Below are 144,179 nucleotides of genomic sequence, written 5' to 3'. Positions count from 1 at the left end.
GCATATACAGGAAGAGGAAGTAAGGAGGAAATACCTATTTGTCTACTATTCCAGTAGCCAACTCCTTTAGGGACATTAGTATTTTTATTATGGACTAGATATTCATGTGTCCTGAAAGTTTATATGTTAAAACCCTAACCCCTAATGTGATGGTATTAGGAAGTGGGGTCTTTGGGAAGTAATTAGGTTTCGATAGATTTATGAGGTGGGATCCTCATGATATTAGTGCCCTTATTCTTATGAGAAGAGATCAATGCTATTTCTCTCCTTCTTCTTCTCTCTCTCTTTCTCTCCTCTCTCTCTCTCTGATGCAGCAAGAAGAACCCTTACCAAAACCTCACCATGCCAGTAGTATGCTGGTTGTGGACATCCAAGCCTCCAGAACTATAAACAAATGACATGTTTAAGCCACCCAATCTATGGCATTTTGTAATAGCAACCCGAGCTAAAACAATCTCTTTTCCAAAAAACATTTCTGAGAAGTAGATGATTTTCCTCTTCCAGTGAGAAAATTAAATGTCAGAAGAGTTAAAGCAATTTGCTAAGTAATGAGCTACAGAGATGAATTTCAACCCAAGTCTTTGTGACATGAAGATTGTATACATTCTGCCCTGCCAGACTGTCTCCTTTCTGCATGACTACTGGCAAATCACTTACCTGCCATGGATCTCTAGTTATATAATCCCTTAGCTCCCTTCCCTTGAAATGTAGGCTCCATAATTCTGACTAACAATAACTAGTTAAAAGGGTCATAGTAGCAGATTGCCTGAGCTTTGATCCCCTAGGTATTTGCATCCACTGATTCCAGCCTCTTGAGTCTTCCCCTGGTACTTCCTCCTCGCCCAGGAACCACACCAGCAGCCAACTCAGGCCTCTGGCTGTGCAAGTGCAAGATGCCACCCTTCATCCCCATGGCTGACCCCTACTTCTGTGCATGCACTCAGGTCCAGTCCCCCTAGCTGTGTCTTTGTACTCCACAGGCCTGACACCTGTCAATGGCCTCCACTGCCATTAAGACACCCAGAGGGAGACTGTGCAGGCACAGGAGACATCCAGGGCTCTGCAGTGCTCATGAGCCCAGACCAAGCTCTGACTTTTATCACTGTTCTGCACCACTGTGCTCACCTGCAGCTAGCCCCACCAGCTGTGTTGGTGCACACCCCTTGTTCAACCCCCATCACTGACCTCCACTGCTCTGTACCTGAGATAAGACCCAACAGCCAAAATGTGCATACTGATAGCCAGGACCCATGCAGCAGCCTGTAAACCTGCAGTTGGCCTGATTCTTGATGCCTGCTCTGGTCTCCTCTACTATGTGTGTGTGTGTGTGTGTGTGTGTGTGTGTGTGTGTGTGTGTGACCTGCCCATGACACTACACAAGGTCCTGCAGCTACCTCCTACAGCCAAACATGTTTACACCACCAGCTCTAGACAATGCCACTGCTTGCTCTGATCCCTGGTTACTGGCCCTGGAAATAATGCTAAGAACCCAGCAGCCACTGCAGCCTCTGTAGACTCCAAGCAATGCTTGCCAAGGACCATGCAACTGTTAATGCTGTGGACCCCAATGACCCAAGACAATAAGCCACCAACACATGCCCAGACCCAGTGCCACAACATACATTCACACCTGGCATCCTGTGTCATTTGACCTGGGGTCACAGCACACTCCAGAATGCCCCATTCATAAGAAAGAGTCTTCCCTTACCAAAGTTAGTGGATCAAGTCTGGGAAAGGTGACTACTTCTTTTAATGCATAGACACTGATGAAAGATGACAGGAATCATGAAGGATCAGGGAAAAATTATTCCACCAAGGGAACACAGTAGATCTCCAATAACTGGCCCCACAGAAATGGTGATACAGAGCTGCTCAACAAGGAATTCGAATTAATTGTTTTAAAGATGCCTAGAGAGCTATAAATATGCATAAGCACTTAACACTAGCAGGAAAATGATGAAGAAAATTAGGAGTTCAACAAAGATTAAAAAGAAACTAAAAGAATCAAATACAAATATTGGAGTTGAAGAATACAATGACTAAACTGAAGAATACAACAGAAAGCTTCAATAGCAGGCTACGCCAAGCAGATGAAAGAATCAGGGAGACATATCTTCGGAAAGTATTCAGGCAGAGGAGAATAAAAGAAGGAAAAGGAATGCAGAGAGCCTGTGGGGTTTCTTGTATTCCCCTAAAAGAAATGATCTACACATCATTGGAGTCCTGGAAGAAGGAGAAAAAGAGAAAGAGGCAGAAAGCTGACTTAAACAAATAATGCCTGAGAACTTCCCAAATCTAGGGAGAGATTTGAATAGCTAAGTTCCTGAAGCTAATAAGTCACTCCAAAATCTTAATTCGAAACAATCTTCTCCAAGAAACATTACAATAAAACTGCCTAAAACAAAGACAAATAGAAAATTTTAAAAGCATCAAAAGGGGGAAAAAAACCTCTCATAAATGGGAAGCCCCATAAAGCTATCAGAGAATTTCTCAGGAGACACTTGGCACACCAGGAGAGAATGAGAGATATTCAAAATGCTAAAAGAAATAAAATGCCAACCAAGAATACTGTATATAGCAAAGTTGTACTTTAGAAATGAAGGCAAAAGAGTGACTTTTCGAAACAAAAGCTCGGGAAGTTCATCACCATTAGAGCTGCCTTACAAGAAAGGCAGAAAGAAGTTCTTCGTGCTGAAATAAAAGGATGCTAACTAGTGACAGAAATAAACACACTGGGAAAGGCAAGTATACAGCTAGATTCAGAATCCTCTAATGCTAGAATATGTGTTAATCAGTTAAGTCTAGTATAAAGACTGAATGACAAAAATATTTAAAATACAGACGGTCCTCACAATAGGGTTATGTCTTCATAAACCCACTGTAAGCTGAAAAATCATAAATCAAAAATGCATTTCATACTCTTAACCTACCAAACATCAGAGCTTAACCTAGCCTACCTTAACCATGTTCAAAACACTTACATTAACTTACAGCTGGGCAATTATCTTGAGTTTTATCTCAAGAGTAACTGCCTTCCTCTTCTTTTCACCAGAAGCAGAAGACACAGATCAGCATTTTGTGCACACGATTGGATAAAAAAACATGAACCACAGTATCAAAAACAAATTGGCAACACAATGCATTGCAGAATATTGGCCGTTCACCCTCACATGGCTGACCAGGAGCTTCCCAGAGTCATGACAGTGCACTGCACCCCAGATTGCTAGACCTGGAAAAGATCAAAATTTTAAAGGCAAAGTATGCTTGCTATTGAATGTATGTATCACTTTCGCAACACTGTAGATTGAAAAATCAAAAACCAAACCATTGTAATTCAGAGACCATCTGTCGTTAGAGCTAATTAATTTGTTAGCGGTTATACAATACAAAAAGCTGTAAAGCGTGGCATCAAAAATGTAAAATGTTGGGAGGGGAATAAAAGGGTAGAGTTTTGGTATGCAGTGAAGTTAAGCTGTCCGTTTCAGCTAGATTGTTATATCCAGAAGATGTTTAGAGTGAGCCTCGGGGAAACCACCAAAGAAAAGCCTGCAGCAGATACACCTACGATAAAGAGAATGAACTCAGATTATACCATTACATACTATGACAGCTACATAGGGGCGGGTGGTGTTATGGGGTGGAAGGTAGAGCAAAAAGGAAAGAGGACTCACGGACATGAAAAACAGTGCGGTGATTGTCAGGGAGAGAAGGGGATAAGGGGGGTAAATGATAATGGAAAAAAAATACAATAAAAAATCTTTTAAAAAAATTATACCAATACAGAAAATCATGAATTCACAAAGGAAGACAGCAAGAAAAAAGGAAACTATAAAACAAGCCTGAAAACAATGAACAAGATGGCAATAGTAAGTCCTTATCAGCAATTACTTAAATATAAATAAATTCACAACTATAAATAATCAAATCTAAAAAACAAGCTAAATAAACAAGCAGAACAGGAACATAGTCATAGATATGGAAACCATTTGAGGGGTTATGAACAGGGAGGGAGAATAAGGGAAAAGGTGAAAGGATTAAGAAGCACAAATTGGTAGGTACAAAGTAGACAAAGGGATGTTAAGGACAGTATAGGAAATGAAGTAGCCAAAGAACTTACATGCATGATCCATGGACATGAACTAATGGGGGGAGATTGCTGGAGAGAATGAGGGCACTGGATGGAGGAGGGCAAAGGGGGAAAACTCGAACAACTGTACTAGCATAATCAATAAAATATATTTTAAAAAACAGAAAAAAATAAATAAATGGATTAAATGCTCCAATCAAAAGGTGCGGCGCAGCAGAATGTATTGGAAAAAAAGGCACAACTAGGTATATGCCATCTACCAGAGACTCCCTACAGCACATTAAAACTGCAATGAGATATCACCTCATACTTGTTGGAATAATTAGTATAAAAAAGACATGTGATTTAAAAAATTCTGTCAAAATGCAGAGAAAAGGAAACCATGGTAGTGCATTCTTGGTGGAAATGTAAATTGGTACAGCCACTATAAAAAATGGTACAGAGTTTCCTCAAAAAGTTAAAAATAAAATTACCCATACAATACAGCAATCCCACTTCTGGGTATCTATCTAAAGAAAATGAAGTCACAATTCAAAAAAATATTGGGTTGGCCAAAAAGTTCATTTAGTTTTTTTCCATAAAATAAAAAACACACTTCTCATTTTCACCAATAAGTTTATTGATTTGGATATTTTGAGTATGTTGGCTATCTCCCATGAGGTATAATGTTGGTTGTTCACGATTAACATCTGGATTTGATCACTATCTACTTCGACTGGTCTACCTGATCATGGAGCATCGCCCAGTGAGAAATCTCCAGCACAAAACTTTGCAAACTACTTTTGACATATTCAATCAGTAACAGCACCTTTTCCACACACTGCACAAGTATTTTTAGTGTGTTTCAGGTGTGTTTTTACCTTTCTTGAACTACTTAAGCATACTATGCCAAAAATGTTGCATATTTTCTTCCATCTTCAGTATTAAATTGGCTATGCAAAACTTCACCAATTTTGATTTTTTTAATGCACAGTGATATGACAGCTGTCACAATACAATCTGACAAAATTGTTTTGAATGAAATTAAAGACAACTAAGCACTACTAGAGCCATCGTATGGAAAAAATCCTAACAAACTTTTTGGCCAACACAGTATTTGCACTATCATGTTTACTGCAGTGTCATTCACAATAGCCAAGCCATGAAAACAATCTAAATGTCCTTGATGAGTGAATGGAATATATATATGATGAAACAGGGCATTGAAGTAAATCTAACCAAAAGTATCCTCACAGGGTGACCAAGTCATAAATTCCTCACTGGGCAGGTCATGGTGGGTAGTCACACCAAGCCATGTAACGCCCCCCACTGGGGACCTGCAACCCAGGCATGTGCCCTGGCTGGGAATTGAACCAGCAACCCCCTGCTTCACCGACTGGCACTCAATCCACTGAGCCACACTAGCTAGGGTGTAACTTCTTTAGTAAAAGGTTTAGCTTTGCCTATCCATTTTTTTGAAGAGGCATTTTTTGAAATGCCTCTTTTCCAGACTCCCAAGCATTAACTTTCTAAAAATTGTGGACGCCATAAATGAGCAAAACTTTGTTCTTGGGATTACTATACTTGAAATGACTGCTTTCTTGTCTGGTTTCCCTTCATGTCCTTTTGATGTCTCCACAAATAAGTGACAGCTATAATATTTCTGCCAAGGCAGCACTTTTCTCCCAAATGATCCCATAATGTCTGAGAGAATGTTTGGAACTCTCTATACTCCTTGACAAACAGGACAAAAGAAGACCTTATTTTCAAATGCCTTATGCAAGAAAATGGTTTCATAAATCAAGTGGCACAGAGTAGAGATGAGAAATGAAATACTCTAAGGGGTTAAAGTTTACTTATTTAAAATTAAATAGTGCCAGAAAAGTATTGCCACTTATCTTTGGAATCTTGGGAACAAGATTTAGCCATATATTTATTTGAATCCTCAATGCTGTATTTTTCTATACTAAGCAGTATTAAAGAAAAACATTATCAAAGGCAGGGGAAAATGAAAGGCAAAGGGAGAAATGGAAAGTAGAGTTTTGCTAGATGAATTTGGATGGGCAATTGTTCTATCACAGTACATTATTTCCTTTACCTTTCCTCCTCTTTCCATGCCACTCTTTGAATCAAAATAATACTCAAGTCTTACAGCCTTCACAACTGGTTCTTGTGAGGGAATGAAAGTGAGTGGTACAATGCAGATAGAGGCATGAAGCCCCACTGGATGGAAGGGAACGTATTAAAAGATTCCAGGGAGGTTTGAAATCTACTCCTTAGCTAACTGGCTCATTATCTCTATGTGGCAGCTAAATGCATTCCTACCTCTGTCCAGCCAAGAGATGTGTGAGTTGTTGTATTCCAGAAGCATGACCTCCTACATTATCAATTGCAGCAGCTACTTTTTATTCAACAGAAACATAACAGGAAGACAATGTGCCAATGTGAAAACTAAGTTCTTACATAGAGGGCAAACGTTCATGGTCAGCAAATGAGAGGAGAGGTTTCCACTGAGAAATGACCTCACTCTTCCAGATAATCTTAGCAAATGACAGCGATGGGATAAGGAACTGAGAGCTGCAGTGAAAATGGGCTGTAAAGTCATTCGGGGAAGGATCACAGATCTACACACAATTCTTACAAAAAATTTCTTTTTCTAGATTGATCTCAACACTCTTTGCCACCTTCAAAGAGTAGCACCCTGAACCCACTGCTCATCCAATTCCAAGCACTTACAGTCTGTTTTCTATCTCCATCACTGCACTGAAGAAGCCAATGACCTTCTGAACACCAAATTCAACAGTCTTGCCTCTGTCCTCTTCCTGCTCAGCCACCCTGCTGCAGTTGACTCTGCTGGGCTTGTCCTTCCTCCAACTCTCTCTTCCTTCCACTTGACTGAATACATCGTCCTCATGGTCCCCTGTGTCTCTGATTACTCTGCTCTATTCTTCAATTTTTCCTCTTTTCCCTAAGTGAAGAAATCCCCCCCAAAGTCATTACCTTTTGGTTTTCTTTCACTTTACCAACTCCTTTTCTCCATGAAAGCTGTCTTCACCACACTTCCACCTGGATATGAAATATTTCTGTTTGAATCTCCATTGTGTGTGCACCATCTCCTGGCCTGTGGCAGAGTTTGTTGCCCCGGTACTTTTTTTTTCCAATTATATTTAAGCAGTCAGGAGGATAGAAGCCCTGTTATTTATCTATTTGTCTTTGCATCTCTGGAATTTAGGCCACTGAAAATTTTTCTAATGAACTGAATATGCTTTTCTCTCACAGAAACAAAAGTTTAAGTAAATGAAGGACAGAGGCTTTTGTGGATGCTTTCAAATTAAACTCAAAATCCTCCATCTTATAAGAGAAACAATCATCCTACTGATTACAAAATTGAAACTAGTTACCACGTTCAAACACCTCAGATGAGTTGAAATAAGGGAGAAGGCAATTTGGTAGCTTTTTCTAAAACATATATCTGCATTGCTATACTACTAGAAAATCATGGTGACACTTTCCTCAATTAAAAAAAAGAAACCTTATCTCTTTGTCTACTAGAAATGATATACAATATGTACTTTACTTATAAGATATTCAGACTCCTAAAAGTACCACTGTTATAGGGTGGCATTTCCCCATTTTGCCCAGAATTCAGCTTACTTCAGTAGAAGTGTTGTATTCTTTTACCTAGATATGTGAATAGTTCCAAGAAAAACAATATATCATATTACTGCATTATTCTTTTCCCCACCCAATAAAATTGGCTGTGAGAATCCTTCAGGACTTCAATCAAGACATTCCAAGATACAATCTTAAAACGAACAAATTTTTGCAATAACATGAATAATCTTCCCAGACAAGAAAGGTGAAGATGCCTGGGGAGATGAGTGAACCTCTTCCTCCGGACTGAATTGCCCAGCTGCAGTCTCATTTCCATCACACTTATTTAACTTTTCTTTACTTATATCACATAAATTAACTCAGCAGCCATGCAGAATAATTTCACTTCATTTAGATCTAAATTAATGAGTATGATCACAAAACCATGTGTACAATTTCAATGAAGACACACTATAATTATTCTATTGTATGGGTGAGCATTTCGACCATGTATTAATGTATTTGGAATGTGTAATCATAATGCTTTTGTTTTCTTCTGCCACAACATCCTACTGGAAAATGTCTTCCAGTTAAGAAATGCTAGAATGAATTACTAAACACAAAGGAAGGAAAAAGAAAGAGGAAAAATCAGGAGGAAAAAAGAAATGACAAAGGAAGAAGTGTGATCTCAGTAACTCATTTCCTCATATATATTTTAGTCCAAATTGCTTCATTAACTGATACATTAAGTTGTGATACAATAGATCATGTTTTTTTCTCAGCATTTAAGTGAGGTGTTTTGCAGATAGGGAACTCTGGGCATTTGAGCATATGCAAAAAAATGAAAAAGAGAAATCGCGAAGAACACAGGCACTTATGTCTGCAGTCAGTCATGAATTACACCACGAAGTACCAGCTTGAGACCATGAATTATTTCTGCCCAGGCCATATAGTTTATGAAGCCCTTCTCAGGGAACATTACACCCTTAGGGCAGGCAAATATATGTTTTAGAATTAATCCCAAACAAGACAGTGATTTAGAAATAGACACATTCTCTTCTGAAAAGCTTTAGCTATAAAAAAAATCATTTTTTCCTTCCCTACCCTTAAGCCCTTCTAACCACCCTTTCTCCTTTCCCCTCCTCTGTTAAAGGTATAAAACAGTGCTTCCACCTGCCAGCACTCACAGACCAATAACTTTAATTTTTGGCACTTATTTATGAACTGAATAGACTCGTCCACACCTGCTTTCCCCTTAATTAGCTGGCTATCTGAAGGCTGCAGAGCAGAGGCTGCCAGCTTCCTGAGCTAAAAGGAAGATCATTTAGTTGCTGATGTAAGAGAACTGGAGGTAGGGAAAGAAGAAAAGGAATTTTTTTAGATAAACCAGAGAGGAAAACATTAGTACAAAAGGAATCATTCATAAAGAATAAGGGAGCAAAATATATGTCATTATATATATTATTTTATATATATAGTGATATATACTATGCTTATGTAGTTTTACAAATACATAATGTGTCTTTTTTATTTTTTTAGGTGACTTGAGGCCAGAAAAATAAACAGCAGCCCTAATTCGCAATGATACAGTCAATTCTAACTAAACACATGACATTTTTCATGGTTTCCAACTTTCTTCCCAATTTATTACCTAAGATATCACCCTCTAAGCCCTCACAGAGGTGAGAAAAGAGGCCCCCAAAATAGAGTCTAAAAAGACCTGGGTTGGGTTCAGAAGCCCACAGGATTCTAGACTTCACTGTGTTGCCCACCCACTGCCAGAATTTGGATAAGTTGCATAATTAGGGTGTCCCAGCATCCTCATCTGTAACATGTGGAAATGAATAAGGTGGTCTCCAAATTCTTCTTCAGCTGAACTATCCTCCTGTGATTTCACCCTTTCTCGGAAACAAAAACCACCACTGAAAGCACCTAGAAGGGGCAAGGGAAAATCATAACAAAAAAAGAAGAGTGTGCAATAAACTTTAGTCACTTTTCACGTAGCTGCAATGTTTGAGAAGTTTCAGACCACAATAACTGACTTTTAGAGCTCAGCGAAAACTTTAATGATGATCTCAACTTTCTCATATTACAGATAAAAGTAAAAGAAAAAAACTAGGCCTAAGATGGTTTACTAGTTTATCCCAGGTTCACAGAGCACAGTCAAGACTAGAGATCAAGTTAAACTGTCTCCCAGGTCAAATATCTGGTGATTTTGTAGTGAAACAATCTCACTGTACACATTTGTCTGTAAGTTTGCACCAAAATAAAACTGTATTTATTAGAAAACAAGGGCAAGCTGCAGGCTAAATTTTTGGTGCAAATTTATCTTTCCTTCATATGGTTTACAACCTCTTTATATACGCAATGGATGCTCAATATAAATTTGCTATAAATATGTACTCCCCAAAGGCTCTTCAAGATTAGTACTGGACCAGCATATCTGTATATTCCAGATATATTGCAAGCATGCTCCTGGATCATTGCACTTCTCTACTTCAATCACATCAATAGGGTCCACTGCCCCCAAGATAAGTATCGAATGCCTCAGGTAACCTAGAAAGCCGTTGCATCTGACCACTGCTCACTTCTTCAGCTTTATCTTCTCCCACCTAATGCTAACTCCAGCAAACTGTGTCTTTCAGCCATACTAAACTATCTACAGCTTCACAAGTGCAGCTCGTTCTCTCCAACTTCTCCCTTCCTTTCTCATTTTCACCTCCACTGATCTATTCATCCTTCAAGCTCCATGTTTTGCGTTGTTTCTTCCAAAAAGTATTACATTTGAACCTTGTATGGCCGAGCTAGACAATACCACTAATACACTCCAGGTGCTTACTTCCACCTAGTACAGTTAACCCTTGAACAACACAGGTTTGGACACATGGATCCACCTTTATGTGGATTTTTTTCAATTCACTTGGGCTTTCTTATCCACAGCTTTCTCACTTGTGGATTCAATCAAACATGGTTGAGAAACAGTATTGTCACATTCCTACCTGCAGATTCCCAACCACAGACTGAAAATAGTATGTTTCCAAGCCTCAGTTGGTTGAATCTGCAGTTGAGAAGGGCCAGATGTAGTTAAGTTTTGGAGAGTGCAAGGTTAAGTGCAGATTTTCAACTGGGTGCTGGGGGGCAGCACTCCTAATCCCCATGTTGTTCAATGCTTAACCATGTTACTTCACTGTACTACACTTGCATTTCATTCATCTGCCTCCCTCACTGCACTGTAAGATTAAGAAAAGGGATTTTATTCTTCTGCATCAAATGTCCTATAGTGCTTAGAACTATGATAGGTACTCAAGAAAACAGTTAGCAAATAAATTAATATTAAGAAAGCTGACATTATAATCACATCACTGTGAATCCATTTGTTAATGGATATTTTTAAATTTTTTCCATGTGTTTTTTATGGTTTACATAAAGTGTTAAAGTCTCTTCTTTTATGCTCGTAGACTCATTGAGTTTCTCACGATTCCTTGAACATCCTCAACTTCATGAGATTTACTGAGGTATGGATGCAGGACTGTTGGCTAGGACAATCAGTAACTGAAAATGTACAACTGCACTCAATCTCCTAGAATTATCAGTTCAAATTCTGCCCAGGAGTCTATAGGAGAGGGTGACCAGGAGCTGAATTCTCAAGCCTGATTTGTGTCAGAATTCAGCTACTCAGTGTAGCCCCAAGCAAGTACCTTATCTCTCACTAACCCTCAATTTCCTCTGTAAAAGAGGTGATATCAGTAACTATTTAATAGAGCTGCTGAAGTTAAATTAGTTAATACATATATAAACCTTACAAAAATATTGCCTGTAGGAATTGTTCAATGTTTGCTTAATATTCCTGTTATAATGATGATAATCATAATCATTATCCCTAAGCATTTTATATATGTTGCCTCACCTAATCTTCACAACTCAAGGAAGGAGTTGTGTTCTTTACAAATGAATACATAGTGAAACATTTTAATGTCATTATGGAATACAGTATGTTGCAAAATTTGTATCTACAAATGTCAAGATTCCTCACCTCCTTTCCACGCTCTGAAGATAATCTGCCCCTCAAATATCCTTATGCTATTAATGTTAATATGATTCTCTCATTCACCCATGAACACAAGGCACTGGGATTTTCTTCAATTTGCCTCCCAGCCACAATGCCCAGCCAATCCTTTTCTACACACTTGCATTCCTCTCACCTTTTCGTTCCTACCCCTCTTTGTTCAGGTCCTCGTTGTCTCAAAATTAGATGTCTGTACATTGAATTATTCTCATATTTAGTTTTAATGACATCAATTTTGTAAAAATAGAGCTCTGCTTAGAGGTATAAAACATTTTTTAAATGTAATACAGTAAAAGTCAACCACAGACTTCTCCCAATTTCTTCATCTCTTCTGCAAACCCAATAAAAAATAAATGAACTAAACCAAAAAGAAAAGTAAATTTTCAAAGTACTCTGTTCCAATGATTTCCACATCAACCACATCACACAGAAAGCTTTTAAAACAATCCATTTGTCTTATTAAAAATATAAATTTAGCACTTGACTTCACAGTTTCCTCGGGACTTACTTGTGCTTGTGGGGGTTTTTTTTAGGATAGTTTGCAAAAAGAGACACTTAGTGAAATGAATGAAATTCTCTTTAACAGTTTGGTTTTCACTGGACTGATAGCTTTTATAAGACCAACTGTGCTTTGAGATATCAAGAAACTTTTTTTCTCCTCAGCTCTTAGAAATAAAGGAAGAGAAAGATTTACCTCAGTTCTCTTTAAGGGTCTGTCAGTTTCCATTTGACTAAAACTAATATCCAATTAGATTTTTCTGATTCTTGTGACCTCTTGATCATGACAAAATAAGAAAGGAAAAAGTTCTTTAAGGCTTGTAAGTTGGAGAGTGATCTGGAAAGCAATCCAGGCACTAACCCCTGTGAACTCACAGCTCTAGGCAGCAGCAAAGTTTAAATCCCCATCACAGCCTGAGTGGATGTCCAATCCAGTGGATCAAATTCTATTTATCTTCTTAGAAAGCATTTCAGAGCCTGAGATGTGTTTCTATACTGTTTCCTGTATCAAACAGTGCATCACCCAGACACAAAAATGTTCCTATGTCTGCAGGCACTCTGTCTACAATGCAAACAGTGCCTATATCCTTTGTTAATTGGAAAATGAACTGCAGATTTCAAAAGATGGCCATCTCACTGAGGGGCTTTTACCACCCTGCCCACGCTGTGTTTGGAGAATCATGGCTCCTCTGATCAATCATGACACCTTGAACCCACGTAACTCCATTCAAAACTCAGAATACTTTCACGGGTAATATTGTATTTATTCTCAAAACATATCTATGATCCAAGAGCAAATTATAAAACTTTGAAACCATGGAGTTCATTAAAACCATTTTCCCCAGACCTACACTTTAGGGTAAATAAGAGAGAAGGAATGGAAATTTGGAAGAAATAAAAATGGACATATTTTTGTATTTAAGGAGACCCTTTCAAATACAAGGAACATAGTGGGTATATTCTTTCAAATTAGTGTTTCAGGTTTCTTTGGATAAATTCCCAGAAGTGGAATTGCTGGGCCATAATTTTTAATTTTTTGAGGTAAAGTCATACTGTTTCCCAGAGTGGCTGCACCAATCTGCATTCACACAGACAGTGCACTAGAGTTTCCCTTTCATTTTTATGGTTCCCTCAAAACCATAAAAATCCTAGAAAAAAGCATAGGCACTAAAATCTCAGATATTTTTCTTAGCAATTTTTTTCTGATATATTTCCTCAGGCAAAAGAAACAAAAGAAAAAATAAACAAATCTGAGTACATTAAACTAAAAATATTTTGCACAGCAAAGGAAAGCACAACAAAATGAAAAGAAAACCCACTGAATGAGGGAACATATTGCCACTGATACATCTGATAAGGGGTTAATATCCAACATTTATAAAGAACTTTATATAACTTAACACCAAAAAATAAACAATCCAATTTAAAAAATTGGCAAAAGATCTGAAGAAACACTTCTCCAAAGAAGAAACACAGATGGCCAATAGACATATCAAAAGATGCTCAATGTCATGAATCACAAGAAAAATGCAAATCAAAACCACAATGAGATATCACCTCATACCTGTCAGAATGGCTATAATCAATAAATCAACAAACAGTAAGAGCTCATTGTAGGATTATTTACAGTACCCAAATTTGGGAAGCAGCCCAAGTGTCCATCTAGATGAGCAGATAAAATAGCTGTGGCACATTTACACAATGGAATACTACTTGGCCATAAAAAAGGAAAGAAAATCTTACCCTGTACAATAATATGGATCGACCTGAAAAGCATTGCGCTAAGTAATATAAGCCAGTTACAGAAATACAAGTACCATATGATTTCACTCATATGCAGAACCTAATGAACAAAATGAACAAGTAAAATAGTGACAGGCTCATAGATGGAGAGCAGGCTTACAGATGTCTGGTGGAGGGAGGGTAGCTAGGTATGGGAATGGGGCAGAGGGATTGAGTGGGGGTGGGAGGGGAGAGAGAAAAAATTAATGGAGAACAACAGTGTGGTGACTGCCAGGGTGAAAGAAGGGGGCAGAGCGAGGTGAAGGAGGGGATGGAGGAGATACATGGTGATGGAGAGAGACTTGACTTGGAGTGATGAACACACACCATAACACAGTGTACAGATGATGTGTAGTAGAATTGTGTACCTGAAACCTGTATGATTTTGTTAACCAATGTTACCCCAGTAAATTCAATTATAAAAAGAAAAATACATAGATATTTTATTTGAAGTTATGTTTTCCTATAAAATTATTGTGTATATTTTAAGATGATATAAACAAATAATAATTATAAAATGATTATTGAAATTATTCCACCTTAGTAAAGCCAATCACTAAAAAGTAGAGAAAACCCTACTAATAAGAGAAATTAACTGCTTAATTTAGAAGAGAGAAAGAACAAAATGAAAAGAATAAGAAGTTTGGTCTCTTGGACTTACTGTTGTTTTATTTTGATTGAATTTGCTAAAAAAAAATAAGACAGGGGAAAACCTCCCTCAAAACTCCTTTTTGCCATAAATAATCTTTAAAATCATCTCGTTCTGAGCAGTTGCCATTGGCACCTCTGAGTCCTCTAATATTTCCTTCTTATCATGTCCAATCTTTTGAAAACTATGTGATGATTCTCAGACAGGTGTCCTTTGCAGTTTCCCAATATGCAATATCTCTAAATCCAGACAAATTGCTTTCATGTTGTAGAAAATGAGAATAAAAGCAGATGTAAGTAAGAGGGAGACTCAATGCTGGGTCATGCAGAGGGCTTGTTGCAGCAAGCCATGTCTTGGTAAGGTCTCAGGCCGTGTTCCTTGGCAAAGGCCTGAATGTGTGTTTTATTCTGCAACGAGAAAATGAAAACTTTCCATGCCCACCTCTGAGGTTTTGTTTCAATCGAGTCAAATGCAGAGGTAGCCTATTATCTGTCTCTTTTTTGCTTCTGGGAATGGCAGCTACTGCAGACTGTGTTGGATCTCTTCTGTTAGACTTATGCCAATCCACTGGGTACTCTCCACTGCGTGACCTGAGAGGCTGACCTTCGCAGTTTCCTTCAGTGACCTGTGTGGACCATGCTATCAGCAAGCTTCTTGTACTCTAGCTGCCAGTTGGGTTTTTTGGAAAGAACCCATTAGAGTAGACAGGAAATCAGAGAGTAGACAGAAATCAATGTAGGCTACTCCATCGGTAAGCTTCCTGCACTCTCCAAGAGGAAAACCCACTAAAGTAGAGAGGAAATCAGAGAGAGGAAAAGACAGAGGTCAGGTTCATGAGCTCCCTCTCTGCAGTGTCACCATAGGATGGTGCTGCCCATAGACTGAAGGTCACAGCTCCTATCAAGCAACCGGCTCCACACAGTCTTCCTTTCAGGGCTCTGGGAACTCTTCCTTTCCTTAGTCGTTCTGGATTGTACCTTGTGGTTTCTCTACAATCTAAACACACTGTTGTTAATAGGCCCCTTGTTAAACTCTGTTCAAATTACTCTGTTTTCTGCCAGAACCTTGACTGACATAGGTTGCATTCAACTCACTCTGAGAAGTGGATGAGCCCACAGCAATGAATCCAAGGTCAACAAAAGGAAATCTACATAGAAGCATCCTAGCTCGAGAAGGCAGTGACCTCCCCAAGCCAGAAAGTATCCAACTCATTTTTAAAATATCGTGCTGTCCTGTTTGCTTTCAAAATATAAATATAATACAGTATTTCCTAACAAATCATGCATGAAATAATTTTTGGTAGATGTGTTTAAAAATAATTTAGTAGGAATAAATTTTAGGTAAAAAATATAAAATACTTATCCTAATAATAATTTTTATAATTCTAGAATATTTATACCTCTTTAAAATATTTCAAGGTGAAACATAAGAGAAATCTTGAAGCTTTCCTTCATTTCTTGCCCATTTGTTTTTTTAAAGCCTTCATATTTCTAAATAGGCAGACATTTAGACCCCATATTTTTAACCCCATTTAAAAACTAGGAAAGCTAAGGTTTGAGGAGATGGCGACTGACTGTGTCAGAAAAAAATGTCCATCAAAGGTCATCCAACTCCTTCTAGAATTCATAACTCTCAACTTATCTGTGTAAAGCAAATATAAAAATGTTATGACTCAAAGATAATGTCAAGTAATTCCTGTTAAAAGCCTTCCTCTTGCCCATGATGCTGATACACTTATTTCACACTCACATTTTAATAGTCCATTTGGTCCTAATCCAAGACATAGCCCTAAGCTACAGCCCTAAATGAATTCCCCTACACTTTTCACTTCTTCTGGGGAATTGGACTAATTATAGTGACTACTTCGGAGAGAGCAATAGTTTGAAAACATTGCCAGAGGGATACAAAAGTTGTTTTATTTCATAATTAGACACTTCTGTCCCATGGGCATTTTATAGTCATGGTTTGAAATAACAACCATTATTTTATAACAATTTTCTATTTTTTGCACATAAAAATATTTAGAACATGTTTTTAGCTGAGCTTTATTAGTCATAATGCCAGAAAGCGCCTGGTGTTATGGATGATAGAATTATCTTTGAGGGCTTCCCTTTAGTGTTATTTCTTCCTTACAGTCTACATTCTCTTCATGTTTGGTACTAGAAGTAAAATACAGAGTGGAAATTGAATATTCTATTTATTGCAGAAGTGACCTGTACGCAAGGGTAAAGAGAACCCCACCCATTTGTCTTCCCACACCCTTGCCCCTGGCAAGCAATACATCTTCTCTGCCACGTGTGTGTAACTACCTCTGTCTTGGGTAATGCTACATTAACAAGAATGGGAAATGTGGAGTCGACTCAGCAGACACAGAAGTAACAATTCAAAAACAATTGACGTTAAATAATTCCCTTATCAAACAATGGGTTCAATTTCTCTCCAGGGGGATATAGGAACCACAAGGTTATCTGCACGTACTGACATACATGTATACAGAGAGAACAGAATAATGAAGTCACAGAAACAGAAGGGATTGTCTAGTATAGCCAGGCAACTCTTTAATACAAAACAGGAATTGTCTCTATAATATCTGTCAAGTTTCTGCATCAGTTCTTCTAGGGACAGGGCACAGGTTACAATACACACCATACCAGTTCTCTACGAGAACATTATTCCTTATGTAGAGACAAATTTGTTTCCCCTTTATGTCTGCCCACTTATACCAATTCTTCTCTTTGGTGGGGAAGTAGGGCAGTACAGAGGAAAATCCTAATCCTTTTCATACATTATAGACCTACAAATGTTTAAAAAACACTTATCAGGTCCTTCATAATGAAGGGTGCCTTTTTTTGCTAGCCAGTACCTACTCCCCTCCCTTATTCTGGTAACAGCATCTAATTTTCCTTTAGCCATACCTTACCACCCTTAATCCATGTGGTTGTTTGCAGGGGCTGGAGGCACACACACTGAAATGGGTATGTGACCCAGTCCTTCCCGTAAATACAAACAAATTTCCTGCCACAGTGCTTAGTTTACAACTGGGCATGTGACAAAGCTAAATCATGAGACACGACTCCAGTTGTTTTTACAGAGCCTTTGAGGAAGAGAAGTTCTCTTTCTGGTATGGGTTGTTAGTTTTACAGTGATGCAAGCTCAGACTTTCAGGTACCACCTCATGGAGATGTCTTTGCCTGAGAAATGAAGCCAAATAAATCAGAGCCAAGTGACAGAGGAAAGAGATCAGATGATATGGCTTTGATTGAGGGATATCAGTTGAACTTTATGCCAGGTTTATTCCTGGACCTTTCAGTTATGTAGGTCAACCCATTTCGTTTTTTGCATACATCAGAACATGTCATTTCCAACCAAAAGAATTCTGACTAACAGAGCATTTCAGGGTCCTATGTTCTTAAGGAGCATCACAGTTCCTCCAACTATTCTTTAAATGGATCCTTTCCCCAGCTTTTTACCATCTCAATCAACTTAACATTTGACTTGTTCTAGTGGAAATGAGCTTCACAAACTGTTACCCATAACTAAACTGAAATTATGATATGTGTTCTGAGCAGTGCAGAGAACAGTATATGTTCTCTGGGTATGATGATTTTATCACTTGAGCTCTATATTCCATAAATAATATTTGGATGGTTAATTTTCTGTCAATTTGACTAGGCTATGGTACCCAATTTCTTGGTCAAACACCGATCTACATGTTGCTGTGAAGGATAGACACTGAGTAAAGCAGATTGTTCTCCTTAATGAGATCCCCATAAGAAAAAGAAATTCTGACTCCAGACTGCCTTCAGACTCAAGACTGCAACATTGACTTCTACCAGAATTTCCAGCCTGCCTGATTTTAGGCTTGTCAACCCCATACCCAATTAATGTGTATGAGTGTGTGTTATTGGTTTTTGTTTTCCCTAGAAAACTCAGACTAGTACAAATAAGGATATCATACTCTTCCCTTGTTTGGAGCTCTCGGACAGTGGAGACACGCAATTATTTTACTTGCATGAAGACTCCCCATCTTATATTTGCTCAATTCATTGTTTTAAACTAAGCTTATCATTCTTTACATGTATGCCTACTACCATGATTTCCATCAATTATATTCCTTCATTTAGCATATTCATTAAGGTTCCCAGTTTGGGACCTATACACATTTGATAAGAAGACTTTGATCTCTTCATCCTAGTAATTAGAAAAATGTTCATTAAACTATAGCTTATGTTGGAGCACTACTGAACACAACTCAAGGCTCCCATCAATCAGCATCCTATTGTGTGAGCTCTTTAACCAGTTGTTAATTGACCTAAGAGAATATTACCCAGCCTATATTTCTCCATTTTGCCTACAAGAATATTATAAAAGTTTCCAATAAATCCCTACAGAAATATAACAAAATAGACTGTGTTCACAGAATTCTTTCCATATTCTAATGTAATAATCCATGTAAATTAGTTACTTTAACATAATTTTTATGGACTCATTCTGGTTCTAACTGGTCACTGTTTTCTTTTATGAAGAGTTCTTATAAACAGTTCATCTAGAATATTGCCAGACTAATAATTTTCATCGGAATAATAACATAGTAAGCTTAGATCTTATAGTTCTGCTTATTTTAATAAATACTATCTTTCTCAAAGATGAGCAATATTCTTTCCATAACTCTATCTCCAAATTCCTTCATTACCTTGAAAAGTACTTCCTCAGAGGAGTAGCTCCACATATTTGAAGAAGTAAAGTCCTTTCACCTTCTAGAACTTCAGTTAACTTTACTCACATTAGTTTTACTCTGTACAATTTAAATGTCTTTCTTCTTGGTAAAGAAGACAAAGATAAAATTCAGTTAAGTAAAAGGCAAATAACCAGGAAAATTTTTATAAACAGATAAAAGAGTTAAATTATATTTATCTTTGTTCTATTAAAAATACATAAAACATGATACCTAAACCATTGAAACTGCAAAACATAAGTGAACAAAGGACATAGATATTCATAACAGAAGAACTGCATCTGGATCATAAAACAAGAAACATTGTACCAATAGCAAAAGTTATAGTAGTCCGATAACAAAAGTTAAGATAAACACTTTTAAACTTGGCCTATAAAATTAACAGTCTCTTTTTTTCAATATGATACACAATGTTGATAGTAAAGTTATCACCTATATTTTCACATATATATTATGTAATCACATATATTGATAAAAGAAGTATAACTTGAAAAAAAGAAGTATAACTTGTACTACTTTTTTGCAAAATTATATATCAATATTCACAACATCCCCCAAGGTAATATTTTGAAATGCAAGAAAATATTTGATTACAAATTTATGGTTAAACATATATATACTACCTATATAAACAAAAATAAGGGACATGAAATAAATTATGGCTTCATTATAATAGGATCTTGTGTAGCCATTAAAATATGATTACTATGAACTTTCTGTAAGAGAAATACTTATGTTATAATACTTAGTTTTAGAAAGGTAAAATGTGTATATACTATGTAATACAAACAAGCAAAACTCTGCTTGACTAAAAAAGCCTAAGAAAATACACCAAAATTAATATGGATGTCACCAGATGCTAAATTTCTTACAAAGAGTGTGAATGATTTTTATAAGTAAAAGATTAGTAATAGATTTCATTTTTGAAAGTGAGTTGAAAGGTTTTGTTATCTTTAAAGTCAGCAGAATTTGGGCATATTTTTATAAAAACCATTTAAAAGGTCAAGAAAAATAATGAAAGTAATCACATTCTTAGAATATGAAAGGGAGAAAGAGAGTGAGTCAGTCAAATCACCCGTGGCATGATCTGTGAGACCTAAGAAAAGCCCTCCTCTGTCACCGCCACCACCCAACAAAACACTTCCCCAGCCTTGCTCTGCCACAGATTCTTCCCAGCCATAATTAAAGGCATTGTAACGACTCCTCAAAAGGTTACCACTCAAGCTTTTCAGGTATGAATTAATGGTTAAATTACAATGAGTTGATAGCAAAGCCTTCAGTGTGTGATACTTTAGCATTATTCCAGTTAGAAAATGACCTAAGAGGTTCAAGCTTTTCAAATGTAGAAATACGCAGGATGAGGTGAGGAAAATAGCAATTCTATGTGGAAGGGATAGAGAAACTAAGATTGTACTGTGATCCAATGTCTAATACTTATTAATAAATCTACACTGACAGTGAGAAAACTAAAGCCCAGATACCATGCACTTTTAAATAAATACAGTTTTTAAATGGTAACGATTCATGACATACTGCTTTCAGTGATTCAAAATTGGCTTCTAAGTTATTTTTTATAACAAATATACAGGATTCTTGAGTGAGATGCCTTTGTTCCCATAGCATTTTTCATGGCCTTTAAATGTCTTTGTCCCTAAAGATTTATTTTTAAAAATGTAAATGTTAGCCTCTACAATAAGAGATCAATCTGACAATATATTCCTGTTGATATGATATGGCAAATATAAAACATCACCTTTAAAGTGTTACTGCCTTAAAAATTGTTTATTTTGATGCTAATCCTAGGGAAATAATCAAATCCAAATGCATCCAAACAATTGGACATGACTTTTCAAAACTGTCACTGTTGAGAAAAGACTGTAAAAGACATAATAGAAGAATCGTTCCAGATTTACAAAGCACTAAATACACATGAAAACCAAATGCAAAATGTGGTCCTTACTCAGATTATTACACTGAAAAAAGAAAAACTAAAGGACATTACAAGGAAACTTGGGAAATATAAATATTGACTGAACATATAATATCAATCATCATAATAAATATAACAATATAGAATATAGAATATAATCATACAATATAATAATATATCAATGTTACATTGAGATATTTTCTTACGCTTACATAGAAGAAAGCCTTTGTTCTTAAAAGACACATCCTATTTAAGAGTGATGTTTCCAGCTTCTTTTCAAATGTCTTAGAAAAAGGAAAAATAAAGTGTACAAAAAAGGTATGCATATCCACATGCATACATACATACATGTCTACACACGGGAGAGAAAGAGACAGACAGAGAGAAACAGAGGGAAACCAATGTGACAAAGTGTTAATAAATGGTGATGAAGATTATATTGGTATATTGGTGATCATGGTATTGACCATAGTATTTCTTTAAATTTCCGTATAGATTTTTTATCAAAATAAGTTTGGAAAAAAGACATACGAAACAAATGTATAACCCCGTGACAGAATGGAGGAGCTTGGACTGGCCAGGGACTGGGTTTTGCATGCCGCTCTGACCAATGCACCTCGGTGACGCCAGGCAAGTGGCCTAACTTCTGCAAAATGAGATGAACGGACAAAATGATCTCCGAGGCTCTTTTCTGATCTATGACTAAGCACCTGGGAATAAAAATAATCCTGTCCATGCATATGAATGTATGTTGACACATGCAGATAGCATAATAAAATTGCTATTCCTTTTCATAAAATTACTCTTGGGAATTTTATAATTTATAGATTATTCCTCCTTAGCATCTTCACTAACTGTGTGTGTTTAATGATAGTAGCCTACTTGGCACTAAAATTGTGTTTCTTGTTACAAAAATAAGACATTTTATCTACCCTTAAAAATTTCTATATAAAACAGCAAGAGAGGAAGAAAGAAAGCAAGAGAGAAATGACAAAAGAAGAGAATAAAATAGGAAGGGAGGGGGAAAGAGGGGGGAAGACAGGGAAAGGAGGGGAGTGATGGAGAGAGGGAGCAGGGTTTCAAAGAACAATATTTTTAAACACCAGATCTAGATCATAAAATGAGAGTTGAGTTTTCTACGTGGTGATACATTGTTATCTCTAATTGGGTCTGGAAATGGGACCAGCAGCCACTCCACTGACCCAGGAATGTACATATCTAACACACGTGCAAAGCTCTGTGGTGTCTGCTAGGAACCAAAGAAACCAGTAAATGGAAGCAAGGATGGATAATGGTCCTGAGAAAGACAGTAGATCAGGGGTTGTTTTTTTTAATTGTATGTATAATGCTTCCAAAGCTTCACCTGACAGACCATTAGAAAAATTAGAAAAATTTCTAAGGTCATTGAGAAATAGACCAATTTGATCTTAGGCTTTCTCTTAGGCTTTAGAACAAAACAAAAAAAAGAGAGTAGGACTCTTTTGTCCTACTCTCACAATGCATGTGTTTTGAGATTTCTATTTATTTAAAAATTGCAAAAGAGCTGTACAAAACCACTATGCTCAAAAAGTTATAAGAAAGTTTAAAAGCTAGTCTAACACAATGTTTATACTCTTTTGTATATTCTAATTTTTTTGATAATACACTTTTTATTGCTGCACATTCTGATATTTTACCATGGCATAGGTTACCTTTATAAGCAAATTTAAATCCTTAAAAGGATGAAAGAAGAAAACTCCATGTAAAATGACATTATTACTTACCTTTGTTTGATATGAAGCTATTTCTAGGGCTATTATAAATTGAGTTGATAAATACATTGACATTTGTAAAGTGATTCTGTAACTGGAAATTTTTTGGAACATGAGAGACTCTGATAAACAATGTGAGAGTGCAGTCATTCTTCCCATTATCAGGCTGGTTCTCTGTTTACTTCCCACTAATCTTGGTGACCTGACTGGGGCTAGCCATGAACCTACTGAAGAACTTAATTTTTTTTAATTCCAACACATGGGTACTTGACCTTACCATTTGCAAGAAGAGAAATGATTGTAACAAAATAAAATCTTATTCTATCTTGCTTCCCCATTAAGAGGAGTCAAGTTTACCCTCTCCTAAACTCACGCTCTTTATTCTGCCATTTCCTTCATCTGTACAATGAGGAAAAATGCCCAAAAAACAATCTTACCCACATACATTGACAGCACGCCTTTGGCAATATCTCAAATGCAGTACAGATGAGGATTTACTCTATAACAATGACAATCTTCCATATATGTTGGAATGGAGCACATAGACCCAGAAGTTAAGCTTGTTGAGGCAGCTTTCTGTTTAAGCTTATTCTTCATTTGGCCCAACATGGAACCCAGAATCTTGCCTTCGACAGCCAAAAAGTGTCCACCCAGACCAGGGACTCAACAATACTAAATTTTAGTAAGACAAGAGGGTATGTTAACATCAACACTCTAAGACAAGACCCCCCCACACACACACACACTAATATGAAGCAACCAGAGGAAATTATACAATGTTTCTTAACCTCGATATCCAGTTGTCTCCTCTTCTCCCACCAGAATTCTTCAAGAGAGTGCATGTTTTTATCTTGCTCTGCCACAGTTTCTGCATGCTTGTCCCAAAGACTTCTCCCAAATGCTCAGGCTTTTCATCCACAAAGGCTAGCACTCATTTCAAATCTTGAGGTTTTATTAATTGATTTCTCCAAGATAGTTTTCTTCCATCGATAGGCTGTGCAAAATACACAAAGTGAGCACACTGCTGCCTGCTCTCTTCACTTACAGAGAGGAACAACTGCGTGGTGCTGCAGCTCTCTCACGCACATCTTCACACCCACTATTCCTCCTCTGCCACGACCCATATTTTGCATGGTGGGACAATGAGAAGAGCATTTTAAAACCCTTTGGCTAGAAATCACAACTTCTTATTTGAACTTCATCAAATGATATCATGACAGTGCCTGGGTAATATGCCTCCCACAGCAGCAGCAGTCTGAGAATGTTACTTGAGACCATCACCTAACATATGGGAGCTACACTGGCAAGCTCCCCAATCCAAGCTATGGGGTGAACCATTTTTTGTGGCATGTGGGCTGGTTGATAATCACGTGCATCCTGATCATCCTCTTACTTTCATGAGTCTTCTCCCATCTCCATTGACCTTCCTATCATCTCAGGTACTAGAAGTTTGGCATCTTGATAGAGTAAAACTACATAACCACTTTAAACAGAACTAAAGCATTGATGTGACTTTAACATCACAAGAACACCCAGCCCAGCGCTTCCTCACTCTTTAAAATTCTCCACGACACATGGTGTCTTGCCGTACACAGGAAAACACTAGTCACATCTTGTTTAAGTCATCATTCTCATATCACTTCTATATAAAAAGCAAATTATGGAATGTCTTCCTGCCACCCAACAGTGTCCTCTGGCACATCTCTGACAAGTAGAATTTAACACCAAAAAACAGACATTGTTGAAGGAAGAAGAAACCCAGTGGCCCTTCCTGTGTTAAGAAACCAGTCACAACACTGGAACTAACACAAAGGGACCCACAGAGAGGGAAAGAATTACAACTCAGTGGAGAAATGTTTCCTACCTGGGCAGTGATATTGGCAGTTCTGAACTATAAGGGTTTATGTAATTAAAACATTTGGAGCAGTTTGGGGAAAATAAGCAGTAACTATAACCAACTGCCAAACCAACACACATAGCTCTGAATAACTGCTCCACTTAGAAAGCCAGAGCAAAAATCCTCAACAAAGTCAAGGAGGGGTTTAAGTAAGGGCAGAGCAGAGATCATTGGCTGGACTGCAACAGAATCACTAAACCTTCAGGGTTTTCATATGGTGTGCTATGTGCTTAATTTTTTCTTTTAATATAGAAAGGACACAGGAAAAAAAGCCATCTATCTGTAATCAAGATTCTGATAGGCTATATGAAATAATTAATCTTGCATAAAGGCAATAGTTAAGTCTCATTCACTGCTGTGTTTTCCTTTTGATTTTTATTTACTTGCTGGATTGTTTGGCCATTTTCATCTAACTTAGACTAAGGAAAGAGAAAGAGGCAGAACTTTTAGAATTAGATAAAACCCTTTGGTCCTTATTCCTAAAGATCTTTCTTTTTGATAAGTTGTTTTCCAGCTTAAAATTAGGTCTCCAATGAATATGCCTGTCATTATTTTTAAAATAATAATTGGTTGTTAAGGAACAAGAAGCACAAAGCATGTATATTTAGTCCTCTGCCTTTCCCTTCAACTCAAGGGCTATTAAAGGGCAATGATAGTCCCCCGAAGCAGGGGTTCTTTTAGCTGCACCAGAAAATGCATTTAAAAACCTAAACAAGCTAGCTGCAGCCATATCTTTGTTTGGCAACTTGAGTATTCTCTTCACTTAGTCCTGCTCATAGCAACACACAAAGGATTACTCTGCAGTCAGGGATAATAGCTGATCCCATAATCTGGCACTAACACTTAGAAAGATTAATTACCCTATTAAAATCTTAGACATTACTAAGAAAATCTTTCTATAAACCTTTTAACTCACAACAAATGCAACCTCCTTGGTGCCTTCGGTTTGTTATACAATACAGGCCCTCACCCTCCCACACTTGCTCACCATTGTTTCCAACATGGTCAGGAAAATCCAGGTGCATGCACAGGAAAATGCACACACCTGCAAACCCATCCCAGCAACACTGAGTCAGAGCTATTCCTGATACAAAGGTGTAAAGTGGGAGTGTGGTTAGAAAAGATAAAGTTAAAACTCCTCCCGTCTATAAACTGGTTGCTCCAGAGATTATTCGGCAGGGAAAAAACAACTCGGTGATTCAAAGGTTGCTGCAGTGTCAGAAACCAGAGACACCTAAGAAGATTCAGGTTGTAATCCTCACACAAATTATATACTCAATATGTAAAATGATGAGGAGGGTTGAGTTCTCCATGTGTAGTATTAAAGTTTCCCTCTGGAGTGTAAAACTAGCGATGAAACTTTAGGGCTATCTCTATGGTTTTTTATCTCCACCCTTGCTGTCTACCTACCATGGTTCCTTTCTTCTCCTTGTCACTCTTGAGAAGAGAACTCACTGGGTTCAAGACATAAATATAATCAAATGGAAAAGGAAGCAGAAGCCCAAGTGAATAGATTACAAGTCATTTATAGACTGAACAAAGAAAACATATAGCCACCTCCATATCTCCTACCAATTATGATATTTCACTATATCATCAAAACACCTTCAAATGTCCTCAGAAAAATGCCAAAATATTGTTGATAGTAGGTTGTCTCAGAGCGTGGCACATTGGGTTAATCCCAGCTCCAGCAAGAATTGGCTGCCTGGGCCTATGTAACTTGAGTTATCTAATTAGCCTAAGCCTCAAATGCCCCACCTGTAAAATGTCAATGACAGTGACACAGATACATCAGGGAATTGTGGGACTAAATGAGGAAGTGCATGGTGTGCCTAGTACAGCACCTAATACATAATTAGTGCTCAGAAAATGTTAGCTTTCCCTGTGATTATTAAATACTCATAGAGTGATATCAGACTAATAAAGCAGGCTAATATCCAAATGAGGAAGGTCTTTAAGACTAACCAGTCGCTTGCCCCTTAAAGGTAGTGAGTAGATCATGTTCATTTGCTTTTCCTAAGCAGTTTTAACAAACTTAATGACAGAAACATACATGGATGGGAGAGGGGAAATGATTTACGAAACTGTTAGAGCTGTCAAACTTGAAGACACAGTACACTTCCCTTACTCTATCATCCCAACCTCCCAATAACTAGATCACTTCATCTATTTTTCCTGCTTCTGTTTTTTGGCTCTGGTTTCACCTCTGTCTCAAAGACTACAAAGTGTAAAGACTTACTTTTTAAAATTGCAAATGAGAAGTATAAACATGTCTAACTTTCAGGAAAGCCTAGAACTGCTCCAAGTAGCAGAAGCACTTTCCAGAGAAAGTGTTCTTTGCATTTCCAGGTTAGCATTGGGAAAGTTGGTTTTTGCAAAATTGCTCCCCAAAATGTGCAGCCATAAGTGGTATAAATAATATAAGCATGTGGATGTTCTTTGTAGTCAACAAAGTTACTACAAACCAAAACAAAAAAGTATCAAAGGTCGAGAGCTTTGTGCTTGTTCTTGATGAATATGGAACTGTAGATCCAAATCCCCCACAATACATTTCTCTCCAGTTGGGTGGAGAGCTGAAATTAGTGCTTTATCCTGCTAAGTGGCAATCTTGCTGTTTAGATGCTGGAAGAAAATTTAAAAATTATTAAAATAAGGTTCGGTGTGTAAATACTCTGGATGTTCAAAATTCTCCTTCCTGACACTGTGGAAACAATGACTTCCTCTGGTTTTCCAATGTTTAATTTTCCAGGTGTTACTTTCTACCAGTTTCACATAACAGAAACTGTTCCATAAAACATATGCAAACAGAAATGAGTGCTCCAAGCTGTCCAATTCCAAGTAAAAGTGAAATCCAAGTGACACAATGGGGAGAGGGACACTTGGCACCAAATCTGTCAAAATGTACAACATTCTTCCAAAGATATCCATATAGACTTCTGGTTAAAATGGCAGCATAGGCAGACATGGTTTCCCTTCTTCACACAATCACATCAAAATTTCAACTAAACTGTAGCATAACTATTACCCAGAACTGTCAAAAATTGAGTTGAATAGAAGTCTGACAACTATGGAATTAAAGAAACGACATCAAGCAGACTCGTAGGAGGGGTGCAGATATGGAACAGGCTGGTCCTCCACCCATGTGTGGGGGATAAAAATTCAGGAGGGATATCTTGGGAGCGAGGAGTCCAAGCTCCACATCAGGTTCCCCAGACCAGGATTCCAGTGCCAGGAAGATAAGCCCTCACAACTTTTGGCTGCCAAAACCAGTGGGGATTGAGTTGGTGGAAGAAACTGCTGGAGCCTCAAGCAGTTCTTAAAGAACCCACACACAGACTTACCTACTCAGACTCACTGCCTCTGAGCTCCAGCACTGGGATAGCAGCTTGAGAGGCACCAATGGCATACTGGGAGAAACTGCATCAAGGTGAGCAGAAGTCATTGTCCCTTTTCTAAACCCTCCCCCCCACAGAGCCAGCAAGTTGGTACCATGTCTGAGACCCCATCAACACTGTTTGATCCACCTTAGAGTTCCCCAGAGACTCTGCCCCACCCAGTTTATGGTCCTACCCAAGCTGCTTTTTCTTGTGAATGACAGGTCTTAGTTCATGCTTCATAACTTCCTAAGTCCTCTCAAACAAGCAAGAGCTTGCCTCAGTGAGACCCAGGCCTGCACTAGCAGCAGTCAGCCTAGATTCACAGCTTGGCTTTGCTTTGGAATCTCCAAACCCAGCACAAGTAGTAGCCATCTAAGATTGCCTTATAGACCAGGAAGGATGGCCCCAGGCAATACACAGATTGGTGCTGACCTTGCCCTGCACCACCTGGGAAACCCCAAAGCCAGTTCACCCAGTGGACAGATCCAGACCATGTTGGAGCACCACCACCCTGCCCCTGCACTATCCTTCATGGATAGTGGAGATTAGTGGTAAGTGGTGACAGCTAATCCTTGCAGCTGACTAGCCTGGGTTAATCCCTCCCATCTACCTGCCAATGGCAATCAAGGCTCAACTACAAGAGGAGGGTGTACCCAGTCCTCATGAAGGGCACACCTTGAATACCCAGCTTGGGTGATAGGAAGGCTATGCCACTGGACCCTACGGGACACGTACTATATTAGGCTATACTACCAAGATATAGAGTCAAAAAAAGCTCCACCTAATACATAGATACAAATACAGAGAGGCTGACAAAACAAGGAGATAAAGAAACATGGCCCAAATGAAAGCTCAAAACTCAAGAAAAAAAGGTAAACAAAATGGAAATAAGCAATCTATCAGATGCAGAGTCCAAAATATTGGTTATAAGGATGCTCAAAGAACTTAGTGAGGACCTCAACAGCATAAAACAGATCTAGTCAGATGAAGAATTCACTAAGTGAAATAATAAACAATTTACAGGAAAACAACAGTAGAGTGGATAAAGCCAAGAATCAAGTCAATGATTAGGAACATAAGGAAGAAAAAACAACTGATCAGAACAACAACAAGAAAAAAAGAAGCCTCAAAAACAAGGATAGTATAAGCAGCCTCTGGGACAACTTCAAGAGGTCCAACATTCACATCGTAGGGGTTCCAAAAGGAGAAGAGATAGGCAAAAAAAGTTTGAAATCTATTAGAAAAAATAATGAAAGGAAATTTCCCTAACTTGGTGAAAGAAATAAGTATACAAGTCCAGGAACTACAGAGAGTCCAAACAAGATGCAAAGAGGCCTACTCGAGACACATCATAATTAAAATGCCAAAGATTAAAGATAAAGAGAGAATCTTAAAAGCAGCAAGAGAAAAGCAGTTAGTTACCTACAGGGGAGTTCCCAGAAGACTGTCAGCTGATTTCTCAAAAGAAACTTTGTAAGCTAGAAGGGATTGGCAAAAAATATTTAAAGTCATGAAAAGCAGGGACCTCAGTCAAGAGTGCTCTACCCAGCAAAGGTATCATTTAGAATCAAAAGGCAGATAAAAAGCTTCCCACACAAGAAAAAAACTAAAGGAGTTCATCATCACTAAACCATTATTATACAAAATGTTAAGTGGACTTATTTAAGAAAAAGATCAAAACTATGAACAATAAAATGCCAATAAATACATATCTATCAAAAATTGCATCTAAAAAATAAACAAAGAAAACAAAAAAAAAAACAGAGAGAAAATCATGAATACAGAGAGCATTTTGATGGTCTCTGCATTTTGATGGAGGGTGTTGTGGGGGAGTGGCTGAAGAGGTGAGGGGATTAAGAAGTACAAATAGGTAGTTACAGAATAGCCATGGGGATGTAAAAGACAGTATAGAACATGAAGCAGCCACAGAACTCATATGCATGATCCATGGACATGAACAATGGTGGGGGATTGCCTGAGGGAATAGAGGATGCTAGGTAGGGGGTGGGGGAGAGGGAAACAATGGAGACAAGTGTAATTGCATAAGCAATAAAGAATAATTTTAAAAGAATTAAAAATAGTCAACATAAAAAATAAAGACATCCACATTGCCACTTTTCTGAAATATATTTCTACAAATAGGCTTGAATGCAAACTTTAAATAAGGACACCTTTCTACAAAGCCATGCTTACCAACACGATCAGCTTCTGGTCAAAAATGTCTGATTAAAACATCTATGGACATTTACAGAAGCCAGAAAAGGTAACTGACCTCTGATTACTCCGCTGTATAGATTTGCTTTCAACTTGTGGCTCAGAAACCAGACCTGTTCTTGGGAAAAACTCCTGTTTAAAATGCTTCAAACTTATCATTAGCACATGCCAACAACTTCAGGGTTACAAGGACAAAAAGCCTACACCCACCTATGAAGTATATTAGAGCATTCCAAAAAGCAGTTTGGGGCAATAGCAAGGAGAATGAATTTTGAACATCTAGATTTCCTCCTTCCTGAGTTTTCCTGTATTTCTCGAGACTTCCTTTGAAACATGAGGATTGTGTTAAGCAATGAGAAAGTGTTTTCACTCTGATTGTGAAGAAAGCTCTCCTACTGTCATCTCCTGGAAAGTTTCCAATGCCAGTAAAATTAACTCTACAAATATCAACTTCTAACACATTTACTCACTTCTGAGTCATCAAAGCACAGGCATATAGAGCTGGAAGAGATTTTTGGAGCATATGATACAACTGAAATATCCGTTTTATTTTATTTACCAAAACCACTCAACTGGTAACAGCTTCGTGGCTGGGAGTGTTGGGACAAATTTCGAGCAGCAGGGAAGTGTGCTGAATCCGCTAGCCATGCTTTCGTGGGTCATGGGATTAGCAGCTTGCCTGTACTTACTTGCCATCCTTGATCTAATTAAATACTTTGATTTTTAAAAAAAGAAAATTAGTCTAGGGGCTGCACAGACTTTTCCAAGATCATTCTGTTCTAGTGGTAGATGTCTCTCTAACTCTAGTAGAGTCCCACAGCACCAACTTATTTATTAGTCTTTTTTTTAGTTCTTGAGTACTAGAAACTGGTATGTATGATGGGCTTTAGTGTGTCTAATCTACCAGGCAAATCCTCAAAGTTTTGAAATATGCATTATAATGCTGCTGTAAAGTTACAATATATTATTATTGTTATTGTTGTTGTTAAAAATATTGTTATTACAATAATTATTATTATTTTACACAATAGCGCTTCCTATGTGCTAGGCATGGTCCTATCTATGTGTTAACTCATTTAACCATCCAAGCATTGTCATTTTACAAATGAGAAAACTGAAATACAGAGTTTATATAAATTTACCAAGGTCAAGCAGAGCCAGAAAATGGTAGAACCAGGTTTAAATGCAGACTGGATCCAGAGTTCATGCTGGTACCTACTCCACCATCCCTCACCCAAGCTTCAGGGCAGGAGTTTTCATTATACACCTAAATATTGCTGGTAGTCAATTCAAATATGATGATTAACCAAAGAGAATGCCATAAATGGCAACTTCCATGTTAATAAGAGTGTTTCCTTCCCATGGTCACTGAATATGGCTTCTCACATACGTAACCTGCATTTCTCAAATGGTTTCTGTAGTATTTTCTAATTCTGGCAAACCATTCTTAATCGATGCATAACCTCTTGCCTACAGCAGACTAACTGGGACCCAGAACAGCCCTGATGCCACTTTCTTCCCACACCCTCTATTGAAAGAGAAGTAAGCTTGCTTCTAGAACCTCTGTTGCCAAGTGTAATCCTATCTACAGTCAATAAGAGGACAGGGCAAGAAGAGAGAAGGTCATGGAACAAAGGGTATTAAAACAGAGTCATCATAAGAGGAAATAAGGCAGGAGCTACTGATACTTCCAAGACCACCTCCAAGTATTACTCCCACCCATCCCTCTCACTCCACTTGTTGGAGCCATGAACACCAGGCAGTGTATTGGGTACTAAGGACAAAATGATGACTAAGCTATTCTTCCTGCAGTTAAGGAGATGACATACTAGAGTAGAAGAGAGTTAGTTACAAAAGGAAATGGGTAGAGAACAGTGTGTCAGGGACAGAGCTAGGTACACTCACAAGTGATTTGTCACACTGTATAGGAAGGACAACTAAGTCAGCACAGTCTTGGGGAGTAAAGGGCCAGCTTGGGGCAGGCAAGCTTTCTCCAGTTCCCAAAAGTCTGCCTCTCTACCAGATACGTGTTTCTCCCTTAGGCTGTGTCCAATTTGGATGCTGAGCTGGATGGTAACATGTAAGAGCCACTTGAGAAAGTCATTGGCTCAGTATCCCCCTTTGCTGCTAGTGCTCCACACAAGATTCTTCGATCCAAGTGCTGAGCCACGGGGCCCTGACTCTTACTCTGGAGGTCAGACTGCAGTACTGAAATACACGGGCTCTGGAGTCAGAGGGGTCTGAATTCAAACTTCTGAACCATCCTTTATTTGCTGTTGACACTGAGTGAGTTATTTAACCTTCCTCAGCTTCAGGTCTTTAGCTATAAATAAGCAAAATGCATATTCCTAAAGTTGTAATATTCCAAAGGTTACTACGGACTAGAAAACTTTTGAAATTATTAACTGTGCCTGACAAATGCGGGCTGCTAAGTAAATGTTCGCTTCCTTCCTTTCCTAGCCCTCATCCCTAACCTCCTCCTGCAATCAGGGTTTTATTTTTTATTTTTCAATTCTTGAAGTTAATATTTATTATATACAAAGTGTTTTGGTATTAACATTAAATATTAATAATATTTATTTATATTTATGAATACAAATATATTTATATGCTTATTATACTTACACAATAAATACTAATGATAGGTATAAGTGTATTAATATTATTAAGTAATATTAGCACTATTGTATATTATTAATAATATTTATAATATTTCATCTGAATCTTAAAGAATAAGTACAATAAAATTCCAGAAAGAGAAAAAAGTGTATTCTAAACTATGAGTATATAAATTCTCACATATAATTTGGGCAGTTTTTTTTCTTTTTCTCTTTTGATAACCATTATAATATTTATTTTTTAATTTTTTTATATTGTTTTAGTACAATTGTCTCCATTTTCTCCCCACATTCCGCACCACCCCAGTCATTCCCACTTCCCACCCTCAACCCCACCCGTCCTTGGCTTTGTCCATGTGTCCTCCATAGCTGTTCCTGAAAATTCTTCCCCCTCCCCCCTATTATTCCCTCCCACCTCTTCTCTTGTTACTGTCAGTTTGTTCTTAATTTCGGTAGCTCTGGCTATGTTTTGATTTTTTTTTTTGTTGTTGACTAGGTTTCACTTATACATGAGACCAGACAAATGAAGGCTCAGAGAACACACCCCCACCAAACCAGCACTGCAAGATACACTGAAGGGACTGCTTTAACAAAAGGAAGAAAAGGAGTGAGAGAGAGAGGAACACAGGTACAAAGAAAGTAAAATGGCCATGAATAAGTACCTATCAATAATAACCTTAAATGTAAATGGATTAAATGCTCCAATCAAAAGACATAGGGCAGCTGAATGGATAAGAAATCATGACCCACACCTATGCTGCCTACAAGAGACCCACCTCAGAACAAAAGACCTACACAGACTGAAAGTGAAGGGTTAGAAAAAAGTATTCCAAGCAAATGGACAGTGATCAGGGTTTTCATGAATCTAAGGCAGCAGAGGGAACAGGTTGGGGTCTGAGCAGAGGCACAATTCCATCATCTAAGTCCCACACAAGCTCTGGGCCACGTGACTTTGTTCTCTTCCTGAATTAGCCTGTGGCCCCAGCCATCCCACTTCCTTCAGTTCTGTCTGAAGAGTGATCCATCTAGGCTCCTCCAAGCCCGAGGGCTTGAGAGTAATTCATCAACCACCACAGCCCAATTCACCACCATCCTGTCACTTTAACCGTGCACTGAGACAATAAGAGAGCCACAAGAGGTCTTCCAGTGAGAGAATCTTCATTCAGCCTGTATTCCTCCCTCATCAAAGGTGCAAACATAGCCCTGGCTGCTGCGGCTTAGTGGACTGGGTGCCAGCCTGGGAACTGAAGGATCACTGGTTTGATGCAGTCAGGGCATATGCCTGGGTCCCGGGCTAGGTCTCCAGTACCTCTCACATATCCATGTATCTCTTGTACATCGATGTTTCCCTCTCTTTATCCCTCCATTACCCTCTCTCTAGAAATAAGTAAATAAAATCTTTTTTTTAGCGCAAACATAACTAGGAACTGGTGGTTCAAAACAGGAACTACCAGATTTTGTACCATTTATTGTGAGACAATGTAGATAGCATTTGTTATGAGACAACAAACCTTTGTCATTGTGAGTCTTTACTGTGACATCATCCAGGTTTTTCCTTCTGGCTTGGAGAAGCCAAGTCCCTGCTTCATGGACCTAGACACTCACAGCAACAACTGACAGTGAACTCAGACTCTGTGCTGATTACATGAATTATTGTGTTTACTCTCATAACAACTCAGAGTTAGGTGCTATTATTAGGCCCATTTTAGTCATGACAAAGGTGAAATTAAAGCCCCGAGCAGCTAATTAACTCACCCAAGGTCAAACAGCCATAAAGTGGTGAGATGTGAACCATGGCATCTTTACAACAGAGCTTAGCCAGCACCCTGCATCGGATCTGATTTATATCCTAGGTGTTACAGCTAGGATTCACCTTTCCACAAATAGTTATTCAACACACACTGTATGGCAGTCACTTCCCTAGCACTGGCAATGACACAGAGAACCACGTTTTCATGGAGATTACTTTCTATTTGGATGAACAGAAAACAAAAAGATAAACATACACAGTAAAATAGCAGGTGGCGATAACTGCCGTGAAGAAAACTAAGGGGCTACAGAAGGAAAGTACTATATAGCTAGGGCAGACAGGTGGTCCTCTGTTTTCATGCCTTGTCTGCAGGTAGGACACATATTACTCTCCCCATCCAGATTAGATCACAAGGAGTTGAAAACCTAAGTGTCTTGCCCAACATCCCAGAGCTTGCAAGAAGTCAAATACAAAGTAAAAGCCAAATCTCTAACTTTCTACTGCTTTTTTCATATGCCATATTAACTTTGTCTTATAATATTTCAACCTGAAATAACACTTCTATAAATGTGCATTTTAAGCCCAGATAATTCCCTGTGTACTCATTTTTCCCTGTTGGTCCCAATAAGATGAGATCATCTAATAAAAAACAGAGTGGAAAGGAGAGAAGGCATCTAGAAAAGAAAGCCCTCTAAACTTATGAATAAGAAATTGAGCTGTCCAGTCTCTCACTCTCACTTTTAAATGCCTTGATTCATAACTGATAGCCAGGGTGTGCTCCTTTATACACTCAGGGACCTGGCTCTCACAAGCACAGATATCCTGGATCCAACACTCCAATTACTAAAGGAATGTAAGAGACCAAAAAATCACTATTAACAGCATTGATACAGCTTCAAATCCTGCTCTTTTATTTGTTTGGATAATAAATAAATGAAATTTGAGTGCTAAATTGACTGCTCTGTCCTGTGCTGTAAGACTATGGGCATACTAATGGGATGAATTGTGATTATGTAGTTTTGACATGAAAAATATTAATCAGCTTAAATTCTCTCAAGACTTTTTTGGAAAACATAACCCAGTAGGGAGAAATAAACCCCATTCTTGTAACTGATTAAATATCTTTACGGTTATTTTCTCCCCATGCCTATATTTTTAAAACATTGGCAGGAGAATAGATCACTGATGATTGCAAATCTCAGCTACAAATTGTATTACTTAGAACAAGCAGGGAAAGTCTAAACCTGTGAACTGATATAACCCAAACTACAGATTGAGCTTTTTTCCAGGGAAGGACATTTCGTTAGCTAAAAATCAATTAATCAACCAATCTGAAGTGTTGACTACTAAATATCTGCTTCACCCTTGCTGGTGTGATTCAGTTGGTTGGAGTGTCAAAAGAGACATACCCAGATTTATAAAATATAAAATATCACCCTGGCTGGTGTAGCTCAGTGGATTGAGCACGGGCCTGCGAACCACACGATGGCGGTTCGATTCCCAGTCAGGGCACATGCCTGGGTTGCAGGCCAGTTCCCAGCGGGGGACTCACAAGAGGCAACCATACATTGATATTTCTCTCCTTCTCTCCCCCTCTAAAGATAAATAAATAAAATCTAAAAAAAATTTTTTTAAATAAAATAAAATAAAGTATCAATTTTATGCCTATTTTTCATTATATAAATATTTATTTAATTATAGAAATAGTATGTTTTTTGCAAAAAGTATTTTACATAAAAGAAAAATTACCTACAAACTCACTACCAACAGATGACCACTGTTTACATTTTGTTATATTTCCTAAAAGTTTATTTTCTCTGAATATTATTACAGATATAAGATCATCATAGCACATAGTTTCGTGTTCTGATCTTGGTACTCAATATTATATATTGAGCATTTTCCCATTGGTAACTATAATTAGTAATGTCTATATATTAATCCATTTATATATACACTAATTTATATAACTTCACCTACCATCCATCACTTAGATTTTTATAAATACTAATTTACTATCATGGTAAATCAACTGCTTGATACACTATGATAAAAAAAAGTATATGTGCCAGTTAGAGTACAGAGAGTGACATAGTAAGTAATCACATAATGTTTTCCAGTTTTTTCATTGTGAGAAAATATGCACAATAAAATTTATCATCTTGGCCATTTGTAAGTGGTCATTTCCTTCTCTCCTTTTTATGTCATCCCATTCATGAAATATAACCCTTTCTTCCTGAGTTTCATAAAATGCACTCACATGGCTGTACAACCACCACCACCATCCATCTCTATAACTCCTTCATCTTGTGAAACTGAAACTCTGTATCTCCTAAATAATAACTTCCTATTTCTCCCTCCCCATCTCCAACCCCCAACAACCACCATTCTACTCTGTCTTGATGATTTTAGCTACTCTAAATGCCTTATATAAGTGGAATCAGAAAGTGTTTGTCTTTTAGTGACTGCCTTATTTCACTTAGCATACATAATGTCCTTAAGGTTCATCTTTGTTGTACTATGTGCCAAATTTTTCTTTTTAAGGCTGAATAACATTCCATTGTATATACACTACCCAGATCTTTTGTTTATCAGTTCATCTGTCAGTCAACTCAGAGTTGCTTCCACGTTTCAGCTATTGTGAACACTGCTGCCATGACCACGGGTGCACAGATATCTCTTTGAGACCCTGCTTTCAGTTTTGGGGATATATACCCAGAAGTGGAATTTCTGGGTCAAATGGTAGTCTTGTTTTTAATTTTTTTAAGGCATCATCATACTGTTTTCCACAGAGGCTATACCAATTCACATTCCCACAAATATTGCAGAAGTTTTCCAATGTCACCAATCCTAGCCAGCACTGGCTATTTTTGTTGTTGTTGCCAGTAGCCATCATTAAGGGTGTGATGTAGTATCTCTTTGTAGTTTTGCTTTTGCAGTTCCCCATGATTAGTGATGTTGAGCATCTTTTCATGTATTACTGGCCGTTTGTATAACTTCTTGGAGAAATGTCTGTTCAAGTCCCTCACCCATTTTTGAATTGGGTTGTTTAGTTGGTTATTGTTGTTGAGTTTTAGGAAGTTTTTATATATCCTGCATATTACTCCCTTATCAGATATATGATTTGTCTAAATATAACACCATTCCAATTATTCTATGACTTTTTAAGCTCGAACATATGGAAAATGTTATGGTAGTAACACTATCAAAAAATGGTAGTTCTACCCTTATCCAATCCCAATTTTCCCTCCCTGTCAAAATTTCCAATCCTTCCTTATAGCTACTGCAGTGTCAAAGGTGGGGACCTATTACAACGCTCCCAGAACAGTGGAAACTTAAGTCATATTTTCTTTCAAATGCTCTCAGTAAAAGGTTCAACTAAGAGTTCATGATGAAATTGCAATCTCTCTTGACAATGTATGAGAGATGCTTTGCAAAGGGAATGGTTATTAGAATCACATTCAGACTCATAAATCAAGCTAAAAGGATTTGGAGGAAATAAACAAAGCCTAGAGAACAAAAGTTTGTGCCCCAAAAGCCAGGTTTATTTTGCACTGGCTTTTTAATACGAAGAACTAGGATGTGAACATTTCAGCCTCCCAACTTCACCACTCTCAATATTGTCCTACTCTCTTGTGGAGCAACTGAAAAGGAGCCATATTCTGGAGACAAATCCTGAAAGGTCTAAGAGAGGGACTGGCCTCACACATGGAAACTCTAAGGTACAACATACTCAGGAATGCTATCATTGTGTAATGCATTATAGAACCAGACACGAATAAAACTGATGTTGTTCTGAATAAAGGGGAATTAAAAAAGTGAAATAAAAAGTCATCACATTCTTGGACTCCACAAGATTTCTCTCCCAATGAGCCCCGTCTAAGTGTCGACATGGCACGTGGGCTTTTAGGACTAAGCACTATGTTGTAACCAATCACCTGTTTTTTGAGGGGGAAAAAAATCAGCCAACAAAACCATTATGTCTTTTCCTCTTCCAGAAGTTTCCTCAGTACAAGAAGCCAGAAAACCCCATGAAAGATGACTTGCAGAAGATACCAGCATTTTATCAGATGTTTCTGTAAATGGTCAGTTTCGATACTTTCATGAGAGCCAGGCAAAAAACAGACAACCAAAGCAGGGCATAAACACCCTTTTCCATCCCACCCCCTCCTCACCCACACACATGCCCACTTCACCCTGGGCCTGGCACCCATAATTTATGTCTGGATTTCCCTGCAAACCTGCTGAAGCCTTCAGCTAACTCTCACACTTCATTGGAAAGCTGGCCTCAGGCTAATGTGTGTGTTACCAATGGAGAGACTGTTTGTCCGTAAACCTGGAAATTTGTCCACAGGGGAATGGGGATGGTGGTCAGAGAATCTCTTGCATGAATTGTAAGGACTGGGAAAGGGGAAAACAACTTCATTTTTCTTGACTACTTGAAACAAACCGGGTCATCTAACCAATACCCAAAAACGATAAATTTCATAGTTATTTACTTTGATTTGGGAATAATTCCATTGAGGTCTCTTGTTTCATTGTTTTTTAGTCTAGGTTCATTCCCCAGCCCAGCTCTCTCTAAACCCCCGACCACATTTCTGCATTCTCCCTCGGCTTCCCATAGAAAGAACTATCCTGTAGGCCTACCTGGAAGAATGCCCACTCCCTCTGGCCAGAGGGTCAAGACAGAGACCAGTAGGCTGGGGCTGGTACACCCCTGGAGATGAGGCAAGAGGGGCTGGCCCTATTCTTGGTGGCATCTGGTTCAACCTTAGCAGACAGCTGGTAACAAAACAGTGGTTCCAATATCCGCTTCAGCATCACCAGCTCCATCTCACATCTCCTTCTGGCCCACCCCACTCTTGTCACAGTGATTACGGAGGCAGCAGTTGTGCAGTAATTAGGATCCTCCTGGGCCAGCCAACCTCAGCGAGAGCAGAATGCCAGCTGCTCCATCATCAGAAATGTCTCCTTGGCATCCTTCCTCCTCAGCATTCTTCCTCTCTTCCAAATTCTGTCTTGTCCTCCTAGCCACTAAAATCACTAAATCAGGCTGAAGCTAAGTGGACAACTTCTTTTCTGCCCTGAAAAACCCAAATTGGTTCACTGGGAGCAGCACCAGCTGGAGACAAGATAGAAAGACACAGGATAGTCATTCCCAGTAACCCCTTTTGTCACAAGTGAGTTTCAAAAATCAGCTGAGCAGTTTTCTACTTCTTGACTTTATTGTTCACATAACATCATAGGTGTTCTGGCCTACTGGACATTTCCAATGTCCATACTTTTTGCAACAATCATATTTCTGGGGTCGTTTCAGCTCCAGGACCTGTTGAGTTCAAGATCTAGAGAAGCCGGCCTTCGGGATGGCATTGCCCATGGGGCACCTTCTGTGGGAGGGCAGGCTCCAGGGATGCCCAGAGCTGCTTCCTTTTCTGAGTTCTTGTTACTCCCCTTTTCTCTTTCCAGGATCTTGAAAGACCAATACCCAGGAGATACAAAAATGTTTCTATTTCTGTCTCCTGATGAAAACCAGAGATTCACCTGGCAGCATGAGAAACTTCTGGGTTTCCTGATTCCAAAGACCAGGGGGCGGAACGCAGTGATAATATCTGACGATGCTAAGGGAAGGCTGGGAAACCCCACTGCCTGTAAGACGAAGCTGATCTAACCGCACTGCTCAAGACCCAGGACGTGTGTCTCCTTACTACCCTACTTCCATTTTCTCTTTCTCTTGAAGTTGATTGGTAGGCAAACTTACCAGAATGTAACATTTCTATGTTACCAGGGATAGTGGGTATTTTTAAGTCCCATTCCCTTACCTATGACTCAACAATATAAGAAAATGCCTCCCTACCCCTTCAAGCCTCCACTGCGCTCCTGGACTGATTCCAGAAAGAAAGCCATATTCGAAGGAAGAGAAATACACAACATCAGTGAGGTCCCGTGAAATCTGTCAGTCCTGGGCAGAGTGGAGGGTGGAGCTACGGGATTTTCAAAGGATTTCCTAGCCTTCCCTTCAGATGATCTTTGAAGTGCCTGAGGCACTACTTTTATCCCCATAGACATGCAAAGGAGTCTTGGGGAAGCAGAGAAACAGGAAAAGACCATAAAGAAAGGCTCGATTGTATTTAAGAAATGGTCACTCTAATAGTTCTGTGCCTGCAGGCTCTGCCATATTGTCCCTAACTGGGGGAGGAAATGACCAACCCTTTCCAGTAGCTGAGGCAGCAGACCACAGGCATCTACAAAGAAGAACGGACCAGCTGTGAGAGGCCAGCAGAGGAGATGAGGTGTAACCCAACAGAAAGATGATGACATGATGACGGGTCACCTGGCTCGGTCTAGGCTAATTAGTATGTGCCAAATTGGCAGTATTGGTGGTGAAGCCTAGGAACATAACACGTCCAGAAAAGAGAGACTTACAGTTACTATGTCACTACATGATCAATCAACCAGGGTGAAGCGTGCATGAGGCCTGTCCTTGGGACTAGTGGTTTAAGAAATAGCTCAGCTCATGCAAAAGGGAACCTGTCACACATAGGGGGATGTGCTATACACAGCCACAATGGTGAAGAGGAAAAATGTGACAACATGGGTTACAGATGGCATTTTTTACAGCAAGGGTCGCACAACATAATACGACAGTGGAAAAACATTGGCCCCTATAGTTTCCTGAGAAATATAGGGTCTAGCACAAATAATGCCCATTTATCATTACAAAATCTTTTATTACCAAATCAATAAGCATGTGATTCTGTAACATAACAACATCACACTCAAGCACACCATGTGACATTTTAGGTGAAACGTTCAAATTAAAACTATAAACTATTACACTCATATTACTACCCTAGCAACCACACTCAAGCAAGGCCTTCCTTCTGCTGGACCCTGTATCATAGAAGAAGCAAATCATTCAACTTAGGCATCAAAACCTAGAATTTTTTTACATATAGAGACTCACACTAAGGATGAGATTTGCCTCTAGCCATCCACGGCTTGAAGACTGTATTGATTCCTAAGTGAAAGTATTCTGCCCACTATACCTGGCAATGTTTAGACCTACATTAATCAATTAATAAACCAGTAGACAGTTTGCTACTACTTTTTTGAGGGGCCTTCTCAAAATAATTATTTTCACCACTTTCTTTAGTGCCAGATTATGAAACGACCCTTCACTGCTGCCTCCAGCACCTGCACCAACACCGTGTGTGCCACTCACACACTCGTCCAACCTTGGTGCCTCGGCGTAACGACTGATTGAGTCACTGTGTCTACAGTTGCACATGGGGACCCAGAAGAGGCCCTCTTTTTCAGTCATGACAAATATCCTGATCTTACAAAATGGATCCTAAATAGAACTTGTCCTTTTGGGGTCTGCTAAACAAAATAAAACAAAAAACTTGACATTGGCATTGACTTTTGCTTGGTGAATAAATAAGAATGAGGCGTATTATTCCACTCCTCACCTTTTACCTCTCATCCCTTTGCTTCCTCTCTTCCAAGTTTGCTCCTTCTCTGTGCAAAGTTAATAGATGATTATTTTCATGAAAGCAAATGCTCAAAGCTTCAAAAATCGTGCAAGAAATTATTGTGATTCAATCTTTCAAACTTTGCTATGTTAATAATCCCTTTAGACTCATAAAGAGCTTACTGGAACCAACATTAGAATTAATTGAATTTGTAGTCTCCCCAAACAACTCCATCATAAGTATTAAGATAATTATAGTAAGTTTTTACATTTTTGCATTCTCTATATTAAAGGGGCAGTATCAAATTAAACACAAAGCAGCCTGGATTCTATGCTTATGTCCTCATCTCTGTAGTCCTTCCTGTGACTCCATCAAAAGCAGGATATAAACCCTGTATTTATCGAATGTCTACATCTTTGTTATTAATGTCTCTAAACTAGTAACAACAAAGTCCTCTTATTCCATAGTTTATTTTTAGGAGTTTTTGTTTCCTATTAGAAGTATGCTCTTTATAGAAAGCTTACTTCTTAAGCCCTAGTTCATTTTTTATTTAGGAATATTTTCCAACTGAGCTTCCTTTCCAAATGCTGTCCTTACATAGTTTGGCTTCAAAATCTGGTAAAAAGATCATCTTTTAAATGAGAAGGGTTGCTTCCCTGAGCTGTAACAGAATGGACTCAGAGCCAGCTCACCAATGACCAACTCAGTGATTCCTCTGCATTGATTTTTCCCTTTGTTTAAAGAAAAAAAAACAAGAAGAGGTGATTTTTAATATTACTGTCATCTCTAAACTTTTCTAAATATCTGCCTTTTATGATTATTCTTATAAAAGAGGTATAAACACCTTTCTCACTAGTGAATTATGACCTCATCTGTGTAGTCCTTCTCTAAAAACATGATTGTGCTCCTCGTTAGTGCTTTATGAAAAGAAATGCTTTTTCCCCACAGTTGTTTGTTGTCTAACACAATGTTGTTTGGTAACAATTTTTGCTACAGAATCTGAATTTGTGTGTGTGGGGGGACACGTGGGCCTGTGACAGGTACGTGTTTGCATGTATGTCGGGGGAGCTGGTTATAGCAGGAGGAAAGGAGTGCAGGTTCGGGAAACATGGAGGAAATACAGTCATATGCCTTGAGAAACTATGTTCCATTCTGGTCATAGATGGTAAGTAATCATCTAAACAAGCCGGCCTTATCAATCGTTTTAATCACGGACTCTTTAGTGAGTATGTCCTTAGGGATCATCAGCCTTGGAAGTAGACGTGAAACCCAAGTCACAGTTCTTTACCCTGAGGAAGTTAACATTCCAGAGATGGAATCATAGTATTTTATCCTTGCAAAAGTTATCATAGTTTTTCTAATCAAAACGTTATCCCATGAACTTGTCATAAAGATTCAATTCTTTAACTCAAGAGAGATAATCTTATATTGGAAAATCCAGGCACACTGCACAGGGCAAGGCAGGTTAGAAAAATGACCATTCATTCATTTCTTCATTTCATCATTTAACCAGACCTGCATTGTGCTCAATGAGGTTTGTAAACATAAGAAAACAGCCCTGGCTGGTGTTGCTCAGTGGATTGAGTGCCAGCCTGTGAATCAAAGGGTCACTGGTTCAATTCCCAGTCAGGGCATGTGCCTGGGTTGTGGGCCAGATCCCCAGTAGGGGGTGTGTGGGAGACAACCACACATTGATGTTTCTCTCCCTCTCTCCCTCCCTTCTCCTCTCTAAAAAATAAAATAAATAAAATCTTTAAAAAACACAATATCCACATCATTACCCCACTGAACATAAAAGATAGGACTGATATGCACTGATAAAACATATTCCCTTACATTTTTACGCCCTCTAAAAGCCAAAGAAAATCCTTTTCTGTGATAGATTGATTTGGTGTGAAGATCTAAGTGAGGAGGCAGGGTGACCAGGTGGATTGATGAAACCACTCCCCTAGCTGAGGAATTCCACGTAGTTGCCCTCCCTCTAGTGGTCAAAGTAGAGATGGCACCTTTCTGTTATAGTCTTAAAGAGTCTGGATGGAAGAAGGAACAAGGGTTACCCAGCCCCCAAAGTTTTGGCTGTATCTTTCAGAACCTCAGTGCTCAGTTATAGAACAAGTTGCCTTACAAAGACTTCTTCTTAATTAGAACATCTTGCTTGTTTATAATGATCGTGGCTCTTACAAAAGACCATATGTCTTTGAGATGCTGCTTGGCAAGACTTTTCCAATGTTTACCAAATCTATTTTGTATCCCATGCTAATAATAGTCCAGCAGGTCCCCAGGCAGAGCAGTGCGCACTGAGGACTCCTTGTTTCTTCTATTACTCAGTATTCTGCCTTCAGAATATGAAAGGCCTCTCAGTTCCTGTGAAAGGACTAAAACAGAGCTCAAAGTTTCCCAAATGCTGTTATTTTGGGAAACGTTTATTCCAAGGACTAAATTGTAATCTTTTGACAAATCAACATTGAGCAATGCTCTGCACTTTGTTACACACACACTTCAAACCATTCCTTTTCAAAGAAATTTTCAAATGTGTGGCAAACCATGTTTCTATAGTTTCCATAATATAATTCTATCCTCTCCAGCAGCAATTTTCAACCGGTGTGCCTCGAGAATTGATAAAACATACAGCACCTGACTATTTATTTAGTCAGAGGAACTGACCTCTTTTCCCTTAGAGTATCAAGTGAAAAAATGACAACAGCCAATACAACAGTAGCTATCTGGTGTGAATGAATCAAAATTATACCTATTTCTTTGTGCCAGATTGGCAAAAAATATTTTTTGGGGGTGAGCCACAGAATTTTAGTAAATAGTTTATCTGTGGCATCTGAGTTCCAGAAAAAACAGGAGTGGCACACTCCAATTTTAGAGAGCGAAACTTCTGCCCAGGGTTGGTAATAACAGGTTTAAGGTCACACAGCTAGTCTCTCCCCACTATAACCCCCTGACTGTGCTATGTATTAAAAATAAATAGAAAGTGAGTGGCTGCACCTACACTATCTACCACCAACGTAACAACAACAAACAATTAACCAATCAATTTGTTTTATCTTGTTGACATAGCAATAAATAACACGCTCAGTTTATGCTTTCACTCCGTCGGTCTGATTTTGGTCATCTGGAAGACTCAGCTCCTGTTACGCATTGAGGTCAGCTTCGGTACTTCATCCAAAACCTGCTTGACTTACATGAGCTCTTGAGAGCCTATCAGGCACTTGGTGTATGAAGAATACATATTTAACACTAAAGAAGTTTTACTTAAGTTGTTGTGAGCATATAATGAAGCCTTAAGAATTTTTCTTAATTGTGATAACTCTATAGCTCTAGGTGGCATAATCCTTCATTATAACATATTTTATGTCTTGGAATAACTAACTATTACCAGTCCTTCTCCCTATTAAGGAAATGATGGCAAAATGACAACTATTTGTAAAGAGCTCTGAAATAACTTACAGAGATGAGAAATGATCTTTGAAAATAACTGCCCATGTGCCAGCCAGTATTCCAAATGCCTCGTCTTTATTACCTTCTTTATTCCACACGATAAACTGATAATAAAACTGCCCTTGGTATCCCTGCTCAGCAGAAATGTTCACATTCATCAAGGTAGCTCCAAGTTTTCAAAACACATTATCTCATTAATAGTGCCAATATTCCTATGAATCTAATGAATGCCTCATTTTATAATTTCATTACCATACCTATTCTATATTCCTTTTGACACTGTGCTGTTTCAATTTTTCAATATCCGTTGATGTCTTAAGTGCCTAAGGGCACAGCCTATGATTTATTTCTCTAGATTTTTTTGCTATAAATAATTTCATTATGTGCAGTGGGTGAGTTTTCTGAATAGAATTTGATTCTTTATATCTAGATTTACCACTAAAGTGTTATTAATCCATTGGAAATGTTTGTGCTATAAAGATCCCTTATTTCCCAAAGAAGAAAGCAGAATTTTAGCAAAAGTTTATGAAACAGCAATTAACTTTAACTCTGAGATTGTAGATCTGTTCTTTCAGCTAGAAAAGAACTTGGAAATTAGTGGGCACCGAGGGGAAAGAAGTCAGGCAAAGTTCTTCTCTGATGTGACTATGTATTCTTTGGAGACAAAAAAAATGTCACAATAGGTGTGCTGGTGCCAGAAAGTTTAACGAGGGCAGTGAGTCGCACCTCAGGGGCTCAGCTGGAACCCTAGGAAATTTTACTCAAAGCCAAATTTACAGGAGTGATCTACTGCTCGGGTTCAGAGAACACCGGGACAGCCCTTCCCTGGACACAATGGGTTTTGCCTAAAATAATAGGCCACACACACCATGAGATTATTGTTATTTTTTCATCAGTTTGCCAAAATGTCAACTTATGTTTCCCCCAAAGCACAGGCATGCACCTACAAACACTCTTGTACTTCTTTATACTCACAATTTTGATGGTTTATATAAGTGTCTTGGGAAGAGGAGGAAATTGGTTTGCATTATACAGCTGGCTATAGCTATGAAATTTCAAAATCCAGTTGAAAATTGGGGGGGTGGGAATTTAGTCTAGTAAACAAGTCATTTTATTCCTAGTTATACTTGTCTTCAGTCAATAATTTGAGCAACTTCTCTAAGAGGGCTCTTGGTTGGAAACCATTGAGGAAGCAAAGTCCCATCTCTTAAAATGGGAACAGCCCAGGAAATCTGGGCGATAAACATCAAGGCACCGTGTGACAGTGGCCACGAGGAATCCTCAGGCAGCTATGGGAATGCAGAGAAGAGTGAGTGTGTGTCCAGCCACAAGACTCCAGAAGGATTTTATAGAGAGAGCGAACTACTGCTGCAATGTTAAAATTTTAATAGGTGGAGCTGGGAGAAGGCCTTGTATGTAGAGTCGACCCCACGAGCGAAGGCAGAGAGAAGAACGCTCAGGGCACAGATGGAAGAGACAGCCATGCTTGAAAGGAAGCAGTGTGGGATGTGGTCATGGAGAAGCAATTTTAGAACAGGATAAACTTTTCAACCCCTTTTTACAGCGTTCAGCAGTCACAGCTGAAAACACCTAAGAACAAAGTTGTAGTGAAAAAGCCAGGTTCAAAAAGGATCCAACCGGTAACAGAAGTTCAAATCCTTCTAGGGGCTAGAGGCAAAACAAAGGAAAAGGAACCTTTCAACATAAGTCGAAGTTTGAAGTTTCGGAGGAAGCTAATACAAACAAGGCAATTAGGACGCTTAAGAGCCTGTCTCTGTCTCTGGAGACACAGCAGGAGGACTCGGCAGATGACACCAAGCTGAGCTCTAAGGAATCGATGTGGGCATTTTAAATGAGGAAACTTTGTCTCCAGAACTATCTCTAAATGAGTACAACTTTATTGGTTCTTAGGGCACAAGGTCAAGACTTAAATCCTCTGCAATTTAATGATGATGCTTGTTATTTATGCAATAGATCAATTTTGAGTGAACACACCCAGTGGTTAGCAGGATTATGAAAGTATCTTCTACTAATCAAAGAACCACAACATTGGAATGAGGGAGTCACTCGTTTACCAGAAAAAAAAATTGTTTTTCACTTGATTTAAAAAATATGTATTATTTTCCCAAATCTTAAGGGTAGAAAATGTATAATAAAGAAAATAAAAGCTTGACCAAAAAACAATGATAAGACCGAAGGCCGTGTGTCATCTGAACAACCACGACCACTACTAACTTATATTACATCAAGTCCAGTTAGATCTTTTGTGTTCTGGAAGGTTCTTTCTGCATTTCAGAAGAACAGACTGAATCCATTTGAGGTTACTTCCTACACATTGCACTTTGCCACCCTCATTCCTTAGTGCGTGTATGCTTCTACACTGCCACTTTGGTTTTTATTTGTGTGCTCAGCATCCACATTCCTGTATAAAGGTCACAGCTACTGAGAACCTACTATGTGCCAGGTACTCAGTGTACTTGTTCATTCTTTCTCTATTACTCTTACAACCCAAAATTCTTCAGATATTCTTATTGGTATAATTTGCAATTTAGTTTTCAAGTAATCCAAGATTACATGTTCCACATTTTGCTCAAAGCAGTACTTTATTGGGAGAGGGCTAGAGAGAAAGGGAGGAGAGACCTGCACTAAAAGATACAAAGGACTGCTATGAAACCACTTCATACACAAGGATATTACTTTGTAACAGAATTGCTCAAAAGCACTGAATTGTACTCCCTCTAGCTTTAAGCAAATAATTCTTAAGAGCATCAGTTAAAGTATTGATTTTATTATGCCTTTATATTCAAATAATCTTATATTGCCAAGGATAATACTGGGTTAACATGAATGATCTGCCATCAAGATAGGAAAAAGCACACTACTTTTGTGTGTCTGTGCAGAGTGAAGTTAAATAGAGATCCAGCAGTGAGCAGCTCTGTCTGCCGATCAGTGTAGAGGACAATAAGAGAAAGTTGCACGGGAAGCTGATTCTCTGCACAGATAAAATAAACCAGTGGTTCCCCATCTGTCTCCTTCACAGTCTCAGAGCTAATATTTATCCCAGCCAGGTTCGTTAGTAAATATACAGTCAGTGTGTTAACTACCCATATAGTCCATTTCTCCTAAGCTCTGCTCAGAAAAACTGAACAATCCCAGTTTTCTAATATTTGCTTATAAAAGACAAAATAAAAAATTATTTGTCATTGAGAAAAAATTGATAGGATTCACATGGATCAAAAAGATGAAGAGTCAATGATTTTTAATATGTTTCAGTGACTCTTAATAAAGTTATTGAATGCCATCATATATAGCATTGGGGGAAAATATTTATCTATTTGTTTAGCAATAGGTATTGACAGCCAGTTTTATACCAGACTCTGTACTTGGTAGATGCTGGGGAGACAGGAGACAATCTTTATCTTTGAAAGGTTTTCAAGCTGATTGGAGGCTTGAATACAGACCACATTTTGATTAACAGAGGAGAGACATACATGACAAATGCTTCAGGTTTCCTGAGCTAGTCTCCCACGGCTCATGAAGTGAAGAACAAGTTTGTTCACAACATCGCGAGACCTTGCTCTGCTCTGCCTACCTGCTGCCCACTTCACAACAAAAATGAAGCAAGCTCTTCCTGGGATTTTGTTGTTACCGTGTGACATCTTTCAAGCTTCTTCTCTAATTGTCCCCAGTCTCTCTGGCAGGGAGACCTGAGCCAAGCAGAACCATGCTGAAGGAAGAACGAGGGAGAAACTGACCAGCAAGTCAAAAATGGACAAGGAAGGCTTTGGGGGACTCTCATCCACACATCCATTCAAACCCAAAGATTCTCTGATGAAAATGAAGAAATGAGTAAATAAGTAAATCTAAGTAGTTTACAAACCAATGTCCTGAGGGCAGGAAGAGGCATTTATGCAATTGGGGATTGCAACAATAGTAAAAGTACAAACTACAAAACATTAAAAAATATATAATTGCAAAAAAGATAAAGGTTGAAATCCCAGTGCAAACCTTCTAATCATAGAAAAGCAGAAATAAATAAAAGGATTATAAAAGAGACCAAAAAAAAAAAGACACAGACAAACTAAATGTTAAATTGTAGAGGAAATTTGAAATGGGGAAGTGCGGTGAAATCTGTGGGCAGATCTGAAACCCGACTCACAAGTCTCCCAAACTCTCTGAGAAAACCCTGAGAAAAAGAATCAGCAATTGCCAGCTTAGAATCTGAAACAGCAATGCTTCTGGCCCACCAAAAGGTAGCAAAGCAAGGCATTTAGGATTTAAAGGACCCAAATCCACTAAAAAGATTTAGAATGAAGAGCAGAGTTCAAATCCAAAGGAAAAGTGAGCAATAAAACTGGCTGTCACTGTTGACTCAACGATGCATTTTCAAACTGTCAAAATTAGCAAAGGGAAAGATGAGTCTCAGAAACTTTTTTTAATGGAAGTAAATGTCAAATGAATTCAAAATGACACATTTGAACAAAACAAAAAGGGAAATATTAACTGCAGATTCCAATGTGATTGATTAGGAACAATAAGCCTGTTGTGAAGTGTGATGCTCTTGAAAAGCCATTAACAACGCAGAATACTGTACGGCGGGCAGGCCAGTGGGCGGCAGTGAGGCAAGAACATTCCAATGGCAGTAAAAGAGAACTGCAGGAACTTCATACTTAGAGGGATTCTTAATAGCATCAGCCTTACGTCTCCAATTCTTATGGAGAGTTTTTTCATGTTGATTAATTCTCCCCCACACACACACACATCCGATACCCAACTTCCCCATTCCTTTGTGTAAATTCACTTATCTTGCCCATTCCTACTTCTACGCCAAATGATTTCTGTCTAATAATGAGAGTATAGTCTAGTTAGCCACAATGTTCCTGAACAATTAATAGATTAGTTTCTTAAGAAACAGCTAAGTCCAGAGGACTATGGTACATTGGAGAGATGCATCTTGATAAGGTAAAAGAAAAAAAGGGGGGGGGAGTGTGAAGTGTTACCAGCACCTATATGGTATCCATCCCAGCCTTTCTTAGCTTTGTTCCCCTGAATTCACAGAGCTCTGAATGCCCTAGTTTGACTTTGATTGGGTCCTGAGCCAGTCCCGACAGCAGTGTGACCACTGGAGTCAGTGAATCTGTTGTCAAGTATCCAAAACAAGCTTCTGACCCAAGAGCAATAGCAGGATTTGAGAACAGTGAAGCTTGTCTCTCTGACACATTGCATGCCCCACTTGTTCTGAACCTGACCAAGACTGACCATACCAACATCTTCCCAGGCACACAGGGCCCTTGCTGACACAAGGGCTCAAGGCCTGTCCACGTTAGGGTTTTCTTTTTTAACCTCCACCTGAAGATACATTTATTGACCTGAGAGAGAGGGAGAAAGCAACATTCTTCGATGGCATCCCTAAAACACCTTGACCATGGATTGAACCTGCAAACTAGATGTTTCCTGGCAGAAGAACTGATCCTATTGGTGCATGGGACAACGCTCCAACCAACTGAGCCACCCAGCCAGGGCTCCACCTTAGGTTTTAAATCCATGTCTCTCCACCCTTCACCAGTAGAGGGTTCCTGCATAACCCTCTCACAAATGCACGTGCTCGGGTAGGTATTTTCTGCTGCCTTGCGCATGAATTCAGGTTCAGTATCTGCTCTACAGCCCCGAACCCTGTTATACAGGTTTATGGACAGTAACCATGTGGCTATATTTTTACGGCTATGAATCCACCTGCCTCCTGGCATATCTAGCTTTTGAGCAATAATGAGCTTGCACTGGGTTTTTTTACTTGAGGCCTATCTTCTGACTTATAATTTAGTTATAGCCTAATAGTATTTCCTAATAGAATTAGCCTAATAGAATTATAAGCCATTCCCACAGCGTTCACATGGAGGCAGTATGACTCTATTTCTCTGGCACTGGCTGTCCTTACACATGTGGAGATACCCCAGTCCTAGCCCCAAGGAGACCTTTTCCTTACGTGGACATCCCCTCTTCATCCACTGCCTAATGCCCCTCCCTCATCTGCTCTATGAAACCTTAATTCCCTTGCCCAACATGCTACACCCCACAATGAAAGCTGAAAGGAAATAATTCAAATGCAAGGATACAAATACCTTGACTCAAACTTGCACAGTCTCAGGTCAGGTCATCTGCTGAAAGCAGGGTGTGGTGAAAGGAAGGTGAGATGACGGGAAGTCCTGTGTACTTAAAGAGGGGGATAGACCATTTGTACCTTGCCTAGCACAGAATCACAGTCACTCCTGCACATGATTGCAGACTTCAGCAGGGTGACATGACACAGGCACAAGGCCCAGACTGGCTTGGGTTCTGGTCTCAGCTCTGACTTCACCTCTTAGAATTGTTCTATGTAAATCCATAACGCAGAAATGAAATTGTTCAGTAGAAGACAGATTTAAGTTGAATACAGAAGAAAGGTTTTACTCATTTGGGGGGATGGTCCAAATATAGAATCAGCTAAAAGACTTCCACAAACACAAAGCTTTCTCCCAAAAAGTCTCAGGACGTGAGTATTTGACTCTGCAAGAATTATTTGGTGATTGCTCTTGCACTGACTTTCTAGTAGAAAGGATCCTTCCTGATGCTTCTCACTGCTGCCTGCCTCCGCCAACATCCTGTCCAACAGAAGGGCTATTTACTCTCAGATCAAAGCCTCCCTGTGTGCAAAATGCCCATTGTTCATTAGTGAAATGTGACTTGCACCTGCTCCGCCGAGGTGTACTGCTTTCACTGTGTCCCTCTCAGTTTCAGCAGGCTGTAGCGAGATCACAGGGACAGTCACTTTGGTGACGAAGGAAGCCACGCTCTGCCAGTTAAAAGCTGGACCAGCTGTGCTGGTCCTGTGTGAACCAGGTGCCTACCACTTCCCCAGGAACCTGGTGCCAAGCCTTGGCAGCAGGGTGGACAAGCAGCTGCTCCTCCAGCCTCAGTCTTGTCTCTCTCTTTCTCCCCATCAGTCTGAAAATCCAAGAGCAGTCCCCTGGGAGGCCTGTTACAAAGAGGAGGAAAGAGAACTTTTAAAGACAGGGTTGCAAGGGTGATGATTACAGAAGGCTGGCTGAGGGCAAGAAAAGCAGGGAGCACAGTCAATGTGTTTCATCGAGTCTAAGCTTCTCATATTCTGAATGACATCAGCCTTAAAAGAGAAAAAATTATAGTAGAAATTCAGAAATCTCAGTGAGAAAATCATTTTTATTAAAAATATCATTGATATTATTGTTCATCATAGATTTTAAATCCATGCCAACATGGACCCAAATAAAACATTGATCATAATAAAACCTACCAGTCTCAATTCAGATTAGCAGACAACACCATGTGTCCTGCACAAGTGCTCATTTGCATGGGTTTCATGAATTAATGTGGACAGTAGCAGCAGGGAATAGGTTACCATTGGTTCCTATGAGATTTCCTGGTTACAGGTTTACTTGGCATTGTGACTCAGGAAATACTATTAGGCTATAATGAAATTATAAGGATTTGGGCTTTGAATTGTACATTGTCCTTTTTCTAGAAGATTTAAATACCACTAAGCCACTCAGTCAATTGTCTATGCCCCTTAAATGCTATCATCGCCTCATTACTCGACTAGGTAGAGCAGTAGTGAGCAATCCATTTGCCAAGTAAGTTACTTCTACCCCCGAAAGGCTGTTCCTTGCACATTGTCCTTAGGGATGTGGCAAAGGGCTCCTACCCAAGCAGTAAATCCCCATCTGAAGGGGAAGGGGGTGGGGACGAGTGTAAATGACAGTGCTGTGCAGTGACTCATCCCTTCGCTGACTTCACTCCCTTCTCTGTTTGCAGCCAGTTGGACAGCTGTGTGGGCCATGTGAAGTCAGGGAAATTTTTTGTTCTGAAGACCGGAAGATGGGGGTACAAAACAGATAAAACAGTGTATGCATGAGTGTGGAGCCATAATTGCGACATGACTTCATCTTCTCGGACCAGCCACAGTCACCACATTAGTCACCAGTGCTCGGAGAGTGAAATGAGGCAGGCCTGGCCATTAGGGCTCAGGTTTGGGAAAGGGCTCTCACTGGGTCACAGTGAGGTGACAGACAAATGCCTGTGTCTAAAGAATGTGGTCATTAGCTAGAAACTGAGAAAAATTAGGCTATTAATAAAATTAGACAAGGACCTTCCCCTCAAAATGTCCCTAGTGTAGGGAGAGAGACGGCTACGATGAGCCAGAAGTTAAAGCAACGCTCTCTGATCACAGAGAGGGAAGTATGCAGAATTGCTAGAGGCTTGAAAAACAGTGCAGTTGGGGCCACCACCAACACATTCTCTCGAATGTCAGCTGACCGCTCAGCTCCACCTGTAGGCTTTTCCTTGCTGCCCATCCACACTCACTCTTCCTGCTTCCCACAGACTATTCCAAATCTTCAGCATTCATGCTGGAGCCCGAGCCTCAACCTTCTCATACTGCAGGGGTCCGCAAGCCTTGGCTTACAGACCAAATGTAGCCCACTACCACTTTTATAAATAAAGTTTTGTTGGAACACAGAATATTTTTTTCAATTCCCATTTATTTTTGGCTCTTGAGGCAAAGTCTTTTTTTTTCAATATGAGCAAAAAACAAGTAAGTTCAACACAAAATAGAAATTTGAAGTGTAGGATAGGACAATAGCAACAGCAAAAGAAGAAATGAGATGTTACCAAAAGACAGAGGATGTCCTGTCCCTTCTCCTCAGGGGAATGACTACGACATTTAGGTGGCAGTACATACTTTTCCATATACCTACATTCCTTTTGGGGTAAGGAATATATCTGACATTTCATATACCTGATATTCCTTTTTGGGTAAGAAAAGGTGGGGAGAGGGAGAGCCTTCCTGGAGGCTCAGGACCTAAAGCTGGTCAGTCTCTTCCCCCTTTCTCCCCTCCTCCATCCAGAGCAAGGGAGGGGTCCAATGTAAGAGAGAGGCAGCGTGAAAGAGGGAAGGATCCCACTTGACAGAGAGGAGCAGACCAGCATGGAAACAGAGTTCAGGACAGAATTTGGAAAGAGACTGAAAATGGAGATAATACTGTTAACACGACCACCCAAAGCTGAGAGAGAAGCAGAGAAAAATACCTGAAAACCAGGACTTGAATAGCCTGAACCCTACTCTCCAAAATTGCTGCAGAACGGAAACCCCACCCACTTTCTATAGGGGCTTCTACCCGCTGTAGGCAGTGGTTCCCTTTCGCCTTAGCTACCACGTGGGCTTAGGGTGGTGTTTCATCACACAGCTCTGAATGGGATCTGGATGAGACCCAGCTCCTTGGAGAATTATCTTGAAAACAGAGGGGGAAATATTAACTGCACAAATGGGAGGAGTGGGCACTAGAAGGAAATACAAAGTTACACAGAATTGCAGAAAGCTACATTTCCCAGAGTGGAAAAAGAGAGGAAACAGTCCACAAACAAGTATCTATTGAGTGCCTATTATGTGTCAGGCACTTTCCTAGAACAGCCCCCCTAAAAAACACAGAGGCAGAAGATACAAATTCTGAGGGAGAGGAAAGGGGCAGTTGAGGAAGAAGGCAGAGGGAACTGAGAATCCCAAGTGATGGGGAGTGGCCTTAGGCCTCCACTTCTGCCTCCTCACCAAGATCTTCCTCCTCTTCTGCCATGGTGTCCTGGTACTGCTGGTCTCGGACACCAGGTCATTCATGTTGCTCTTAGCCTCGGTGAACTCCATCTCATCCGCACCCTCACCCAGGCACCAGTGCAGGAAGGCCTTCCAGTGGAACATGGCTGAAACTGTTCCAAGACACACTTGAACAGCTCCTGGATGATTGTGCTGTTGCCAATGAAGGTCACCACTGTCTTCAGGTCACAGGCTGGGGTGTCAGACAGCTGTCTTAATGTTGTTGGGAATCGACTCCACAAAGTAACTGATCTTCTTGTTTTACATGTCAAGCATCTGCTTGTCCACTTCCTTCACAGATATCCACCCATGGAAGGCAGCAGCCACAGTGCAGTACCGGCCATAACAGGGGTCACAGGCAGTCATCATGTTCTTGAAATCAAATACCTGCTGGGGGGGTTAGGGTAAAATGAGGGCCCAATAATGCTGATTTCCACAACTGGTTAGAGGGGCAAAGCCAGGCATGAAGAGGTAGGGGCATGGGAAGGGTGCTGTGTTGACTGCCAGTTTACAAAGGTCAAGAATGAGCTGGTCAGGGAAGCAGAGACAGGTGGTGATACCACCCATCGTGCCTGAGACTTTGGGTCGAGTACCCGTAGGTGGAAATGGTCCACTTGAGGATGTAGAAGCAGAGGGCCTTGTTATCAATGCAGTAGGTCTAATTAGTATTCTCTATCAACTCTGGACAGAGGAGGTGGCACTGTAGGGCTCAATCACAGTGTCCTCACTCAATGTCCTCACTTTATCAGACATTGGGTAAGGGTGCCGCACTAAAGGTGCTCATGGTGTGGTCAGAATATTCTTCACAGACCTTGCTGATTAACAAGGTACCCATTCCAGAGCCTGTGTCCCTGACTAGTGAGTGGGTCAGGTAGAAGCCCTGCAGGCAGTCATGGCTCTCAGACTTCTGCACCGTATCCAGGACCAAATCAACCAGTTCAGGCCCCTCTGTATAGTGAGTGACCTTTGGTCCAGTTGTTGCCTGCCCCAGACTACCCAAAAACAAAGTGGTTTGGTACAAAGATCTGGCCAAAAGGACCCAAGCAAACAGAGTTTATGGTCCCAGGTTCTAGATCCACCAAGATAGCACAAGGAACATATTTTCCTCCACCTGTGGCTTAATCGTAATACACAAAGATGCAATCCAGCTGTAGGTCACTGTCTCCATGGGAGGTGCCAGTAACATAAATTATTTTGGACATTAGCTAATCCTCAGATGTTTTCTCTTTGATGCAAAATTGTGAACAGTGTGTTATATTTGGATAATGGTACTTTCACAGTAAATTAACAATAAATTAAAAGGTGTACTCATACTTCCCAAATTTTGTGGGGAAAAACAGGGTCAATTGTATACTGGTTTAGTTGCAGGTGCATTGAGACAATATATTTGGAAAGTTCTCTTGGGTCAGTAGGGAACCAGTAAGGAAGACTTGGAAATGCTCTCTTGCTTATACCAATAAGCAAACAATTCACAACCATAGTGCATTTCAAGCTCCCAGAGAAGATAACACTTATACTCACCCTCAGTTAATACAGTCCTACAGTTCAATGGTGCTTGATGGTTTAACAATCCTAAAAATGACTGGCCAAGTTGCCTTTTTAAATTCATACCTGAATTGAATGCCTACCTGGGTGGTCCATCTACACTGTGACTTATGACCACAGTGTTCCATATACTCTTACATGTATGGCTTTTTATTTCATTGACAACTCACTGGACTTTCTGGATGCTGATCACTGAGACACCCAGAAAAGTATGCGGTTTTGCATTTATAAAGGTGATTGTAATTTTTATTCTAAGCTTCACCAGGAATTTCAAGTTTGTATGTTATATTCTCAGACCCTGAAAACTACTGATAAATGATTATTAAAAGTAAAAATTATTTCATGTAAACTTTTAGGAATGAGTGTTGGAAAATAAATGTTACACATAATAGAATCTTATAGGCATGTTTAATTTATTAATTTTTCATATCTTTATTGAATAAATACTTGAACTGGGCGTACTGGCCTGGGTGCACTAGGAAAGATACCCCTTAGCCTCAGTGTGTCATATAAAAATAATGTTTACACTACACCGGAGTCTATTACATGTGCAATAATAACAATGTGTCTAAAAGCCTACATGCATACCTTATCTAAAAATGCTTTATTGCTGCCCTGGGCAGGTGGCTCAGTTGGTTGGAGCATTGTCCCACATGCCAAAATGTTGCAGGTTTGATCCCCAGTCAGAGCACATACGGAACTGATTGATGTTTCTCTCTCTCTTTCTACCCCACTTGCTTTCTTCCTCTCTCTCTAAAAATCAATAAATGTATCTTCACGTGAGGATAAAAAATTATTGCTAAAAAATGCTAACCATCATGGGGGCTTTCAGTGAGTCACATCCTTTCTTTGGTGGAGGGTCTTGCCTTGATATTGATGGCTGCTGACTGATAAGAGTGGTGATTGCTGAAGGCTGGCGTAGCTGTGAAAAGTTCTTAAAATAAGACAATGAAGAAGTTTGCCACATCAATTGACTACTCCTTTCACAAACAATTTCTCTTTAGTATGCAATGATGTTTGGTAGCATTTTATCCACATTTTACTGTAGGGTAAAACTTCTTCCAAAATTGAAGTCAATCCTCTCAAACCCTGTCACTGCTTTATTGACTAAATTTATGTAACATTCTAACTCCTTTATTGTTGTTTCAACAGTCTTCACGGCATCTTCACCAGGAGTAGAGTCCATCTCAAGAAACCACTTTCTTTACTCAATCACAAGAAGCACCTCCGCATTTGTTGAAGTTTTATCATGAGATTGTAGCAACTGAGGCACATCTGCAGGCTCCACTTTCAATTCTAGTGCTCCTGCTATCATCTGCACTTACTTCCTCCACTGAAGTCTTGAACCCATCAAACTTACCCATGAGGGTTGGAATCAACTTCTTCCAAACCCCTTTTAATGCTGACATTTCATCCTCTTCTCATGAATCACAATGTTCTAAAAGATGGTGAATTCTTTTCAGAACGTTTTCAACTTACTTTGTCCAGATTTTTCAAAGGAATCACTATCCATTCCAGTTATAGCCTGATAAAATATATTTCTTAAATAATAAAACTTAAAACTTGAAATTACTGCTTAACCCATTGGCTACAGAATGAATGTCGTGGTGGGCATGAAAACAATATTAATCATTCGTCCATCTCCATGAGAGTTCATGAGTTTCCAGGCACACTGTCAATGAGCAGTAATATTTTGAAAGGAATCTTTTTTCTGGACAGTACGTCTCAACAGTGAACTTTCAATATTCACTAAGCATGTTGTCAAAAAATATGCTGTCCCTTAGACTTTCTTGTTGTATTTAGAAAACATAGGCAGAACAGATACAGCATAATTCTTAAGGGCCATAAGATATTCAGAATGGTAAATGAGCATTGATGTAAACTTAAAGTCACCAGCTGGATTAGCCCCTAATAAGAGAGTAAGACTATACTCTGAAGTTTTGAAGCCAGGTGTTGACTTTTCCTCTCTAGTTATGAAAGTCCTAGATGGCAACTTTTTTAAATGTAAAAATCTGTTGTGTAGTATAGCCATCTTCGTTAATTATCTTAGATCATGTGGATAATTTGCTACATCTTCTACATCAGCACCTGCTGCTTCACCTTGCACTTCTTTGTTATGAAAATGGTTTCTTTTCTAAATCCTCATGAAACATTCTCTACTACCTTCAGAGTTTTCTTTTGCAGCTTCCTCACCTTTCTCAGCCTTCTTAGAATTAGAGAGAGTTAGGGCCTTGCTCTAGATTAGGTTTTGGCTTAAGGGAATGTATGCCTGGCTTTATTTTTTACCAAACCACTAAAACTTTCTCCATATCAGCAATAGGCTGTTTTGCTAAAGTAGCATTTTTAATTTCCTTTTAAAATTTTTTTCTTTCACTTAGGATAATGTTCTCTATTTCTATCCATGCTGTCACAAAGGGTAGGAGCTCCTTCTTTTTTTCTACTGCAGTGAAAGACAAATATCATGAGATCTCATCTATAAGTTGAAGTTAATCAACAAAACAAACAAGCAAGCAAAATATAATCAGAGACATTGAAATAAAGAACAAACTAACAGTAACCAGGGGTGAGGAGAGGAAAGGGATAATGGGGGAAAATAAGTCTATCAAGGAACATGTATAAAGGACACATTAACAAAGCCAAAGAGGATAGGTTCAAGGTTGGAAGGCAGGGGTGGGTGAGGGACATGGTGGGGTAAAAATGCAGACAATTGTACTTGAACAACGATTTGAAAAAGGAAACAAAAAAGAAATTTTCCTTTGCACTCACAGCTTGACTAATTGTTTGGTGCAAGAAGCCTAGCCTTCAGTCTATCTCAGCTTTTAACCTAACTTCCTTACTAAGCTTAGCCATTTATAGCTTTTGATTTATAGTGAGAAAAGTGTGTGTCTTTCTTTCATTTGAACACTTAGAGGTCATTGTGGGATTATTAATTAATCTAATTTTTTAATTTTCATAACTCAGGGAATAGAGAGGCCCAAGCTGAGGGAGAGAAATGTGGAAAGGCTGGTCAGTGGAGCAGTCAGAACACAATACACTTATCCATTAGGTACACTGTCTTATAATGGGTACAGCTTGTGGTACCTCAATTACAGTAGTAACTTCGAAGATCACTGATCACAGATCACTGTAAAATATATTATAAAAATTTAAAAGTTTAAAATATTGTGAGGATTACCAAAATGTGACACAGAGAGCAAATGCTGTTGGAAAAATGCTGCCAAAAGACTTGCTCAACAAGAGGGTTACTACAAACTTTCTATTTGTGAATATTCAATATCTGTGAAGTGCAATAAGGAAATGCACAATAAAACAAGGCATGCTCATAATGACAAAAAATCAAATGTAAATGAACACAGTGTAACTAGAGGCAACACATTTTCCAATTAGTGCTACCTGATAGGAAGATCTGGAGAGAAATTTGTGAGGTGTTTGGAACATAGACAAAGAATAGAAATAAAAAGAATAAAACATACATAAAAGAGTTAATTTAAGATTGAATACTCAAGAGATCTTTCATATATAGCTCACCTCTCTGGCTGACCTTGGTCTGAGTGGTGCTAATTATAAAATCATGAAGATGCCTCAATTTCTCATCTGGTCTTTTCAAGCATCATGGCTTGAAAGAAAACCCCAGGTGTCAGGAACCTGGACTGAAAAAAGGGGGATGTTTGATCTTTGGTTTCCTGTTTACAGTAACCTAGGAAAACTGCTTCTTGGACTGGCCCTCTCTCCCCTGGCTTCTTCTTAAAGTTGGGCCCAGGGATGGATGGAGAGGATGGTAAGAGAGTAATTAGACCAGGGATTCACACCCTTCCTAAAGACTCCCCACTCAGAAGAAGGTCACTGCCCCTCCTCAATGGACCAAAAGTATTTTGTGATTAGGCCATCATAGCACTTTGAACATTTTCCTGGTACTATGTGTTTGTATACATTTACCCATTTCCTCCAAAGTATATCATACTGTACTAGATTCGGATAGTATTGTATAAGACAAAATAGGGTACAATAACAAAATCTGAGATTTCAGCAGCTTTATACTAGCATTTTTTTTCTCCATCATACAAAGTCTGATGTAAGTCAGCAAGAATTTTCTTCATGTGGAAATCATGGGCCCAAACTAGCTCTACTGTGTGCAACTGTTACATCAACACATCATTCCCAGGTCATGGCAGCATGGGGTAAAAGAGAGGAAGTCATGTACTGACTAAGTACTTTAGTCCATGATTTGTATGAATATCATCTTCATTCACATCTCATGGCTAAAATCAATTATGGAGCCCCAGCTCCTGCAAAGGACCAAATGGTATAATCTCCTGGAAGGAGAGAAGAATTCAATACAGTAAGCACTAGGAGTTTCTACCACTTTGATCTCACTTGTACTGGTAATCCGGACACCTGAACAGGAACAAATGCATATTTGGTATTGAGTAACAATTTGCTGAATTGCGTTGACTTTACCAGATAAACTGAAGGGAAATCTTCCCAGAAGATGAGATCAGGAAATCCCCTTTTAAGTCCTAAGTCCAGGAAAGGAGTCTGTTTCAGAGAAGGACCAAGAGAAAGCTTATTGCTGAGGGGTCCGAATGAATGAATTAAGACAAGAATGGTCAATAGCATCACATGCCACAGAAGAAATAAATAAGAACATGACTGAAAACAGGCCATTCGATTTGACAATTAGGTCATTAATGGCTTTTCTCTGGTGTGGGCCAAATCTCATTATGGTGAGTTTTAAGAGGGATTCCAAATCATCTCAGAGAGCTAGAGTTTCATTGTATGGATGTTGGTCAAAACAGATGGCTGTTGGAGATTTGTGGATGCTTTGTTACTCTGAGATTTTTAACCCTAATAAAATTTCTTGCCATGAATAATAAGAATTATTATTAATAATAGGAAGAATTACTATTGTTTCTTATATTATTTCTTATTATTTCTCTGCAAAAATAAGAATAACTATTATTCATCCTGCCCTTGCTATGTGTCCAGCACTTTGCTAAGTACTTTATTCACATTATTGCTAATATTTAATAACAATCCTAGAAAGATGAAATTGTTATATTCTGGTCCCATAGTTAATATGTACTACAGTGAAGATGAGGACCCAGTTATGCTTTGTTTCAACATTTGTGTTCTTTCAACTACAGCACAGTCCTGTTTGCCAAAACATGCTGTGGTTAATGCTGTGGATATTAGATCTGGGACACTTCTGTCAAGGTAGATTGGCTCTCTCATGTTGAATTAGACTATCCTTTTATTTTTAGCTTCAGAATCATTCCATTCTGAGAGGCAGAGTGATTATTACAGATATTCTGAATTGTCATTCCGAAATTCTCCTCACTTATAGAGATAAATTTTGCAGTGTATAAGGTATCCAAACTTTCTTCAGCTCTGTCTTATTTTGCTTACTATTCATCATCTCATCTTTCCTTTTACTGATATAAGTAATAATTCGGTAACCATAAATTATTTTTAATATTAGCTAATCCTCAGATGTTTTCTCTTTTATGCAAAATTGTGAACAGTGTGTTATATTTGGATAATGGTACTTTCACAGTAAATTAACAATAAATTAAAATGTGTACTCATACTTCCCAAATTTTTGTGGGGAAAAACAGGGTCAATTGTATACCGGTTTAGTTGCAGGTGCATTGAGACAATATATTTGGAAAGTTCTCTTGGTTCAGTAGGGAACCAGTAAGAAAGACTTGGAAATGTTCTCTCGCCTGTACCAATAAGCAAACAATTCACAACCATAGTTCATTTCAAGCTCTCAGAGAAGATAACACTTATACTTACCCTCAGTTAATACAGTCCTACAGTTCAATGGTGCTTGATTGTCTAACAGTCCTAAAATGACTGGCCAAGTTGCCTTTTTAAATTCATACCTGAATTGAATGCCTACCTGGGTGGTCCATCTACACTATGACTTGTGACTGCGGTGTTCCATATACTCTTCCATATATAGCTTTTTATTTTATTAAAAACTCACTGGACTTTCTGGATGATGAACATTGAGACACCTGGTACACCTCACCTATTAAGTCAGAAATGTATGCAATTTAGCATTTATAAAGTTCATTGTAACTTTTATTCTAAGTTTTACCAGCAATTTCAAGTCTGTGTGTTACTTTCTCAGAGCCTGAAAACTAAAAGGTTATTAAAGGTAAGAATTATTTCATGTGAATCTTTAGGGATGAATGTTAGAAAATAAACACTAAACATAATGGACTCTTATAGGTGTGTTTCATTTTTTTAATTTGTCAAATATTTATTGAATGAACACTTGAAGAAGGCAGAGTACTGGACCGGATGCAATAGCAAAGATACTCCTTACCCTCAATGTGTCATAAGATAGCAGGAAAAGGAAACTGAGTGATAGATTTGCATAAGAAACATGTGAAGCACTATGTCTACAGGTGCAAAGTAATATAAAAGTCTATGTTAAATTTCAATATACTTTCAACATCCAATTTAGAGTAAATAAAATCAGGTACCACATGGCAATTATTTCACTTTCACAGATTCATTCCAATTTTTCCTTAAACAGCAAACTCTTCTTACACGTATTTCTACTATAATCCTCGTCTGAAAGTTTGATCTCTGCCTCTATTCTACACAGTTTTTCCTTACACTGTTGATCCTAACCCTAGTCCTAGCCCTCTTACTTTCAATTGATAAACTTGGCTTTTACTTCTGGAAAAAATAGGAACCATCTTCCTCTATCTAATCAGTGTTTTCCTTCTTCCTTTTGTAAAATGAGGGAAGGGAACACCTCATCTCTAAACAAGGTTCTACGCTTCAATTATATTCTGGGTCCTGCCCCTCCCCTGCTTTCAGAACTGACTAATTGGGTTGTCTTCTCTTTTGCTCTGATCTTAAATCTGCAATTAAATACATTTAATGCTCATTTCCAGTTTTTCATCAAAGTTTCCCCAGCATTGCTTGGCTGACAGTTCAACCTCTAATAGCTTCCTCAAAATGGGCTTATATGATTAGTATTCTCTGGGTTCTTGCACATTCAAAACTGCTTTTCAGTAGTATTAGACATGAAAGACATCTTGGCCATATAGAAAGTCTCTGGTTCATTGTTCCTTTCTTTAAATACCTAATAAGGAGTGATCCACTGACTTCTGAGATTGATTTGTATCATTTAAAAAGTCTAATATCTTTAAGGGTCTTCTTTAAGAAGAACAAGTAAAACAGATTTTAAAATATGAACAATAAAATGGCAATAAACTCATATCTGTCAAGAATTGAATCATAAAAGCAAAATGAACTAACAAATAAAACAGAAACAGCCTCATAGGCACAGAGAATATTTTTTGGCAGTTGCCAGGAGGAAAGGGGTTGAGAGGATGGATAAAAAGGGGGAGGGATTAAGAAGTACAAACTGAAGGAGCTCCTCCCCTTCGCAAAAGCATGTTTGGAACTGGAGAGCATTATGCTAAGTGAAGTAAGCCTGGTGGTGAAAGACAAATACCATATGATCTAACCTATAAATTGAACCTAATTAACAAAACAAACTGGCAAACAAAATATAGCCAGAGACATTGAAATCAACAACAAACTGACAATAACCAGAGGGGAGGGGAGAGGGAAATAACATGGGGAAGAAAGGAAAGGGATGTAAATGGACATGAATGAGGGACCCATGGAGGAGCTAGGGGAGGGTGGGATTGAGGGTGGGAAGTGGGCATGGGTAGGGCCGGGGAAAGTGGTGGTGGGAAAATGGAGACAACTGTATTTGAACATCAATAAACTAAAAAATAAAAAGCTTGAAAGAAAAAAAAAAGAAGTACAAATTTGTTGTTATGGGGCATGTGGAGTGCAGCACAGGGAATACAGACAATGCTATTCTGGTGACTGTGAATGTTCTCAGATAGGTGCAGGATTTATCAGGATGCTCACTTGGTGGGTTGTGCAGTATCTGGGCACTGGAGTATACATGTAAACTAGTATAGCATTGTATATCGACTGTAACTGAAAAATAAAAATTATTCTTAGCAAAAATTCTGACACCTGCCAACTTTGTTTTACCAAAAGTGACTTGATATGTTTATCTGTTGGTTCAAAATATATTTTATTTTTTCCAAACACTTTAGATTATATCTTGATGTTGCCTTTTCTTGATCAATTTCCCCAGATGCATGTTGAGCCCTTTAAATATATAGATTCATGCCTTATTTTTAGAAATGTTTGCTTGCATTCCATTTTTAAATATTTGTTCTGATCTTTTGTTTCAGTTTTCTCCATGGGAGACTCCATATGTATATGTTTGCTTGTGTTTTATTACTGTCAGTTCTTTCTCTAATTTTTTTATCTCTTTATTTTGTTCATTTTATTATTAATTTTCTTAAATATACCTTGTCCCCTATGGTGCTTTCAATAATGTCTATTCTTCTTGTGTTCTAATTTAGTCTCTTATTTATGAAATAATTGGTCTTTTCATTTCCTTCACGATTCTGCCAAATCCCATTTTCACTTCCTCCTTTAATTTATTCATCATCTTGTGCTGTCCGGTCCTGAGTTATTGTATTTCTGCTTTGTAAATCTTCATTAATAATTGTTATTACTCCTTTAACTTTTATCTATACATAGAATGTTAAATTATAATTTTTATCTGCTTCTTGGCAATAGCTTTCTGGTGCATTTCATTCATCTACAGGAAAATTTTCCTATCCTTTTCCATAAGTTTAATAGTATCTTTGTATAGGTCAGGGATGTCAAACTCATTTTCACCAGCAACCACATTAACCTCATGGTTGCCTTCAAAGGGCTGAATGTAATTTTAGGACTATATAAATGTAACTGCTCCTTAACTAGGGGCAAGGAGCTTGGCACTGCCGTTGGGTAGAAACAAGGTGCCAGGCCAGATAAAATAAGGTGGAGGGCCAGATTCGGCCCACGGGCCTTGGGTTTGCCACCTGTGGTATAGGTGCTCTTTCAACTCTTGTAGTTCTTGTTCTTGTTCTTGTTCTTGTTACTCATATTTGAATAAGTTTAATTTTCCTGGACCAGCTATTTGCAAAGGTTACTAGAGGGCAGAGGGAAACACTAAGGGGTTCCCATCTGCCAAATATTACAGCTCGTGAGTTCCCTCTACTCCCACCTATTGCAACAGACTACTTCCTTTTTAAATTATGCCTCAATTTCATCACATTTCTTTTGCCTTTAAGGTTCTAAATGGCTTCTACCAATGTGATCCTCCAGTTTCTTCACAGCCACTGACACAAGAGATGCATCTCTTACCTTCCAAGATAGCACCTCCACTTTCTGTTGATACATGTTGCCCTGTACATTCCATAGTCTTCCATCTGTGTGTCCCCCAACCCCTTCTCATGTCCCCACAATGCTACACCCTAATTCATCTTATCTAGGTTAAACAGCACCCCAGTTTTTCCAGGATCTAGGAGGTTCCCAGGGCATGGGACATTCAGTATTACAGCTAGAAAAGGTCCAGACAAAATGGGACAAGTTGATAATCCTGAATCCATTCTTGTTCACTGCAGTTGCCATTAAGGATGAGGCCTCCGCTTACTGGAAGTGAGTACTAACTGAGTTTTCTGTAACTACCACAGCTGATGCCCTCCTTGCCATTCTTGTCATTGCCTATCACCATTTACCACACAGCTTCTTGCCTGCTTCCATTAGCCTCAGTTGGTGTCGACAGCATGTATACACAGTTTGTAGTTCAAGGCATTTCTAGGTCTCCTGGTTTCACTGCAAATGGAATTTATAATTTTTTTTCATTCTGCTTCTTACTCTGTATAATTTCTAGGAGTAGATGTGGAAAAATGCAGACCAAGCCTCTATCATGTTTCCTTGGAATTCAATGGACATTTTCTGTTGTCTTTACAGAGTCCCAGTTTGAAAAGCCCCACTCTTGTCATAATTGAATTTCCTGACCAAGTGAATGTTGCAGTTAAGATTGTGATTCTCAGAATAGGAGCATGTAAGCAATACTTCATACAGAATAATGAGCCAACAAGATGAATTTCAGTCTGTGTATGCTATGCATTACTAGACCACGTTAAAGTACATAAAAGCACAAAAGCACATTATAAGCAGCAAGTGAACAAAAGGTAATAATAAAAATAGTATAGGAAACACTAACAACTAAGAAATCACCATCAGACTTAAATAACAGCCTACAGAAAGTGTAGATGGAATACAGAACTAGGGTTTAAATAAACCCTCTTTAAAAGAGAAATTGCTGTTTCTTGATTATGGCCAAATAAATAAATATAAGTGGAAAATGGGTAGAATGATTTGCTATATGCACATTGTTGAGGCAGATGCTGTTACCTGGGTTAATTTATTTAATCCTAACTCGGTGATGGCATTGGGTGTCAGAAAATTAAAATGTATAAGATCATACAGCTAGTATTCAAAACTGGGTGTCTCTGGGACCAATGCCCATGATCTTCTTACTACCCCACTCCACCTAGTTTGATGCAAAGAAAGAAATTAATGGATATTCAGTGCATGGAAGATAAACTTTGATGTAACTTAAAACAGAAGGAGTGGAAAGGGTTTTCATTGAGTTCTAACCAAATGTGGCAAAAGCTCAAGTGTAAATAGTATAACTGAAGCAGGAACACAGAGGGAGCAAAAAAAGTCAGCAACTATATTTATTAAGATTTTTAATGCAATTGCTTCAACAAGCTGGAGAAACATTTAAGACTTGAATGACTCGTTGCATCTGGTTTCATCTCCTGACAGAAGCCCATTTTGATGAAGTGGGAATTAAATTCACAAATGTAAGAAACTAGAATAGTTTATCAAACTTCTCCCTGCTGTTATGAAAAATAATGTTGTGATAGGGAATGAGATTAAATCTCTCAAAAATCAAATTTACTTTAAAGAGGATAGAGAGAATGGCAGGCTAACTGGTCTACCAGAGGGAACAGAAATATAAGGTCTAATTCTTAGAAAATGTTTTGCAGAAAGGAAGTCTGATTCTTCATGTCACTGCAAAGATATTAAAATTAGATAACCTCCAAATATTCGAATGCTTAGCCTGTAGTCCTTTCCCAAATTACAGACATAACGCACCCAAAAACTCTGGTAGATAGGTTGACATCATTGGGATCATCTTTGTCTTCACTCAACCTTCATAGAGACTCCACTGAGAACAAAGCCCTGTACATGGCTTCTGCATTAATAGGAAAAATTGGGGGGTTTGTGAGCCTTTAGCTGATAGGAGGAGAGTATACTAAGTAGGAAACTAGGTGACTTGAGGAGATTATACAGCCTTGACCAGGAACTTCCCTACAATGCCATAAATCTTACTGCACTAATTTCCAGCTATTCCAGTAAGTTATTCAATAAGAAATTAAAATATTAATTATTTATCTCCAGATACTGGTGTATGTGGATTCCATTATTCTTTTTCTAACTACTTCAGCACATACTGTCTTCTCCTTTCTCTGAAAATTATTCCTATGGCTGATACAATATAATTGACCTTCAATTGCTTTTTTTGTGATTGTGTATGTAAGTAAATTTTGACTCCAATTAGAGGGTAAGTTGTGTAAGTGCTAGATCTAAGTATGGGGATAAGCCAGAGCAGACACTTAACATTTATTAATTTATTGATTACAAGGGAAGGGAAACTTTAATGAAAGGAATGGAGGGGCTAATGAAATGCAAAGCATGGAGCAAGTTGAGGAAGGGGAGCCTTCATGAAGCATCACAATACTAGATTTGGGACAGCCAAAAATTTTCAAGGAATACTGGATATAGGGGGGAAGTGAAGCCAACAGTACTAATAAATAGAGGAATGCATAAAAATGTTGACTGATATGTCTAATTATTTGTATGTACCTAACTAAATACTGAATTGGAAGTCATCCTCTTTAATATCTTCCTGCACAGCTTCAAGGGGAAGAAGTATAACTATCAAAGAAAGAAAAGCACAGCATCAAACACAGGAATCAATGTACTGACAGATGTCAAAGTCAACTTACTCTTTTATCCTGGAAAGGAGTATAAGAATATATGAAAGACAAATATAATTTGTCCAAGAAAGTAGAAATCAAGCCCTATCTATGTTTAGGCCACAGAATTGAATGTGTTTTCTTTTCCTCATTCAATTTACTACATCCTTATCTTACACTGTAGTCTCTAGTTTCCACATTTGGAAAGAAAATTAGCATTTAAGACTGGTAAAATATGAAATTTTATTACATACACACACATGTATGCAGCAGGTCCTCAAATAATACCCTTCTATTCAACATTGTTTTGCTATAATGTTGATGAGATGTTGTAGTAACTTATGTCTTTATATTAATTAGCCTATGGTAAAAATGGTTGCATTACACATCATTTTGATTAAAGTCACAGAACCTAATGATGACATTGAGTGAGGACTACTGTGTATGTGTGTATAGCAAATCATTCTCCAGTTTCATGATTTCTTAATTACATAACATTAATAACACTTTTGTCAAATGAGCAAAAATGCTAAGAGGCAGGCAGATCAGACCATATGGAAAACAATTTTCATTCAGAAAAAGCTTAATCATTACAAGGAAAACTTGAGAAGATGAATGCATTATAAAAGATCCAGATGATTTTAATTTTTCCCTTTATTTATTTTGTCATCTCTAAACCACCTATTGGCTTTCTGGGGGGAAAGTCAGTTCGTGATAAGGCTTTTAAAATGGAATAACCCTAATTTTTTTATGATTTTATACTTAATAGTTAGAAATTCTGAGTTTCAATGATAAAAGATATTTGAAAGGCAAATCAGAAGCAGGTAATCAAAAGTAAACAACAGGAAAGTCTCGTTTCTTTTATTCACTTGGGCCAAGTTCTCCAGATGTTTTTCTGATTTTTTTTAAATGCATTTAACTGGTTGCACTGGAGCTGGGGAGAGGAGAGAAAAGAAACCTGGAATCTACTAAACCACACTCAGTAAAATGAAAGTGTCCCTCTCTTCTCTCCAAAATGATGCCTACCTTTTGTTTACTTTTTCTCCTATTCATGTATAATAAATTAAAATTTATTGCATATCTGACACAGACAATATAATCTGAGTTACACAGTGATAATTAAGATACTACACTTGAACCTAAAGGAGCTTATAATCAAATAAAGGAGAGATTCTAAAAATAATTATAATATAATTGAAGGTGGTAAATATAGGAAGAGCAAAGCAAGAACAGTACTGAGTGTAGTTTTAGAAAGTACTATCCAGGGTTCCAAATGAAGTTTCAATGTTTGTTTCACTGTATGCATTGCACTTAATTGAATTATTTGGCAACTGGCTTACAGTTTTTCTCTTTACCCTAAATTCTACCATCATTTTAAGTGGCTTTGTTATCTTCATAGCTAGTCCAACTTTATGACTTTAGGAACTTCCTCTTCCATTTCATTTTGGCTACCCTCTCCCATAACTGATATAACTCAGAACTGTTCCATCTCTGAAACTACTCATTAATATAAGCCTCCCCTGACCACAGACTACTATCATTCCAGCCCACACACTCAGTTATTCCTGACACACTTATTCGTCAGTCCCATTAAAACCTCTGGGGCACTTACTACTTACTCTACTTTGTCCTTTTGCACCCCTCCCAGGCTTAATTTCCTTCCTTTTTCATCAAAGAGTCTGTGGTTCGTAATCCCAACTCTGTTGCTAGTCTTTTTTATATTTATTGAGATACCATAATTTACATATAATATTGAGATAATTAAGTTTAATGCATACAGTGTGATGAATATATATATATGTGTGTATATATATATATATATATGAATATAGTGCAATAGGGCTAGTTAGCACCTCCATCACCTCATAGAACATTTAAGATCTACTCTTTTAATAACATTCAGTATATAATATAGTATTGTTAACCATAGTTGCCTTGCTGTACATTAGATTCCAGAACTCATTCATTTAATATCTGTAAGTTTATAACTTTTAACCAACATCTCCCCATTTTCCCCACCACCCCTCCTCCTAGCTGACAGTAACCATCTTCTACTCTCTGTTTCTATGAGTTCGGTTTTTCTTAGATTTCATATATAAGTGAGGTTATACAGTATTCGTAACTCTTGCTAATCTTTAGCAACTTCCTTGCCCCACTACCTTTTAGTTATAACTGCTAAAAAGAAATCCAAAGTTAGATAAATTTCAGTATTCCTATATTTTGGTGGATGCCTCACAAGTTGTTAAGTATTTTCAGAGGAATTCAACCAGGCTGACTAAAACCAACCACATCAATAACTTCTCTTGACCCTTGAAATTTGCTCCAGAATATTACCATCCCCATCACCAAACTTTCTCATTCTCCACTTCAACTTCAAAGCTTCTCAAGTACCCACAATACCCCACTATCACAGACTTCCCTCTATCCTAAATAAAAACCATGAGACAGTCACTCCTTCTGCTGCCTCCAAAACCACTTACACACCCATATTCCATCCCTTTATCTAGGGCCAGTTCTTTTATCTGTATTACAGATTCTATTCTTTCAGGTTTAGCAAAGGACCACATATTGTTAAGTGTGTTTCTCTTATATGGTTGATTCTTTTTTCCCCTCTTGGCCCCTTGCTAATAGATTCAACAATGTACAAGTATTTCTAAATTTTCAAACTCTCCCATATATTTACTTTCTCCCTATTCTAACTAAACACAATCACTCTCTCCTCAGTTTATGGCAAACTTCTTCAATAATTGTCAAGAATCAAAGCTTCTGTGTCCTCATATCTTAAATGTATTCATGCATTCCAATCTGGCTAGTCTCTCAACTATCCAAATAGTTGAGATACTATACAATTGTTTGGATGGGACACTCAATCCCATCCAAACAATTGTATAAGGTTATTACTGATTTCCATGGTTTAAATTCAATACAGTCATAATTTTTATCTTAGTTGACATCTTGAACATGCAACATTTTTATTTATTCCCTTTGGTCAAAACATTTTCATGACTTCATGTTATCTGTCATATTTGATTTAGACTTTTCCATTAAAATGGTTATGAACCAGGGGTAATGTCAGTCAAAATAGTTTAATAGAATCTCTGAAAATTTTCCCTTCCATAAAAGAAACAGAACAACTGGCAAAATTGTCAGAATAAAGCTTCTCAGAACTCTGGAAATTAGCCAAAGACTTTCAACAATCCAAGGAGGTTCATTTTTTTAAAATGACTCAGTAAAAACAGTGAGATTTGTAGCATTTTTATCATCCATATTCCCATCTCCCCTTCCTAAGTTCCATGTTAACTTTGAAAGCCTGCAACAAGCAATCACAGCAGAAGCCTGCATTGTAACAGCCACTGGAAGAAATGGAAGGGATCAAAGCTCCATCAAAGTCTCATCTTTAGAGAATTGTCTTTATTTGACCAGTCTTATAGCTCCCTGGAAGACCCCATTCGCAAGGCTGTCTTCATTTGACCTGACTCAGAGCTTTTCCAATACAAACAGCCTCTTCTGCAGTGATCTTTGTCAAAAACAATCATAGGCATTTGTTGGTGAACATTGCAGCTGAGGTAGTAGGTCACAGTTGAGGCAAATAACAGATTAGCCAAAAAGCTTAAAAAGGAAAATGTAGCAGAATGAGAAGTCCATAGGAGACTTTGGAAAAGCTCTGACATATTCCTGAGAGTCTAAAAAAAACCACACAGATGCATAGGACAGTGCACAAAGACTGGGAAAGGTACTAAGCTCTCATCTCTGACTAGCCTTGAGGCTCTGTGCAAGAAAGCAGTGAAGTCTAAGGCAAAGTTATAAACTGCCTGGCAGAGTATTGATGTTGTACCCTGACACACACATAAAGGCATGCATCAAAAATTAAAAGACATATTGGCCCCAGGCATCTAATGAAATTTCTTCCAGTTGTTACTTGACTTCTAAACTAATAGAACAGAGATTTTAATGGCTACAAACAACAAATAAGATAGACCTCACAGAATTACTTCAGAAAAATCACTAAATGAACAACAACAACAACAAAAGCAAAAAGAAATGACAACAAACTCTCAAAAGAGAAAATATAATTTCTAGAATTGCCACATTATTTCATTTTAAATATCGAATTTTCAATAAAAAATTATAGATAGTTGAAGACACAAAAATACAGTCAGTATGTAGAAAAAAAACAGTCAGTATAAATTGTTCCTGAGGAATCCAACAGAGGGACTCACTAGACAAAAATTTTAAATCTTTGATTATTTTAAACATATCCAGAACACTAAATGAAATAATTCCTAAATAATTCATGGACTACATGGGAACAATGACTTATAAAATAAAGAATATCAATAAGCCTTGGCTGGTGTAACTCAGTGGATTGAGCATGGGCCTGTGAACCACATGACTGGGGTTTGATTCCCAGTCAGGGCACATGCCTGGTTTGCAGGCCAGTCCCCAGCAGGGGACTCACAAGAAGCAACCATACAATGATATTTCTCTCCCTCTCTCCTTCCCTTCCCAACTAAGGATAAATAAATAAAAAATAAAATCTTTTTATAAAAGGCAAAAGAATATCAATAAAAGGAAATTATAAAAAAAAACAAATGAAAATTCAGAAGTTGAAAAGTAAAATAACTAAAATAAAAAATTCTCTAGAAAGACCTAACAGTACATTTGAGCAGGCAGAAAAAATTAGCAAACTCGAGGTCAACTGAGATTATGCAGCCTACAGAACAGAAACAGAAAAGAAAGAAGAAAAATTAAATAGAACCTCAAAGACCTGTGGAACCATCAAGCATACCACCACACACATAAAGGGAGTCACAGAAGGAGAGAGAGAGAAAAGGGCAAACTTTTTTCATCCAATGAATATTTATTAAGTATCTATTAGGTGCCCATCACTGTGGCTCACAGATGAGAAAACCACGATCTTTGGGCTTTGCCCAAGGTCACCTCAGTTCTTACAAGAGGGATTTAGGGTTTGGAAACTGAATACCCTGCAGAAGGATCTCTGTAAGGTGAACTGCTAAAAAGCATGAGAGAAAGCGAGGGTCAGAGAAGCCAGTAGTCTGCCTTCTCATGCCTATTCAGGCCTCAGTTTCCCAATCTGTTTCCCTGTAAAAAGGGAGTGATATTTTCCCCTGAATTTCAAATAATTCCTGACATTATAGATGTCATTTTCTATCATCTAGAGCTGATCCTCACCAGGCCACTGCTGCAGGTGCTCCTGGAGTGGATGGGGATTTCAGAGGCGGAATGAAAGTAGCAAAAGAGAACCAACTCATCATGTGCAGGGGTTCTCTATAACACTAACAATGACTTCTCACAAGAAATCATGGAAGTAGAAGGCATTGGGATGACTAACTCAAAGTTTAAAAGAAGACTGCTAACCAAGAAATCTATGTGCAGCAGAACTATCCTGCAAAAGTCAAGGAGAAAAAAAAGACTTTCCAAAATAAACATTAACTGAAAAAAATTGTCACTAGCAGACCCGTCCTACAAGAAATACTAAAGTGAGTCATTCAGGCTGAAGCAAAAGGATTCTACATAGCAAGTAAGTCCACATAAAAAAAAATAATAAAAATATAAAAGTGACTGGTTTGTAACTTTTCTTCCTGCGTAACTTGAAAGACAACTCCACTAAGCAATAATTACAAATTTGTGCTGATGGAACTAGAATGTATAAGGATGTTAATTTGTATGAAAATATCAGTACCAAAAGGAAGAATGGATTATATATAAACAAACATTTTTTAATATTTTTATCATTGAACTTTAGTAATTTGACCTAGTTTATTATTTTTTAAGGTTTTATTTATTTATTTTGAGAGAGAAGGGGAGGGAGGGAGGAGAGGGAGAGAAACATCAATGTGCGGTTGCCTCTCACACGCCCCCTGCTGGGGACCTGGCCTGCCACGGAGGCATGTGCCCTGAATGGGAATTGAACCAGCGATCCTTTAGTTCTCAGGCCCATGCTCAATTCACTGAGCTACACCAGCCAGAGCTGACCTAGTTTATTATTAATTAAGATATCAATAGTTATCTCTAGTGCAACCATTAAGAAGTAACTCAAAATATATATAGGAAAAATAACATGGGAATTGAAATGGTACACTAAAAAATATGTATTTAGGGACTTCCGCCAAGATGGAGGTTTAGGTGGATGTGCCGTACCTTCTCACACAACCAAGTTTAGAGACAACTAAATATTAGCAACAGAAAACACAGCCAGAACACGGAAAATTGAACTTTTCGGAAGTCCGTTAACAACAAATTCTTCAGCCTGACCTGTAAGGGGCGAAACCAGCGGCTGGTGAAGCGGGGCTGCACAGGAGGTCTCGGTCAGCCAGACTCTGGCGCGGAATCCAGACGCGCGCAATCCAGGCGCAGGGTTGGACCTAGTGAGCGACCCAGCTAGCAACCAGGCGAGAGACCGAGGGGTAGACAGCCGGGCCCGGGGCTGCGTGTTGACTGAGGTCGCGCATTTGTGCGAGGGTGGACAGGCGAGGGAGTGGGCGGTTGGACCGGGCCGGCAGGTCCCCACGGCGAGCGGCAGTGGAGGGCGCCGCCATTTCCCTGCTCTGACCCCACCTCCACATACGGCGTCATAACCCAGCGACTCTGAGTGGCCCGGCCCAGGTGAACCACCTAAGGCACTGCTCCTCCACACCCAGCTGTGAGAAGCGGCAGAGGGGGTCGCCATTTCCCTGCTCTGGCCACGCCCCCACATACAGCATCACAACCCAGCGACCTGGGAATCCAAGGCGCCGCTTCTCTCACTTAAAGGGCCAGAACAGACCAAAAATGTCGCAAGAAGACCTCAAAGCCCCAGAGATAAATCTAAGCGACGAAGAAATAGCAAAACTCTCAGACGCACAGTTTAAAACACTGGTCATCAGGATCCTCACAGAACTGGTTGATTATACCGACAAATTAGACAAATATATGAAGGCGAAACTAATTGAAATGAATGGAATTGCACAGGACACCAATAGCAATGAAAAGGAAACTGGGACTCAAATCAATGGAGTGGACCAGAAGAAAGCAAATAATGGCCAAACAGAAAAGAGTCAAGAAGCAAGAATTCAAAGAAATGAGGAGAATCTTAGGAACCTCCAGGACATCTTTAAACGCTCCAACATCCTAATTATAGGGGTACCAGAAGGGGGGAAAGGCACAGCCACCAGTGGAAAACTTATTTGAACAAATAATAAAGGAGAATTTCCCCAATCTGACAAAGGAAATAGACTTCCAAGAAATCCAGGAAGCTCAGAGAGTCCCAAAGAAGTTGGACCCAAGAAGGAACACACCAAGGCACATCATAATTACATTAGCCAAAATTAAAATGAAGGAGAGAATCCTAGAAGCAGCAAGAGCTAAGGGGACAGTCACCTACAAAGGAGTCCCCATCAGACTGTCAGCGGATTTCTCAAAAGAGACCTTACAGGCAAGAAGGGGCTGGAAAGAGATATTCCAAGTCATGAAATCCAAAGACCTACAACCAAGATTGCTCTATCCAGCAAAACTTTCATTTAGAATGGAAGGACAGATAAGTTGCTTCTCAGATAAGATCAAATTCAAGGAGTTCATCATCACCAAGCCCTTATTATATGAAATGTTAAAGGGACTTATCTAAGAAAAAGAAGTTAAAGAAACATGAACAGTGAAAGGACAACAAACTCACAGTTATTAACAACCACACCTAAAACAAAAGCAAACTAAAAGGATAGCTAGATCAGGAGTGGAAACATAGAAATGAAGATCTCAAGGAGGGTTAGCAACAGGGGAGTGGGAGGAGGAGAAGGGAGGGAGAAGGTACAGAAAATAAGTAGCATAGACAGTAGATAGAAAATAGATGCGGGGGGGCAAGAATAGCATGGGAAATATAGAATCTAAAGGAATTGAGATACATGGTCATAAACTAAAGGGGGGGTAATGGTGGGGATGGGGGGGGTAGGGTGGAGGGGAATGAAGGGGGGAATAGAACAACTGTAACAGCATAATCAATAAAAAAATTTAAAAAAAATATGTATTTAACTCAAAAACAGCCAGTAATGGAGAAATAAAAAAGACACAAGAGATACAAAAACAAAAAAAATGGCAGACACAAATCTTACCTTGTCAGTAATAACTTAAATTTAAATGAAATAAACACTTCAATCAAAAGACAGAGATGAGCACAATGTATAAAAATAGAAAATATGAAGCAAATATTAACTATACAATGTCAAAAGACATATTTTTGCCTTGGCCAGGTGGCTCAGTTGACTGTAACATAATCATGTGGACCAAAAGGTTGCAGGTTCAATCCCCAGTCAGGGCAGACACCTAGCAGTTTCAATCACCTGTCAGGATTGAAACTGCTAAGACATATACAGGAGGCAACCAGTCCATGTCTCTTTCTTACACTGATGTTTCTCTCTCTCCTCTCTCCCTTTTTCTCTCCTTTTTTCTCTCTCTAAAATCAATAAACATAACCTCAGGTAAAAATCTTTGTAAAGACATATATGAAGTTCACAGACACAAATAGGTTGAAGTTAAAAAGATATGCTTTGCAAACTGTAGCCAAAAGAGAGCTGGAGTAGCTATACTAATATCAGGCCAAATAGACTTTAAGACAAAGATTGTTACTCAAAACAAAGAATAACATTTTATGATAAGAAAATGATTCAGTCAAGAAGATATGAAGGCCTGGCTGGTGTAGCTCAGCGGATTGAGCACAGGCCTGTGATGCAAAGAGTTGTGGGTTCAATTCCCAGTCAGGGCACATACCTGGGTTGCAGGCCAGGTCCCCAGCAGGGGATACATGGGAGGCAAACACACATTGATATTTCTTTCCCACTCTTTCTCCTTCCCTTCCCCTCTCTCTAAAAATAAAAACAAGAAGATATGACAATTATAGCAGAACCCAAAAATTCTTGAAGTAAAAACTTACAGAATTGTTCCAGTCCAGGTGGCCCAGGTGGTTGAGCATTGTCCTGGGCACTAGAAGGTTGCAGGTTCCATCCCAGTTGGGGTGCAGGCAGAGGTGACCGAATGAAGTTTCTCTCTCACATTGATATTTCTCCATCTCTCTCTCTCTCTCTCTTTCTCCATTCCTCTCTCTCTAAATCAATAAACATATCCTTGGATAATAATTTTAAAAAATCAGCTCGACCTATAGAACACTCCATGCAACAGGAGAAGCATACACATATTTCTCAGGCATATGTGGAACACTCCATTAGACTATGCGTTAACCCACAAAACAAGTCTCAAAAATTTAAAAGAATTGAACTCATATAATGCCACGTTCTCTTCCAACCATGTTGTCTGACAAGGTCCGGGCATGGAGGAGTCGAGTTCAAGAAATTCGTCTCCCCGGAAGAGAACGTGGCATCCAAAATGGGTTAACAATCGACTGTTTTATTTTAATTATTTTACTCTTGCTACTGAGTATGGACATTGTACTGTACTTACTGATTCCTGTGAAAGTCACCCAAGAGGAGGGAACAGTTCAGGGGAAAACATTAGTATTCCCCACGAAACTGCCTGAAAGGATGGACAAATCCCCACAGATTCCCCTCTCCCTTATACAGGGGTGTACAACAGCCAGGGTAATATAATTGTTAACCATAAGGGAAAACATGCCAAGTTGTATAAATTACCCTGGTTTGAACAACTTAAAGCAATCAAGACTGCCATGGTGTACCAGAAATAAGAAAAATAAGTTAGATATCTTAAATTAACAGTTAAGGCCAGTTAATAAAGAAATGGGTTATTGTTGTAAGCACAGGTTGTGCTGCCAACAGTTGAAGGAATGGAAGAACAGATTAGAAAGACTTTCCCACAACTGTTCCTTATTCACAGATACAAAGGGTCTTCCAAGAAAACAAGTAAAAACTATACAGACCCATACCCACAGCCCAGGGATACAGTTGGGATGGTTGAGATGCATCTGCAAGGCAGAGGCAACTGTGGCTGGATTTCCTGTCTCTCTCTCCTTACAAGTTTGTTTTGGTGATCAAAAGATGGTGGGATTGTTAGACACCTGTATTTCAGGTTCATTGATTTGCATAATTCCAATGAAGTTGTACAAAATAATTTCTTGACCAGAGAACAAAGTTCCCTCTAATGAAATAGCCCCTGAATGTGGAAAAGTTGTTGGAGTAACAGCCCCTCCTTTACCTTGAACAAGAATATATATTAATTAGAATTAAGCAGGCAAAGAAACAGGAAAAGCTTGTTAGATACTACAAACTAAACACGTAGAAACAATGACCAAGGAGTTAGAGTTCATAGTACACAGAGAAACATTTTGGACAGAAAGATAGATAGCTAAGTTAGACATCACAAAGGCCTTATAATGAATTTTCTAACCTCTGCTCGGTCTAGTGTACCTTTTGCCCCATGCCAAATTCTAAGACCTTTAATAAACAATAAGTCATTTAAACTCTGTACATAGAGCTATTTCAAATTGTCTGATTAATGGCTCTCCTGGTCAAAACCACTTTTGTTTAACATAACTGAAACTATGGAAATTCTAGTATTTTTCCTGGTTACCTTTGTATTGATTTTTTCTCCTTAACTGATCATGCTATACTGCAAATGTTAATCACTATCTAAAATGAAAATACAAAAACCTGCTTGTACTTGCAATAAATGGAACAGAGCTTCACTGTCCTTTGAGGCATGTTGTCATCTGTTACCCATCGCCAACTCCTTCCCCACCTTTGGGAATCCCTGGACCCTGCTGTGGCTGGTCTGTGGCAACATAAATTATGTACTCAGATCACATGGAATGAAATTAGAAATCAATAACAGAAAGAAATTTGGAAATTTCACAAATACATGGAAATTAAATAAAACACTCTTCAACAACCAATAGTTCAAAGAAAAAAACCACAAGTGAAGTTGAAAAAGATTTTGAGATGAATGAAAACAAAAAAATGTAAGATTTTAAAATATACATGATGCAGTTAAAGTAGTGCTGAGAGAGAAATTTAAAACCATTACAACTACATAAGAAAAGAATAAAGATTTCAAATCTACAACCTAATATTCCACCTTAAGAAAAAGAAGAGCAAACCAAACCTAAACCAAGCAGAATGAAAAATAATAATAAACATTAGAACAAAACTAAAAAAAGATGAACTGAAAAACAACAAAATCAAAAGTTGGTTCTTTCTGAAAAGATCAACAAAATTATATAACTGTTAGCTTAGAATAACAAGGAATAAAGAGACACAATTCAATTGACCAAATTCAAGAATAAAAGAGGGGACATTACTACCAACCTTACAGATGGGAAAAGATTATAAGAGAATACTGTAAGCAAGTATATGCCAACAAATTAGCTTTAAATTTAAATAAGATAGACAAATTTCTAGAATATAAGATACTATTAAAATTGACTCAAGGAAAGTAGAAAATATGAAAAGACCTATAACAAATACCACAATAGCATTAGTAATCAAAAATGTACCATGAAGATCTGGCTGGTGTGGCTCAGTGGATTCAGTGCCAGCCTGTGAACCAAAGGGTCACCTGTTCAATTCCCAGTCAGGACACATGCCTTGCTTGTGAGACAGGTCCCCAGTAGGGGGAATGTAAGAAGCAACCACACACTGATGTTTCTCTCCTTCTTTTTCTCCCCCCTTTTACCTCCCTAAAAATAAATAAATAAAATCTTTAAACAAAATGTACCATGAAGAAAAAACACTTCATGGCTTTACCACTCAGCTCTACCAAATATTCAAAGAATAATTTATGTGAAAACTTGACATACTCTTTCAAAAAACAGAAACAGACTATTCTTCCCCTCATTCTTGACTCCAATAGTGTCTTGAAACCAAACCAAACACAATGAGAAAAAAAACTACAGACCAATATTCTTTATGAAGAGTGATGCAAAAATCATCAACAAAATACTAGCAAGAAAATCCAGTAGCATAGGATTATATAACCAAGCAACCAAGTGGGATTTATTGTAAAAGTTCAAGGTTGGTACAACATAGAAAAAAAATCAATCAATGCAGAACACCATATTAGTAAAATAAAGAAAAAAGGCCACAAGGTCATCTAAATAAATTCCTGCCATGGACAATCTGGCCAAATACCAGGCCGCCACGCTTGCAGACCCACAGCTCCCACCACCTGTATAATAAGGCACCTGGGCCTGCACAAGCATTATTCCTGAATGCAGAAGTGTCCACCAGCCTGGACAAAACTGATGTTCAATAGTGGACTAACTGGAATTTTCAGTCCCCTCTCTCTGTCTTTTAAAAACAAGCTTTGCCCTTTTTGGACTGAATAAACTTTTTTTTAAATTTGGTTTTATTAAAATATAGTTGACATAGAATATTGTGTTAGTTTCAGGTGTACAACATAATGATTTGACTTTATATGCCTTATAATATAATCATGGAATATATATTCAATAATAAACCCCATGATTTTCAAACACTGAGAAGACTATTTGGAAAATCCAAGGGAGAGATAACAGATGTCCTGCTAACAATAATATGGTAATCAGATAATAGATTTGTTGTTTAAACCACAAAAAATAATGATGATGATGATGATGATGATAATAATAATAATAATAATAATAATAATAATAATGGGGAAGGAGTAGAGCAAGCAATGAGAGAAATAACATGTGATGTTAAAATATTTACACCTTGGCTATGAAAATGAGTTGTATTGACTAGACATGGATATAGAAGTGTTAAATAAGGGCTTCAGCCAAGATGGAGGCATATGTAGACACACTGTGCCTCCTCACACAACTGAAGAAAGACAATAACAAATTTAAAAACAAAAACACCAGAGCTGCCAGAAAATCAAACTGTATGAAAGTCCAACAACCAAGGACTTAAAGAAGAAACATTCATCCAGGCTGGTAGGAGGGATGGAGACATGCAGCCAGGGCAGAGATGACTCACAGCAAGGCAACAGCTGGCGGAGTGGGTGACCCAGTGACTCCACATTCATGTGCAGATAAACCAGAATAACTAGGGAGTGAGACAGAATGCACAACACAGGTTCCCAGCATGGTGAAATAAAGCCTCAAAACCTCTGACTAAAGAAAACCTGTGAGGGTTTTGTTGTGGGGACAAACTCCCAGCCTCACAGAGTTCATTGGAGAGACCCACGGGGTCCTAGAATGTACACAAACCCACCCAGCCAGGAATCAGCACCAGAAGGGCACAATTTGATTGTGGGTAGCAGGGGAAGTGAGTGAAAGCCAGCTGAGAGCAGAACAAGCAGCACTGTTCCCTTTCTAACCCCTCCCCCACTCACAGTGTCACAAGGCAGCAACAAGGGTTGCCCCCTGCTGATGAACACCTAAGACTCCAACCCTTACTGCATAACAGGTGCATGGAGACAAAAAAAAAAAAGGCCCAAATGAAAGAACAGATCAAAGCTCCAGAAAAAGAACTAAGCAAAGTGGAGATAAGCAATCTATTAGATACACAGTTCAAAATAATGACTCTAACACAATGCTCAAGAAACTTTGTGAGGACCTCAACAGCATAAAATAGATCCAGGGGACTTCCGGCCAAGATGGAGGCATAGGTAGACACATTGTGCCTCCTTGCAAAACCAAAAGAAGGACAAACAAATTTAAAAACAAAAAACAACCAGAACTGACAGAAAATCAAATTGTATGGAAGTCCAACAACCAGGGAGTTAAAGAAGAAACATTCATCCAGACCAGTAAAATGGGTGGAGATGGACAACTGGGCAGAGAGGACTCATGGAAAGATGGTGGCTTGCAGACTGGGCAGCCCCACATTCACATGCAGATAAAATGGGAGGAACGACTAGAGATCGAGATAGACTGCACAGGACAGGGTTCCAATACAGGGAAATAAAGACTCAAAGCTTCTAACTGAAAACATCTGTGGGAGTTGAAGTGGCAGCAGGAGAAACTCTCAGCCTCAAAAAAAAGTTCATTACAGACTCACAGCATCCTAGAATATACATAAATCCACCCATCCTGAAATCATCACCAGAAAGGCCCAATTTGCTTCTGCATAGCCAGGAAAGTGACTGAAAACCAGCAGAGAGCAGAGCAAGTGTCACTGTTCCCTTTCAGACCCCTCCCCCACTTACAGTGTCACAATGCAACAACATGGGTTGCCCCACCTGGTGACCACCTAAGGCTCTGCCCCTTATACATAACAGATGCACCAAGATGAAAAAAAATGGCCCAAATGAAAGAACAGTTCAAAGCTCCAGAAAAAATACAACTAAGCGACAAAGAGATAGCCAACCTATCACATACACAGTTCAAAACACTGGTTTTCAGGATGCTCCAGAAACTCACTGGGTACTTCAAGGGCATAAAAATGACCCAGGGAGCAATGAAGGTCACATTACATGAAATAGAGAAAAAACTACAGGGAACCAAGAGTGAGAGGAAGGAAACCAGGACTCAGATCAACAATGTGGACCAAAAGGAAGAAAGAAACATTCAACCGGAACAGAATAAAGAAACAAGAATTCAAGTAAATGAGGAGAGGCTTAGTAACCTCCAGGACATCTTTAAACATTTCAATATTGTAGTCATAGGGGTGCCAGAAGGAGAAGAGGAAGACCAAGAAATTTAAAACTTATTTGAACTAATAATGAAGAAGAATTTCCCCAATCTGCCAAAGAAAATAGACTTCCAGGAAGTCCAGGGAGCTCAGAGAGTCCCAAAGAAGTTGGACCCAAGGAGGAACACACCAAGGCACATCATAATTACATTACCCAAAATGAAAGATAAGGAGAGATCTTAAAAGCAGCAAGAGAAAAAAGGAGACAGTCACCTACAAAGGAGTTCCCATCAGACTGTCAGCTGATTTCTCAAAAGAAACCTTGCAGGCCAGAAGGGGCTGGAAAGAAGTATTCCAAGTCAAAAAGGCAAGGACCTACATCCAAGATTACTCTATTCAGTAAAGCTGTCATTTAGAATGGAAAGGCAGACAAAAAGCTTCTCAGATAAGGTCAAGTTAAAGGAGTTCATCATCACCAAGCCCTTATTATATGAAATGTTAAAGGGACTTATCTAAGAAAAAGAAAATAAAAAATATGAGTAGCAAAATGACAACAAACTCACAGCTAATAACAACTGAACCAAAAAAAAACCTAAGCAAACAACTTGAACAGGAACAGAATCACAGAAATGGAGATCACATGGAGGGTTATCAGTGGGGAAGTAGGATGGGGAGAGAGTCGGGCAAGGTGCAGAGAATAATAGCATAAATTGTAGGTAGAAAATAGACAAGGGAAGGTTAAGAATAGTATGGGAAATGTAGAAGCCAAAGAACTTACATGTACAACCCATGGACACAGGGGGGAATGTGGGTGGGAGTGGGTGTGCAGGGTGGAGGGGAATAAAAAAGAAAAAATGGGATAACTGTAATAGCATAATCGATAAAATATATTAAGAAAAAAAACATCCAGTTAGAAAAGAAGGATACACTAAATAAAATAAAGAACAATTTACAGGGAAACAAGAGTAGAGTGGATGAAACCAAATATCAATTCGATGATTAGGAACATAAGGAAGTAAAAAACAACCAGTCAGGACACCAACAAGAGAAAAGAATTCAAAAAAATAAGGATAGTATAAGTAGGCTCTGGGACAACATCAAGCAGTCTAGCACTCACATAATAGAGGTTCCAGAAGGAGAAGAGAAAGAGCAAGAAATTGGAAATCTGTTTGAAAAAATAATGATAGAAACCTTCCCTAATTTGGTGAAGGAAATAGACATGCAAGTCCAGTAAGCACAGAGAATCCCAAACAAGATGGATACGAAGAGGCCCACTCCAAGACACATCATCATTAAAATGCCAAAGGTTAAAGATAAAGAGAGAATCTGAAAAGCAGCAGGAGAAATGAAGTTAGTTACCTACAGGGGAGTTCCAAGAAGACTGTCAGCTGATTTCTCAAAAGAAACTTTGCAGGCTAGAAGGGATTGGCAAGAAATATCCAAAGTCATGAAAAGGAGGGACCTACAGTCAAGATTGCTCTAACCAGCAAAGGTATCATTTAGAATGGAAGAGCAGATAAAGAACTTCCCAGACAAGAAAAAACTAAAAGAGTTCATCATCACCAAACCATTATTATATGAAATGTTAAAGGGACTTATTTAAGATAAAGATCAAAATTCTGAACAATAAAATGGCAATAAATATATATCTATGAATAACTGAACCTAAAAAACAAACTAAGCAAACAAGAAAAACAGACACAGAGTCATGGATACAAGAGAGCATTTTGATGGTTGCCAGTTAGGAGGAAGTGTTGAGAAATGGGTGAAAAGGAGAGGGGATTAAGAAGTACAAGTAGGTAGTTACAGAATAGCCATGGGGATGTAAAGTAAAGCATAGGAAATGGAGTAACCAAAAAACTTATAGGCATGACCCTTGGACATGAACGATGATGGGGGATTGCTCCAGGGAGAGGGGTTGCTAACTAGAGTAAGTCTGGGGAAAAAATTGGGACAACTGTAATAGCATAATCAATACATATAATTTAAAAAATAACATGTGTTTAATGGCATCTACCTTTTATAATTACTCTGAACATTGGAATAAGATGAAAACCAGTTTTAAAATATAAGCACTATATAATAGAAATCCACATTCCCCTAACTTTTCCTATGCACAAATTAAAAGCACTAAGAAAATGTCCTTTGCCTGATTTTGTATACATATATGCATACCAAATATGTATGTATATATGTACAAATATATATAAATTTATATAATTGTCATATGAATGGGAGTATAATAATGAAGACCATAATTGATGTATTTATTTTTAAAATATATTTAGTTAATTATGCTATTACAGTTGTCCCATTCCCCTCCTTCATTTCCCTCCACCCTGCACACCCCCTCCCACCCACATTCCCCCCTTTAGTTCATGTCCATGTGTCATAAGTTCTTTATCTTCTATATTTCCCGTGCTATTCTTTCCTTCCCCCTGTCGATTTTCTCTCTACCATTTATGCTACTTGTTCTCTATACCTTTTCCCCCTCTCTCCTCCTTCCACTCCTCTGTTAATCACCCTCCATGTGATATCCATTTCTGTGGTTCTGTTCCTGTTCTAGTTGTTTGCTTGGTTTGCTTTTGTTTTAGGTGTCATTAATAACTGAGTTTGCTGTCTTTTTACAGTTCATATTGTTCATATTTTTTATCTTCTTTTTCTTAGATAAGTCCCTTTAACATTTCATGTAATAAGGGCTTGGTGATGATGAACTCTTTTAATTTGACCTTATCTGAGAAGTGCTTTATCTGCCCTTCCATTCTAAACGAAAGCTTTGCTGGATAGAGCAGTCTTGATTGTAGGTCCTTGCATTTCATTACTTGGAATACTTCTTTCCAGCCCCTTCTTCCCTGTAAGATCTCTTCTGAGAAATCAGCTGACAGTCTGATGGGAACTCCTTTGTAGGTGACTGTGCCCTTATCTCTTGCTGCTTCTAGAATTCTCCCCTTCATTTTAATCTTGGTTAATGTAATTATGATGTGCCTTGGTGTGTTCCTCCTTGGGTCCAACTTCTTTGGGACTCTCTGAGCTCCCTGGACTTCCTGGAAGTCTATTTTCTTTGGCAGATTGGGGAAATTCTTCTTCATTATTAGTTCAAATAAGTTTTAAATTTCTTGGTCTTCCTCTTCTCCTTCTGGCACCCCTATGACTCCAATATTGAAATGTTTAAAGATGTCCTGGAAGTTTCTAAGCCTCTCCTCATATATTTTTTTTTAATTCTTATTTCTTCATTCTTTAATGTTTGGTTGTTTTTTTTTTTCCTTCTGGTCCACTCCATTGATTTGAGTCCCCATTTTCTTTCCATCACTACTGGTTCCCTGTGTATTTTTCTTCATTTCACTTAGTGTAGCCTTCATTTTTTCGTCTAATTTGCAACCAAAATCAACCAATTCTGTGAGCATCCTGATCATCAGTGTTTTGAATTGTGCATATAATAGGTTGGCTATCTCTTAGTCATTTAAAAGTATTGGCTCTGAGGCTTTGATTTGTTCTTGCATTGGAGCCCTTTTATGGGGGGGAGGGGGATCTGGTTGCTCCTTTTGTGTAGTGAGGGGCGGAGCCTTAAGTGTTCACCAGAGCGGGGCAACCCAGTAGCTGGGTTATGATGCTGTATGTGTGGGCGGGGTCAGAGAGGGAACAATGATGCCTGCTCTGCTCTCTCTTGGATTTCAGTCCCTTCTGGTGCTTCCCACAAGCAAATTGGGCCCTTCTGGTGCTAGTTCCCAGGTGGGTGGGCTTGTGTACATTCTAGGACCCTGTGGGTCTCTCCAACAAACTCTCCTGTGAGGCTGGAGTCTCTCCTGGCACCTCAACCCCCACAAGTATTTTCAATTGGTGCTTTTAGGCTTTATTTCCTCGCACGGGGGCCTTGGGTTGTGTGGTCTTTCTCACTGCCCATTTTCGCCTGGTTTATCTGCATGCAAATATGTGACTGTGGTCAGCCAGCCACCTTGCACACCTCACTGGGTCTGCTCATTGCCTCCCCATGTCTGGGGTCTGCTAGCCACTGCCTGCACAGCCCAAGTCTGCCAACCACAGCTTTTTCCTGCCACAACACCTCTCCACCAGCCACCAACTCTACCCCTCTTACCAGTCTAGACGACTGGTTGTTGGACTTCTGTACAGTTCAATTGCCTGTCTGTTGGTAGTTTTTTGTTTCTAAATTTTTGTTGTCCTTAATGTTGGTTGTGTGAGGAGGCACAGTGTGTCCATCTTGGCAGGAAGTGTATAATTGATGTATTTAAAAGGAGGCCTGCAAACATCCTGCCAGTGTCCCAACATAATGTCATTCCTCCCAGAAATCCCTCAAGTTCCACTTCAAAGATGAAGAAAGTAAATCTCAGAAAGTTTAAGCAAGGAGCATGTCAAAATTCAAACTTACCTCTGACTCCAGTGTTGTAGACTGCTCTGCCTGGTTTTAGGAATTGTACTCGACCCCTTGTGGCTAAGGGCAAGGGATGACCTTTGGAGTGCCAGCCGCAGGAGACAAAGCTTATCTCTGGTAGCAAATGCTGCCTCAGTTTCCTCTCCCTGCCCCCAAAGGTTGGTCAGAAGTCAATGACGGGTAAGACCCCTCACAGTGCGGGGCAACCTAAGCCAGACTTCATCACTTGGGAGGCCTTCATGGAAGGACTCAGGGGGGCTTCAACAAAGACAAATGGATTCTCTCCACCCCCACCTGCCTGGCTTTGAGATAAGCCCAAGTCCCCATGTTCTCTGGGAGAAGCTCTTCCTGGCTCTAATCCCCTTAAGCCTGAATACCTGTTAGGGAGAGATGCAGCTCCTTGCCTTGCTAGAGCATGCCCTGGGGAAAAAATCTGGCACCACAAAGACTTGCTGATAAACCTGTGAAATCTGCTCTGCTAAGAGTGCTTTCATTCATCTGATAAGGGTCTGAGAGGAAATTAGTATGTCTCCCAAAGTTTCTGCAACTCTCTTCCTGACAAACACTGAGTCACAGCAAACCCTCAGATATCTTTGAAATGTTATCTACTGTTTGATCCTTGCCACCCTGTATTCCGGTGTATTACAACCCAATAAAAGACTATGGAGCAGGGGGCTCGGGGCCTTTTTCTCCTCGGAGGAACTGGCCGCAGCTGGCCTTTTTCCCCGAGAAACTGGCCCCTGCCCGCTTCTCCTCCCCCAAGCAGATCACAGCCTGTTTCAGCCATACTCACTTTCATCGGTGGCACCTGGGGGCTTGCGAAGAAGTCGCCCCCACACTCCAGAACTCATACTCTCTCCACTAAGCCACATTACCTCCCAGGAAGCTAAAATGTTCCATAAAGAAATCATTATAGAGCTAGACAACACAGCAGTCAGCTCCTCAGGAATGTGATTTCTTCAGTCAGTGTTCTGAAAGTACATAGAGAAACTAATAAATTGTTTATGTATCTGTCCTCAACCCCTGGCTTTGTGCGTAGGCAATGTTCAGTGTGAGCATATGGAATAAACAATTCCATCTATACCGTCTGCAGTTTGGCAGGAAGGTTCCATGGAGGAGAAGAAATTCCAAATACCATTGAATACTTCTGGAAAAAGGATTTGAGAAAAAACTATCAAATTTTACGTTGGTAAAATTCTTTTGTCCCCTCTTCTCCTATCTAGCCACCTAGCAATTGAGATTGTTATTTTTGTAGTTAAAGACGAAGAAGAAAAATAACAAGGAAAAGAAGGAGGAAAGGGGAGAGAAAAAAGACCTATCAACTTCTACAAGTCTTTCATGAATAGTTTTCATCACTGGTATCCCTTCAGCTTTGATTTTTCTGTCTGATGAGCCACAGTATTCGAAGTTGACCTTTAAAAGAATCTGATATTTCAAAGGAAAAATGAGAACTTCAGGTTGCCAAGACTTAAAACTTTGTAGACATTGAATTATTTGTATGATACAAACATGCTGGAAAACCCTCCAAAGAGATTAATCCTAAAGTACAAGTATATCTGTTTTGGATAGAGTCATAGCCCTAAGAGGTGTTTCCTCAAATTCTCAAGCTAAAGACAGACATATTGCACTAATTTAATTTTCTTTAATATTTAGAGATAAATTTTTTTCAACCAAGATTAGGAAGTAGAGTCAATCAGATTATTTAAGGGAACACCAAGAAGTCTTCAAAATGCACATAACAGCTCTCCTCTCTTTTTAAGGCACACCATCCAGCTAAATTCTGAATGAGAGAGGGCTCCAACAGGATTGGCATCAGCCCCACCCATCCCTGGAGGAGTCTTGTTATTAAATTATTTTTCAAAGACTCATCTTCCCCTACTCTTCAGAGGCAGTACAGCTGGGAGTCATTAGCTGTAATCAGTGGGCAGCCAACAAAAAGAGGAAGCAGTGGGGGAATGCTCTGTCTTTCTGTAGCAGCCATCTGGGCAGAGGGAATTTGGTTTTAAACCCTAGGGGGTGGAGGAAGTTATTGGGTTCTTGTTATATTTGGACTTGACTTCAGACCCGAAACAAAAGATCTATTTTTCCCTTGAGCTTTGCTTTCTGGAAATGGGAAGAAAAGATAGCGGTAGTAAGCTAGTAGCCATCTCACAGGACACGATGGTCAAAGCAGGCAGACAGTCTGAGTACAAAAGCCAAACACTAGCTGGTTGGGAGCCTATTTCAAGAGTGTTTCAAAGAAAGGGGGAGCCCATCCTACTGTAAGCAATCTCCTTTTCTCTTCCCTTCCTCCCCATGCTCACAAAGAAAAGCACTCCCCTTCCACTCAGAAAGTAAAAGAGGATTATGCTTGCCTTTTAACTTCTCTGTTCCCCATATTGAGAGACCATTTTAGACTAGTTTCAAAATAAAAGTACCACAATTTTCATTTTATCCCTCCTCTCTCTTCTCCGAGGGTGTTGTCAATATGGCGTAATAAAGAATAAGAACACACTGTGAGGCCAGAAGCCTGAGTTTGATTCTGGTTCTGCTGCTAACTGAATGTAAAACTTTAGCAAATTAGGTCAGCTCTGGGCCTTAGCTCCTTCATCTATGGACTAAAAATAATAATTGTAAGTTTTCTAAGAGAATTAATAATGATGTGTATCAAGCACCCAGTATCCTGTCTAGAACATAGCAGGCAAACAATAATTGATTACTATCTTTCTTTGTGAGATTTATACCAAACTTTTAACAGAAGTGGCAAAACACACCAAAATTTTCCATAGGATGTGGGGGAGAAACTTAACAGAATTAGTTAAACACAGTTCATACCTCCAAATCAGAGGTCCCTAACCTGAGGATTTATGAGACCAAACACCACTAGAGATGTGAGCATTTTGGCCTCACAGGCTTTTTAATTGTTTTCATTTATTTTGAGCATCTTAAATTGTAGATTTAAATATATATTTATAGCTTCCCATTAAAAACTGAAAAGTTAGCCACCCTAGGCCAGCATTCCTGAGTAGCAGCAAAGGGCTAGGGCTGAGTAGACACCAGCACTTTCAGACAGCGTATGTGCTCTTCAGTTTGCCCCAATCCCCTCCCTTCTGAAGGGAGGATTCTCGCCCTACTTCACTGATTTACCCATCCTGGTCCTTTTAGGCATTTGAATCTGTAACACTTTATCTAACCCTCTGCTCCTAAGTACAGATGGTTGAGAATAAGAAAAACAAAAAGGTGCTTCATGAAGGATGCTGAGTTAGTAGTTGTTGGACGTAGAGTGAAAAGAAAATCATGTGGCTCCTTGATTAGTAGTAGCATAGGGGCATCAGACCCAGCAATTCCTCCAGGCACTTGGAGACGTGTCATTTCACTTCCACAAGTCTCAAATTCCTGAGGTGTACAAGGCAGCTACATTTACAATGGCATTTCACCAAGTGGATTATGAGGATCTAATCATGTAATTAATGTGAGCAAACTGGAAAATGCTATGTATAAATGTAAGGTAGATGAAGAATGAGAATGGATGAAAGAGAATGGACACAATATTTAAAGAAAGAAAATTATTTACCAGCCCATCTCTAATACATATCTTCCTTGGAAATCATGCAACTAAAAGGAATCTGTAAAGTAGTTTTGTCTAGCCCCCATTTTACAGATGAGCAATCTGAAACACAAGAAACAGCCTTTAAGAAGTTTACATTCTAATGCTTACCTGGTTAGGGAGATACCATGATCAAGAAGTTTACAGTCTAGTGAAGTAAGACAAAAATATACAAAAAGCTATCAGAGGGGAGAGTGGAAGGGATACGGGGGAAAAGGGTGAAGGGTTTACAGTAACAATTATAAAGGACATATGGACAATAACATCTGAACAATAACAAGGGGGGTGGAAACAGGGGAGGGAGGCAGGGAGGGCTAGAGTGGTGGAGAGCTGTGGAGAGAAAGGCAGAAAACTGTACTTGAACAATAAAAATAAATTTTAAATATATACAAAAAGAGCACTCACTGAAGAGTTAGCTAAAACCATGTCAGCTTCTGTTAAGCCCTGGGATAGAGGCAGCAAGTCACTTGAAGATTTTTTTAAGGAGAAAATAATTTAAACTTCTGCCTTGGGTTTCAAACTAAAAGGGTAATAGGTACCCCCCCCCTTTTGCTCTCAGGAAAGGATGTAACAGGACACATGTACCACAAGCAGAGACATGTCTCTCCCTTGTTTGCCGAGCCACACGCATACAATGAGACAATTTGCAGAAGGAAACTATGAGTCTCTGAGGAGGGAATAACTCAACCCAAACTTCTTGAGATTCAGAATTAGGACATTTGTCAGGAAGAATCAAAATATCCCTTACCCAAGGTCTGCCAGCAAGAAAGAGAAGTCCCAACAAGGAGCTTACAGGAGAGAAGGGATGTCAAGTCAAAACAAGTTTAAGAGTCTTGGTAAGTATGGGGTGAGGCTGGAATCCACTCCATATCATTGTGGATCTTCCTAAAAATAGATACAGAAATAGGATTAAATAGGCAAGAGATTTATTGGGGGGAATCCTCAAGAATAAAGGGGGAAAAATGAGAGAAGGTAGGAAAGTCTTCAGACCATGATACAGAACTGACACATGTGAAGAAGGGAAAGAGGCAAGCAAGTGAGATTCAGTTTTGAAGAAGCCTCAGCAAGGCTTAGAGGGACTACATGAGCCAAAATTGCCTGTTAGAAGCATCTGTGTTAGGCAGAGGTATCCTGCATCTAATCCTCTTCCCCAGCCCCTCTCCATCAATCTAAAGGTGGGACAGCAGAAGCTCTCAATCAGCTGTACTCCCCACAAAGTGTTATCCTGAAAGGAGATTTGAGCAGATCACCTCTATGCCTGCCATGGACAATCTGGCCGAATGCCATGTCGCCATGCCACCACGCTTGCAGATCCACAGCTTCCACCACCTATATAATAGGCACCTGGGCCTGCAAAAGCATTATTCCTGAATGCAGAAGTGTCCACCAGGATGGACAAAACTGACGTTCAATAGTGGACTAACTGGAATTTTCAGTCCCCCTGTCTGCCTCTCTTTCAGAAACAAGCCTTGCCTTTTTGGACTGGACAAACTCTTCGCTGGTTTTTTTTTTTATTTAGTTTCATTAAAATATCATTGATAGAATATTGTGTTAGCTTCAGGTGTACAATATAATGATGTGACTTTATATACCTTATATATAATCATAGAAAATATATTTAATAATAAACCCCTTGATTTTCAAACATAGAGAAGAAGACTATTTAGAAAATGCAAGGGAGAGATAATAGATTTCCTGCTTATAATAATATGGGGGTAAGATAATACATTTGTTGTTTAAACAACTAAAGATAATTAATAATATTAATAATAATAATAATAATAACGGGAAGGAGTAGAGAAAGCAATGAGAGAAATAACATGTGATGTCAATATATTTACACCTTGGCTGGGGAAGTTAGTTGTACTGACCACATATGGATATAGAAAGTGTTAAATAGCAACAGAGGGTTTTTATGCAGTCCATCAATAACAGAGATATCTAACAGCAGTTATGATAACATACCTGTACAGAACTTTATGGATTATAAGAACTTCTACATATATTTCATTTATTAATCACAATGACAACCAGAAAGGGGAGATAGAATAATTTGTCTCTATTTTAGGAATAAGGAAACAGAAGCCAATGGAGTTTACCAAATTTTTCTGAACTCCAATCCCTATGCATAGCAATGTTCATAATGGAATTCTTTTTTCCCCCCAACACTCCTCTTTATCTTTTCAATTACCTATATTGACTCCCTAGATTGCCGGATTAATGCACTTGACAATAAATTCATAGGGTGCGAAAGGAGGGAACAATCTCATTTGACTGCAGTAGTCGAGGAAGACATTCCAGAGTAAGAGAGATGGGCTCTGCTTCTTGAAAAATTGGTGGCATTCAGAGAGATCGAGAGGAATGGCATGATGTTCCAGCTGCAGAATGCAGGATATTGTAGGAGAGCAAATAAAACAGCTTGGCATGTACAGAAGAACAGCAGAAAATCAGGAATGATGAGTTGGGACTGGGTGAAGAAATTTATCCAAAAGGAAGTGGAAAGTATCAGGGTTTTGCTTTGACTGGTGTGGCTCAGTTGGTTAGAGCATTGTCTGGTAAACCAAAAATTTGCCGGTTCAATTTCCAGTCAGGGCCCATGCCTAGATTGCAGGTTCAGTCCCCATTTGGGGCACATATGAGAGGCAACCAATTAATGTTTCTCTCACATGGATGTTTCTCTCCCTTTCTCTTTCCCTCCCCACCCTTCTCTCTAAAATCAGTAAGCATGTCCTCAGGTAAGGAAATGAATGAATGAGTGAGTGAATGAATGAATGAATGAATGAATGAATAGAAAGTATCAGGGTTTAAAGGAGGCTGATGCAATCAAAGCCATTGGGAAGAGCACTGTGACCAGAGCCCTGTGCCTCGTGTTTCAAAGGCAGGGTGATGGACTTAAGGATAATGAAATTAGTTTACAGAAGGACTGGGAAATGATTACAATAATAATAAACACAGAAGAGTTGTGTGTTAAGGAAGCAGAGAACAAGAAAATTGCCATTCCAGAAATCACCAAAATGGTTTTCAGAAAGAGGAACTCAAGAGACAGGATCAAAACACAGATAAGAAACTACTTTAAATAGCTTTTATCTTAAGGATTTTATATTTGGCCCAATGCTTAAGCAAATGAGGTTAAGAAATGTTTATGTCAGAAGATTTGCATGTAGAACACTGTTTTCCTCTTCTTGGTTTCGGGGCAGGCAGACAGAAGAAATTAAGTGTAATTAAATATAAAAAGTATCAATTAGCACTGATTCTCCCATCTAAAGAGAGAAATGACCAGTTGGGAATGAATGATCTAATCTTTTCTCAAGCCTCAGAAGGAGTCAGAAACCAGACATTCATCTAATCACATGGGAAGACATCATAGGAAAGTAAAGGGTTTCCAATACATAAATGAAATTTTTTCCCAAAAATAGCCTTTGTTCAGCAGGTGATTATAATCTCTAAAGAAATAATAACAAACAGGCAAGCAAAATAGAACCAGAGACATGGAAATAAAGAACAAACTGACAGTAACCAGAGAGAAGAGGGGAAGGGTATAACAGAAGAAGGAAGGGGAAGGATCATCAAGGAATGTGTGTAAAGGACCCACGGACAAAGGCAACAGGGGAGGGGGCATGTAGGATTGAATGTGGGAGGTGGGGTGGGTAGGGTGGAGGAGGGTATTGGGGGGATAATGAGGACAACTGTAATTGGACAACAATTAAAAAAAAAGAAATAAATAATATTTGAAGCCCTGGTAACTTGCACTCACACAAATACAACGGCCTTGGGTGAAAGGAAATCTCAGTCTTGAGAGATATTTCACCTGAATCACTTAAATATTTAAACCTTTTTATCTTTAACAAGAATAGCATGATCATCTGTCAACACATTTAGCATCAATTTCTACTTTCATTGTTTTTACCAAGTAGATTCAAACCAACCACTTCTACATTCTCAAAAAAACTTTACGTTTCAATGCTGAGTACACTATTTCTAAATCATAACTTTCTCTTCCTTCCACAGTCATCCACAATGGGTCCCACTGATACCATTGCCCACTCTGCTGGTCCCATTTCTCTCTGCTCCTTGTTCAGTGAGAATCACATCTATGCATCACCAACCAACAGTTTTATGGCATTTTCTAATTGGCATGGTTCCCCTCCACTTTCCCCCATCCTTAATATCCACCCTCTCCCCCAAAACATACACGTATACATACACAGCCTCTTAGGAACATTCTGAATATAGGGTAGGTGCTTTGCCAAAGGGTTATACTGAATTTCACAACATAAAACAATTAATTTGGTGATTTGTTAATAATAAGCTGAACAGTCCCCTCAGTCAAGCATGCCCAATCCCTAACACTCACCTCCATCCTAAATGTATCTGATTTTACTCAAGTGCCCAGATACCTCCAGTCTGAATAACCCTCCATTCTTCTAGGGTAAACCCTCAACAGCTGGACAAAGCACCCAGGACACCCATGGCAAGAAGTCTAGAGTCTCTCTCGGGATCTGCCTCTGCCTCCCCTGAATCAGTCCAGTCCCCAGTCTGCCCTCCCTATTCCTCCATCCCCAGTTTCTGTGATGAAGGTCTTCTTGCCAACAACTTCCCCCACATCCACACTGGACACTGTGGTTTTTTCTGCATTTCCTAAAGCACCTCTAACACAAATCGTGTGACTAGTAGAATTTTACTGATAGCTTAAAAGTAATAGAGGCTAGGAAACAATTGTCAATATCAGGCAAAGGTAGCCATGTACTGGCCAGTCTTGACTATAAGGAATTTTTCAGGAGCATTATTCATCCATAGACCACACACAACCTACTCCTTGTTCTTGGGAGCTCTCACATTCATGTTACCCTCCTCACATACCCACTTCCTTCTCTCTCTCTCTTCATTATCTTATTTTGTTTTTATTTTTAATTATATTTTATTGATTATGCTTACAGTTGTCCCAACTTTTCCCCTTTTGTCCTGCAACCCAGCACCTTCCACTCCCTCAGGCAATTCCCCCACCATTGTTCATGTCCATGGGTCATGCCTGTAAGTTCTCTGGCTACTCCATTTCCTACACTGTACTTTACATCCCCATGGCTATTCTGTAACTACCTATTTGTATTTTCTAATCTCCTCACCTCTTCACCCTCCCCGACATCACCCTCTCACCTGGTAACCATCAAAACATTCTCCATGTTCATGATTCTGCCTCTGTTCTTGTTTGCTTAGTTTGTGTTTTAGATTCAATTGTTGACAGATATGCATTTACTACCATTTTACTGTTCAGAGTTTAGATCTCCTTTTTCCTAAATAAGTCCCTTTAACATTTCATATAATAATGATTTGGTGATGATGAACTCTTTTAGTTTTTTTCTTGCCTGGGAAGCTTTTTATCTGCCTTTTGATTCTAAATGATACCTTTGCTGGGTAAAGCAGTCTTGGCTGTAGGTCCCTCCCTCTCATGACTTTGAATATTTCTTGCCAATCCCTTCTAGCCTGGAAAGTTCCTTTTGAGAAATCAGTTGACAGTCTTCTAGGAACTCCCCTGTAGGTAACTAACTTCGTTTCTCCTGCTGCTTTTCAGATTCTCTCTTTATCTTTAACCTTTGGCATTTTAATGATGATGTGTCTTGGAGTGGGCCTCTTTGTACCACCTTGTTTGAGACTCTCTGTGCTCCCTTCCCTCTCCATTCACAGACTCTCTATTTCACATGATTATGCAGAGCAATCAAGCATTATCTTTGTCTTATTCTGATTTCTCTTCAGTAGGTCCAGGAAGTCTTATCTTTTTCAATCTAAAGGCTTAGCAGGGCTTTTACCAAAGCAATAAATGATTCCCTTGGAAATAATATGTCATTTCCCTAGAAGATAGAAACAGTAACAAATTTTTCATTTGTTAGCAACTTTTCCTTGCTCTATTCATAATGGCAAAATATGTGGTAAATCTTTTAATTAGGGCACAACTCCCTGAGGCTCACACTGTAGTATTCCAGGAATTTCCTCCTACTGTCCTGAACGATGTGAGACTCAGCAATAGTCAGGAACCCTGCTAGCTATGGGGCGACTTCACCCTGAAACTCATTCCCAAGACCATCAACGCCAATGATTTCTCCATAGCAAGGGAAATGTATTTTATTTCCTTTCAAGCCATCTTTTATGAATCCCCCAAAGGTACCCTGTTCTAACCCTCCGCCTGGCAGAATATCCTTCCCACTTCCTGTGGTGGCCTTGCTCTCCAAACCATTCACACTCACCTTCCCTTCACTTCTCCGACTACACATGGCCATGACCTTGCCATTTATGTCATTGTGACCTTTATTTGCCATGTCAAAGCTCTGAAATATTTTTTATCTCCACTTTCCAAAGCATTCCCTGGAATGTTCCTTGCCATCTGAACTTATCAGTCTTTTATAACCTTGCCTATTTCTGTCAGTAACATTTTTCTCACCAAAAGACCTGTATTAGTTTGCTAGAGCTGCCATAACAAATTGTTAAAAGCTTGGTGGCTTGAAATAGTAGGAGTTTATTTTCTCACGGTTCTGGAGGTGAGAGGGCCAAAATTCAGGTGTCAGCCAGTCTGCACCCCCGTGGAAGGCTCTCAGGGGAGAAACCCTCCTAGCCTCTTCCAGCTTCTGATGTCTCCAGGAGTTCCATGGTTGGTGGCCACATTATTCCAGTCTCTGCATCCATCTTCACACAGGCTTCTATCTTCGCCTCAAATCTCCTTCTGCCTTTTCTCTTATAAGAATCCTTATCATTGAATTTATCTGTTGCCCAAACAGATAGTCCAAGATGAGATGATCTCATCCTGAGATTCTAAACTTAATTATATCTGCAAAGGCCCTATTTCCAAATAAAGTCACATTCAGAGGTTCCAGGTAGGCATATCCTTTGTGGGGAAGGAAGACCACCACTCAGCCCACTGTAAGCCCCACACCTCTAAAAGTCTGACTGACCACTGGCTGTGGAAGGCCTCCTTCCTGCAGCCTCCCCAGAGCCTCTAGGCTCAAAACGGAGAGTCACTGGGTTTGCCCACTATGCAGTGCATGGACTTGAGGGACCAGTGTTCCTTTTGCCCTGGGCAGGTAAATACTATCTCTCCACCATGAGAATTGCTGCCAGAGATCCAATTTCACCTGCTAGAATTCTACAGTGATGTAAGGCTGGGAACACAATCCATCTCAGCTGCCTTTTCCATCTTCCTCAGCAGAATAGGAATTTTGGCTTTCTCTTCTCTCACCTGGAATTTATACATAATACTGCATGACAGCACTTTTCAAACCATAATCTGCAGGACAAAAGACATCACTAAATGTTCCACAATTAAATGCTCTGAGAGAGTGACCACGTGCACAAGCTTATTAGTGGTTCTGAGAATCCCACACTGAAGTAAGCAGACTTTGGTAAAGAAACCTGGTTAACCTCATTTAACCCAATGTTTCCAAAACAATCTCGCTCTTAAAGAATTTTCTTTAACAAAGTGTCTTTTAAGATCTCATGAAATGATAATGCCCTGCAGAACACACTTAGGAAACATCTTTTGAGAATATCAGGAGTGTCATAGATTAATATTACATAAGCAGCAGTTACTGTCTTCTCATTTCCAACATTAGAATACAGAGCTGTATGTTAAGTCATCTTGGTATTATGGAGCTAACATTAAAGTCTTCTCTGACCACTTTGTTTTTTCTACTCAGAGCTGAGTGCACTGAATTAGTTGACATGTATAAAGGATGAAGGATGAAGGCATCAAACCAACACAGAATAACCCTCAAGATATTTTTGAAGGCAGTGACCCACCTCCTGATCTTCTTTCTCCAGACTCCTCTTAACATCAGTACCCTGTACATAATGGGCACTACTGTATGTAGTGGGCACTAACTGGCTGTTCTCTAAGAGCAAAGCTGTTACTTGTGATGCTCCTCTCGCACTAGTGGAATCTATATGTCAGAAGAATAAGCCCTAATTATTTTTCCTTTTGCAAACACAGTAGGATAGTATTTCAGTGATTATTTATTTTAGTATAAATGAGAAACATTACAAGTTACAAAATAGATAATTTGCAAGAATATTTTCAATGAGTCATTTTAAATTATAGAACTTGATAATGTTAAGCATGGGTACCACATATTGTTCAAAAATAGAAACTATCTATGTGCTAATGAGCCTGATTCGAGGTGCAGGGGAACCACTCTCTGGGAAGGCAGCCTGTGTGTTGGAATGGACACTCACCCCAGAGTAAGAACACCCAGGTTTCAGTTCTACTTGTAATACCACAGACAAATCTTTCTGAACTTGGAGTTTCTTTCTTCAGTTTCTAGATACATGGAAAGGACATACTAATACGGTCAATCCCATACTCAAGGATTCTGTATTTCCAAAATCACCTAGTCAGTAGTACTTGTTTGTAACCCTGGTGTCAGTACCCACAGTGCAGTCGCAGTCACTCCTGCACATGAGCAGAGGAGCAAAGCATTTGAAGTGCCCAGCATGTGTGCTCCCAGCTGAGGTGAAAGAAGCTGGTTTGGGGCCTTGCACTGTAAACAACGGTCCTTTTCCTGGTCCATTAAGGGTAAATATTTCAATATTTTTGTGCTTTTGTGTGGTGATTTCACTGTTTAAAATGGGCCCCAAATATAGTGCTGAAGTGCTCTCTAGTGTTCCTGAGCACAAGAGGGCTGTGATGTGAACTACATACATGTGTGGGATAAATTTTGTCCAGGCATGAGTTATGGTGGTATCAGTAAATGTAAGTGTAAATCAGTCACTGTAAATGACTCAGCTTTTATATACTATATAAGGTGTCTTTAACCAGAAACACATATAAAACAAGATTAAGTATTAATTAGTTGATGAAAATATTGTGAGCAGAAACTCTCAGGGACTTAACCATGTGTTTGGCTTAGGAGCAATTATTCACTATTTGCTAATTCAGGGTGGAAATAGAGGAGCACTTGGAAAATGTTAAAGCTTTAAACAGTATGTTATTATGTTAACGTTTATGTTATTCTTAAATTTTCTTAGTATTAAAACTATTCAAAAATTCTCTGCTTTGAAAACGTAGGCTTTATTTTTATAGGACCAGAAATGGATGTGGAAAAAATAATGCTTTCACAAAATGCTCCTAATTTAAGCCAGAGAGGTGGAAAAAATAGCCTAAAACATTTCAAAAAAAACTTCAGTATTAAATTTAAGTTTATAAAAACTTTATATTACAATAGTGATTAAGCACAAAATCTACAGAGCATTTTTTTAGAGAGAAAGAGAAAGGGGAAAGGAGGGAAAGAGTCAGGGGCAGAAATTGGTGTGAGAGAAGCATCAATCCATTCCCTCTTGTACATGCCCTGACTGGAGACCAAACCCACAACCTAGGGATGTGCCCTGACCAGGAATTGAACCTGCATTCTTCCTGTTTACAGGACAGTTCTCCAACAACTGGTCCATACTGGTCAGGGCTACAGAACATTTTATAAAGAGTAAAAGATAAAAATTCCCACCAGTCTTAGAAAATTGAATTTGCTTCAGGGAGACAGTGAATGCATAGCAAAGGAATATTGGGTTACTGAGGGGTCACTTGGTCCTAGGTGCTCACAAGACTAATCAAATTACATGAAATAAAGACAATTCTGTCAGGGTAGAAAGTTATAAGTTAAATCAAGACAGTACAAAAATAAAACTAAGTTCCCCTGGATATTAATGCCCTTCTTCAATCTTTTCCAATCATAGCCACTGGAATATGAGAGAAATAGCAGCAGCCAAGACAAGCCAAAAGGTACAGAGGCAAATGCCAGTGAGAGCATTTTATCCACGAAGCCATTTGATTGGGCCAGTTTCACTAATGAGACTGGCAGCTCGATTTTGGAGAATGTGGCTAAAATGTTCCAGGTGTTGGAGTGCCATATTGAATGTTATGTAGCTTCTCCCAATCTATTTCCCCCAACCCCACTATCAACCGATTGAAAGGACTTCAGGTTTTGAAAAACTAATGTGCCTCACTCCCATGGGTGGGTATGTTGCTATGTAACAAAGAACATGCCAGTTCATCTTCCCCTAGCACTAGGCACAGCTGGAAGGAAAGAAAAGGAAACCCATTTTAAAACATTTTAAAGCTCCTCTCTATTCCAGACTATGAGACAGCTCTGTTTAGGATCTAAAATATGCTTACTTTAACCCATCTTTGTTGACACAGCCACAAACTTCAGCAAATACTGGAACCAGACTCAACTAGATTTCTTAGAAACTTTCATATGTGAGCAAAATCCCCCTTTGATTTTGCCTAATGTTCATCTGCTATAATTTTTACCAAGTTCTAAAAAGGAAATCTTCTAGCATTCTCTATTTCGTATTTTATGATTTAAAAAAAATGCCAATTGGACAACACTTATCCATTTCAGGCTATAGTAAATTTTGTCTCTTCATCATTTCAAAAGCTTTTTTTCTGATAGTTCTCATTTGTCTGTATATTTTATAAGCAGTCCTTCTAACCCATGGAACTTTTCCTGACTTCCAAACTAATCAGGATAATTGGACTTGGACTTGCAGGGGGAGAAACAAACAAATAACTAAATAAACAAACAAGTCAAAGTTTCAGGTTGGAGGACCCGGGTTGGGTTTGGGGACCATGTTTTTTCTTCTCAAAGAGAAATGTGTTCACAATTTGTTGAATGTCCAGTGGGAGAAACATGCTGTCCTGTGTGCAAAGCTGAGGGCTCATGAACTCTGGCTGTTGTCCTCAGACCTTCTCTCTGACCTAGCATCATGCTGACAAAGCCAAGAGCCTCTTCCTCATGCAGCAACCAATGATGTAACCTTGGCCCAATCTCTGCTAACTGCTCTGGGCTTCAGAGTCTTTGTCAATAAAGTCTGGGTAATACACCCTCTGCCATTTTAGATCTAAGATCCCTAACCATGTATTCAAGTTTAGGGCCCTAACCATGTATTCAAGGTCCTAAACGTGAGCATCCCTAACACCCCTTCCCCCACATTGTATACTATCCTGTCTCCAGTGGGCCAGAGGACCCCCACTGGAGGCTCCAGTGGACCCCCAAATATGCCCCCATACTTATTCATCTCCATGTCTCTGTCCCAAGCTCCCTCTTTCTAGATTAATTTCCTTCCACCTATACTATTCAGACCCAGCTTCCTACGCCACTGAGCCTTCCCTAATTTCCTCCAGTACAAATTCTTTCTCTTGTCCACTCCTCCCTAACGAAACTTTTCACATTTGTTGAAATATTAGTTATTTACATATACGCACATCTTCTCTATTAGATGCAGGCAGAAACTTCAGTATACCTATATCTCTATCTCCTGCTCCTTTCTACCTAAGGCTTAGAAAGAGTCTTGATTTTTAATAAAGGTTCATTATATATGTATTAGATTAATAAGTGAAGCACATCAATTTCCTTCATTATGATAATCTCTCTTCATATATAAGTAGGTATAGAAAGGGGTGATCATATTTGCTAACGAGCTTGAGATTATTTAAAGAAAAAGAAAAACAAATATTCAATATGAGATTAACAGCATTGTATGATAAGGATAAGCCCAATATAGGGGCATCACAATGGCACGTCTCTTCTAGTCCCTTGATTCTAGTTATGAAAACTTTTGGAAAAACCAATGGTTATGTCTCGCAGCTGGCCTCCCACATTCATCCCCTAGTGACTGGGTTCTTTGGCACATCCCCTAGGCTGAGCTTAATCAGCATGGTGCAAGGTGCTCTCCACTTAGAACAGCTGAGAAAACCTCAGCCACTTTTGGTACCCGAAACTCCTCTCAGAAATTATAATGAAGCATGTTCACTACTACAGGTTTTGTGAGAAAGGGAAGGACTTTAAATATGTGATGAAATATCAACTTTGAAGTCAGATGGGAGAATTCACATATTAAAGTGCCTGTATATGAATCCTCAGGTTTTCAAAATCAGTCTTCTTGCACATACGTAATAAAATATCCAAGAAACAAGGGCTTCCGAAAGGAGTGGACTCACCAGACCTGCATCAAAGCCTTGAACACACAGCACACATCCACAATCCTATTCTAGTTCTTTGTCCGAGAGGCACAGCCCACAAGCCCTCTCTGATCTGGCCTCAGTCACCTCGCATTCTCGGGCACCTGACACATGAGAGCCTCTCACTGTAGTCTAGACATAGTAGGCATCTTCTCAGCTTTATGCCTTTGCTCAGGCCTAATACCCTCCATCCTCTTCTCTGCCAGGTGAAGCCCTTTATGGCTCTGCTTCAACAACCTCTCTTCTGAGTCCACCCCTGAGTGAGTTATTTGTCCTGCATTTGCGCTCACATATGACTTTAATTAGTATTTGGGTATCACACTTGGTCAGTTGTGTACCTTATTCTAAAGAGTATCTTTTGTCTCCAGAAATTAGCATTGTGCCTGATGCATAATTGTCCATTCATACCTGTCCTCCCATTTCTCTGGTATAGAACTATCTCCTTGAAGTGTCTATTCAGCCAAGACTAAACATTTTGCAAGCCCCTTTTTCCTCTAGATGGGGCATCTAGGCTTTCTCTGTCCACCAGCTGAAAGCCAAGGATTCCAAGGGCTAGCAGGGTCACAAGATGAAAGGAACCCGAGTCCCTGAGCCACTGCATGGAGGAAAGCCTCTCTCCAACTAGAAGCACACTCATTAGAGTATTACATGAGCAATAAATACACTTCTATTGTGATAAGCCACTGGAAGCTGGGGCCTTATTCATTACAGTCATTTTACCTTAACTAACACAGCTTCTCCAAAGTATATATTTTATTTAATTAAATAGTTCTGTGGAACAAACAGTGCTTAGTCTCTCTAAGGTCTAAGTGATAAAACATGGATAAAGAGGAAGGAAGAAAAGGAAGGGGGAAGCAAAACAAGAGAAGGGAGAAGGAAATGAATGGAAAAAGAAGGGAAGGGAGAGAAAGAAAGAAAAGAAGGGAGGTGGGGGGAAGAAAGAGAGAGGGAGGGAGGAAGAGAGGAAAAGAAAAAGAAAAGAAAAAAGGAGAGGGAGGGAGGGAGAGTGGAAGAGAGGGGGGAAATGATGTACACAATGCACACACCTCAAACGTAAGCTGCCTAAATCCTCACCATCAGCTGGGTACCTATAAGCACATCATTTATTAATTTTGGTGTTGTATCCATGATGCCTAAACCTTCCTTGAGATATAGTAGACGGTCAATAAATACATGCTGAATTAATTAGTAAACATAATTATGAATTTCTACTATGATTTTTCTTCCTTATAAAATGACCTAAAAAAATAACATCTTTCTAAGTATGCTATATGCTATTTAATCCAGTATGAAATAATATCTCTCCTCTAAAAGTTTAAGAAGCAACTCTTTAAGACTTTAATATGTATCTGAATGCCTATGATGTGCCATGTGTTCCATGGAATCCATGTTTCCTGGAAGCTTTCCTCTAAAATAATAGCGTATTGCTTGTTATTATAGAGCTGATGCTTAACGGTTGGCTCTGCACTAGATAGAAGACAGAATTTTTCTCCCCTTCTTATTCTAATCTCCAAACCAAGTTACTTATTATTGTAGGGATTTTTAGGAAAAAAAAACCTTCAGAAGATATTTTGGAGGAGGGAGATGAGGAGGAAGGAGAAAGAGAAAAACTAATCCAACCTTAATATCAAGTAAAGGAAAAAGAGACCACATGTGGTGATGAGACCAATTTAATCTACATCCTATGGTCCAATGGTCCAATTATTGCAGTATACATATATAATGCTAAATTTTGCCCAGTTCTGCTAATCAGACAGCAGCTCACTGTGTCTGTTTATCTCTAAGCCATTACCCAGTTGTACAGTAAATCTGCATTTCCAGAGATGGTCTAAAATAGAAACCCACGCTGGCTAAATTTGTTTTGGGACATATCAGGCAACAGCTAGAAATTTTTAAATGACCAACTTGTATTCCGCTGAGGCACTGAATGAATTGATTAGGGAAAAGCTAAAAATTGAATAGTATTTTCTGGAGTAGGCTAAGGTTAGTGCTGCCAGGGAAAATATGTAACTACCAAGAGAATGTCTATCAATCAGGGCTGATTTTCAAATAGAAATGTGAAAAAAAATTAGATTAAATGGGGGCGGGGGAATGTCTTATTTTACCCTATGTCCCTTTACAACCAGGTCAATGTTATAATTAAGTCCTCAGGAATACACGCAAACTCCCACCAATAAAGTAATGATATGAGATAAGTTTTCCCACTGGCCACAGGTTATTTCTCAGTAGAGACAACCTTTGACCAGAAGATGGGCACATGTACACTGGAAAGGACTGACACTTGGTGTACCAATATTGTGTGATTGATTGGTTTCTAATATGGAATGTGTGGTGCTGCCTTTGAGAAAAGAGCTCTCTTGAGAGACAAGCCCAGCTATTGTTTGGCTGCTCTCATGTTAGCAAGTGCCCTGCGGTAACCCTCGTGCTCTGAAATACTCATATTGGTTATTTCAAAGTTGGGTGCAGAATTGTGCTTTCCCGTGTCTGTCACTAATGACTTGCAGCTGTTGCTAATCTGTGCCTCTGATTTCCTTTGATTACTATGTGTATTGATGCCTGTGGTAAATAGGCATCTGCCAGGTGCTAGCACAATCAGGGGAAAAATATAAAAAGTTCCCTGTTTCAAATTCAATGTGACATTGTGAGAGTTGAGAGGCAGCCATTTAACTATTCAGAGGAAACAGCTTCCTGGGGCACCTCCGGCCTCCTGGCCAGGGACATTCCTACCGTTCTTCCCCTCCCCCGATGATGCTGATGTTCTTTAGGATTGTATTCAGTCACAAGAAGAGGGCTTCCATACCCCATGACATCAGCAGAGCAAAATATCTAAGATGGGTGGTTAGGACCCAAGTTTCCAGAGAGTAAGTGTCTCACCCTTTGGCCGATTTAAGCTTTAAAAAACCTCACCTGACCCAAGTTCTACAGAAACTTCCCCATAAGAGCGGTCCTGTGTTTTTCCCTTTAAGGAGCACATCTTACTCACGAAAGGCCCTGGGCAGTACCATCTTCTCCTTTAGGAGAACCAGGTGGTAATCCGGAAGGAAACAGCAATATGGAAAGAGGCACAAGTGATCATGACTGAAACCAACAGCTGCAAGTACAATGGAAAGCAGGTTCTTTTGAGAACTTTTTTAACTTTCTGTTGTTTTGGTTCTTAGGGAAGCTACAGACAAAAATTAGAGTTCATGCAGTTCTTACTCTTACACAGAAATCTTAGTACATAATATGGAAGACAGACAGGAGCCTGTGGGGTCGCCATGGAGGTTCCCCTCCTGACCTCCCCACCACCTCCTTCACCTCAGAGGCAGAGGGCCATCCTCCTGGAGAGGGGCGCAGATTCTGGCTCTTCCCAGTCAGGAAGGGGAGTTGTTCTGCTTTTCACGGAGGACTCCACCTTCCACCTGCATATCATGAAGATGACATTTTGCCAGGTTTGTTGTTTCCTGTTCTAAAAAGAAAATCTTCAGTGTTGGTGCCCATCTGTTATTTTATCATTGCTAGAAATAGAGTGAGTGGCAGGTTGTTAGGTTGCAAATGTAGGCAACTCAAGGAAGGAACCAAAGAATGAAGGGTGATCAAATCAATCTTAGAATATTGGGGTAAAAGTCCTGAGATTCCATGAGGTTATTTGAACCTTTCAGAAACCTGAGATAAAGATTAGCGTCTATTAGATTTTTTTTTAATCCTTGCTTGGGTAATTTTAAAACCCAGACTGTGGCTGGGACATTGATGTAAAAGCAGATCTCGAGAATGTTTGGTCTTCTCCCACCAAACTGGCACAAAGTGTCCACTCTAGACATTTAACCCCTAAGGCTTCACAAATTGGTCGGTAAGAAAGTACAGGCACACCTCAGAGATACTATGGATTGGGTTCCAGACCACCACAATAATGCAAGTATCACAACAACATGAGTCATAAGCTTTTTGCTAATGGAGGGTCTCACTTTCATTTTGTAAAAAATACATATCTGTGAAGCACAATAAAGTGAAGTGCAAAAAAAGAGGTCTGCCTGTATGCCCCAACCACAGGTGAAAGCAGCTGGAAAATAAGTAAAAGAGGACCTCATATCTAAGTGAGAAGAAATCATTATAAATAAATACCTCTTAGCCCAGTGTTTAAGGGAAACAGATGTGTCATAATAATCACCTGGACATTGACTGTAAGACTCAGAAAGAAACCTCTGGGTCAAGCAAAGTACAATAATAATAATAAGTGGATATATGATAATAAGTCAGCAAAATTGTGAGTCAACATTCTTGGAAAGAAATATAATATTGTTCCCTGGGTATTCAGACAACAAAAACTCCAAAAATATTTCACTACACTGCGTTTTATTTATTTAAGGGAATGGTTTAAAAAGAAAATTTCCAGATCCAAACTACAAGCAAGTCAACACATAAAAGAATCTTGATAGATTGAAAAAAAAGAAGACTTCATTGAGATAAAGGAAATGCTGCCAAGGAGACTGGTTGAAGGTAATGACATCAAGGAGATTTGACTCCTTGCTGTTGCCCTTTTAAAGGTTCACAAAGTGTGCAGAAGCTTCTCTCTTCCCACTGACATTCAGAAACAGATGAGGTGCAGAGGTGATAATCCAGAAACATTGGCTAGGGACATGTATTACTCTATTATACCAGTCCACACAGCCAGCTCCCAACCATCTCCATTCCCCAAAGAAATGCAATGTCAGGAACAACATTCCTGACTTTATAAACAAACTGCATGGCAGAGAAATCCTTGGTTTCCCAGCTCCTTGATATGACCTCTTATAATTACAGCAATCTTAGTAGCTGGCTTTAAATTGCTATCAACACATTTGAACACAGCATATTCCAGAGAGAGCTATAAAAGGAGCCTTCTTGTTGGGCTCTATCAAGGTTCTGGAGCCTGTTCAGGCAATGAAGTCAAGTAGAATTCTGCACTGGCAGCAACAGCTAGTTGCAACTCAATGAAACAACCACTTGGATCTTTTGCCTAGCAGCCTCCCTACTCCATCTTCAACAAAACTTTTGCCCAGTGACTCAGAGGAATCAGAGAAATCACCAAGGAAATCCACTAAATGTGAATTCAAAGTTTTTTTAAGGAAGAAACACTCCTGAAAAAGTTATACCCTAAGAGCAGTATGTATAAATACAAAGCGAGCATCTAAAGCAATGATTCCCAAAGTGTGGTTCCCAGCTGGGGCCTTGTCAGAAACATGCACTCTCAGGCCCCACCTCACACCTAGTAAAGATCAGAAATTCAGACAGCGGGACCCAGGAGTCCATGTTTTAACAAGTCCTCCAGGGCAGTCCGATGCAAGCTGAAGTCTGAGAACCACTAGTCTAAAGACAAGGAAATCAACTACAAGGTCATTTTAGTTGTCCAAATAACTGGTAATGAAGAGTTAGTCCAGGTAAAATAATCATAGTAAGAAAGTAGCAGATAGAACAGATGGGGAACAGGCACCCGATTTCACCAAATGATCAGTGATCTGAAGGATGCGGATCATCACATCTCTTCAAATACTGTCCCAAATTTCCTAAATAAATGGCCACTGTTTCCTTTGTATTCTCCCAGTGCACAAGTGATATTATGGGAACACAACTGAGGACTTCTAGGACTAGCTCGATAACTCCAAGCCTTAAGCCTCAGAGACAGTTTAAAAATGACTTTAACAAAAAGACAAGAAAAGCTGAAGGGATGCAGATAGAAAATGGAACGGATCCATGTGTTTAGTTTTTAATTATTTATACCCTTGTTTAGTAAAAAAAAAAAAAGAATGTATAAAAGTTTAGAAACATGTGTACTACACAGTAAGGTAAAATAACATAGGATAAAATATAAATAAGAAAGGAAAAATGAGGCCATGGAAAAGGGCAGGAAAGTAAAATGAAGCCATAAGTGGGCCAGGAGAAGGCCAGGAATCTACCTTTAAGATTCCTTGTAATCATGACCCTGAAAAGTCACAGGACCCATGAGAGCAAAGCAAATCAGTTACTTGGGAAAAGCCTATTTCTTCCTTGTACTGAGGCCAGGGAGAAGTTTCTACCCTAGACCAGAAAAGAGGAGATTTAGAATGTAGGAAACAATGTTCTCAATACTGCCCCTGGAAATAATTTAGTTTGAGAATATCATGTGGAACTGTATGTAGCCTTAGAACAACACAGTGAATATTTCCTATAGAAAGTCGAGAATGTGAATCTGAAACTCAGGAAGAAAATCGGGAATAAAAAGGTGAATGAATTTGGAATTTCCCCACACAAAAGACTTGCCTGCTGGGGGGATGACAACACAGTAATTGAAGTAGAGAAGTCCTGTTGCTATTAGGGTTTATGTCTGTGGTGTAGAAATCACTGCCTAAATAAAGATACAGTGTTTTCACTAAGATTATATATTAATATATTTCAAACATGAGTGAATTTTTAATTGAAAATATAAAATGTCTCCCTCTTAGAAAGGAAAACTAAATTCATCAAATTTTAAATTTATAAAACAGATAACTTATTAGCTTTCTAAGAGATTCAAAATCAAGAGAGATCCAAGATGGCAGTGGAGTAGGTAGACATTATACTCAGAACCAAACTGGAATTACAACTGAATTGTAGAACAGTCAACCTGAATAACCAATTGGAAACTGTCTGGAGAGAAGTCTTATAACCAAGGACTCAGAGAAGAAGCCACATTCAAAAAGGGCCTGTCCCATTCCCATTAGCAGCTGCTGAGATTCAAGAGGGATATGTCAGCTGTGAAGTTTCCCCCTGAGAAGTGTGGGGTCTCAACCCCTGGTCAGGCTGCCCAGCCCAGAGCACTGGAGCCAGGAAGAGGTACCCACATAACATCTGGTTGTGAAAAGCAGTAGGTTTTCTATCTGTCAGGGAGAGACCGGAGTCTTCTACAGATACAGTACCTTTTAAAGGCTCAAAACAAAATATATTTCATAGCCACTCACCTTAGGCTCTGGCACAGGGAGGGTAGAGCAGACTAGAAGCACATGAGGAGAGTCTGGAGTTTGTGAATCTGGGGAGAAAGCTGAAGGGAGAGCCGCCAAGATACCTGAGCTGAATCCCTCTCCCACATAGCAGACACCACCTTTCTCCTGTGGAGCACACACCTCCATGTGACATCAACCTGAGGGAATGCAATAGCCCCACCCTCTAGACTTCTTTTAGTCCCATCCTGCTGAGCTTACGACTGATGAGGAGTCAGCTGACTATACCAGAGTGTAGAGCTCTGGGTGGACTCAGGGGTATCAGTGACTGAGTTGTGTGGCTTTGGGGCAGAAGTCATACTCCTACTTCCCCCCTCAGAAGATATCTGCTACCTCTACTCTCAGGGCTCCTGGCAGCCCCACTCTTCCAACTCCTGGTGGCTCCACACTGCAGAGGTCTGGGCAGAGTCTGGGACAGACTGTGTTGTGTGGCTGTAGGGTGGGGGCCATTCCCTCCACTATCCTCCAAGCCTCTATGGTACCTCCCCCTCACAAGAGATCCACTATCCCCATTTTCCCAACTCCCAGCAGCCTTGCCCTGCTGAAATCAGGCTCCTGGCTGAATCTGGGACAGACTGATTCATGTGACTCTAGAACGGAGGCCTCACACACTCACTGGAGTATTTCCCTTGAGATAGGGAACAAGACAGGGATGTCTTCTTTCACTACTCATATTCAACATAGTACTGGAAGTCTTAGCCATAGCAATCAGACAAGAAGAAGAAATAAAAGGCATCCAAATTGGAAAGGAAGAAGTTAAACGGTCATTATTTATAGACACCACCAAAAAACTACTAGAACTGATAAAATGAATTTAATATAGTAACAGGCTACAAAATCAATGTCCAGAAATCAGTTGCATTTTTATATACCAGTAATAAACTATCATAAAGGGAAACTAAGAAAACAATCCCATTTGCAATTGCTTCAGAAAAATAAAATACCTAGGAATAAATTTAACCAAGGCTATAAAAGACCCATGCTAAGAATATTATGAGACACTGAAGAAAGAAACTGATGAAGATACAAATAAGTGGAAGCACATATCATGTTTATGGATAGGAAGAATTAACATCATTAAAATGTCTATACTACCCAAGGCAATCTATAGATTCAATGTAACTCCTATCAAGATAATAATGGGGTATTTCAAAGAACTACAATAAATATTCTAAAAATTACATGGAACCACAAAAAACCCTGAATGGCCACAGCAATCTTGAGAAAAAAGAATAAAGTTAGAAGAATCATGCACCTGATATCAAAACCATACTACAAGGCCATAGTAATTGAAACAGCATGGTACTAGAATAAGAAGCAGACATATAGATTAATGAAATAGAATAGAGAGCCCAGAAATAAACCCACTACTTTATGAGGCAAAATATACAATGGGATAAATATAGTCTGTTCAATAAATGGTGTTGGGAAAATTGGACAGATATGTGCAAAAAAAATAAAATGATACCACCTTCTTACACCACACACAAGGATAAACTCAAAATGAATTAAAGACTTAAATGTTGGACAAAAAACTCACAAAAATCCTAGAAGAAAACATAGGCCAGAAAATCTCAGACATTTCTCATAGCAATATTTTTATATATCTACTTGGGCAAGGGAAACAAAAAAATAAACAAATGGGTCTGCAACAGACTAAAAAGTTTTTGCACAGCAAAGGAAACTGTCAACAAAATGAAAAGACAACCCACTGAATGAGAGAATATATTGCCAGTGATACATCTGGTTAGGGGTTAACATCCAAAATTTATAAAGGACTTATATAACTTAACACCAAAATGATAAACATTCCAATTTTTTTAATGGGCAAAAGATCTGAAGACACTTTTTCAAAGAGGCCATACAAATAGCCAATAGACATATGAAAAGATGTTCAACATCACAAATCATCAGAAAAATGCTAATTGAAACCACCATGAGCTATCACCTCACACATGTCAGAATGGCTATCATTAATAAATCAGCAATAAAAAGAAGTGTTGGAGAGGTTGTGGAGAAAAGGGAACTCTTTTGCACTGTTGGTGGGAATGCAGATTGGTGCAGCCACTGTGGAAAGCAGTAGAATTACCTGAAAAAATTTAAAATGAAACTGCCTTATGACCCAGAGATTCCACTTCTGGGAATATATCCAAAGAAACCTGCATTGCTGTGTTATTTATGATAGCCAAGATTTGGAAGCAGCCTAAGTGTCCATAAGTAGATGAGTGTATAAAAAATCTGGGTCCATTTACACAATGGTATACCCCTGAGCCATGAAAAGGAAGGCAATCTTACCATTTGCAAAGGCATGGATGGACATGGAGAGTATTATGCTAAGTGAAATAAGCCAGTCAGAGAAAGACAAGCACCATATCATTTCACTTATATGTGGAAACTAATGAACAAATTAAACTAACAAAATGGAAACAGACTCAAAGACAAAGAGAACAGACTGACAGTTGTCACAGGGGAGAGGGTTTGGAAAGCTGGGTGAAAAAGGTAGTGTTTAAGCAAAGAAAAAATTCATAGGCACAGACAATAGCATGGTGACTACAAGAGAGAAAGGGGGTTGGGGTGATAGAGGGTAAAGGGGTGATAACTGGTGATGAGAGGAAATATGACCTGGGGTAGTGAACACAATACAATATACAGATGATGTATTATAGGCTGGTATACCTGAACACTATATAATTTTATTAACTAATATCACCCCAACAAGTTCAAAAAGATTTTTAAAACAAGAAAAATAAAAAAAGATTCAACATTGAATGTCAGCAATGATTTTTATTGACTAGCAACTGCCTTAGCAAAGTCAATTAGTAAAATTTCACTTATCACTAATTTTTGAAAAACACACATTGCATTAGATGTGGCAAGTATGTTTCAAATTTATAATCCCAAAAATATATCAGGAAAGCAGTTTCTACAATACATATAAGATCAGTAAATTCTGTTGGTTAGATTAGTTACTCTATAATGTCATTTAACAGTAGAACTTTCTGATAGGACTATTTCATAAAGTAAATACAGGGTCTGGCACAAAGAGCACCCCTTTTAATTGCAAAATCTTTGATTGAAAATCATAAACATGTAATTCTGTAACATAACAATATACTCAAGCACACTGTATGACATTTTAGGAGAAATGTTCACATTGCTGTCCATCTCATGTGAGACATTCACGTACCCTACCAACCACACTCAAGTAAGCCTTACTTCTGCCACACCCTGTACATTCCAAAGATCAGTATATGACTTAAGGATTGTTTTGGTTACAATTATTAGAAACTGATTTGGACTTTTAAAATAATATTCATGCATATATACATCTATATAATTGGAATGATATATGAAGTGTCTTACATATCAAAGGAAAGAGTAAGTTCACAAGTTTGGGACAGCAGGAGCTAATGGGCAGACTGCTCAAGGTTTAGTGACGTCATCAGGATGAATCAGATTCCATGTTTTCCATCCTGCACTGCTCAAATCAAGACGCCCCCCCATCCTTGGACAGAGAGCACTGTTTCACATATCCATCTCCTGGCCAGAGAAAGGAAGGGCCCCTTGATCAACAGCCCCTGTCAGGCAGCCTTTTTTACAGAAATGTCAAGGTTGTACTATGGCAAAAGGTAATGGGCAGAAAAAAAATGTCCACTTGCAGCAAGTATGCATTTCTGATAGGAAAGCGGAAACACACATGGATGTTTACATATAACGTGAATCTAATCATCACCCAGAAGCTGGAATATTTTCACATTTGCATCCCTTGAATATCTTAAGAAACCAAGCATTTGCTATAGGTTATAATCAACTCACAAGGACTCTTCTTCGGATAAGGAGGATGTTCTTTATCCATAAAAATGTGGCAGGATCATTTTGTCTTGGTCTTACCTTTCATCAAAACTAAAAGAAAAAGAGTTATTGTTGACTTTATGTTTGAAATAAGCCAATACTATACTAAAATATTAATACAACCTTAGCCAATGTTAATGGAAAATTAAGTCCAAATGACAGGAAGTACAGAGTCAGTACCTTCTGTGCTGTTTAGACAGAGCATTGTTTTGAATTCCGAGTTTTATAATTTAGAAAAGATGAGGCAAACTAAGAGTATGCTCAGAGAACATGACAGGATAGCAAAGAAAGCATCAGAATAACAATGAAGGGAAATGGGAACTCTTCAAACAGAGAGAAAAGGACTTGGGAAGTGAGGGCAGTCCTGAATGTACTAGGTTGCAATGCAAAGAAAAACTGACCGTGTTCTCCAAAGATATAGAATCCAATTCCCACTCTTCCTATTTTGCTGCGTGATCTGGAAAAGGATGCTCACTGTCTCTGGGTCTTAGTCTGCACATCAGTAAGAGGAGATGTTATGTTGTGGCTGATGGCATGGATTTTAATTAGATCCAGATTCAGATTCAGATTCAAAACCCATTTTCACTGCTTATTGCTAAATGATTTTGGTCTGAGTCTCTATAAAATAAAGATACGTAAGGATGAACCCTAACTCAGAGTCCCCATTGTGAGGATTTCAAAAAGTACTATCAGTAAGTTGCCTAGGATAGTGCCTAATACATGGTGAATTATAAATTTAGAGTATTCACTTTCCATTTACCAACATGTTATACTTGTAACTATTCAGTAATCCAATTACATTAAATATTTTAAAAGTCCTTACAAGAAAAAAACAAAGTTTTCTGTGGTGTTGTAGGAACAGTAGGTGAAAGTGTAAATACAATTTTCTTTAAATGAAGAAAAGACTTTCTAGTAACTAGAACCAACAAGAAAAAACTGACTTGTGGAAGTAGCAAGGTTTTCAACACTGGAAAAATTCAAAAGGGGTAAAACGAATACCAGTTGGGGTACTATAGATCAGCTTCTTATTATTTCGTATGAGTGCAGAAGGATATAAGGCCCCTTAATAACCCAAATGTCTATGAATTTCAGCGGAGCCCAGGACCAAGTACTTTCAGAGCTCACAATATTAATGTACCACTGCCCTCTAGTGTATAAACCAAGAAGATAAAATCACAGATAACAAAAAAGAAAGGAAAAAAGCAAATTGCACAAGCACCGTACAGAATTATTTTTTATTGGCAAAAATTTACCTCACTAATCATTGAGTAGAACCTTCTCATTGTCAGACAAGGAAAGTGAGGGAGAGAACGCAAAATGATTGGCTGAAAGTCAGCTTCAAAGCAGGGACTAGACTGCTGGCCTCGCTCCCCGGTCAGGGCGCTCGGGTCAGGGCTCCCCGATACTGCAGCCCAGAGCTAGGTCACCCCTGGGTAGGCGAAAATCTGAGCCAAAAATCCGTGCATCTAGCCATGTAAAAAGTAAAGATTCCCTTAGCACCATAAGCCCAAAATGTCCTCAATTACAAGTTCAAACCCTTACAACTCTTTTGCAGAAAAGAAAAAAAAAATAATGGTTAATGAGGCCTTGTTGACAAGAACCGTCCGTTATCAGCAAGCTAATGACCACTCAGGCCGAGGCAGGGCTGCCAGCCTACAATTAGGGCTGCAGTGATGTACACACAGACAGGGGCTCCAGTTATAATTAAACCTGATCCTTTAGTCCAGTTGCTCATTAGGAAAGAAAATAAAACAAAACACAGACCCCACAACAAGAAGGCCTAAAATGAGTACTTTGGTCCAGGGATGAAATTCTAAGCCATCAATCTATTAGTCCACATCTAAGCATCTGTCTCTGAGTGAACACTTAAGCTTATATTCTTATTCAAAATACTTTGTAATGAATGAAGATTTTTTTTGATCTTAGCAATTTTTAAAGTCATGGCACATAGCATGGTGATAATCTTTTATTCATTTTGCTTATCAGTACCTTCCAAATGTTTTTCTATGAATATTTATAACATATAATTAAACATAGTAAAAACATACTGAATCTTGACAAAATCTCTCTAAGCAATAAAAATATCTAGGTACTAAATATAAGAACACATAAAAGAACAAATCTTTTATAATTAGAAGAACCAATATGCTCTATTAAGCAGCCAACGCGATGTAAAAATCCGCACGGGTTCTGCCCCGTGCAACCAGACAGAGTTGGCATGAGAGCTCAGATAGAGAATTCCTTCAGACAAGTGTCTAAAATGTTTAAAGAAGATGATTGTGATAAAGTGGCAGATCTTAGATCCTAGAAGACTTTTTAAAAGTGATCTTTAATTCTGGGCTTCTTCCTCTTCAAAGAATACCCCTATGTTTCCACTTCTTTTTCCCAATAATACCAAAAGTATCGAAAGTAAATCTACAAAGAGAAGTGTCTTACTAAGAAAGGCCTTCCTATTTAAAGCCTTGGGTTGCTGAGGAAAGTGGTAAGAAGAAGTGAAGAGGTAGTAGGTGTTGACTGAAACCAAGAGGAAATAGCTTCATTGGAATTTTAACTCTGGAGTGTCGGGAAGAAAGATAGTGAGGAAAAAAGAAAAGAGAGTGAACCTAATGGATTCGAAGAGGCTTGTTCTTTCCATTTCTTCCAATTTAGTGCCCTTCTTATTGCCTTTTAAATTTTCCTAGGGAAATAATGAGGGTCTTTCTTATTCCTGTCCATTCCCTCTTCATTTGCAACTTCTCCCAGCTCTTTAATATTCCTGCCCCTCCTCCCGTGCTTTGGAATGGACTGCACCGCATTTTCGAGGACATGTGTCATAAATTTTCTTCTCATTACATTACACTTTCTCACGCATTCCTTCAATCTGTTCATCTCTATGGGTCTCTTATCCATCTGTCTACAAACATTCTTGGGTTTTCTCTATAATTAATATTCAATCCTGCAAGCCCTCCAATTGCCATGTTCTCCTTTCTGGGGAACACAAAGAAGAAGCACCATGAGGAACATATAATTTTTTTAACTTGGTATTATGCTCAAGGGGCTTATAATTTACTTGTGGAGACAAGACTGCTACTTCACTAGAAACAACGGTGGTCAATAAAAGGCAATTTATCTCTGAGTCCTAATGTGTTGTAAGGCTCTGAGTTTCTGTAGTGTAGGGGATGCAGCAGGGGACGTTCCCGAGGTGGTCCAGGCAGGGATGGTTTGAAGGAAGTACCCAACCTGAATGTTGTACATGGGAATTACTCAAGAAATGTTGGTGATTTGATTTGAGATGAAATGTTAGCCAAACCTTAAAAATAATTATATGGTCATCAGTTCTCCCATCAATTTGACAATTATCCTTATTCACTGAATTTAAGGTGCATAGTACTCTACATTTTAACAACTCTGACACATACATCTTTTAATCAGTATCTCGGCAGGCACCAAATTCATTGGCAGTGCTTTTCTTTCTTAGTGATATGTAAAATAATGGTAGAGTTTACAATGGATGGCTTCTTAGAGCCCATAAAATACTTTTTTGAGTATCTGGTATACTCTATGCTATTATTCTGAACCCCAGGATATGTGAATAACAAATGTAAAGTTTCTCTTTTGTGGAGCTTGCACTGTGGTAAAGGAAAGGAGATATCTAATAAACAAATGAACAAATATAAATTGAAACTGGGTACTGTGATAGAGACTGAGCAGCAACTGGATTTAAGCCTACATCCCAACTACTGTGTTAGAAAAGAAAAAGTATTCAAAAACAAACTTTCTAAAATGCAGATTTTGCATAAGAAGATGTTACAATTTTGGAGGAATTAAATAGAAAGTGATAATGATAAGAACTGGATATAATAATCAGAGTAGCTGATTAATGGAAAAACAGCAAACTTGGCAATTGTCTTCAAAGCCATGGGATGGCCCTACATAGCCTTGTCTTATTCAGCAATTTTGCCAGTGATTTGGGCAAATAAGAAATTACATTAATATTCAATTTGCAAATGATAACTCTTGGAAGGATTACTGGTACATTAGCTGATGGAGTTAAGATAAAAGAAAAGATGACAATAAAAAATGGACTAAATAAAAATAACTGTGAAGTCCTTCTTTCAGATTAAAATTCCTATTTGCCAGAGAACAGTCTAGGAGGTATATGTTATAACAGACTATATATTTGAACATTGGGGATTTCTGTTGCTGACAAAATCTGTATGAGATAAAAGTTCTGAGGCTAATTTTAAAAATTATCTTCTGGAGGGTGGGCCCATTACATTATAGTAAAGGCTTCCCCTACTAGGTGAATGTTCTAAGAACCCATCTGCATTAGTGTACCAGCTGGTGTTGTTATGAGAGGCTGTGTTTGGCTTCAGTAAATATTTTTGGAAGACTCTTTCAATGTGGGGGCAACTTTGCCTGCAAAGTCCCCCCATTCACCATGGATGAAAGTGTAACTACCAAGACATGATCTGCTTGGAGAGGAGAGGTGGCCAATCTCTCAGAGGAGAAAAGCCTTCCTCAACAACTTTTATTGGGTTGTAATACACAGGAATATAGGCGGCAAGGATCAAACAGTAGATAACATTTTAAAGAAATCTGAGGGCTTAGTCTGAGTCAGTGTCTGTCAGGTAAGGGGTTGCAAAAACTTTGGGAGACATACTCATTTCCTGTTTGGACCCTTATCATATGAATGAAAGCACTCTTAGCAAAGCAGGCTTCACAGGACTTTGTGAATTCTTTCTTGTGCCTGATCCCCCAGATCCCACTCTAGCTGGCAAAGGGCTGCACCGCCACCCCCATCATAGGTTTTCAGGCTTAAGTGGATTAGAGCCAGGAAGCGCTTTTCCCAGATGGAAATGGGGACTCAGACTATGTCAAAATAGCCAGGGGTGAGGGTCCATCACTTTCTCTTTGTTGCAGCCCCCCAAGTCCTTTCATGATAGCCTCCCAAGTGATTGTGTCTGACTTAGGTTGCCCCTCCTATGAGAAGTCATACCCATCAGAGACGAACCAACCAAGCATTGGGGGCTGGGGGAGGAAGCAGAAGCAGCCTTTGCTCCCAGAGACAAGCTTTATCTCCTTAGTGGCTCCCATTCCAGAGGTCGCTCACTCAGCCTTAGCCATAGGGGGCAGTTACAACTCCTGAAACCAAGCAGAGCAGTTCCCAACTTTTCAACACATTTGCCCATTTCATGATGGGTGATTTGCAAGTGCACCTGCCCATACCACACTAAGTGTTCATCAGTTTTTAACCAAATAAACAGCATAACCCCCTGTGCCCCACCCTTCCAATTCACCAGGTCTTGCCCGGAGTAACATTTTTTTTTTGTTTCCCCAGATGAAAAAAAGTCCTCAAATGGAAACATTTTACTAGTGTAGAAGAACTGAAACAAAAAATGGCAGAAGCACTAAAAGGCAGCAAAACAGACAAGTTCAAAAACTGTTTTGAACAGTGGGGAAAAAAAGTCACAATAGGTATACTGCATAAAATGGAGAGTACTTTAATAAATAAATTCCAGGGTTTTTTGGGTCCCTCCTCATGCATCTTATTTCACTCATACTATTCCAAAGTTAAAATTATATTCAATTTTAGCTGTCATAATTTAGACAGAGGTTCTTCAGCAAGAATCAATTGACATAGATTTACCTCAAAGAATCTGTTAATCTCATAAAATGGTGTGTAACATTTTATTTTGCAGTCTGTGTTTTCCACTAAAGAATCTATCATTTTCTTCAGATTCTTTAAGTGTTTAGAACCATTGTTTCAAAAGGAATGTTGACAAACTACTGTGATTCCAAAGCAGAATGACTAGTAGATGAGGATCTGTGGAGAAAACCATGTGAGCAAAGGTTGAAGAAGGACAAGAAGAAACTACTGAGTAAAGAGAAATTATAACTGTCTTTAAATACTCTATGGACTTTCTTGTTTAAGAGAGTTTGGATCTAGTGTATGTGACTCTGGTCCATAGAACAGGAATAAAAAAGTGAATGTCACTAAGGGGTTTCTCACATTGTATAACTAAAAATGTCATTGTCTGCCCTGTGAAACGGTGAGTTTCCTTCTGGAGAAAGAGAGATGTATTCACAGAGATGCGATGATATTGTAAAAATTCTGCATACTGTTTTCTTGTTGGAGGTTTACAACGTACACCATGCCTGTCAACATGTTAAAGTCTCTGAGAAAACTTTGGTGAAGAAAGAGCATTGCTAACCCCACCTAACACATTTTTAAAGGACAACATATTTAACTTTTAAAATAAAATCTGGAAAAAATAGTATGGATTGAACCCTTGATCTCAAAGATCAACAAGGTTATTCTACAAAGCGCCCATAGTAAATAATTTCAGCTTTGTACATCATATGGTCTTTGACACAACTACCCACCTCTGCCGAAGGAAATGGGACCAGGCTGATTGGCCCTGCGCTGCAGTTTGCCAATTCCCAGACTAGATAGCTGTCCCTAAAGGATCCTAGAACTCTAGAATTCTTTGGCTGTGAGATATAAATTTGAAGACCTATTTCCCACAATTATATACAATATCCACATGGTGCCCATATTTTTAGAAAGATTACAAAAGCAAACAAATGAGAAAAAGAAGCAGCAATGTTGATAGTGTGTAGTGAGTGGAAATAAGCCCATTTACAATTTTTTTGCTCAAAGACCTAGAATTTGCACTCACCTCAATACAATCTGGCCTTCCAGATAGACTGAGAGAATCCTGCACTAAACATAACAGGCCTTTTTAAACCACAGGCAGGAGAGCAAACAGGTAATTAGTGAGGTCTGTATCCTCAGCCCTAGCTTGTTCCACTGTGGTCAATTACACAGCTGGTTACAAGTGTGTATTAGCACCTGCTCAAGACTTCAAGTGTGCTGATCTCACATTAATTAAACAACTCTTTAAAAGCAGGTTAAAAACAAATTAGACTCTGCCAGCCTGTGCCTATCCCGGCCTTCCCTCTGTGGCCCTTCACCTACAAGGGATCATCTACAGAGGGTAAGGAGCAGTGCGTCTTTGTAAGTAGGGAGGGGCTCATTATCCCCCATCAATTAATGCAGCCACCACTTGGTAAAAACAGTTGTTGGTACACAGTACAAATTAGTGACTAATTAATAAGGGTTGATTTAGCTAAGCTCTGTTACAAGGCAGAACAGACAACACCCACCATCCACAAGATGCCATTGATTGATTGATTGATTGATTGATTAGAACAGGGACATCAACTGTCTAAAAAATGAAAGACAGGCATGATAATGACCCTCATCTTTCTAAAGGGGTTAAGAGACAGCAGTCTATAGCTAACCAGTAAGTACATATTCCAAATGTAACATTTTCAAATGGCTTGAGTTGCCAGACTTCCAGCTATGATAGAGGTTTAGATAGATACACTTTGCCTCCTTACACAACCAAAAGAAGGATGACAAATTTAAAAACGAAAAAAATAACCAGAACTTCTGGAAAATCGAACTGTATAGAAATCTGATAACCAGGGAGTTAAAGGAGAAACATTCACCCAGACCGGCAAGAAGGGCAGAGACAAGCAGCTGAAGCAGAAAGGACTCGTGGCACAGTGGTGGCTGGTGGATCAGGCAGTTGCACATTTGTGAGGACAAACTGGGAGGAACAACAGAAGAGGGAGACAGACCCTGAAACTCAGAGTGCCAGTGCATGGAAACAAAGCCTCAAAAACTCTCTGTCTGAAAAAAAAACCTATGGAGGGTGCAGCAATGGGAAAAACTCCCAGTCTCACAGGAGAGTTCATTGAAGAGACCCACAGGGTCCTAGAAGGTACACCAACCCACCCACCCACCCAGGAATCAGCCCCAGAAGGACCCAATTTGCTTGTGGGAAGTGGAGGGAGTGACTGAAAGCCAGCCAACAGTCAAACAAGTGGCATTGTTCCCTCTTGGACCCCTCCTGCACCGATAGCACCACAACACAGTGAAGTGGGTTGCCCCACCCTGCCAAATACCTACAACTCTACCCCTTACAAGATAACAGGTGCACAGAGAGAAAGAAATGTGGCCTGAATGAAAGAACAGATCCAAGCTCCAAAAATAGAACTAAGCAACAAAGAGATAGCCAACCTATCAGATACAGAGTTGAAAACACTGGTACTCAGGATGTTCACAGAAATGGTTGAGTATGGCTACAAAATAGGGGAACAAATAAAGGCTATGCAAAGTGAAATAAAGGAAAATGTGCAGGGAACCAATACTAATAGGAAGGAAATTGAGACTCCAATCAATGATTTGGAGTGTAAGAAAGAAATAAACATTGAACTAAAACAGAATGAAGAAACAAGAATTCAAAAAAATGAGGAGAGGCTCAGGGACAACTTCAAATGATCCAATATCCAAATAATAGGAGTGCCAGAAGGAGAAGAAGAGCAAGAAATTAAAAATGTGTTTGAAAAAATAACGAGGGAGAACTTACCTAATTCTGCAAAGGAAATAGACATGCAAGTCCAGGAATCTCAGAGAGTCCCAGAGAAGCTGGATCCAAGGAAGCACACACCAAGACATATCATAATTACATTACCCAAAATTAAAAACAAGGAAAGAATTTTAAAAGCAGCAAGATAAAAGGAGACAGTTACCTACAAAAGAGATCCCATAAGACTGTCAGCTGATTTCTCAAAAGAAACCTTACAGGCAAGAAGAGGCTGGAAAGAAGTATTCGAAGTCATGAAAAGCAAGGACCTACATCCAAAATTACTCTATCCAACAAAGCTATCATTTACAATGGAAGGGCAGATAAAGTACTTCCCAGATAAGCTCAAGTTAAAGAAGTTCATCATCACCAAGCCTTTATCATATGAAATGTTAGAGGGACTTATTTAAGAAAAAGAAGATGATAAAAAATATGAACAGTGAAATGACAATAAGCTCACAACTATCAACGACTGAACCTAAAAAAACAAAAAAACCTAAGCAAACAACTTGAACAGGAACAGAATCACAGAAAGATCACATGGAGGGTTATCAGCAGGAAGAATAGGGAACAAGGTGCAGGCAATAAGAAGCATAAACGGTAGGTACAAAATAGGAGGAGGTTAAGAATAGCATGGGAAATGGAGAAGCAAAAAAACTTATATATATGACCCATGGACATGAACTAAGATGGGGGAATGCTGGTTGGAGGAGGGGTGCAAAGTGGAGGGGAATAAAAGGGGAGAAAAAAATGGGACAATTGTGATAGTAAAATCAATAAAATATATTTTTAAATGGCATCAGTTGTCAAGGATCTCTGGCATAAAAGCAATAAGAAGGAAGACACTAGAACCAGGGCAGATGATAGCAGGAGCTTCTCAGGGATGTGGAAAAGGTGAGCCTGTGCATGTAAGGCACACAGTATGCTACAGAGCACAGGACATGAATACTTATCTACATTGATATTCCAAAAACATAAGTGTTATTTTAATTAGGAGTATGGAATAGTGGGTGAAAACTGGAGACAGAGATTTAATATTTGATCAGTTAAGATCAAAAAATTTTTCATGTTTCTATTGGAGCAATTATTGTGGTATGTCATAATTACCTGTTATAAATACATGACTTATACACAAGCACAGCTTTTCAGCTGGTAGTCAATAAATAAATGTGATTAAAAACACTCAGAAAAGTGGGAGTACAGGGAGCATACCTCAACATAATAAAGGCCATATATGAGAAACCTACAGCCAACATCATACTCAAAGGGAAAAACTAAAAGCTTTCCCACTAAGATCAGGAATGAGACAAGGATGTTTGCTTTCACAACTTCTATTCAACATAGCATTGGATATCCTAGCCAAAGTGATCAGACAAGAAAAAGAAATAAAAGGCATCCAAATTGGAAATGAGGAACTAAAACTGTGACTGTTTGCAGATGATATGATAGTGTACATAGAAAACCCTATAGACTCCACCAAAAACTACTCCACCTAATAAGTGAATTTGACAAAACAACAGGATTCAAAGTCGATATTCAGAAATTGAAGACAGTCTTATACACCAACAATAAAATATCAGAATCAGAAATCAGTAAAAAATTCCTATTTGGTATAGCAGCAAGAAAAATAAACTACCTAGGAATAAACCTTACCAAGGAGGTAAAAGACCTGTACTCAGAAAACTATACAACACAGAAGAAAGAAGTTAAGAAATACAGAAATGGAAGCATATACCATGTTCATGGATTGGAAGAATTAACATCATCAAAGTGTCCATATTACCCAAAGCATAGATGAAACTGGAGAGCATTATGTTAAGTGGTATAAGCCAGGTGGTGAAAGACAAATACCATATGATCTCACCTATAAGTGGATAAAAACACTTCTAATCAATAAAACAAACAAGCAAGCAAGATATAACCTAAAATAAAGGGACATTGAAATAAACAACAAACTGACAGTAACTAGAGGGGAGGGGTGAGAAAGACAATGAAGGAAAAGAGGGGAAGGGCCATCAAGGAACATGTATAAAGGGCACATGGACAAAACCCGAGGGGCTAGGTTCAAGGCTGGGAGGCAGGGCCTGAGGAGTGGGAGGGCATGGTGGGGTGAAAATGGAGACAACTGTACTTGAATGACAATTTTTAAAAAAACAGAAGAAAATAAATGTGGTAACTTGAGCATGAGACACTTTTTTAAAAAAAAGTATTTTTTTAAATTTATAGATATAGAGGAAGGGAAAGAGAGAGGAAGAAAAACATCAACGTGTAGTTGCCTCTAGCACACCCCCTACTGGGGACCTGGCCTGCAACCCAGGCATGTACCCTGACTGGGAATTGAACCAACAACACTTCGTATCCAGGCCAGCTCTCAATCCACTGAGACACACCAGCCAGGGCAGCACTTTTCTATCTTAATAACTACATAAAATGCCATGATTAATTTTTTAATATTTAAAACTCTATAATTCAAGAAAGCAGATGGATTGTAGCAGTTATGTTATTCATTCTCTCTCTTTACCAGGGTCACCCCCAGAGAATAAAAAGAAAAATATACTGTCATTGAGCACATACTATGTGCCAGCATTTACTAAACATAACAGCTGACTTTCTCTTGGATAGAGCTTATATTATAAAGTTAGTATCAAAAAATATTCCAGACTTACATATGTATAGCTGCAAAGAGCAACCAAACATCAAGTACAGTACTCTAAATACTGTGATTTAAGTCTCTATTACCCCAGACTTTCACCCAGGCTTCAATGTGGACTTTTTGTTTATTAGCTGTTGTTCATATCTCAGTTCTTCCTCTTTCTTCATCATCATTACCTTAGTACAATGATTTTCAACCTTTTTCATTTCATTGCACACATAAGCTAATTACTAAAATTCTGCAGTGCACCACAAAATACATTTTTTTGCCAATCTGACACACTGGATGGCTATCATCATATTGGCTATTCCCTTTTTTTGACGACCTAAGGGAAAAGTGCCCCTAACTTATATAGTCAGGTATTGCATATTTTAAATTTTTTTGCAGCACACCAGTCGAAAAGCACTGTCTTAGTAACATGCATTTTTTATTATTTTTTGCCTATCAATTTGATAAATTTTTAAATTTATAATGTCCAGTGTCGACAAGGGTATGAGGATACACATACATACATACAATTTGAACCAGCATCTCTAGTCCTAGTAATTTAGCCTTCAAAAGCAGTCTCCTACTATGCAAAGTTTATGAGTGAAAAGGTGTAAAGAGTACAAATTTCCTTCAATACAGAGATGGTTAATAAACCATAGTTTATTAACATAGTGGAAAACTGCAACGCTTTGAACACAATGATGCACAATTAGGTGTGCTCATATAAAAAGATACCCAGCACATATATAGGGTGGAGCAAAAGTAGTATTATAGTTGTGAGTACGCAAAATACATATTTAATAAAGCTACTTTAATAATCACAACCTGCATGTCTTTTTCCATACAAACAACTACAAATCTACTTTTCCTCCATTCTTATATATAGGCAAATGAAAACAGCAAATTGTGAGAGTGTTAGTCCACTGTAATACAAGTAAGGATACTAATTATAACAACACAAAACACAAATACATGCTCAGAAAAAAAAAAGAAAAGAAGCTGTAGAAAAATACCCAAAGTGATTGAGCATGATCATCTTTGGAGAATGGTAGTATGAAGGACTTCAACTTTTTATGTTATTTATTAAATACGTTAATATTTGTAAAGTCCTAAAATAAAGGTTAGACCTACTAAGTGCTATGTAAGGTTTGCTAAATAAAACAAAAAACATAATAATGTGAAAAATATAATATTGTAATATGCTTGTCTAAAAACAAAAGTGAACCCAATATGTAAAAGTTGCAGGTTCAATCCCCAACCAGAGCACATACAAAAATCAACCAATAAATTCATAAATAAGTAGAACAATAAATCAATGTTCCCCTCTCTCCCTCTCTCATTAATAGATACAAGATTTTAAAAATAAAAATGAAAAAATAAAAGTATTGTTAGCTCTTATGTTGTGGATGGAAGACTGCCTTTTTTGAACGACTATTTTGAATCTTGCTAGAAATTCTAATTATTGTTTTCAGCTTGTCTCTTCATTGGAAACACCACCAAAGTATTAAGAAGGCTTTTCACTCCAAGGAATGTTGTGAAAGGCAATTAACTACATTGTCCTGGGATGTTTGCCGCCCTTCTGCTTAGTAGTCATTTTGGGAATAGGGCAAAAACACTCAGCTTGTTCTCACTCAAATTTCTTTCATAGAAGGTGTTCATGAACTTCTCTAGGCCAAAGACAAGGGTGGCTTGAGCCAGGTAGATGACTGTGAACATGAGGAAAGGGGATGGATTGGAGACCTCTTTAGGAGGTTAAAAATAGCAGGGCTCGTGTAACTTTGCCGTTCAGAAGTAATCCTGGAACCCTTGAGAAGCGCAGGAAACCTGCCAAAACAGCAACGACTGAGCCTTGACAGCTGCTTTGAAAAAATAATAGCAAAGAGGGGGGAGAGGGGAGCGGAGGGGAAGAAAAGGGGAATGGAGACCAGGGGAGGAGGAGGAGGATCTAAAAACTTGTGACACTCTTCAGGAAAAACCTGCACTGCTAGACATGCTTTCTTCCTGTATATACAGACCAAACAAGTGTTTTAAGATTTTTAAATATTATTTTTTAAACAACAGAAAAATTGATGGTATTCACTAACTCTATATACTTTCCAGTGCTGGAAGATTCTGACTGAGCTACTTGGTTAACCCGGGAGCATCACAGCAGGATGCCCTGGGTCTGTTGCTGAGGGCAAGGCAAGTGTGGGACTTCTGTTTGTACTCCTGCAGCCAAGAAGTTTTCTCTTTTTTCTTTCTTTCTCCAGAAAAACAGATAAAGTGAAACCGAAGAGTCAAGGGCAGAGATTGAAAAAATGTTAGATGGCAGTTTTACAGGACACACCCCAGAATGTTCTCCTATTATCTTCAAATTTAAGTTGGCCTTGTTAACATAGAGAAAAATTAGCCTAAGGGCCCACATAGAGAAACAGTCGCTGAACTCAGGACAGCTGGGACAAAAAGGTGGCTCAGCTCAAGGCTGCCAAGGTCTCCAAAGGCAGCTCATTTGATGGAGAAGTTTCAATACATGCGGTAGAATCATGAAAGTGCTTGACACATGATGAGGGTTAATAAGTTTTCATAATAGTCAAAGTAAATATTTGTAATATCTCTCTACAGTTTTGCAGGCTAAAATTGTAGCAGTATGGTCTTTGGCAATGGCTCCCAAAATTTTTAAGTGTGAAAACCTTATGAACATCAAAATGCAGTTTTGCAAATTCCCCTGAGTAGTAGTTATGCTCTAAGTGTCCATCTATTTAAAAAATATTTGGCGCACTTTAAGAAAATGTATGCCAAATGCATAGGCAACACTCAACAAATATTATGAATGAATGAAAACAGCATTTGTATAGATATTGAATCTACAGACAGTGCTTATCAGGATCAGCTCTCAATCTATATAGATTGGTCTATTCTCCTCAGCATAGGAACACCTTTGCCCATTTGTCTGAGTCAGAGCAAAACTGAAGCTGTTAATCAAGAGCCTAAGCCTTGCCTGGACTCCACTGGGGAACTGTCTATGTGGCATGTGTCCTATTAGGCTTCTCCACTTTCAAAAACTTGAACCTACTCTCTGCTTAGCTGTTAAGCATGTGGGTCTGCACTTAGCTTTCAGATATTACTGAAGGGATAGTTTGAAGTCATTCATACTTAATTTTATCAAACCTAGTTAAGAGATCTGATATTTATAAAGGACTATTGGGCAGTCTCTCTTTTCCTCTAGAAATAAGATTTATGCTCAGATCATTAGATCTCACTTCCATGTATAATCTTAAATAGTCAGACTCAGAGAAGCAGAGAGTAGAATGGTGTTTTCCAGGAGCTGGGGGGCAGTGGGAAATGGGGAGGTCTTGGTCAAGGGTACAAAGCTTTAGTCATAGCAAGAGGATTAAGCTCTGGAGCATGGTGACTGTAGTTGACAATACTGTATTGTATGCTTAAAGTTTGCTAAAAAGGTAGATTTTAAGTACCAGTACTCTTACGACACACGCACAGATGAATAAAAAGAAACTGATAACCATGTGAGGTGATGGATAGGTTAATTGGCTTGGCTGTGGTGATCATATATCAAAACATCACGTTGTATACCTTAAATATATACAATTCCTATTTGTAAATTATACCTCAATAAGCCTGTTTATAAAAGACATACATCATTCATGCTATCAAATCTCCACTCACCTAGTCTGGATGCAATCATTTGGTTTCCCTCTCCACAGAACTGCTTTCACCAAATTGCATTTCACATTTAAACCACTAGCTCACGTTATGAATGTAAAAAGTGACACACTGATTTCGAGGACATTGTTCTCTCTACAGAGGCCAGGGTAAATCAGTACCAGGACAAGTTTTACTTGTAAGCAACTGCTTTTTTTTCTTTAAAGATAGAGTAAAAATTTCTGTAATGGTATTTTCCTACTGTGTTAAGAAAACTCAAAGCTAATTTTGTGAATCTGAGTTACCTCCAGTAATTTCAAAAAACAGATGGCATACATTTTGTGTATGCACCTCTCTCTAGCTTTTACTGTATTTTTTATAATCTTTTTTTATTTTTTTAAAAATGACAGTATGCATTTAATATTACTTTGTATTGGTTTCAGGTATACAGCATGGTGGTTAAACAATCATGTGCTTTACAAAGTGTTCCCCTGATATTTCCAGTACCCACCTGGCACCATACCTAGTTATTACAATACTATACACCCTGTGCTCTACTTTATATCCCATGACTATTTCATATCCACCCATCTGTACTACTCAATCCCTTCCTAGTTTTCACCCAGTCTTCTAAATCCCCTCCCCTCTGGCACCCATCAGTCTGTTCCCTAATTTTTTTCATTAGCTCCAATTTCCTATTATGTTAGGGCTAGAAGTGACAGAACTAGTTACTAAAACTGCAACTGAGAACAAGTCTCTAAGTAGAGCACTAAGTTCAGTGCCAACTTCAAGTTCAGAGTTCTAAGTTCAGAGGTTCATTGGATATTGCAGCCAGCCGCTTCCACGAGCAGCTTCCTGAAAGGAACCAATTTGACAGAAGCAGCCTAAACATCTTCATCTCAACATTCAACGATCCTCCCACTCCTGCACCGTATATTAGAAAGACTGGAGATCACCTTTTGTGAGAGTGCAATACTTGGTTTAAAAAAATAAAAGAAATATTCCCTCCATAAGAAGGAAAAACTGTGGTCACCTGTTCCAAGGCCAAGGGAAGGGCCTGTGATACGCAGAAAAAAGCACTGGAGCAGATGATCCCCAGCAGAGCAGGAGTGCCAGGAGGAAGAAGAGGAAGTGTCTCAGAACTGACACACCTCTCTCCCAGGAGTCTGCCCAAGAACCAGAGTCCGGACAGCAGGGAGAAGGCTGAGGATTCTGGGGCCGCTGGTGCATGGTGAAGGAGAGGGGTTTCGATAGAACCTGAAGTTTAAAAATGAACAGGAATGAGTCACCTAAATGTGATTGTTTTTAGAATCAAAAAGCTTCCTGATCCAGGTACTAAGTATAAGAATGTATCACTCTATGAACTTCCATTTGGCTCTGAATGTATGACCTGTGCATGTGCCTTTAAATTTTTTAAATATGTATCACCAATCTGATGTATGAGATACGGTGAGTAGATAACTGTTATAATGTTTTTATATTATGTTGTAAAGGTAAGGCTGAAGAGAAAGAAAACAAGAGTGTGTATACTTTTTAAATGCCTGCTGAAATATTTTGGTAGAGCTGTGACCAGTGTGGCTCCGTGGTTGGGCATTGTACCACAGGTTCAATTGTTCGATTCCCAGTCAGGGCACATACAAGAAGCAACTGATTATGCATAAATAAGTAGAACAACAAATCAGCATTTCTATCTCTCTCTCTCTCCCCCCTATTCTTCTCTCCTTCTAAAACAAATAAATAAACTTTTAAATAAACAGATAGAAAAAAAAGAATCAAAGAGCTGAAAACTTATGGAACTGGACTGAGGTGTTACATATGGGACCTGCTAAACAACAAGAAAAGGAAGTTGCATGTAGCAGATTTCAGACCACTAAAACATTTCATTTTCAATCCCAGCAAGTTGAGACTTGTCTCTAACCTAGATACACTTACTCTTATTTCTTTAGTTGTATGGAATCCATTATATTTTTAAGATAACTTTTAAAAACAAAGACTATTAATGGGAATTCTTTTTCTTAATTAATCTTCTTAATATTACTGTGTACTAAATTGGGGGTGGGGCATGAAACCCATGGTACAGAAGTGGGAATCATGGACTGAGAACTTCATAGCAACATACTTCTGTGCCAGCTTCTTTGTGGAATTTTTAATTTGTCAACCACCAATTCTAAACCTAGCTGAGACTGTGGCATGCTTTGGGAGCCATGATTTCCAACCCCCCTCCCCCAAAAAGCTAATAGAATTAATAGATGAGTTTAACAAGGTTGAAATGTCAATATACTAGCAACAATTAGAAAAGGAAAGAATTTAAAGCATCATTTACAACAGCATCTAAAATATTAAATATTTAAAAGGAAATCTAACAAAGGAAGTGCAAGACCTGTATGCTGAAAACTGCCAAACATTGCCAAGAGAAATTAAAGTCCTAAATAAAGGGAGACAGATATCATGTTCATAATTCACAGACATCACTATAGTTATGATGCCAATTCTCCCCAAATTGATTTATAGATTCAGTGTGATCTCAATCACAATTCCAGGAGGATTTTTAAAGAAACTGACATGCTGATTCTGAAATGGATATGAAAATCCAAAACAACTTTGAAAAAGGAGACAAAGGGCTTATGTTGCCGGACTTCAAAACATTTTATGAAGCTACATTAATCAAAACAGTATAGGATTGATATAAAAATAGACAAAACAATGAATGTATTAGAAGAGCTCAAAAACCCAAATACCTATGATTTTTGACAAAGGTTCAAGGCAATTCAAAAGAGAAAGATAATCTTTTCAATAAATGATACTGGAAAAACTGGATAGCCATATGTATAAAAATGAACCTCAATTATTACTTCATATCATATACAAAAATTAAATCAAAATGCTAAGTCTAAATATAAGATATGAAACTATAAAACTTATAAGGAAACAGAAAAAATCATGACGTTAGTTTGGCAGATTTCTTTAATAAAACATCACATACACACACACATAAAGAATAAATAAATTGAATTTCAAAGACACTATTTTAGAAAGCAGAAGTTAAGCAACAGATTGGGAGAAAATCTTTGCAAAGCATATGAGATCTATCCAGAAAAAGTCCAGTCATTGTTAACATAGCAAGAATGGTTTGCATGACATCAATGTAAACTGGCAGCCAAGGAGAGTGGACTGGAATGCACATGAGTGAACAATGATGACTTCACTGTACTAGACAGTGAGAGCAGCAGACCCTGTTGAAGGTGCATGTGTACTGTGTGGACATGGCACTCAAAATGACTGAGTTAGTAGAGCAATGAATCTGCATCAAATGTTGTGTTAAGCTTGAACATTCCTCCAGGGAAACTACTCAGATGATTCAGAAGGCCACAGCAAGCCTTGGCTGGTATAGCTCAGTGGATTGAACGTGGGCCTGCGAACCAGACAATTGCGGTTCGATTCCCAGTCAGGGCACATGCCTGGGTTGCAGGCCAGTTCCCTGCAGGCCAGTTCCCAGCAGAGGATGCACAAAAGGCAACCATACATTGATGTTTCTCCTCCTCTCTCCTTCCCTTCCCCTCTAAAAATAAATAAATAAAATCTAAAAAAAAAAAAGGCCACAGCTGCTGGCAACTGGTGATTGGCAGCTTCATCACGACAATCCACTCACTCATGCATCACGTCTCATGCAGAATTTTTCGGTGAAACATAAAATCACCCAGGTGATTCAGCCTACCTACAGTCCAGATTTGGTGCCCTGTGACTTCTGGTTCTTCCCCAAACGAAATCAGCTTTGAAAGGGCAGAGATTTCAGAACATCGATGAAATTCAGGAATATATAATGGGACAGCTGATGGCAATTGGGAAAACTGTGAGAGGTCCCAAGGTGTCTATCTACCTTGAAGGCGACTGAGGCATCATTGTCCTATGTACAATGTTTCTTGTGTCTTGTATATTCTTAAATAACTGTCTCTATTTTTCATATTACATGGCTAGATACCTTCTGGACAGACCTCATATATCCCCTGAAGAACTGGTATTTGAAATGTATAAAGAATGCTTATGACAACATAAAACAGGTGAAATATTTGAACACACACTTTACCAATGAAGATGTACAGAGAGAAAGTAAGCACATAAAGAGATGTTAAATGATGTTAGTCACTAGGGCAATTAGTCCAAAATGACACCACATAAGGTACCAGTGCACACCATTAGAATGGCTAAAATTTAACATACCAACAATACTAAGTGTTTTCAAGAATGTGCAAAAACTGGAAATCTCATATACTACTGGTGGAAATGTAAAATGTTTCAACCTCTTCAGAAAACAGTTTCTAAAACAGTAAACATAGACCTACGATATGACCCAGCCATTCCACTCCTAGATACTTATCCAAGAGAAATGAAATCACATATCCACACAAAGACATAAATGAATGTTCATAGTAGCTTTACTTGTTATAGCTGAAAACTGGAAACCAGCTAACTGTCCATCCATAGGTAAGTAGATAAAAATTGTGGTCTATTCTTACAGTGGAATACTACTCAGCAATATAAAGCAATGAACTACAGATACACATAACAACATGGAGGAATCTAGAAATAATTATTCTGAGTGAAAGAAGCCAGAAAAAAACAAGATTTCAATGATATAAAATGCTGAAAAATGCAAATTAATCTATACTGACATAAAGCAATGGTTGCCTGAGGGTAACAGAGGAACATGAGGAAAACTTTGCAAGTGGTAATTATACTCATAACTTGATTTTGCTGATGGTTTCCCAGGTGCATAGAAATATATACTATTTACATATCTTAGTGTATATATATATATTTATGTCTTAATTTTTCACTATGGATGAAATTCATATTAATTCATCTATGGATGTTAGAATTCTGGATGCTTTCATTTTCTTTTTTATATTTTCTTATATTCCATGTCTCCATAATGATCATATAATCCTTTTCTAATAAAAATATTATCATTAAAATAAATGTTTAATAAAAAGATTAATTTAAAAGATCTTATAAATACTATAAACATTATAAGTATCAAATGCTTAATATATAGGATGGATACCAAGAGGAAATTTTTGCCTAAATATTTACATGGCTGTAGACAAGATTTTAGAAGAAGTCAGCTAATCCAGAGAAAAGGGAATGAAGGAGAGCTTAGCAAATAATTAATTTTCTTTAATAATGCTCTCAACTCAGTTTTGATATCATCTACCACAACCCTTTGCCTTCTCCTCATATAGCATAATTACGAAGGAATAGAGGTTATTCTGCTGCACCAGAGTAAGTCAAAGAAGCCTCTTATAATTTACCCCCAAAAATCCAGGGTGCAGCAGGGATTAGCCAAACAACTGTAGTCTTTGTTATTTGTGCACTATTCTGATGGGCACTGAGGGATGGCAAGGAGAGTCTGACCTTGAGAGCAGCAACAAGCAGGTTTTAAAAGCAAGTGGCAGTGCCCTGCTGCTCCTGACTCTGGAATGCATAAAAAATCTTCATTAACCTCTTGAAATAATATCACCCTTTGCAGACACTGCTGCTTTTCTAAAACTACTTTCATTCCCCAAGTATTGCCTGCAGACAGCACAAACTTAATGACTCTGAATCAATTTGCCTTTGAAGAAATTTCTGGTTCTGTGAGATTCCACAGATTTCCCAAGAAAAAGAGGAACACCTTATATAGAGCTGCAGATTCTGAATCATTAAAGGTGGGCAGGATCCACTCACAGCCCCTTGGATCCAGAGATTTCTCTTCTCATTTACATCTGCACATTCCTGGCTACCATCCCAAGCCAGATATATGTGGAGGAGATGGGAGCAATACCACTGACCTCAAGGTAACTAAAAGGCCAACTGGAATTTTGAAGACCTGGAAGGTTTTTCTCTTTTGAACAAACACCCATGGAGGTAAGGCTAACACCAAAAGTTAGCCTTATCTCTCAACAAATCATTTCACCAACCTCAGTTTGTCTCGTCACTTCTAAAATGGAAAAAAATGTATACCTCAAAGTGCTAAAAATTAGGAAATCAACATCTCTTCCTCCCTTACTTTCCTCACAAATCTAGCCTCACTAACGAAGTTTACTAGCCAAATGGCAAGTTTCTTTAGTAGCTAATATTTAACCTCCTTTTAAAATGTCAAATAAAAACAGAGCTCTAAAGTCAAGACTGAACTTCCTTCTTGTAGCTTCTCTTTGAAATGCAGATAGGCAGACCTGCAGTCAAGGTCACCTTGATAAATGACATCAAGTACTGGTAAAGAAGCTGGGCCTGATGTCGAATCTGCTGAAGAGGAGGTTCTGTTTAGTCACATTCCTTATAAGGAAAAACCCCTTTTCCCTTCTTACAGATTTGTAAGACAAGTAGAGAGCAGAGACAGATTCCACCCATTGTACTGAACTTGGCTCAGTAGATTTATACTTGCCAATCAGGATGCTGAGCAAAATGTGGTCAGTGAGACAAGAGCTACCAAGATCTGAGGTGGTCCTACAAATAACTGGGTTGGACACAAATTCTACAGACCTCGGCTTACTACAAAGCTCAAAGAAAACATTTTCAGCAAATGTTAGTACAGAATATCAAGCTGGGGAGATGCAAAGGGAGGCAGAATTCTCAGCTCTCCTCACTTTCTGATAGGAGATGGGCTCAGGCTGGTGATGACAGAGAGATCCTGCCAGGTTGCCAGAAGGCCTGTCACTGTGCAATCTAAATAATTGCTCTATGTAGCTGTAAAAACTAGTATTAGTTACCCACATCGACTAGTTCTAGCATCCAGTTCTAAGTGCTCTGATCTATAACCCCATGGGTGCCATCTTGCTTTATTGTCTAGAGACATTACAATAATAGATGAGCAGTAACCTGATGGTTATGACATGACCAGTCCATGTGATGGCCCAGGTATCTCTGAAGCCTAAGGAAAGTTGAACATAGTAGACCTAGCCCCTTTTATATTATCCCCATTTCACAGAAGATGAAATCAAGGCAGAAAGTGGTTATAAAATCACCCAACATCTCAGCTAGTATATTGTAGAGACAAAAATTGAATCCAGCTGATAGAATTCAAAAGTTCCTACTGAGCATTGCACTATGCTGTATTGTAAAACTACCTGTACATGTTCCTGAGGAAAAATATCCCATGCGGATCAAAACAAAGAGTGACCTTGGCTTTGGTTAAAAGAAAAAAAAATTCTCCTCCACTCATATGGTTACCTAAAGCTACAGACTTAAAATTAACAAGAGGCTGAGCCATCATCTTGTCCAGTCTCCAGCCCAGAGCATAAATCCTTTCTATAACACCCCCCTAACATATCATGCATCTCCTAGTACTGCCACAAATACCACAACAAGTAGGAGATTGTATTTATGGAGCATATATCCCATGTGTGACTCTCCTTCATTTAAAGTATCACATTTAGTCCCTATTAGGTAAGAACCATGGAATTCCCTTTTTCAGACTTAAGCTGTCACCTGAGCCCTGTGTTGTGGCACTTGTGCTCAGCAGGGTTGCTGCTGATGTTCTCTGGACCTTCAGTTCATTCTTTGTGTGAGCTGCCTTTTTGCTTCCTTTCTTTACTTAATCCAGTTGTTTTATCTCTTATTTATTTAATAGATATTTAAGATTAATGTCCACTGTGGGTCAGAAACTAATATAGGCGCTAAGGATAAAGCAGTAAGCAAAATAGAATTCTTTCACTCATGAAGCCTCCATTCTGTTTGAGACAAGAGGAGAAATACATAACAAAGACAGAGGAGCAGGGATGTGAAGAGAAGAGAGAAAAAGATCTACATCTAAGTATTTCTATCCATCCATCCATTGATCAGTTGACTGACCGATCCATGGATAGGTAAATAGGCACACAGGTAAAGAGAACCAGAAAAGGAGAGGCAGAGGGGAAAAATTTTGGTGGTGAGTGTTATGATGAGAAAACAAAGCAGACTAAGAGGAATTGAGAGTGATGGAGTATAAGGATGGGGTGTGGAATTCAATATCACATGGTTTGAAAAGTCTTCGCTAATAGTCACCAGCAAGCAGAGACTTTAAGTGGATGTTTCATGTACTTTTGGGTTCCTGTATCGGGGAGAAGATAGGGTCAATATTTCTCATCTTAACATCCTCAAAGAAGTCCCTACATATCTCCATTCATTCATTTTGTAGTATCTTAGTGGTTTTGTTACCCCAGAATTGGCAGGAGGCACAAAGACGAAGAACAAATCTTAGCTGTCTTGAGTCAGGTTTTCTGGGAACCTGACTCTGACACTGAGATGTGTGTGCAGGAAGAAGTTTGATTAGGGAGTGCTCTGGGGAGCAACGTTGTAAGAGAGTGAGCAGAGGAACATGTCAACTAGTCCAACAGGGAGTTCTGGAGCTGGGCTGGCTCTACAGAGGCCAGGCCAGGACTTTGAATTCCTTCCTGTATCACTTAGTTACTGCATGCAGCCTATCCCCAAGGACAGAGAGAACCGGGCTAGGCTGCTCCTTTCAGCAAAGGGCAATTGAAGGCAAGGGACTCCAATAACAATAGTAGCCAACACTTGCAACATCTGTGGAAATGAGCAAATGAGTTCCTTGACACCAGACAGAGGTCTGGGCAGGACACCACAGTATCTACTGCACTGACTTTGCCCGCACTTTCCCAGTAGGCAGTGTTACATGAGGGTTAAGAACATCTTGAGTTGGAAAGCCTGAGTAAAACTTGTCTCCACCATTTAACAGTCATATGGCTGTGGGCAAGTCTAATTTGCCTATGTCAGCATTCCCTTGTCTGTAAAATTAAGGTAATAATGGCATGTATTTTCTAGGGTTATTCTTAAGATTAGATGAGTGGGTGAATGTAAAATGCTTACAAAAGCACCTTGGAGAGCAGCAAACAAATAATAGGGTATGTTTTCTCTTACTCTCTGAACACTCCCTATACCTATTACTACTTTCATTTTAATAATCAAGTTTAGATAACTCACTAAAAGAGCCTACGCATACTTGCCCACTCAGCACTTCTTCTGCTTCACTGCTTTGCAATGCATGTGGTTTGTAATGGGACTGGCCCTGCCCCTCAAGCTCCAAATTGGGACATGACTTGGGCCTGGCCAATCAGAGCAGTGCATCCCTGGTCACAGGTCCTGGAATCAGCATCCAACCTAAACTATGAAATAAACTCTCTCTTGGGCTTCTAAACTTTTATGAAAGCTTGCTCTTTTTCCCCTGATAATCTTGTCTATAAGGATCATGTAAAGATCCTAGGAATTCTCTTGGAGAGAATTCTCTTTGGAGAGAACTGGCCTAAGAAATGAAACCAACCTGAAAGAAACAATGCCTATGTCTGTGATTGAGTTCCTGGATCCTGCCATGCCTGAAACCAGTATTCTGGGTTTTGCAAGAACATGAATTAAGAAATTCCTTTTTGGAGTTGGATTTGAGTTGGGATTTTTCACTGGCAACACTTAGCTAGGTCAGCACATCTGAGAGCAAAAACCCAAGAGAAAAATCAGTAGTTCTCTCCCCATCCTTTTCCACTCTCCCTCAGGCTGTGTTCGATTTATTTCCTGACCTTGAGGAAGAGTGTCCTGAGTTTCCCTTTCAAACTTTCTTCACCCATATGATAATGTCAGTATTTTAAAAGGAGTTAGCCTGAACAGATTTCTCTCCCTAGCCTACTTCTTTAAGTTCCCCAAACTCACCCACACGTTACTTTATAGTTCTTAAACTTGAACATAGATCACAATCACCTGAAGGATTAATGAAAACACAGATTACTGCTGATTCCTACATCCAGTGTTTCCAATTCAGATGGTCTGGGGTAGGGCACGAGAACTGAATTTCTAACAAGTCTTCAGGGCATTACTTGTGAAGCTAGGGAAATTCCTGGGCATGTGGAATGGGGAAACTGAGACAAGATAATTAAACAAGGCCAAACAATTTGAACAACTTATAGACAGCTAGTGAATTGCAAGACTTTGTCATCCCTACCCAAGGACACTTGAGAACAAATGGTTTTTACCTCTCCTCCCTAACTGGAGAATAAACAGCTTAAATCACCCTGGTCACAGACATAGAAAACAGAGACCCAGATTAATGCCATTCATGCCAGCCAAACCTAAGGACAGATGAAGTCAGACAAACAAATAACAAAAACCTGACTGCAGCCAAACAAACCCCAAATAAAAGAAAAGCAGTGAAGCTATCAAATGATCCCAAACTCCCCTAGATGCTCATTTTGATGAATCAATATACTGAAGGACGCACTTAGAAAACTAATGAATATTCTGTTAAGACACCCCCTAACCTCCCTTAGGTTTCCCACATGCAGAAGAAAGATAAAAATCCTCAAGACAAAGGATGCCAGTGCAGGCTCGCTCTAGAGCACACCCACGCCCGTTCTCGGGCATGAACTTTTCACTTTCCTTCTCCTAAACTCTAAGGGTCCCCAGGAGTCTTGCAACCAGGAGAGCAGCAGGGAGCTGCAGCTTGTCCAGCTTCCCCCCAACCCCCGCCCATGCTGTCTCCAAGGCCCCCTTTTCTTCTGACTTCCCTGCCTAACAGCAAACCTCTGCGTTGGCTCACTTTGGTCCTATTACGTTTCTAGGGAGCAGAAGCAGAGCAGCACCGAGGTCACAGGTGGAAAACACTGGTTAAGGAGAAGTTACACTTATACAGTCCTAAAATGACATTCAGCCCTTTGAAGGCAACTGCAAGGCTGATGTGGCCCCTGGTGAAAATGAGTGACACCCCTGGCTAGGCTTTCCCCTGTTGCTTATTCTACCCTAAGTCCTTCCTTTGTTTCACTGTCCCCGACCTTAATAAATGCTCCCTCGCCGTCACTTGGACTTGTGTTTTGAAATATTTCCTGCATGAAGTCAAGAACCCACAAACTACAGGCTGACCTGAGGCAAACCCATTCCAGGACCCAACAGCAACACTCGGATGCTGATGGTCCTTGACCCGATATAAGAAACCACTGCATTGCTTGACAGAACTTCTTTATCCCACACTGAAGTAAAGAAATCAATAAAGTCAAACCCATTTTTCATCTTTATACAGATTATCTCCCACATGACCCCAATGCGTATTTGATGACTCACAGCTGCCTGCCTGTTTGACACATATTGAGACAGAAAGCCAGCTGGATGCTTGTTGTGAAAAGCTTGGTTGCCATGGGATTGTATGTGCCGTCACCCTGAGAAGCCCGGGCTTGGCTCTTTGCTGCTTTAGGAATCAAGCCGGCAATTGTATAGGAACAGGGAGAGAGAGGTAAGACTTTGATTTTAAAGAAAATTCTTGAATTGAAATTCCTTTCCCAAACATGTTACTACATGAAAAACAATAATAACTTTGAAAATGCTTTTCAAAAATCATTAAACGTACAAAATACTATTCTCCTTTTAACATACACAGTTGTGTGCCAACGTGAAAGCCAGCAGCCACAGATCCCCTTTCCTTTGGGAACTGAGAACATTGTGCAAACTCTTGTGAGTTGATTTTCTCAATTTCTTTACTTACAGGATAGTTGCTAACTCCAAGATAGCTCTCCTAACAATATTTGTTAGTACTCTATTCCTTCATCTTTATCTTGTAGATCTTCCCCGCTAAATCCAGAAAATCATTCCTCTTCTTCCTTCCTCTGTTTCAATTCTTAGAAGAGAACTGGCCAAATCTGCTAAGTAAAAACTAGTATGGGTCTATTCAATCAGAAGAAAGCTATATGTATTGATCAACTTAGATACAAGAATTAGTGCCACCAACATCTCAAATTCTTGGAGTCCTGCAAGCTTGACAAATGTCTTTTTCTTCTTCATTTTTGTCTAACAGTGCATCTACTCAAACATCTTAAAGATAACTAAAAATGTATTTCTGTTGAATTTTTAATCATCTTTATAATTTTGAATATTTTAGCAGTATTCTTTTTACTCATTTAAATCACAAATTTTATTATTTAATTACATCATGGGTTGAAGAGATTTTGGAAGGTTTATCTGAAAACCTATTTATGATTTATAATTTTGTAAATAAAGGACATGCATTTTTGTCTTAGTAAAGGTCTACAAGCCAATCCATTTCTTGCTCAAGGACCAAATACATTTCTATGCTCCTTTAAGCCTGTAACATGTATTTAACAACAGAGGCCCTTCAATTTGGTCAACTCATAGATTACCAAGTTGAACTGTGTGGTTATTTACTTTGCAAAATGATTTTTTGCTTTTCAAAAGAATCAACCATAGTTTCATTTAACTAGTTACTTGTGAAAGCATATTTTGACTCACACACATTTTCATGCACACAGCTGTAGTGAAAAGCAAATGTAAAAATGAAATAGAAATGAAGTATCATCACTCTTATTTTAGGCCTGTAGATATTGCCTCATTAGATTGACTCCCATGTCCTAACAGAAAGTCTCAAAACATGAGACTTGCCATGCGGATGTTAGGTTGAGCGTTAACAGACACAGCTTTGATAAGAAGCCAGGGAAAATCGAGGGCTACAGATGTTTGGTGATGCCTTACACACAGGGTTACCAAGAGTAAGAATTAAAACGTTCAAACAGCAAGCTATTTGTTTCCAACTATCTCCTCTGTAGCTCATCCTCGGGGGTAATAATTCTGCCTCAGGACACGCTACACCAGTAGAAAACTATTTTAAAATCAGGCTCCACGCCTGCCCCATTTCTCAGCTAGGCTTCCTCATCCTTATTCTAGTTCTGGATATTAAGATTGGGGCCTATAAATGGATTTTTAACATTCTCTTTGTTGTATGCCTCAAATGCTCTTATCTTTTCCTATGTCCTAGCTATCCTTTGTAACCATAATCTAGCTTGACTTCTAGAAAATGACCCGGTTGGTATTTTTCTCTTAAAGGTGTATGTCTCCCATGTTTAGGCAGCCGGTCTCTGTGGAAATAAACGGAGCATTTCATAACTCACTGACTATCTGGGAAGACTACTGGCCATATATAGCATCCTCATCCAGATGCCACTGTGCCTGAAATTGCACCCTCAGTGCTGGATTGAACACGTGTTTACCTGTGCAGGTGTGTGCTAGGCTAGTGCTATAAAAAGGACCGATTTGGTCGCCATCTTCAAGGGACTGTGTCTGTTCTTTCTCTGTAGCCCTGGGGGGGGGGGGGTAGGCCTTAGTTATTTGTTTTTAGAGAGACGGAGTTAGGGAGAGAAGCATCAAAATCAACTGGCTACCTTTCCATTTGCATGACAACACGCCACCCACTGGGCCACACCAGTCAGCGCCCCCATAACCCTGTTACTATGCAACTGTTCATAGTGTAGTTTATAACACAGCATGCTAGGATTCATCAGCTCTTTCCTCCTAAAGCGTCTTTGGGAGAAGGCAAGTTTTAAAGAACACAATTTTCACAAACCTCTGGTAATAAATATAATGACCCACAGCCGCCAGTTTGAGAAAAACACCACCCTGATCACATTAAAGACAATTTGCTAACCAAGAGCTTTTCCCCACCATTACTTCAAAGAAACACTAGATGGCACTAGAAAACTGCCGCACGAGAGTAACTGAAGAGGCATCCTTGGCATGTGGCTCCTTTCTCAGCAAGTCAGCATTTCACAGACTCAGATTTGCCCTCATAGTTACCATATTCTCAGAAAAGAGCAAAAGAAACAAAAACAAACTGACATTCTAACAAAAGAAGCACCTACCATTATCATTCTCAACTGCCTGATTTAATGCAGAGAACCAGCAATGTGGCTTGGAGGCAACTTCTTGATTTTCTAAGCAACTCTAAGTTCTCATTTCCTCATAACGCAAGAGTCGGAATTTCTTCTAGCTTCCCTGAGAGGAGTGTGTGAGAACCAAATGTCGTAATGGATTGCAAAACCATTTGTAAATTGTGATGGGTTATTCAGTAATTACCATTCGCACACATTTTCCCCTGAGATCAGAGCTTGTCCTCAGGCAACACAGACTGAGGAGAGAAAAGCAGCGTCTCTGCGGAAGGCGGGAGGTGCTCTGCCCAGGAATGCAGCGTTTCCACTGAGCTCAGCCAGCACGCTTTCAATGGCGTACAGTGAAGGAACAGAAGTGTCATTCAGTTTCTGGACACCAGGGATTTGCTCTCCCTGCTCTCTGGTTCAGTTATCACCCCTGATTTAATTCCAGTCTCAGGCAGAACCCCCGGCACACCCACTCCCAGTCCTCTCAGCAAACTACAAGTGAAACTGAAGGCTAAGCAAAATGGTGAAATGAAGAGTCTCGAAAGACCCACTCTTCTTCCTTATCCCAATTTTAACTTTTCCTCCCCAGATAATCTTGTGCCATCAGTTTTATCCAGGCTGCCCCAGTCTCATAGGGAAATGAATAGAAAGATGAATAAATGGCTTAAAGAAATTCCAGAAACATCTATATTTTAAGTGAGAATGGTAACAAAAAGGGTAGCAATTCATCCAAATGAATAAATCTCTAATGGTTAAAAATATGAGGCACTGTGGGGGGAGAGACTTCTTTACCGACTCTTTCTATCAGAAGAGTCATCTCTCTTAGCTTTTAATAGAAGGCCCAGCCACCTTTTCTTCTTTTTTCTTCTCATCTGTGCAGCTGACCATGTTCTGAAATGTACCTACTATTCTCTTTCCTTTGCTCTGTGCCCCTCACCAAACGCACCTGTAAATTTAAAGAATCTTTCCATCTGACCCTAAACCCAATGTTGAGGTAATCTTCCCTCCACCCACCCCCAACCCTTACACACATACTCAACAGAAATCAAACTAGCCACCATATAAGGACGAGAACTTAGCAATAATACTTTAAATCTTTGTACAGCTTTACAATAAACGAGTATTTCCACCTAACAGGTAAAAGGAGAAAAACGAGATATAGTAACTTGCCTCCGGTAAACCAGCAGCAGGACTCAGACCTACATGTAGCACCCTGACTCCTGGCAGGCCAGAAATCTATGGAAGAGGAGCGTGAGGAATAGAATGATACTACGCCATGCCTACACCTCCAGGCCACAGGCTTCCTGTGGGACCAAAGGCAGATCATGTCTACAGCCAGTGCTGGTGACATCGCTATTATTAGGGATAGAGAGCAAAGACAGAAATGTGGTCTCAGCACCTTGACATGGTTATAACTCTCTGAGTCCCTTAAGTGTTTAAGACAAATGCTACCCTGAGCTGAAAAAGACCCAGAGTACCATTCCCGTATCCAGATTCAACCTGGGAGCTTGGGTACC

The 144,179-nt window shown here is 39.0% G+C and overlaps 1 long non-coding RNA gene and 1 pseudogene across 1 annotated transcript; both read right to left on the bottom strand.

The window, feature by feature from the left end:
- Nucleotides 1-54,415: 54,415 nt before the first annotated feature.
- LOC119055415 (tubulin beta chain-like) lies at nt 54,416-56,339 on the bottom strand (annotated as a pseudogene).
- A 21,686-nt stretch (nt 56,340-78,025) lies between these two features.
- On the bottom strand, nt 78,026-142,753 carry LOC128627881 (uncharacterized). Its single transcript, XR_008392176.1, has 3 exons — nt 142,648-142,753; nt 114,260-114,346; nt 78,026-78,082 (listed from the first exon to the last, which is right to left on the bottom strand). It is a non-coding gene; the product is annotated as an uncharacterized LOC128627881 (long non-coding RNA).
- Nucleotides 142,754-144,179: the final 1,426 nt, after the last annotated feature.

Source organism: Artibeus jamaicensis, unplaced genomic scaffold, assembly GCF_021234435.1.
Source record: "Artibeus jamaicensis isolate MK-2021 breed Jamaican fruit bat unplaced genomic scaffold, CSHL_Jam_final contig_482, whole genome shotgun sequence".
Taxonomy (NCBI): Eukaryota; Metazoa; Chordata; class Mammalia; order Chiroptera; family Phyllostomidae; genus Artibeus; species Artibeus jamaicensis.
Note: the sequence above shows the minus strand (reverse complement) of the source record. Positions and strands in the feature narration are given on the sequence as shown.